A 134593-nucleotide genomic window follows, 5' to 3' on the forward strand; every position below is an offset into this window, starting at 1 on the left:
AAATCGTTACGCTTCTCCTAAGCTACACCTTGCCGTCTAAAACAGTGCCTGAAATGCTCTATCAAAAATACACAGCGACTCTCACCAGGAGGACTTCACAGCACCACATCCTGAACTGATTACTTAGAAGCATTCCCACATGTCCAGCAAGCCTGGACTGCACATTGCTTAAAGGCTCTGTCTCTGTTGTCTGCTGAATCATTCTCCATGACGCCTGCGAGAGGATACACCGGTCGTCTCACTGAACAACGCATTCTGGCTGGTTCCTCTTACGATGATTTAAGACAAAGTGCTGCTGTACTGGTTTCTGCAATCTACCACGCAATTGAGATTGTCAAGACAGTATAAGATACTGAAAAGATAGCATAGATTTTGGTCAAACACCAGTTTCTGAGAGACACGGTTTTACAGTACTGTACTTTCTGTATTTCCAAAGATGTCTGCTTGTAATATTAGAAAATCTGAAGTGTGATGATGTTAGTCACGACTGTTTCTTTAGGCATTTGGCAAAATACACTTATGTATAACAGCTATTTTTGACATTATCAAATGTTTACATATATACAATCTGTATACTGAGATTATAAACATGTAAGGTAAAAAAAAAAGATATAATCCTTGTTTGTTTGACATTTGTGTCAAATAGTTGCCTTTCAAAGTCTGAAATCCTGTCACAAAAAAAATCCTATATTTCTTACTCCTGCATGCTAATTTCTACTACAGTATGTTGTTTATCCCTTACATGTGGAAAGTAAAGAACACAAGGTTCATGCATACAGCGTACAAGTTTACATCAGCTGGGATCTCCAGGAGGCGCGCTCCCAATTCCACTCTGGTCTGACTCGGGACTGCAATAAACCAGAAGAAAACCTCTCTTAGGCGGGACTGGCAAACGGACTGCAGCTGGGATTCTAGGTAAGTGTATCTGTCATCAGGTGGAATAGCCTTGTCGCGTCCGGGCTCATTATCCCCTGCTATGATTCTGGTTGTTCATCCAATCCACAAAATACTAGTCAACGAAAAAGAAAGGGGAAAAAAAAAAAAAAAAAAAAAAAAAAAAAAAAAGACTGCTTTTTTCCCTTCCAGATGAGAGGAGGTTCTCACTGTGATCACGGGCATCTCTGTTGATCTTTCAAATCGTCTGAAGAGCAGATGAATGTGCAATGACTCAGTGACGCTGAGTTTCTATAAAATTCGAAGTAAACAGTTCTGATGTCACCCCAGGAAAGCAGCGCGGCTAAATGGACGTCTCCCATAGCTGGAGGGGAAAAAGGAACACAAACACACACTGAACACCAAGATAAAACAGGCTGTTACCCAAACAGCGTGAGGTGCTCGTTTGGGGAGCTCCATCTACATCACTTGGGTCACCAAGACTACGCTCTTGGTCTGCCCCCAGCCTCTGGTGGGTATTGTTCAGACCACAAAGTCAGCAGTCTCACGCGTTCCAGCGTGACTTGCAGCTGACACAATAACTGTCCACGGCGGGGAGTGCAGAGAGCTCGAAAGAAAAATGTCGGTGTAGCATCAGCTTTGTATTAGACAGCTGTTACCTTACGCTAACTAATACTGGTGTAATTTCACACACTCGTCTGCCTAACTCTGCTCAGGGCAGCATGAACTTCTGCCGTGGGTTTGAGCTGGTTCCCAAGGCAGCTCCAGGGATGAGAAACATCAGCACAGCCCTTCCCCCGAGCTGCTCTGCTCCACATGCGCCTGGGAGATGCTCTGCTGCCCCTCACACAACTTCCTGCCCCGAGCAGGGCATGGGGGTAGCAGCAGGTAGGTCTGTCCCCCCAGCAGTGCTCCACTCCTTTTTTCATTGGAAAAAAAGGACAGAGAGCAGAGACGGCAAGCTCATCTAAATCAGGAACATGAATTAACGCCATCACAAGTAAAACTCCTGAAGTAAATTTCTGAGTTTTTTTGCTTATTCAAATATCTGCTACGTCTGAATTGACACAAAGGAAGCTATGGCTTGTGTCGCCTTTCTCTCCCTGCGCAGCAGCATCACCATCCCCAGCACACTGCAGCGGTTCCTGCCCACCCTGGGGGGCCAGGGTGGGCTCAGGGCAGGCAACAGCAAAGTCCCTCCAGATCTGCAAAGGCTTGATACAAGCCCTCCATATCCCCCTTAACTGCAACCTAGTCACCTTTCCGTAAAGCTGGAAAGCAGCCATCCACCAGCCTGCATGAAAGCGGCTGGCTGTGTCAGCCCCACGGAAGGGGTAAGGGAGGAGATCCAGACGTGCCGCCTGCTCCAAGGCTGCCCCAGGCATGCTGCCAGCTTGAAATAAGACAACTAATGAAATCTGGGCTTCAGCACAGGTTTAAGAGCCATCCGAATGGGTATCTGTAAACATCGCCACCGAGGCTGCCCTCATCGCTGCCAGAGCCTCGGGTGCGAAGGAAATGCCAGTGCTGCTCTCACTGCTAGTCAGAGACGCTGATCTGCCACGCTTTCCTTCTGAAAAACTACCGGTCACTCAAGTCACTGACGAAACGCACAGAGAAGAGGGACACGTACCCTGGCACTTTGCCTGTTGGCTTTTTTCTCCTCGTCAGGAAGCGGTGGCATCGGGTAAGGGTATTTTCTGCTGGAAGCAATAGATCCAGTGGAGGAAGATGGTGACTTTGCAGGAGACAGTGTCCTGAGATGTTGAAACACACAAAATAAATGGGATGTCTTTGGGTCCTAGCACTGCAACAGCAACTGCCATTACTCTGAAGCTTGGTTCGGAACCAAGTATATAGCTTATTATTAGCTCAATATCGGGGGGATAAAGTTGTTCGATCAGTAGTCTAATAATTTCATGGTACGAATAAAGATATTTATAGCTTTCAGGAACACTGGAAGAAAAAAAAATAAAGTTTCCTACTTCTTATTAGAATTGTATTGCGTAACAAAATCAATTTCTTAAGCTGTTTTATATGGTACTGTAATTAATCATTATAAAATTAACAAACCAAATCTGCAATTAAATAAATACAGAACTAAAAGACAGACACGGCATTATGAAGCCTAAATAGAAATAGTGATTGAGTAAATACAAGCTGAACAGTGTCTTCTACCAGTGATTAAATGGCAATTATCAGTGTCTTTATGTACATCTCACACATCTCCTATATTGCTACAAACATAGCGAATAAATCTCGTATTTTATAACACATTAATTTACACAAATGCATGCACTTGGAGGCCAAACTGTTAGTTGTGAAGTAACAAAGGCATATACAAGGTGCTAATAACAAATTATTAGACATGCAAGCATCATACAGTGCATATTGTTCCAGCCAAAGAAAGAGTCTGATGAGAATATACAAAAATGGACTGATTATTCAATGGCAATCAGCATTTCTGTACAAGGTGAGTAGAGTAAGCAGGAGCAAGTAAATGTTTGTATCACATGAAAGGCATTCTTTTCATGTCAATAAGGCAGCAAGCAGCACATTATTGACTGAAATTTTATACCCAAGAAAAACTCTTATGCTTCTGTTTTGAGATTCTGCACTTTTCCCACTTGAGAGGTTCCTATCAGGCTCTGAATTTGGGCAGAATCAAAGGGAAAAAAGTCTCAAAGTAGAAAAATCGAGCTACCCTGGCTGCCTTGTTCTGTTCTGCAGACTGAGGGCATTTTTCAAAGGAGGCCTCCCACTAGTGCAGGCACATCACCCAGGCCCTCCCTGAGCACCGCTGCCTACCATCTCCTGAACTTAACCTGTCCCTGAAGATGGATGGTTTCCCTCGGTTTCTACAGGCCCCTCAAACACAGCAGGGGGGCTGGGCGTTGTGCAGCTGTAGACCCCACTGATGAGCACCATCACTCATACTGAGGAGCCACAGGAACCACCCCTGGCAGACAGCCCCGCATCCCTGCTTCCGGGATTTGCAGGATCGGGTCCTTTCCTCTAGAGAGAACTACAGATAAGGCAGGGACTCTTTTGTGTCTGTAATTGTTCTATATCTCTATTATCTTTAAATAATTATTCTTTTATTTTGGACTACTGCATCATTTTGTTGTGTCTGAAGCTCCCTACAACAGCACACTCTCTTGTCTCCCATACAAACAATGATTGATGGTAGCCACGAGCAACAAGGCGTCAATGGAAATTACATGGTGACAGCTCCCCAGTCTGGCTCATGACGGTCTAATGCCTCATGCTGTAGCCTCTAAGTTCAACAGCATGTAAAAGATTTAGGTTGGTGCAATTATCCAAACACCGAAGAGTACATCTTCAGCACATGCACTTTGATCACCCATTAGGATGAACTGGACATGCACGAACGTTTTCAGAAAGAAAATTTTAAACAGCTACTGCATTATAAAGCAAAGCGTTCATGTGTCCACCATCACAGATCTGGGCACCAAACTGCACGTGCAACAGGCAACAAAACAGTTGTTTTGTGGTTTTTTTAAAATGCAGGGAAAGGTTCTCAACAGTGCCCTGCTGTACAAGTCCTCTCATCTGTGCCCACACTTGGACTGATAAAGATCACTAACAAACTATTAGAGGATTTAGAATCAAAAAAATTCATGAATTTTGCCCCACAGCTGCAGGAGGATTTAAAACCTTCCTGTGTAAATTTATAAAGATGCACCTGGAGATCAGAAGCAAGGAACTGGGGAGGTGTTAGATCTGACTTGGCAAGCCCTATCAGAAAGCTGTTTATATAGGTACCACAGCCAGGAGGTGGCACACAGAATGAAGGCATCTCCCACCCCTTGCACCACAACCAGGCACAACATCGCCGCCTGCACACCACAGGCTCTTCCCATGGGTTATTTCAGGCACCACAAGACGTCATGGTGAGAGGGAAAGCCGTGGCCAATATACCTGTGCATCAGGCTGAGCAGATGATCCTGGAAGGAGCAATAACCCCGCCAAGGATGGGGCATTTTGAATGTTTTCCTTGCCCAGTAGGTCCTCTGACCAGGATCCCTAGCTGAGCCCATAGCCACGTAGCTTTGCACCATAACTCAAACACAGCGCTGCCTTTTCAAAAGCTTTTGAAGCCCAGACCTCCAGTGTAGCTGCCTACATTTCTTACTTCTCAGCCCCACTTTGTGTTGCCAGCTCACCTATGGTTTGTGCACCTAACCGATGTGCACATCGCTGCTCACCCGCACGTGCAAAGCTACGGCCAAATACATGGAGAATGCAGTTGCACACTTAAAAGAAATGACCTCGCCCTCCCCTCACAGGCTCTCGCCCCTTATTTCTGCTACACAGGTTATGTGCTGGTTTTTGTCATCTTCAGTGCCATCTACTGAGACTGTAAAAACATATCACTGCTCACAGATCTTAGGATGTGTCTTGTGTGATTAAGCGTAGTTGGTTGAGGTGGTTTCGATCGCTTTTCAGGTCCTGCCCTGCAATTGTGTATGTGCTGTGTATCCCAGATTTACAGGTACTTTAAATGAGAAAGAGCCACGACCTTTCTCATTTACAGGATGGAAGAAAGACAGCATTCAGGGACACTTGCGGGTAATGCTGGGGTTAAAGGTAGGCAAAACGTTGCAGTTTGGTCAAGGGTGGGATCCATTTAGCTTTCACTGGGGTTTCAGTTCTCCTGCTATGACATCCATTAGCTTTCATGCCAAATTTCATTTCCAGATGAAACTTACAGAAAACAGCTAGGAAAGCAGACTGGGTTGCAGACTGCATTCTACCCTATACACGCCTTGACAGTTTCAGAGGTTTTACCACCAACCCCAAAGCCATGCACCTCAAGGCACTGCAAGAATATCCATTTCTGATCAGAAGGCAAGATGTAGTGGCAACTTCATGTCCATCTTTCTGTCCCGGAAGCTGAAACTGAGAGTGTGGGGAGACCATGCTGGGATTCACAACAAAACGCGGTGGCAGCAGGAGGACACCTGCACGCGCTCTCCTGCAGCCAGGCGCCTGCCTGCTCTCCCTTCTTGGAACCCAAAAGGGGAGACTGTTGGCCCACAGGAGAAATGTGTCAACCTGGTCACACAACTTGTCTTGCGACTTCAAGTGTCATTTTAGCTGAACGCAAGGCAGGTGGCCCTGACAGATCTGAAATGTTCATCAGCTGTGCTTGATTCTGTTTTGCAGAATGAAATAATTTAATGGCATTCACTTAACATTCAACCTGGTGAAAGCACTTCAAGCCCAAATGTAGATACTATCAGCCTAACCTCACCTTTGCTGCTGTAGGTTCAGCTCTTTGTAGGACATCGTTAGCTTAAATTATCCTACATTAGGAAGCTGGGATCTTCTAAAAACACTGACGTGGCTAAACATTTTAAATGCAGTTCCTTTTAAAACCCACAGATGTGCACAAGCTTCCTCAGAAAGTGCAGCAGCAGAGGGGAGGCTCGGCTCGTGGGGGGCTGCAGAAACGGCAAAGGCTGTGACAAGAGCCATCCAATTTAAGCACTGCACAGCAATGCCCCAGAAGCAGGCACTCACACGCTTTAATGAACTCTTTTCCCTAACTCTGGAAATGAAATCCTGACCTTACTGACATCAACAGGCATTTTTTTCATTGGCTGCCATCAAGGGCAATATTTTGCTTTGGTTGTAATGCAGAAAACTTTTTTCTTTTTTTTTTTAAGCACAGTGTAAAGCTGCCTCAGCGAGAGAAGGGAGCTAATGGCTGGTCACGGCTCAGGCCTCAGCTGGATGCTCACAGAGAAAGGCAATGGACCTCAGAGCAGCAGAGCCAATTCTGGCTAATGACCAGCTGAGGAGGAGCCGAGAAGAAATTGAGGAAGAAAGCAAGAACACCAAAGCACAGAAAAAACAGGAGGGAAATGGATAGCCTGTTGTCTCCTGCCCTCCATGCTCCTTACCAATGCCTTTCTGATATGGAATGGCCATTTTCCCCCTGGGTATGTATCCTCACTCTCCATATAGAAAACTGTTTTCTTTGTAAACTATTTTTATAATACTTAAACAACTCCCATAGAATCTAAATTACTGTAAATATTTGCATTAAATCAAATGTAGGCAGCTCAGTGCTTCAAAAGGTGCCTTATAGTCTTTTTTGTCTATAATTATCTACAGAAATGCCACATATTGGGATCTGACAGTTTATTTCCTGATACCATCATGGCTCCTGAGTCTTTCAAGACTCAGTGAGGATTTCGAGTAATCCTTAACCATATTTTCTAAGGTCAGTCTGTACAGTAGCCACTGTAATTGTCAGTAACAAAAATAAGTAGTAGCATCATGCTGGTAAAACAGCGCGCCTTGCGGCAAAGCTGCAACCGGGCAAAGGTTTCCTGCCTGGGTTTATTGCTGGGGTTACACAGCTATGGCTTGGCATGTAAAACTAAAATTTAGCCTAGACTTTGAGCAGTAAAATGAGATTTTTCTTTACCGATCTTATTTTCTTACAGAAGGGTATCCCACAGCTGGGAGCCTTCTGGCACCAGAGACAGCAGCTACTACGATTATCATTAATAAAAAGTAATTACATAGAAATACCCATTAGACTTTGTAGACTAAGAAAAAAGTTAATAACTAGGACACGAGGTGTCAGAGAGACACATTTTGATTTATACAGGGTTTTTTTAAGCTGATGGAGAAGGTCTTCGTGATTACTAATATCTCTATTTTCTGAAAAGCTGCAGTGTTCCTACGAATTGTTGGAAGTGCTTTTGCCTTTTTTCCCCGATTCTACTTCAACTCTACCTGCAACAGCACCAGCCATCAACACATTATTCCTAAAACTATAGGGAGACAAGCAAAACAGCAGTGTTACTTTCAGGGCGTCTTTAAAAGAAAAGAGAAATCAAAAATGATTAGCAACAAGAATACTACCCAGCTAATTAGCTGGTGTAAATGCCTTATCCAGGGTTACGATTCCTAAAATGTAGTATCAGCCAGACAGCCTGACTTCAGCCTGACCTTCTGGCTTACCAAACAAGATTTGTTTTGTTTGTACATCACTTCACAGGCTCAATTCTTAGGAACAATGTTTTACAGTCTGTGACAGATTGACCAAAATTGCATCTGAATTTTAGGGAGAAACTGTTCAGTTAAACCTCTCATAAGCCCATGGCAACTCATCCCAGGAGAAGATTTGATCCTTTGCCTTCCATAATGTGCCTGCAGAATACTTCCCCATGGTTACCTCAATTAATTAGGACATACAGGTTTCAAAATTTATTCTAATTTCTTTCTCATTTCTAAAGCTACTGCTGCAGGCAGTCATTAGTAAACTTCTATGGTGTAAAATTTTTAATTTATGTTTCATCCCTGCTGATATACAGCCCTCAAAACTCACACGGGTCAGCTTAATCCTCATCTACATGCAAAAAATGCTTAGTTTATCTCAAATACAATTAGAAATGTGACTCATTCAGTGCAACAGCTGACAACCCTCAGGAGCAGGGTACGCTCCCATTAATTTAATCTAGCTACTAAATCAAGATATACCTATATTAAAAGATGAAAACCAAATTAAGAGTATTCACACAGGAATTTAAACCTGTTTAACTAAATCATTTAAAGTAACATACTTTAAACTAGTGCTATCTTCATATTCCATCAACATCTGTCTTTATTGTGACCACAGGGCTTCTGATACAAACACCCTGAAAGACAGCTATGGCTTTAGATTATGGTGAGTGACTGATGGCCTTGCGTGAACAACAAAGGTCCAGAGGGTATTTTTAGGAAAAGGTTTGCTAATAAAAAACACACCTAATTTCTAGTGTGAGTTAGCTTAATTTCACCTTCCAGTGACTTTTGGTCAGTCTGCTAATCTAAAGGACTCCCCACGAAGGTTTTGCTCCATATGCAGCTATGTGGATTTTATGATCAGAGAAGCATTTAGCTGCTCCATTAAACTGAACAGCTTCAGGCCCTGCAGTCCCTTCTAAGGCTTCTCAGAGCTTAAATCTTCCCAGTTCGTGAACACACTTGTTGAACTGTGGACACCAAAACTGGGCCCTGTATTCCAATGCTAAAAACAGCAATGGCAAAACTAGTGGATTCACAATATACCCTGCCTGAATGTCCAAGCACCAACACCGAGACCTGGCTGCTACTGGCTGGCAAAATCACAACATCCTCCAATAAGCCTTGGATTCTTGTGTCAGGGATTTTTACTCCTTGATCAGGACTGGCAGTCTCAAATTCACCTCATTTGCCCTATCTGTCTAGTGGAAGCCTTTCTGCAACTTACTCTGTGATTTAAGAGTTCTTGAAAGCAAACAGAATTTTTTGCTCTTTTATGACTTTGGGACATTTTTAGTTCTAAAAATGAATAAATTCCCACACTGCTATTTAATACCTGCCAGGGCTCCTATTGGAAGAGAATTGTTTCATTAGCATCTTGTGATACAACTCCACCACGTTTTTTTCCCCAAATACACACTGGACATATTACGTGAATGTTTCTGCCCTTTTGCACTATTATTACGTCTACTATTGTAGCAAAATTATTGTTAAGATTCTATTTACTCTTTCTTACCCTCCTTCACTGTTTTGGCTAAAGATTTTTGCTTTGTATTCTTTTTGTTTCTACAATTCTTGTTTCATCTTTATTTTTGATATGTCAACTTACAGCTTCATCAGTTACTTTCACGTTCTATATTATTTGCAATAAATTGTCTTCCATTCTTTTCTATGCTAGATGGTTTTTTCAGCTGATGCGAACTTCTGTCTCAGGATTTTTGCCTTTTGGGAATCTATTAAAATGTTCTCAGTCTCCTGATTCACGTACAACAGGGAGGCCAGCCTCATGCGTGCTTCTTCTCTTTAACTTGGAATGTATCAAAAATATACACTTTACCCTCTCAAAAACAAGCGCTATTTTTGGTTGAACCCTACACTCACTTGTAACAGATTCATTAGTGGTTTGGTAGAGCACAGAGTATATTCTCATACATTTAATTTTCCAATTACAATATATTAAGGTAACATACCACTACTTTTTATTCTTTTTGCATTTAAATTTTAGTATGCACTATATAAGACAGTGGGTAGAGTCAATGTGTTATGAAACCACTTGCTTCAGTAAATTACATTCTATTTAAGTTAATACTACTTTATTAGTGATAAATATGTCTCATGCCCATAAAACACTACTTGGCATAAAATGATGAGAAAGCTACTACAAGCTATAGATGATGGTGGGAACGCATGCACTACACACACCCTTTTCAATGGCTTCATTAAAACATTCAGAAAAAGAATTGTAAATTGCACATGAAGCCAAAAACAGACATCAAAATGCAGCAAAAGAAGAGGGGCCCTTTGCACCTACAGTAACTTGTATTGATTTATACAAGGTAGGAGTCCCAAGATATTTGTATATGCTGGAACAGCTCTTAAAAATGATAGAGAATTAATTTACAAAATACCTAAAGTATGGTCCTTCAGTGTTTTTATTCACATCTTCTACCCACTTAGCTACATTATATTCTCTTTTGAACCATGGGTTTAAATACCTGCAGAAAGCAATGGAAGGAACAGAGAAAGCAGAAGAACAAGAATAGAAAATCTGAGAACACACAGCACAAGCTTAGCAAGGATGTCTTCATCCCCAAAATGCAAGTGAATATGGTAAATAAATCAGTATGAATGTTGGGTGAGGACTAGGCAATGTGTACAACTGCATGAGAAAATCTGACCTACAACAAGACTCATATGTTTGAATAATCTGGAAACTCTGTGGGATACATCATTCATTTAATGTCTTAAAGGTAAAATTCACTCCTATGCAGAGGGCCAGCTTTAAGCTCATGGTTTAAACTCCTCTCATGATCTCTGAATAAGGATGAAGGGGCATTTTGGCTCCAATCCCGCAGTTTGCTTGTTGAAGACACACGTTTGCACCCATCTAGAATAAATTGCAAGATGACAGCTTAATGAGCACAGAAACTTGGGCTTGGCCCTTTCTACAGGAATGAATTTTGGCCTCAGTGTGTTAAAAGGCTTGAATTGTTTGCCACTACAGGGGCAATTTTTACACTTATGTACAAATAACCCTGTGATTTTTCAATGATCATTTAATTTGGTAGGACCACAAAAAGCTTTAATGGAGGTGGGCTGCAGAGTTATCTCACATTTTACAGAAGCAATCTTGATACCAAACCCACATTTTTTTAGGAAAAAAGTCTGAGCTGCATACTCATATTAGTTACATGGAAATGGTGAAATAATATGGTGTTTAATTATCTGACAGTAATATTACCAGGGAAGAAGCAATATTTTTTTTTGTAACTGGTTTCTCTTAGCCCCCAATAACAAGATTAGCGAATTCCTCCCCCTGTGTCATGTTAAGAAAAAAGGACAGTGTAGAAACAGGAGTCTGCCTGGTCCAATTTAAAGTCTGTTCTTGTTGTATAAGAATAGCAACAGTTTAACGATTATTTGTGGTCACCACCTTTATATAATAGAGACTAGCACACTCTGAAATAGGAAACAAATTGTAACAAAGGAAAAAGGGGAAGGAAATTCCTCTTTAAGTTATTTTTGATACTTCTGGGCCAGTTCTCGCCACCCTTGTTTATGAGAGTGACTGCAATGACCTCACTCATGGGAACAGGCCTCGCAAGGGGTTGCTCAGATGAGTAAAGTTTAGGCCAGATCATGTCGTTCAACCCCCACCACATTTGAAACCACGTTGAGAACAAAAGCAGCAGCACTTTTTCGATTTCTTTTGCTCCTTTTTTGCTCTGGAACTTCTCCTCCCCGCCCTGCGCAAGCACAGCCACAGCTCTCAGAAAGTACTCGCCCTCAGCCACAAGTGCTTCTAAGTAGCTTCCTCAGCTCGCTTACTTATCAGGAATCAGGAGTGCTTTATGCTTTCCAGCTTGGGCTCTTAGAGAAAGAAAACATCAAAAGTGGTAGCGCAGCAACAGATGAACTGCAAGTGAAGCGACAGGCTGATGCCAGCATCACCAGGAACTAAAAACTTCTGCTTTCGCTTTAATTGTAGGTGCGACTACACATTTTCTTGTACTTGCCGCAGTACTTTTGACTTGCTTTTTTTCATTTGAAAGGGTCTTTTGGTAACCATGAAACACTCCCAATTGGGCTTCCTGTATTAGAAAACAAAGTGTAATGTGGTATCAAAGCATGCAGTTGTTGCACAACCACGTTGCAGGGTTTCCTGGGTCTGGTTGTATCACAGACCGCCATCCACCACCTCAATTCATCTGTTACAGAAAGGTTAAACTCCAGTTACTGCAGACCACTACGTGATACCATTGGAAAGCTCCCAGATTGATCTCCTGGCCACAGGTTTATTAGTGATGGCCAGAATCTGCGTTTTCGTTGAGTGAGAAATTCCGCTTTAAAACACAGGTGTCCTTACACGTAAGCCTATAACTAGACCAACTGCTCAATTTGGCTTGTAGCGCGACATGCAACAAGGCAAGAGACCTGGGCTCAAGAGTACTCATACTCCTCAGGCTGGCGAGGAGGAAGGTTAGCTAGCGCTGCATCAGCAGGAGCACCTCCAAGCAGTCACGGTGTTTTGCCACAGTGAAACTATTGTATACTGAGGGAAGGGACTTTTCACAGGATAGAACGGCAGCCCAGAATGCAGGGGCAGGTGAGACTGACCTGTGATCCCGACTCCCTGTTTGGGGGTGATCAGAACCCCCTGGGCTTATGCCTTGGGCCGGGATTTGGTGGGCGAGAGAAAGCCCAGGCTCAGATGCATGGGTTACCCTGCTGCAAAAAGACAATATATAATAGAAAGTCTAAGCCAAAGATGTTCGTATCAGTTATAACAATGAGGAAGACAAACGCTTATAGGAAAAGCAGTGCAAATTAACAAAGGTCAGAAACACTATTTGGCAAAACACATGTTCACTGGGACCTGTTTTAACACAAGCTCCCAACTAAACTGCCAGCTTATTCAGAAAACTCTCGTTATCATTCCTGGATAACTCTAACTGGGTTCAATAGAAAACTTGTTTTATCAGGCCATTTCGTCAACCCTGATTGTGAAAAAGCTGCAGAAACATTTGGCCTGTTGGCGCTCCTTCTGTGTGAACTGAACCTTCTGCCTTTAGTAAAGCACAAGAATTTTGTTTTAAAACATCTAGAAACAATTAAAAACGTCCCAAATGAGCTTTATCAGTCTCCACAGAGCTACACCTTTAGCTGAAGCCTTGTTCGTGTATCTGTTAGGTACAAGGGGTTGCACAAAGGTGTGAGCCTAAGTACATTTTTCAGGAACCGCCCAATATGCTTGCAACCCTCCTGCCAGCGCTGCTCGTGAGGGCTGCAGAACTCAAACCTTACTCAGCGCTTAAGAAATTTTGCTTAAATGATTAATGGCACAAGTCTATCTGGTGCTTGACTGTATACAAAAAAAACCCTTGTGCATAATATGTGCAGTTACTGCAGACTTGTGCGCATGTCAAATACTTCTGTAGTGCGTACCTGCTTAAACAAAAATTGAATTCTGCACAAGGTGTAACACAAATGAACCCAGTTTTCCAGTAGTTAACTACACTCTCTGCTACTATCAGGAGACCAAGTGTTACACCTTTTCTTCTATCTCAACAAGTATGCTTCATTGGACTCCCAGGGGAAACACAGGTGGACTTTCCAAATGCCACCATTTCCAAACAGATTTCAATAGTCTTCTAGTTTTCCCAGAGAAGGTAAGAAGGTAAATTTGCCTGGGGAGGCCTCCATGTATTCTGAGATATCATCAAAGCAGCTGGCATTGCTTTTTGTTTTACTAAATGAGTAAATGCTAGCCATGGTTAGATCATTCTCAGTCAATTTTCTCTGCTCGCAAAGGAAGTTCTCTCTCTAACCAAAGCCACTGTGCACACTCAGCAATTCTCTCCGTTCCCCGCTGAACTGGCACAGCACGCAGGTCATTCAGTGGGAGCTCTCTCTCCAAGCAGTGACAGGCTTGCCAAGCAGACTTGGACAAGCCATGAGGTCCTGTGCAACCCAGGACAGATCCCTTCAAAGAGCATTTTCCTGCCCGGCAGGTCTCTCCAGGAACGCACTCGCTGTGCTTCATCCCTAACAGGCTGCTGCACAGCCTTTGGGAAGTACAGGCCTCCTCCGTCTAGCACCAGGGCTGCTGCGGGGTTGAGAGACCGTAACAATCAGCAAGAAGGACAGCAGAGAATGAGGTGGAAATTCAGGAGCACCTTTTAAAAGAGAAAAAAAATTACAGAGAAAAAGATTTCCAACTCACACTCTCTCTGTCTACCTACTTATTTAGTGCTCCGATGTTCTCAGAGCAAATGTGTAATATACCAGCTGAGCAGCACAGAGGAAAAAATATACCCACTGGGGTTTTTTTTTTTTGCTTTTACTGAAAACAATACTCTTTCCATGCAGTTATGTTGACTCTAGGCTAAAAAGAGCTGATCTGGTTTCACTCTTTATGGACCAATTCAGCCCCGGTGTCCACCTCTGCTGAATGCCAAAATAATAGTATCATCAATTTAAACTTTTTTTCTTGTTTTAACAGATTTTGTTTAAGAAATACAATTGGAAAATGAAGGAAAGCACAGGACAATTTCTAAAGAAGAATGTGCAATCTTATTTATATTCTTGGCAGTTTGGTCAGACTAATTTTGCTTTTATAAAACTGTCTCATGCAAAGAGAAGAGAAAACAAGCAAAATAATGTTCCAGGAAGAGTTTATCAGTACAAAGACCAAGAGCACAGGGGCACTTGACAGATAAACTCCTCCAAGGGATCTGGGGCTAAAATTTCTGGTTCCGTGTCGCCATTTTGACCATGCAATGTTATAATTGCGATGTGTATCAAACTATTGTTTGTGTAACTTGTAACAGAGGGTCTTCTCTATGAACCCTTCTGAGCCTACTCACCTCAAGACAGTGCACTGCAGATGGAAGAAAAGTTTCAGAACAAACTCAAAATCCCCAAACCGAAGAAAGCAGGGCCCAGAGAGGAGTTAGCATTATTATTAGTTTCCAGCAGGGTCGGTATCAAGCCCATTTGCCCATACAGATGCAAAGTTAGTACTAATGATACAGGGAAAGGGCACTGTCATCGCTACTATGGTCAAAGAAGGGGTCATTCCTGTGTGGCGTAAGTGCTGTAAGAACAGGCCAGTGCTTGACAAGCCCAGAGATTATGTTTCGAGGCATTCACCATTCATTCAAGATAGGAGCCTGACCCAGCAGGCCTAAGTACCTAAGAAAGGCTGTTTCCCTATGAGGAGCACTGCACACATGGGCTCTTCAGTAAATGTGACCGACAAATCAATATAGAAAGCAACTCTAAGCCATACTGAAAAGCTCTGGGGATCAGTTGCTTGGTAAGGACTCTCATTACCCATTTATTGCAGGGCTTACTCAAGACTGGCTCTTTCAGGCTTACAACAATAAGCTTCAGGGTACTCTCAAAGCAGACAGATACCTCTCCTAAAACCTCCAGGCAGGTACACAGAGATACAAATCTCTAACTCTGCAATGGCCCAACCCAAGGTGAAGACAAGGGTAGGAAACAGGTTATCAGAAATTCAGTATTGAACCAGGATACACTCAGCAATGGCAGTTTACTGTAGACAAAAGCCTGCAGTGATGGTGCAGGCTGCCACCATCACTGGGAATTGCTATGGGAACCACTGTGAGGAAGCCTACATAAAAAAGAAAATTGATAGTTAATTTTTAAAGAACACATAAAAAGAGGTTGAAATACATTAGCCAAACCATTTACCAGATTATCAGCCAGCAATCAGAATGGGCCACAGAGCAAAAATGCAGCTCTCTACTTTTCAGTACTCTTAATCTCCATCTACAAAACACAAATATGAAAACTGTACTTTTTGGCTTTGCTTTTTTAAGTTCAGACTTACTCAGTTGAATTAGACCGTGGCCTAAATCTTTTGCCTCTGACTTTCTTTCTGTTTCCTCCTATATTACCTGAAAGAAATCAAAGGATAAAGACAGATAGTAAAACAACCTGAAATTCACCTGTGTCCCATGCCAAACTGTATATTCTTTTTGCATCTCCAGCAAGAGTATTTACCTCATTAGCTTTAACCATTTAACAGTCACAGGCCAGTCCCTCTTGATTTACCTCAGACAAGGTAAACTTGACACTTAGGTGATCTTTCTCTACTTTTTGCTGCAACTGTGCAGAGCAAAAAACTCTTAATTTTCAGATTTCATCTGAGAAAATCACTACACTTCAAGAAAAACACTAAACACTGCCTGATAAAATCACAGAACCTGGCAAGAGTGAATGAATAGACTTCTTCCCCTTTTTCATGTTAACTCACACTAGAGGAATGGGAGAGATTAGATGTCATTTCTATGTGCCAAAGCATTGTGCAAAAAAGGTACCTGTGTAGAGTGCTTCTAAATCCCAATTCCAGGCTGATAATAATTAGGACTATTTAGGGAGTCATGCTGCTGTCCTAAGATCAACCAAACTTTCAGCAGAGTAGCAATGGCCCAGAGGCTGGTTTCGACTGCAGCCAGCACAAAGGTTTACACTTACCTTGCCAAGAATTACTCCTAGGCCTCCCATTTTCACAAATGTCTGAAATATGTTTTGTGTCTGGGATCCTTTCACTCCAGGAATGAGACAATCCATTTGACCTGGAATAGGAGGGCTCAGATGGGGTTATTGTTAAGGGTATTGTCTCACATCAATGTTAGCTCAGCAGTTCAGAGAGCCACATGCCCAAGGCCAGTGACATAACACAGCCTAAGGTCTGTCTGCACTAGTGGAGCACCCAGGTTTTGTGGTTAAACCCTGCAGTTACACTTTGCCAAGTGTCCCTGCAGTGGTTTGGTGTGGCCACGTTCAAGAGCCAGGCTTTATTTAGCACTGCTTTCTCCTGCGTTTAGTGTGCAAACCACAAACACCAGCACTCACCAGATTTCCAGCTCTGCCCCAGTCCTTTAGGTGGAAGACGTTCTTCCAACTGTGCTCATCTCAAGGTCTTTTTTCCTCACGTCCCACCTGCAGGCTGCCCACTCCCTCCTCACGCTGTTGCAGGAAAGCTGGGACTGCTTCCCTCTGCCCACTGGGACGAATCTCAGGGGCCCAGGAGTCTGCGATGAACATCATCCCTCTCATAGCTAGTAGTTCCAAGTGGAGGGGTAACTCTCTCTTATTTTTGCTAATTTTGAATTTTTATTTTATTTTGTCATCTAGTCACTACAGTATATAATTTTAATGCCAAACTCAAAGCCAAAACCAGTCTTTTTATCTAGGTGCTTGATGCAAACTTAAGTTTTTCTTTCTTCTTGTATTGCCTCTAAGAGCCAGGGATGTGCGTGGCAAGGTCCAACACATGGGGTTTTGCAACAGGCTCCCTCCTGTTGAACTACAGATGCTGCTCAGCTGTTTGCCATGAGATCTACAAATCTTACCAAAGGAGAAAACATTAGGAAGTTGAAAACTGGTGAGAATAGATGGCTTATTTATTACAAAGAAGTTTTGCTTAAAGGATCTATTGCTGTAGTTTTTAAGTCTGAATACTCTTGCATTTTTCAGTCTCTGCCTTCCTTGGAGGACAGGCATCTCACAGATACTCTTCAGTTTTCAGAAGACCACGCTAATCACAGCCACGCTGAATTAAGTCCAGGGTTTCATTAATTCAAACTTAGTTACAGCACGAAAGGTCTGAGAACCAACGGATCCATTAACAGATTTTTAAATAATTTTCTCCTCCTAATGGTCTATTTTCAGGTTGAAGAGTGTCTTCCTATATACTGGGTTTGGCGTTTGGTGTTTCATAATAGCAAGAGTTATCATAAAATTATCTCTTAATCCTTGAACATCCTAATTCTAACACTTCATAGTGCTTTCCTGCATGGAGAAGCCCAGCCAGCTAATGGCCTGGACGCTCTAATGTCTCCCAAGAGATGTCATCCATATCTGCACACAAAGCAAACCAAAACCAGCCTGAAAGGTAGGAAGTAACACTCTGGGCATTGAAATGGAGGGTTTGTCAGACTTACGTTTCCAGACGTTACAGTGGCAAAACATACCTCAACTGGTGGTGGGGAGCAACAAAACTCTCTAGTACAGACAGACCTTAGAAGCCAGTAGCTCATTGGAACAAATAATAAACATAGATACATGAAAGAAATGAAGTATGAAAAGAAACATAGATACTGAATGAAAGAAGAAACACATTAAATGATATTAATATAAAAACAAACTTTTTTTCTTAACTGGTATTTGAACCTGCTTACACAAGCTATGAAAATTTGCTTCCCCAAGACTTTTTAAAAAATTTTATCCAGATAAGATTCTCCAACAAAACCAGTGCATCATTAAAGGTTAACGCTTGCTCCCTGAAAAACATAATCTACCCATTCACAAATTTAAAAAGCTAAATTTAAAAATTAGAAATCAATTAATTATACACTACTACAGTTTTCTTAATAACATATTCACTAGAATAGACTGAATGAAGTTGCATATAGGATCAAGCTGCTATACCCAAATAGCAAACCTCACTGCAAATGTATCCCTTCCATAAATTTCTCTCTACTTTCAGTGAAATAACAACAAAGAAAATGGCTTCATCAACTGCACAGTTACAGACTGCTCAGCGAGACAAGAACTGAGAATTATGAAGCAGTTCAGGATTGTCCATCCCTCCTACGATATAGTGCTTCTCATAAATTGTTTTGAAGTGCTAGCTGGAGATCTGCATAATTAAAGGATCTCTAACTGCAGAGGGATGGTGAGCATTATGACCTATTCACCTTAGCAATTACAAATGACTCTCAATGCTTTTCAATGAATTTTCCATTTTAAAATGTTGTTGGGTTTTTAAAGTAACTGGAACAATAACAGAATTAGCGAAATCAGATCGAGGGCAAAATCTAATGCCCTCCTTGGTTACTCATAACAGGAAGCACAAAACTACAGAAACTCTTTGTAGAATTATTTTCTAAGATAACACTTAGTGTACTAGTCTAGCAAGTGGAATAAAACGCAAGCACCACCGTCTTTAATGTGAGACAGCAAGAATATTATCCAGAACTCCAGGTCCACTCAGTGAATTAATGACACTGACAAATAAAGATATAAAACCAACATTTATATTGAACAGTTTATAACTATTATTGAAGCAAACAGGGTTCCTTTTCTTTGATTACATGACCATGACTAAAAAAATTGTGGTTATTTATTTAAATTTTTTTTTGAGCCAGCAATTATTATTAAAGTCTACTTGAAAACAATTCTCAAGCAGGGAGATGATGAAAATTTGATTAACCAAAAATTGGTTTGCAATGGCCTAATTGTAATAATTAGCAGCTCAGGACACATGAGAAAAATCAGTAATCAAAGCACAAAGGATGCTATTTCAAACATTCCACAAAGAAAGAAGAAAGAATCAAACCTGCTGCAAAACAATGAAATGTTCTGACTAATGGAATAATGGGTGATGGAACAGGCAGAAATCTGAAAATGCGACAGAAAAGCAGACCTCTTCTTAGAACTAGATGCAGAGTTTGTGCTGACTCCAGGAGGCATGTCGCTATAAAAAGAGTCGGCCTCTCCAGGCTTTTTTACATAATCTCCCTGGGGTATTTGTCTAAAGTATAATAAACATCGTAGGGTCAGAAAATGTGACAGGCACCAGCACGCACACAAACATGCACAAACATTAGTTTAAAAGCAAGAGGCAAAGACAGCAATTCTTGAGGAATCCTGTTAACCACACACAATAAACCTATTAATAAATAATTCAACCATCTCAGTGAAAACTCCCACATGCTTCTGATATGTGCAGAAAAGTGGATTATGTGGTTTTGGTAAGGGAAAACAAGGAACATTTCACTGATAAACTCTGATCACAATTTCCAAAGTGAATAGTTTGTGGTTCTTGAGACATTGGATAACCAAGTTCAGACATTTCAAATGGCTCATGACACTGGTTGCAAAAACCATCCTCAGGTGCAGTGTAAGTACTGCGGCCTGAGCTGAAAGCATACTTGCATCAAAAGGAGTTCAGGAAAAGTGAATTCTTTTTTCCTTCTGAGGTAGATGCTTTACATTTAATGTTTGTGACCATTATTGAATTCAAGAATAGCAACCTGTTCAGTTGCTTAAACCTCAGGAGGAGAAAAACCTCCAGTTTATTATTAACTGTTTTCTTGTGCAGGGGAACTAATGCCAGTGTCAGAGGTTCTCAGCTACTCCCGATTACCACCATACATATCTGACAACAGCTTATCCTTTTCCAGTACCAGAAGCTCGGTTACGGTGCATAAAACTACCTTTGCATTAGAAAGTTCCTAATCAAATTATGGAACTTTTTTGCTGATGGCGAGTTTGTTGCCAGCAGAAAAACTGCCATGCAAACATTCCAGTTACAGTTCCATCAAGTTGAAAAATCCTCCCTAATACAAGTAGCTACTTTGAAAGTTGGCTATATCATAATACCAAGCAACTTAACTATCTGTTCAGCCTTACACTTTCCAAGGCCCTTTTGCTTCATTCTGCCCCTATTAAGATGCGCATTTATCAGAAGGTTGATTCACATTCAGATTGTGTCCAACTACAGACCCGAACTGGGCTCTCTTCATTCCATATCTGAATTTTTAATGCTTCTAAAGTATTTAAAATATATAATTATATGGCACATAAATCATTAGTGTAACAGAGTACTTCCACAGTATTTCTTCCAACACCTCTCGAGTCTCGGTTCTTGTCCCATTCCTCAGCTGGTACATAGGTGTGTTCACAGTTGACTCAGTGTTGGCAGCTCTGCTCCCCAAGGTTCCTCCAGCAAACTGCTCTCTTGCTATTCCGTCAGAAATAACTTCTGCCATGTAGCTGTGCCTTTTAAGCCACACTATCCCAGCTGACAGAATCCTTGCTAAGTGGGTCCTTTCTATTACTTTCAGTTTACTCATTTCAGTTGCTTAGTACTACCAAATATCATTCCTTATGTAGTGCTCAAAAATACCTCAATGGCTCGTTTTTATCTTTTTTTAAGGAGCGATCATAAACTATTTAAGAAAAAAAAAAGGATACTCTGGACACTCTGATGGATGTCTGTTTTTTCCATTAATGGAGTACTCCTTGTACACATCCAAAAATACTCTATTTAGAAGTCAGCCTACAGAACTTCATTTTCTGCATGAAGGAGATTTAGCTACTAAATATCTCCACCATCTTTAAAATGATGGAGCCCTCCATCACCTTCAAAAGCCTTAGCTTATAGTGGTTTCCACTCTGCCCATGGCCACTGACTGCAGACTCACAGCTCTCTGTCCATATACTAATTTTTGGAGATGAGGGAATTTTAAAAAGTCAGATTCTCTAATATTCCAATGCAAACATGCATGTGGCTTTCTCTTTCCATATTTTGAGGTTTTGGCTACTCTGTCCTCAGACAGCACTGAAACATCCACAGTAGGGTAACTTGATGGCCACATTAGTCTGCACTTATAGATACACATTGCGTTTCACTAAGCAGCACCAAACCCTGAAATTCTGGCTTCCTTGTGCTGGGTGACTTTTCCTACCCACCAACCTCTCCGTAAGGCTTGACTTCAATTATTTTGCCTTTTGCCTGTTACTGTTCCTGCCTTGTAGTACACGACCAGCACTTAGCAGTGCTTTTCTGTTTTTGGCAAGTATTTTGAGCCAGGCAGAGAAAGCGCTACAGATGTTGGGGAAATGGAGAACAAGCACAACGAGTATCGGCAACAAACGAAGCAGCAGCTTGACCAGGAGGCGGTGATACAGGCAGAAAACAGGGGAATTTTGAGAAACCCTCGTATCTGCGGGAGACTGGTAGAGGAAGGAGCCAAGCCCTTTCCAGAAGACCCATCTGCCAGGCAGATGACTGATCAAAAGGAGGTGGTCTTCTAGGAGCCAAACCCAACTCACTAGGAACTTTTTGAGTTTTGGCCACAAGCTTGAACTGGTGAAAGCTCAGCCCTGTGCTGAAGACTTTAGCTTCAAATCAGTCGAGCAGGGTGGCGAGAAAGAATGGGCTCTTCATTCACACAACAATTTCACTGCATTGTATTTTTAACTGCAAAGAAGTTCCAGGAATGAATTTGTCTCAAAAGGCTTCTGAACATCATGTTAGTATTAATTATTCAGTTCTCAGCCTCCTAAGAACACTTTCATCACTAATAGCAAATTTTCAGTCTCTCTTATTGGAAATATTCTCCTGTTTTCCTAAATAAAATAGGCTATCTCAGAAGGAAACATTTTTGCTAGAGTCCAGTGAAATCAGGATTTCAAGCAATGCATTTATAGAATAAATACCAATTTCATATATTCAAGCAAAGATTCTTTAAAATATGATAATTCATCACTCTATTTTCTTTATAGTATGTAAACGAGCAAGAGAGAAGAAAAGCTATTTTCAGAGGTTTCTAAGATACATTCCACTACTTTTATCACATACCTCTGTCTTCTGTAGTTTCTTTCCATACAAAGCGAAGAGAAAGAAAGAAAGAAGAATGAGTTATCAGTATGCAGGTATACATGGCACCAGTAAGAGAAAAAAAAAACATAAGGAGAAAAGCAATGTATGCAGAATTAAATTTTTTCTCAAGATATTTCTACAGAAAACACTTCTGAAATAAACATACTAAATCAGAATAAACAAGGAAAATATATTCATGTTGATGGCTAAAGTCAGTGTGGAGCTGGAGGTGCAGTTCATGATGAGTTTAAGCATATTCATTGTGAAGCTGCTAGTGAAAGGTGCACTCTTGCCCTCCATCTCCAAAAACTAATACCGCTGGCTAGATGTCATCCCAAAATGAGCCCTTAACTTTTGAAGAGGTACTCAAAATAGAAGTCCAGATTTTCAGACACTGACAGAAGCTGAGGGCAATACACCAAGATAGCATAACCTACTGCTTTACTATCCTAATCTTCATGCATTTTCCAAATGCTTCTTTCCTTACTTATTTCTGAGCTGCCTTCAGCCTACCTCAGTGTAACAAACCAGCAGGGGATGTGCCAGTTCGTTATGCCAAATTGCTGGGGCCGTGTCCCAGCTACACCACTGCCTGCAGCTGAACCTGCCCTGCCCTCCATGCACACCAAGGACCTGTGGAGGAAGGACTTCAAGAGCCAGTCTCACCCAAACACAGGTGACAATGCAAATACCTTGAATCTTTTTTTAATACATGTAAAAAACCTAAATCCCTCCGGTTTTAGAAGAAATTCACGAAAGGAGAAAAACTGAAAAAGATCAGTCAGGCTAAAATGATCCACTTTGCCTCTCAGTGAGCAGAACACTGACAGCTCTGCACTAGGAGAGAACTTGCATCTTATTTGCAAATCACAGATCTCTCTCTCCTGAAAAATGTGCCTGAATTAATTTCAGGTTAAGCTGACTGAATATAAACATCTGTTTAAGGAAGCCTATGGTTAAATGCTTTACCGATGGAAGGCTAATCTTGCTAAATTCAATTTGTCATTAGGAAAGATTTATAACTGAATCAGACTGTATTCTTGTATTTCCTTTGTTAGATACAGTAAAATCATAATCTGATCATCTACAAAAAAGAAAAGAAACAGCTAAATAAGAAATAAATTTCAAACCTGGATCAAGCTCTCCAAAACCACATACACATGTACCAATTGCTTGAAAAATGCTAATACTATAAAAATATCATTGTATAAATAAATATTAATCTAATTTGGATTTTTTAGATAATGTTTGAACTATTCTTTTCATAACATAATCAGCTATCAGATGAAATAAACATGTTTTTAAACTGTATTAAGAAGAACACAATTTACTTACTTGTAACCCCAACCAGTTATTCCTAAAACGAGAGCCAACACTAAAATGGTGCCAGCAATAGCCCCTATTATTATATTTGTGCTAACAACACCTGGAAACACAAGAAAGGGGAAAAATATACAGGGTTTTAGGAGAAAAATATACAAAAACAGTAAATGCACTGCCTTTCAAAAACCTTCTTGGACAACTTGCACTAGACTGATTAATTGTAACCAGTGATATAATCTTGAAGTATAGCATGGACATAAAAAGATCATTTGTAAATCAAGCTTTGACCTCTGTGTCCACTTCCCTTAACTGAACACTTGATACATGGGAAAGCTGGGCCTGGTTTGCCAATATAACGTTATCAATATTAAAGTACTGCAGCTTACATCCTTATAACCTGTCTGGCAAATACATGCTTGCACTGGAATAAAAATGACTTACTTTGGTTTTGCTCAAATCCCTTCCATAGCTGAATATACTAACCAAAAGAGACATTCTGGAAGATGGTAAAACTGTCCTCCCACAAGGATTTATCACATAAAACATTTACACCCTAATTTTTCCATAGTATATCTTTCTCTTGTATGCAAGCATAATCACGGAATCACGGAATTTTTCAGAGTTGGAAGGGACCTCTAGAGATCATGTAGTCCAACTCCCCTGCTAAAGAAGGATTGCCTAGAGCACATTACTCAGGACTGCATCCAGGTGGGTCTTGAAAGTCAAATATGAATAAAAACCTTCACTCAAAAAATGTAAAAGCCTAAAATTTGTGTGCGAGCATTCTGCATACCGGCCATGTAATAAAAAATTGACTCTACAAATAAAAACCAAACATGTAAGCAACATTACCTTTCCATCAAGATAGGAAAAGCCCCAGTAACTCTTAGCTTGTCCTAATCTATCAATACACTTAATAAGGCCACTCAGATGATTGGGACAAGCAAGGTACAACGGGACACACTGGTACCAGTCCCAAGAGGTGTACTGAGTGCTCGTGAGCGGCACCACTCGCTCAGCCCCAGGTCTGAGACCTCATTCACAGAGTCCTTCTGCTGTGGGAGGAAGGGAAGGGAATGAGGCTCCTAACGGTGCATCGCGTTGTATGCTAACTGAAAGAGCAGGAGATCTAGTTTTGCTTGGTGAACCTTCCTCAAATCCAAGCTTTTCCAGTTACTACTAAATATTATAACAACATACCTTTATTGATGGCATCTTTATCAAAAAATATATCATCTTTGATGCGAGAACTGCAGTCATCTCCTCCCCAGAATCGGTCACAGACACACTTTATTTCATTGCTACAAACCTGCGGCCAAAAGTGTAGCTCAGAATAAAGTAATGAAATTAATCTATTCCCATAATTAATACCTACAGTATAGGTACAGTCATATAGCACTTATTTTGACTGCCTGCAAAATTTTGTAAAACATTTTTAATAAACATTAATTTTAAATTGATATATTAGGTATAAATGTATTAAATCTATTACTAGACTTTATATATAAATACATGTGATATGTATTAGGTACAGTAATATATTTTAACATAACATATATTTAATAGAGCCATTTATAATTGCTTTGGGAGACTCTGAACCTCAATTATTTTATTTTTCCAAAATATTAGGAAGCAGTTAATTTCAGATTTAAAAAGAAAAGGAGTTTTAACACAGTGTAAAAGACGTTGAGAGAGAACAACTCCTTTGATCTCAGCTCAGCTGCAGGGGCCCGGACACTGTTTCAAACTCAGTGAGGGACAAGGGGACTCGCCAGGGCCACAGCAAAGCCATAGGCTGTGCACCAAGCAGAGAAGCTGCCACTAGCCAAGAGCCAGCTCACTGCCCTCTCCTCTAGAGCAAAGTAACTCTCAGCCAACAAAATCCAATGACCTTAAGAATCTTCTTGGCTGTTGACACAATAAAGAGGGAATTAAAAAGAGCATCTGGAAGAACGGAGACCCAAGTTTCTCAGTTCATAAAACTTTTATATTCTCCAGTGCGTTGCCTGAGGAAATACCAATCAAGTTAGCAGAAGTGATAGCAAAAGAATTGAATGATAAAATTTTTGTAAAAGTAATACATACTTACTATGACTCATTGTTTAAGATGCCTGGACTGATATGCATTTTGTTTACTTATGTGCCTCTCCCCCCTTTCCTTTTCAAAAGCTTCTCCAGTATAAAGACTTCTAGAGTCACGCTGGTGGCTTCCTGAAAGGTCTAGCTAGTACACTACACAACGCCAGGTACTCAGCAACAACAGAAAAAATGATTAAGAAGTACGAGAACATACACCATGTCCTGAACAAATTTGGGTGTCTGTGGTGCCTGGGCAGGTGCTGAAGTTGAAGGCCTCGGTGGGGAGGCAGCGATGCTCGAGGCACACCATGTTCGGCCCACATGGTGTCCCATTCTCCACATAGCCCAGGTCTGTCTCCTCATCGAGCTTCACGTGGCCGCCACTGCAAGACAACCAAGAGGATGCCAGAGACTCGTGCCCTGATTAGATGGGACTGCTTGAGAAACTGTGCTCTGGGCTATGCCCTTCATTTCTGTCTGCATTATACAATGTCCAGAACCAGGAAAGAGCAAGTATTGGCTTATTAATCTCACTGGCCCTAATGTGAAACAAACCAAAACACAGTATATCTACATCAAACAAATGTTAATGGTGAAAACAAAGACCTGTGTGAGAGCCGGTGTTAGATAAAACACTTAGTTTACTTGTGTAGGACTTTATTTCGTCACTGTGTGAAGCTATGAGAACACACCAGGTCTATAATTGGGATTCAGCTAACATATGGCAACGTATTAAGCTGCCAGTTAGCTTTGGCAGTGCAGGCATATGTCTAAGTATTTTGAGTACATTAAGTACTTTACAAACATTAAAGAATGTAAAATCAAGAGGCCAGAGAAGAGCATTATGACTCTACAGGGAAAATTAACTACTATGCAGAGGGAACTGTAAAACAGCTGCGCTCCCCTCCCCCCAGTCAATTTCCTGAAGCTTAACAAAAATTGAGCGGGAATAAAGGTTATGTGTTAATAGGAAAAAAAATATTTAATGGAAACAGTTGTTCTCCACTTAGGAATGAGAAAGCTGCTTTTCTATGCAAGATGGATATTGACTGTCTCTGTTCTGTTTTCAGGATTTCCAATTACCTGCAATTGTAGACTTTTCCAAACTGCAAGATTGACGATGTGATCTCACCATCAAGTTCTCCAAGCCTGGGCACACTGGATATATTGGAGCACAGAAGGTATCCACAAAGCACATCCCTGCATTGACAGAATAAATGATACTCACCAAAAAAAATTAAATGAAAATGGACGATCAAAAAAACGTAGGTTTCCTCACTTGCTTTATAACATGTTTGTTATTCCTTGCTTTTCTCCTACTGACAGTAACTCCCATAAATAATGTCTTGTTTCCCAAGAAAATTATTCTTCTTGGGGCTTAGACTGGGAAAAGTCTCTTTTTTATGATGTATTATCAAAAATACCCTGAGTAATAGCAATCAGGGAGCTGTCAAGAACAAACCACATCAAACTGATTTAATATCTTATTAAGATACAGTAACTGGCCCATAGAGGAGAAGCAGCAGATACTGGCTTTAAACAAACTCTCATATGACACATACGTAAGGGAACTAGAGACACCAAGTTTAATTCAACTGTTGAAGAGAGTTTACAACTCGTGTGCAGAGACTTGTGTGCTGTCAGAATAGAAGCATCTGGTCTCTCTCATATTACTCATGAATTTGTAATGGAACAAAGGTAAGGTTATCAAATCTGCACAGAAAGGTAGGAAAGGACATTAGTTCACCTGTAGGCAGGATTAGAATTTTAACGGCATTGACAGAATGGAGAACTCATCTGAAAAAACAGTTTTATAAAGACTAGCAAAATGTTCATAAATAGGCAGAAATAATCAAATGCTTAAATAAAGAATATGAAACAATGGTTTAGGCAGCAACTTGAAGGAAAAGATGTGAAAAGTTACAATACGATGAAAACTGAACACAATTTAGCAACGTAATAGCACAGACAGCGTAAAAGGTGAACACCCCACTAAGACGTGAAACCACAGGCCACTCTTCTCTGCATTGCTAAGCCTCACCAAGAGTACTAGGACCACTTTTGGTCCAAGTGCACCCAAAGCTCAGATGGTGCTCTGTTCTCAGAGATCATCACCTCTCAACACTCTGCTCCCTCCAGAATTTCCTTCACTAAGGTCTGCCAAAGAAGGTCAGGAAACATCTGATCCATACAGAGGCTTTTTGAGCCTCTTCATAACAGCTAAAGAACTAGATCGGGGATAAAAAAAACCTCATACTAGTTGTTTTCTAAATGGATCAACTTACTGTTTATTGCACTGTATCCAAGAGTCTTTGTCTCTTCCACAGTTTCCTTTCTCAGTCCCTTCAATGTTCAGCTTCTCATAGCAGTACCTGTCAGCAGCTGTCACTTCTGAAAACAGAAACAATCTCTTCTAAGATGATGAAGGCTTTGAAAAGCCAGGTCCTGGGAAATGGGGATGTATAATCAAAGCAAGCAGAGCTTCCCAATCTGTGAACTGCAGTACCACGGTCTGCAGATGGCCTGTGAAACTATGCACAGTGTTCTCAATGAAAAGTTTTATGTTGGCACCACAGGACTGTTCTAAAATTTTGTTCAGATTGACCAGGGTTTATTGATCCAAAATGTCCAAAAGCCACTGAAATAAAGCAATAAATGTAAGTATAGGTTCCCTAGGTGGTTATTAATGAGAACTTAAACCTAAGACTTCAGAATAATCACCAGTAAGTTAACCAACACTAGGGAAAGAGCTGGAAAAGAGGATGTAAACACAAAAGGAGGGGGGGAAGAGAGGGAGGGACATATTGTTTTTAATTGTTCTGAGTATGTCTCTTCCATAATTTTTCTTAGCTAAGATAATCTTTCAAGCCACATGAACAACGACAAACTTAGAAAAAATCACATTCACTCACTTTCACCCCAGATATATTTACACTGCCGGTCCCTGGTTTTACATCTTCCTCCAAAACAAATACCCTAGAAAGAAAGAAAAGATACAGAAAAAGTTTCAAATAACTTATTTTCCAAACTATGTATTGGTTTAATATACAGATTTGTCACATGCTTTCTACTGAGGCAACTAATATGTGATTCTACTTTCTCTTCATTTAAATGCTTAGCTCCAAAATATGACTAGCACCCAAAACTCAGGAATGTCAGCAGTATTGTCCCAGGTGACTTCCAAAGATCTTAAACCGAAATCTATAAAAAGCAACCTATAAAAGCAGTAAGAAAGCAAAACAAACTGACATGCCAATTACCTGCTTGTTATCACATGAATATCCATCCATTTTATGAATATTGGGAGAACACTATAGAAAGAGAAAATAATTAATAGATCATAGATCAGACAAGCATGGAAGCAAAGGATACAACAAATGTCATATGGAAAATTATTTCAGTATCATACTGTTTTTTTCAGTATCAGCAGGTTTAATACAGTTTTTATGCACCTCACTATACAAAATGGTAACGTTCATAGTGATTGAGAGACTAAAGGTGGGTTTTTTTCATCTCCTGGATAGAAGATATAAAAATCACCTGACTGGAGTTTCCTGTGCAGTTCTCTGCAATATCACAATCATTCACTGCTTCTCGGCACAAAACTCCTTTAGGTTCAAACTGGAAAAAAAGGACAGAAAATTAGTGTCTTGGTTTCTCCATACCTTGCATTAAATGCCTTTTTTTTTTTCTTCACAGTTTTAACTAAAATAAAAAATGGGAAATTTTCACGTGCTGACTGAAGTAAGAAGATTTTTCTTTCCCCACTGTGGACATGGCACCTGTCAAGCCACTGGCCATTTACTGGTGCAAGTGGTACCACTCTCTGAGACACCTCCTCCTGAGTGCCTCGAGTGTGGGGCCCAGCAGGATAAGTGCTCTCCTGGGACATAGGACCTCTGGCGTTCATCAAACCAATACTGCAGTGGCTCGCAGCATTATCTTGACCAGGTCATTGTGCCTTTTTGTGACTATTTTACTTTTCTTTATAAAACAGGGAAAGTGATCCTGATTTACTTGCTAGGGATGACGAACACTGCAAAGCTCTCAGTATAAATACTATAGTTATTACAATGCTACATTGTAGAACAGGAACTATTAATAAATGTACTGAATTCCATACAGTTTGACGCAATTTTCTAAGTGACCAGATATTTAACAATGAAAAACGTATCAGTGACCTAACTAGGCATTTGGTTAAAGACTTCTGTGCTAATTTTCAAGACCTGTAAAAGGAGGAAGACAGCCCGTAAGTGGCAATTGTTAGTGCAGATCCCTTATTTTCCCTGAAAGTTTTCTTAAGTCTGTGACACCCAGTTCATTTTGCAGCTTTGTGACTTTTCTGGAACTGTATGCACATACAGGGTTTTTTGGGGACAACTGCTAATTCCACAGCTGGTGTGAACAGGCACACGTCAGTGGAAAAGCTAGACTCTGGTACTTTCTCAGCTTTTAGCTTATCTTTTTCCTACCAGGCTCTGGAAATGCAGACAGACAGGAATGTTGTCAGAAACACTACAGGATGCTGGGATGTACAGTCACCACGTTTTGGTTGCAATTCTTCCTTCATTCCTGCTTTCAGGCAGGGTATTACAGGGGAAGGTAACCCCAAGTTTGGGAACTGTCTTTTGAGTTGTCCTGATTAACACCTCCTAGGGACATGTGTTTTGCAAAATTCTGCCTTTCTCTTCATCATCTCACCCTCACCACTCTGTATGTAGACGAACCCTTATCTCATTTGCAAAAAATAATGTAGGTATACAGATGCTTATTTTTTTTCTGATAAGTCTTTAATATGGTGCCTATGTGACTTGGATATTTGAACAAAATTCACCCACACTGGCAATCTGCTTATTTTTTTATATTACATTAAAAAAAGCAATGTGCTTAGGGGAAATGTGATCTGTTCTAGTATAGTCTGTGCTTTTTCTTTTTTTAACTTTAGGATGAGCACTAAGTCAAGAACGTGGTCCACAGTTATTACTGATGTTCCTCCTAAGGAAATGAAACCCTCAAATGCCTGCAGACAAAGATAAAAATGTCACACATAGTACACCACAGTTTTAATAACATTAATAATAATTATCATTATTACTAAATGAGTATAAACAACTATTTGAAGTTATATTTAGCTGGGCTCCCTTACACCCAAGATCTGGCTAAACTCCTTTTACTATTTCCTGATATATCAGGAAGAATACCCTATAGTTTATGTAAGTCTTGATTCCCTTTACTCAACGGGATTTCCGTCAGTCCAAACGTAAGGAGACACAGGCAGACCTAACTGAAACTGAAGACAGGTGTCTTTTAGATGAACGCTTCTGAGCAATTCTGCTAGCTGCATTGTTGTTTGTTGTTTTTTAACTATATCCCTCTCTCAGGCCCTCTGTGGTACGATTTTCCCATTCAGTCTCATTGGGCAAATCCAGAGCAACATGTAAGGCACTGGGAGTGGCACATGGGTAAGGATGTGCGTGCTTAAACAAGGACATCTAATGAAACCTCGTGTAACTTCAACCGGTTTCAAACTTGTCTGAAACTGGAAGGCTTTAATTCACCTCTGCATTTGATCACAGTCCCTGTTTCAAGAAGCCAAGCTTAAAAGACAGAGAACAGCCCCAGACAAACCAGTTTTCAGCCAATTTTAAAAGATAAGCTCTCAGAAAAATAATCAGAAGGTCTGCAAGGAAAGACATGTGCTGCAGTGCCTGGATGCATTCCCTCCAGGATGCTGCAGTGAAGGTCACTGCCCTTACCCGGCACTTGCGACAGCAAAGCCCGTTGCTGCACTGGGAGCCTGCCGTCAGGGTGCAAGTGTTGCAGCATTCTCCTCCTTCGCTGGCACACTCCTGAGGAACACACACACTTATAACAGAATACATGGGAAAAGCAGATGAGCCCCAAGCTCTCTTACAACTTCTCAGCTTAGCACGCTACCTGAACAGATTTTTAACCAGGCTTTTAGGCACCTCGAGGCAGAAAAAGGCACACACTGTGGAGCATGAAGTTGCTGTTGCCTATGCAACACAGGAAATTATTTTTTTAACTTCACAGTGTCTATCATTACATACTGACATTTTAATACTGACCAGAGTGATGTTCCCATCTAGGAAAATACTTTAACATCTTTTAAGGCCCAATTCTGCACAGGTAGCTATGACTATTATTCTTGTAATAAAAAATGTGTGATGATAAAATAAAAATTCTGGCCCACATTGTGTTAAACATGATGGAAAGGGTAAGAAATGATGAATCCTTTGCCATAGGACCTTAACACTACTGTCTTCCTCCACTTAATGTTAACAGCAGTAATAGGCAGCACCATCTCCTGGAGAATCTAGTTGCTAATTTAAAGTACATTGCACTTACTGCTATCGTCCCACAGTCACACTCTTCTCCATCTTCCACAAAGCCATTGCCGCACTCTGGAGGATCCAGAAGCTGCAGGGCAAAGTAAGAAATCAGCGGGCATGTCTCTCCTAAGGGAATCATTGTCATATTTACTCTGTACAATATGTTTTTTTAGCTATCACTCCAAAGGCATTAACCAAAAACCAGTACCTACAACTCAGGGAGAAGCAGACTAGAAACAACACAAACAGAAAGTGTAGAGAACTAACAATGCTGTGAACTAGTTCAGCAATATTGATGAGTCACATAGCGTCTTTGGTGAATGACTGCCATTTTTACAGCAAATTCAGTCTGAGCAAAAGCCACAATCAACGCAAAAGGTGTGACAACAACAACAACAAAATCATTATTGTCACAGAGTTTGCAATTGCTGTTGCTCTAGAATTCAAGTGATGAGAGCTGTGTACCAGGCTGAAGCCCGAACGATACCTTCAGATGGAACAGCCATAAGAAAAATTGTCCTTTGGGAACACGTGGCTCAGAAATGCAGAGAGAGACTGGGTTTCTTTGTCACGTTTTTGTTGTAGTCAGATGCTTTTTCCTTCACTTTTTCTGTACCATAGTTGGAACTTTCAGAAGTTTTCCATAAGCATGTGTCACAGGCAGATGAGAAAGTATCAGCCAGTAAGGTTTCCTCCCTTTCCCTTCAGCCCCCACCCCCCAAACTGTAACTTAAAATGTCTAAATCTGTACATTTGCAGTAGCACTTTCCCAGAGGCAAGATTCATTCACCATTTTTTACATAGGACCCATACTATGCTGTCTTTTAATGGACATTTTACACTTTGTTCTTTGCAGTTTCATTGTTAGCGATTTCCTAAAATTTCTAAAGGTAATTCTTCAAAAAGAAAAAAAAAAGTTATTTTCCTTTGGGCATAAAAAAACATAATAGCAGCTTTTATTACATAAATGAGAAGGCATAGATGTGTGTCACCAAGACTAAAATTCTGCAGGCTGTCCTGAGCTCTCCAATTAAACTATGATCGTTCCAGAAACCACACTCTGCTTATGAGCCATCTGCACAAGTACATCGCTTGCAGTGTAGATGCATTTCAGTCTGGCTGTTGCCATTCTGTCAGTAGCCCACAGGATGGAGCATCACCCTGCGTACTTCACTGTGCCACAAACCAGCCTGAGGCTTGTGGCACAGGCTGAGGTGTTATTATTAGATCCCTCTATTGAAATGGAAATTTGACTGCAGCATGAAATGCATATGTAGAATTTAACATTAAATGTAACTAAGTAATTATCTTTTAGGATTATTAAAGAGTTGTTAAAACTGCTTGTTTCCTACATATTTTTTCCAGACATCTTAACTTCTTCAGTATCTCTAGGCATGCGCTGCACAATACAAACAAGTAAATGGCAGTAACAGACGGTCCTGCCTTAAAACACTGGGGCAATTTGCTGTAGTACATAGGGACAGCTAAATATGAAATGGAAGAAAACAACCCGAAAAGCAAACTGGATAACTTTTCCCCAAAGGTCATACAATTCATCCGTTCATTTGAAAAGAACATACACTCAATCCGCTCCAGCTGTCACTGATGCAGTTTTTTGGATCGCAGCTGATCTTACAGCGGAGCACTGTTGAACACTGCACCTTGTCACATCAGTTTTCCTTTATCTCATATTTCTCGAAAAGCAAAAGTAAGTTTGTGTTTCACCACCCTTGCTAGGAAACATGTGTCTTTGACAGCCTTGTGAATCAGACAGACATCCATTGACAATAACTTTAAACCAACCCACAAACACCACCATATAAAAGAGTCCAAATCACTCTGGCTTCCACATCTAACTTCACATTTCCACATGCCATTAGAAAAAAATGTAAATGCTTCCAATCTAAATGGAGATGAGAGTAATTGTTTTTTGCCAAGTGACAGATGCATTAATGAACATAATCGCTAAAACAAGCCCAAGTAAGACACATTACACTATGGAAACAAGTCACTCAGCAAAGAAATAAAAAACACCAATTTTTCTCTCCACCTTTACTGAGATGGGAAAAAGTTTCTAAATTTCTAGAATGCAGTTGCATTTTAAAGACTGAGAAATCTTACATCTTCTTAACAAATTACAGTGCTTTCTCTCCACTTTTAATAATACATTCTTCCATGAAAAGGAGACCTCGAGAGACAAGCAGAGTTAGCTCATCCAGATTTGATGCCTTCTCTTCCCCTCTCTACCATTTATTGAAATTCTGTGGTTGTTGGAACATGCCATTTTTCTCAGCCGCTCCAGGAGGAACATGCATCACTTCCACAATTGACTTTCTCTTTTACATCTGTGGTCACCTCAGTTACCAAGTCTTTTTTCCATGTTGGACTGTCTTTCCTTTGCTTGTTGAAAGGCAGACATTAAATAGAGGAGAACACTAATTATATTTAGAAAAGAGTCAAGATCATTATCCTGATTCCTTTACATTTTAACATATGCTTCAGTACATGGAGCAGGAAGATACTGAAACCCTGCTGCAAATCCTCCATTGTAGAAGTGCTTGCATCTTGGCTGGAGTTTCTTTAGCTTTGTTTTGTATTTATCTCCCTTAAATATCTCAGTTAATCATTTCATACTCTTTGCATTCTTCACATGAATATACCTGTTTAGCAGGCCAAAACTGAGACAAGACAAGCAAAGAAAAGGCGAATACTATCTCAAGAGATATTCCCCAGTTCTCCTGATTTCCAGGACTCATGCAGCAAGACCCCTGATATCGTACTTTAGAGGCAAATTTGGAGGTGATGGGTCAGTCGCTTAAGTGGGTCTGGATGCTTTTGTAGCTCTCCTGTCCCCAGACCTTTAGGGAGTTAACAGACGCTCCTAAACGAGGCAAGGTACAGTAGCACTGAGGACCAGGGTCCAGCAGGGATTTGCCAGCCTTCCCCATCTGTGTGACTACCCAGCACAAGGCAGGGCTGCGCAGAGCCACACGCGCTGGCCTGGAAGGACCTAACACAGCGCTAAGGTGATCCGAGCACTTCTCACAAGACACATTTCTCTCCCAGGATGTGTGGTTCAGGGGATGACAGACCCTGGTGATGGTGACAGAGACCATGTGGGCAGCTCCTGGGGAATGAGGCCTGTGACAGGCGCCCAGCAGCCATGTGTTCTACTAGTGTCTGTCCCCCACTCCTCGAGGCTTTCTCTCCTGCTCTGCCTCTTCCAGCTTTAGAAAAACTAGTCCCAGTTTTCAAACTCTGTTCTGAAAGCCACTGTAAAAACTTTGCCTTCTCCAAACAGGGAGAATATCAGAACCACTTGTAGTCTGCAAAGCCACTGGGCTGCACAGCAGTGCATCCCCTGCAGAGGCTCTAGGAGCTGTGTCTTGGAACAGACATGAAATAAAAGCAATCTTACTTCAGCTTCCTGTCTTTTGTACCAAAAAGACATCAGTTCAATGCAAATTAGAATTCAAGCTGTGCAAAAGTTTACCTCTTGAAACCTCAGCAAATAAATTCAGCAACATATTGTATTTACAACATTCAGAACAAACTGCGTGAGGGATGGTTCTAGATCAAAGCCTGTGGGAACTCTGTTGGACATGAAACTACTTATTAAAAATTTATTTAAATATCATTTCCAAACTACTATGAACTAAAATCAGCTACTTTCACTCATATTTCCGCAGAAAATTTATAACCTAGAGGAAACCAGAAATACCGAAATTACAGGTGGTTTTTCTTCTCCAACATTATCATTGTCATTCTTCTTGGTTTCACCTAAATTAGAAATAGAATACAAATAATACTCAGTAATAAGTTAATGCTTACTTTGGTTGGTTTATTGAAAAGGCAAGCTCCACCTCCATTGTTTAAAAATTCATGATATTCTTCAATATCACATTTGGAGAACTTGCTTGGAAGATAATACCTGCACAGAAAAAAGGTAGCAGGATTACTTTCTATAGTGCTTTTTACACTATAAAAATGATTTCTTTTTTCAAAATAGGAGGAGAACTATAATGTTATACTTTAGAAAAAGTACAAAAACACACTGTTCAGAATAAAAGTGACAATCTGCTTGTAACTCTATCTAATTTGTAAATCATTTTAGTAAATGAGAAAGAACTTTCAACAGTGACACGGAACTCACGGAAAAGGAGAGGTCTAAAACATTTCCCTAAGTTATTTCATGCCAAATACCACAAATCTTATTACACATTGTGTAGTTCTCATAAACATGGCCTGTTCCACTAACTGGCCTCATCTCAGAAATACATTTATTTCTTCCCGTACATGCCGCAGGAGACAAAGATTGCTCATAGTGCATTTCCCTCTTAGATGAAATTGCTCTCCGGTCAACAAAATTTTAATAGAATAGAGTTATGACATTTTAAAACATGCTTCTAACAAACATCAGCTGACATTTCAGTTTCCCTCTCTCATGTGCCTTACTGAATAAATTTCATTCGAGCACAGAGTGCCAACCTAGGGCACAGTGCACCACCTAAAACCAATATGATGCAGAGAATCTTTGCATGGAATCTTTCCATGGGGAAAGAATTTTTCCCAAAGTACCTTAAGTGATATTTATATTTAGGTCCTCAGTCATGAAAGTACTTATGCTTCAAGCAGATTTTGGAGTCTCCAGGGCTCTCCTGTATCAGCTCGTCAGTGGATAAAAAAATACTACTGGAAGTGCTATACAAAATAATTCTACATTGCCAGAAGTGATGGCCTGCAAACCATACTTGGTATTTTACATCTCTAGTGTTTATGATTTAGGTCTAAAGACTACACAGAATGTAGGATTCACCATCCTTCATCAATAAGCTATGTAAATACAAGCTTTTTTTGTGTACCTAACTGTTTGAAAGGTTTGGATTTCAGATAAAGAAATCTATTAGATAAGAAATCACTTTTACAAAAATCAAGAATGTTTCTCAGATTGGCTCTTTAACATACGAAAAATCAGAAAAATCCTACCTGGTACGTTTTTAGATAGACAAGGTAAAAAAGGCACACATTGACACTTCCAAAGAGCTTCCAATAAAATATGGGGTTTTTTTGTTCAAGATTGTTATGAACGCAAAGCTACTGTGTAATTTTGCAGGTCAGTTTGAAACCAATTTAAAAAGCACGGTCTTTTTCTAAGACTAGACTATAGTTTAATTCATATATATCACAGAAGTCAGGCCTGTAATATGAAGAATTAAGGTCTGAATACACACTTTAGAAAGCATCAAACTTCATGTAGCAGCAAAAATTTGCTGATTCACTTGTCTTTCGATAAAATCTCACCAGTGACATTACATGTGGGCATAAGCATACTCAGCCTCCAATGGGAGCACTTTTTCTGACATTGTCACACAAACTGGAAGGATAAAAAATGATATAGATGAAAGGTTTAACAGAAACACTGAAAATGAGACATACTTAAGCAATTCGATAACAGTATTCCAAGAATTAGGATGTGTCACTGTTTGTTCCAACAACTCAACAGCAAACTCGCAGGAGAAAAGAAGCTGAGCATGCTTCTGCTTTTTTGCAATGACCTGGCTTGGCTGTTGAGCCTTGTGCTTTGAGAGTTGAACGAACAGTCACCAAAAATCCTCACAGATCGTCTCATTAACTCACTCACTCTCATATTTATTTGAAAGTGTCTTTGCTACATATGTTGGATAGCTAATACCTTACTTTCTGAAAAATGATTCACATTCTGCTGAACTACAGAAGGCAAACATTTTCACGCCTTTCATTTATGTCATTGTATGAAGGACATGACTTTCCTCTAGTTGAAATGCCTTACCCTGTGTCTCCCATTATGCATCCGGACCACGTGTCCTCACACTTACATTCACCTGACAATAACACGAAAAAAAAAATTACATCTTGAGTCTTGTGAGTCCAAAATAATACATTTCTTATCACAAGAACCACACTGTAGTCAATTCCATTTCATATTTAAATACAAGTTGAAAAGAATAATTTGCTGGTTTATTTCACCCCTTAGTTTAAGCGTATCAGTGCACGCTGACAAGCTTCCTTTCAAAAACTGTACACGATTCTATGCAATCCTGAGCTCTGAAAATACGTCCTGCTTTTCTTTCCTTCTCTTAAAGTGACGTTAGGGGAAACTACAGTGTCAGCCTCCAGCACTTGCCAATCATGAGTCAGCTCTCCTGCCTTCTCCAGTGTCACGATATTTGATTTCCAAATTTTCAGAGTAAAAAAAAAAAAGAAGAACCATTTTAACCCTTCTTCTAATGTTTTAGTTCACTTTACTACCATGCTAATGTGACTGGGGAAATCTTCACTTGAAAAAAAACAAACCCAAACAATAATTCACACAAAAATGCATAATAAACACGTAGAAAACACAAGCCAGCACAGCAGGATCTAGCAGCTTCTTGCTCCGCTCTCCCTGCCCTCCCTTGCCTGCCTCCCTTCCCCAGGCAGCTCCCTGGCAGGCAGAGGGCAGCCCTCCCTCCTGCCCTGCCAGCCTGTCTGGGATTGCTTTGCTCTGGTCCCAGCCCTTTGCTCTCAGAACTGTCACTTTTGTCTATTTCTATACGTATGCTTTCCATGTATACTTTTACCTTTCTCTTTCTGCAATTTGTCTTACTGTAATACATGAATATCAGTTTATTAGTTCTGTTTTAAAAGTACAATTAAAAAGAAGATGAGTCTCTGCCAAACAGTTGCATTCTCCTCCCTCCCCACCAAAACTGTGCCCGGCCCCTCTGCTCAGCCATAAGAAAGGGAACCACCGCTATAACCATTTTCACTTTTACCCGGCCCCTGTATCAGGTTAATAATATGCATCTGGAAAATGAATACTGAATATGTTGGTAGCATGGAGTATCCATCCTACGTTTCTGAATATTTTTCAAAATAAAATTAAGTAAACTCCAAAAACCTTTACATGCAGATGTATCTCTGCATTTTATATTGTCTTTACAGGGCCTGAAAACAAAATTCACCTAAGCAAAGTTCTATTACTCAAAATGGTAACATTTTTTAAATGTAAACCACATAAGTATGCATGATCCAATAACTAAGCACCCCAACATCTAAACTGTTTTAAAACTATAATATTTTAATCATCCACTGTTCTCCATGTGCTGGGACTTCCTATAACATGGAAGCAGGGAGGGTGACATGCTTGTCGCAGGACCGGGATCTGAATTAAGGCATCGGAGGTAAATAGGGGTTACCAAGAAGTCGAATACCAAGGTTACAGCATATAAATGGTAGCAGTAGGGTGGCATGTACAGGAGATTTGGGTAATCTATAAGAAGAACAGGAGATTTGGGTAAACTACAAGAGGAATTTAATCAAGGTAAACAGGGGAAAAGCTATGTTGTCAAAACCATCCTACATAACAGGACTGAGGTGGCTTTTCATCATCCCCAGGTCTAATAGTGTTTCTACCTTTGTGCTGTAAAATGGCAGCTATTCAGTCTGTGGGTGTGACATCGATCTCCCTGAAATGCATGGTTGTGGCAGACACCTTTATGATTTATTTTTAATGAAAAGGTGACACCAGTGCTGCCAGCAATTATGGGCAAAGGGATATCACAGCATTTAAATAGAGGAAAATTAATAATATGTCAGTCTCTCCTTGTGTTATTACAAGTAAAATATTCCAACATTGTTAGAAACATGGGGAAAAAACACATATCAGAGAGACACTGATAAGATCCTCCACCTTTTAACGTTTTCTCTTGAGACAGAGTGCAAAAGCAAACAACCTTACCACTTAGAAGTTTTCTTCTGTCTGAGAAAATGCCAATGTTTTGGGCCAAAGTTTGTGCCAGAGTAACTGCCATTAAGTCTGGCTTTCCAAACTGAAAGACACAAGCAAGGCAGGAAGAGTAATTAGTGATGTACGGGTATCTCAGATACAAGTGAAGCTTTTCTCATTTTAAGGCAATAAAAAGCAAAATCAGATACACAGTGTTAGAGTTCTTACTTCAGAGCAGCTAGATAATGGACAAGTGAGGAAAACTAAACATTGGCTTATGGACAAGTTAAGTAAGAGAAAGTCTGTTTCTTTCTTGCCATTGTGGCTGCAAGTATGAATGACAGGATATTGCAGAATCTGCTGAAAAGTGTATCTGAATCCATATCTGACTTTATTCACTCACCACTCTTCATTGAGACATCCCTTCTAAAGAGCTGCACTAAAACTCTTCATCAGCAAAGAAGCAGCAAGATATTTCGAGGAACACGTCTGCACTGATAAATTCTGCGCAGACAAATTTCCACCACTTTTTGCTCATGCCAGTATCCCCACCTACCTCATTCACACCTCCGCCTTTAAGCAAGGAGCAGATTCCACCAGTGTGGGCTACACCACTCCGACTGCTCTGAAATCGACTCCCCCTTTGACAAAAAGGAAAAGAAGAGAAAGTTTACCCTGCTCAGCCCGTGAGTTTTGCACCTATCCATCCCAGTGTTTACCCTTATGACTTCCAAATGAGAAACTGGCATTTGCTGGTTGCCACCACTATGCTGCAAACTATGCAAAAAAAAAAAAAAATATGGGGAAAACCAGATAACCACTCACAAACCTCACATGACAAATTATCTCCAGAGAAGTTACACCATCTTCTCTCCTCCTTCTCAGACTATCTAATATAAGAAAGCATGAGGGAACTACTTTGCCAAACCACCTGAATCTCACCAGCCTTATGTTCATTGACTTCTGCTGGCACGTGGTACAGGCAGAGCACAGGAGAGGCCACTGTGTTGCCAAGGCATGGGGGACTACTCAAAACACATGTGTCTAGTTGGGCAATGCTGATGTGGCAAAACTCTAAGGGAGATGCGTTAGTGGCTCCCTGATGCAGAGGTAGGTGAAAACTCCCAGAACTGCAGCCCTTCTTATCCAGGGGACAGCTGCACTGTGAGACTAAATGTAATCATCTCTTTGGTGCTGACCACATCAGCATGAACGACTGCCAGTTACTGGAGACAAAATATACTCTGCTCCACTTCAGAGTACTGATCCACCCAATCTGCAGCAAATTGTTTTTTGTTCAAAGGAAAACAGAAACACATTAAGAAACTAGACAATGCACTAACTGCGTTGAAAGTGGAAGTTCATTTATAACCAGTGTACCATCACACCAGCCAGCCTCACCTCCCAACTTAGTCACATCTCACTCACAGACACAATTTCAGAAACTGGTATTTCGGAACAGTCTATGAATGCAATTCCTGAAACATCAGTGGTGGTGTTATGGACAGCACTGGAATTAGCACTACAGGGGTATACCCAGAGTGCCAGTCACAGGGCACATAGGGCTCTCTTTGCCCAAGCCAATCCACAAACATTCAAAAGAACAAGACTTCCCCCAAAGACCTTACAATATCACCAGAGAAGATATATAAAGGATGTGAGAAAACCTGATTCTCATTTTACAGACGAAGAGCTAAGACACAAATAAAATCTGCAAGCACCACTTGCAGATCTTACTAGCTGTCTTCATGGGAGAAGTCAATGACAGTAATAAAGCACGTGCAAAAATTCCGAGAAGCTGGATCGTGGCACCCTACCAGAGTCATGTGAAAGTGAGGTGTTTAGGTTAAGTTTATTCATACAGGCTCCTACAACAGTCAGCAGAGAGGGATAAGGACTCCAGAGCAATTCATCTGGCCTGTCTCATGTGGATCAAAAATTTCAACCATGAACCTTCTCCTCTACTTTTGTAGATGTATTTTGTTATATCAGTCTTATTTCCAAAACAATCAAGAGATCTAGAGAAAATAACATTCCTCCCAGCTTATTCTTCTTATAGCACATGTCTCTCCAGAGAACGAACTGTGTCCAGGATCTGCAACACTTCAGTAACCCTGCAGCATGCAGATCATTCAACAAAGTAAAGCAAGCCATAGTGCTTTTTAAGCAGGAAACCTCATTGGTTTCAAAACCAATGTTCTGCTTTTAAATAATACAACGGGGCTGTCCGTGCTCTACTGACAAAGAAGCTAACCTCCGAGGTGGAACCATGCATCACCTTCCAGGCAGCTGCGCTTGCAGAGTAGGTAATTGCACAGAATAACCAAGACTTAAAGCGCATGCAGCTCGGGCTTAGTACATTAAAACTAAAATGAGAGTCAAAATTCTAGTTGCACTGGCAGGCAGTTTGTGCATTAACTTTTCCCCACCTCCCCATCAGAAACATCATTTTCTGAATTATCGTGGATTACACACACAACAGAAAGGAGATGCATCAGCCACTTGTGACAAGCAACCCCCAAGAAAAGAATAAAACCCAGTAATAAAAACATCACACGAGGTTACGTACGAAAAAAGGTGAACTGCGTCACTTTTCTCTCTGATAAAATCCCTCCTATATTTCATAAACTCACGTAGGGTCACCAAGGGGTTTTCAGATATGGTGAACTTGTTATCAGTAGCCCAGGTTTCCATGGCAACCAATACTATCCTGGTGTTAAGTTGTTCTTTATATATCTAGTACATTAACAGAATGAACAAATATATTATGTCAAATAGAATAAAGGTGAGTTTTACCCCTTTTTTGTAATAGCTTAAATTTTTACATAACTAAATATTTAGCTTGTTCTACCAAACTTTATGTTCTCCCAGGTGATTTTATCTCCCTTAAAACCAAGAAACAAACATGAAAACAAAGTAAAATCTAAATTTTAGACCTAATTCTTCAATCAGCGCTCTCAGTCTGCAGAAAGATCCCTTGCAGGTCCTACACAGGCGGAGGTGCATAGAGTGGAAATGGGATTTTTGAAAAATTACTACAGAACCATTCAAAATAGTTCAAAGATTTAGAATTAATGGGTCTATTATAACATCCAGGTCACCCCAGTAACACATGAGGGCTCTTATACCAAACAGTGATCTATAAACCAGTTTTAACTGGGACACACCACTACAGCAGTACTTAACCCCATGCTGGCTGAATCACAAAAAAAGGGTGATCCTTTCAATTCCGGGGGCTAACACTCCACACCAAGTACTTTCAAGAGTGGGAACCACATTTTTCTTTTTCTAGGAATACTTTTCTGGGGTGAGGTGCAAGAACCAGCAGCCCCACCAATTTAGCGCCACAAATACAATCCGCATAACCCACTTGTATGTCCCTATTCTAACTCATTTATTTACTCTAACGCGCTGCTTCTGGAGAAATTTTAGTGCATTCGAATTTCAGACTGTCTTTTGCGTTTCTGGTTGTCAACATAGGGATCCTGTATTAAAGACTGTCATACCTAAGGTGCTCTTTAAAACTCAGGCTCAAGTGATTGATCCATCAGGATACCTAAATGTTTGAAGCCACAAAATACCTCTAATGCTTTATGTTAGACAAAGGCTTTATAGGTGGCTGACTGTGGTTCTAGATGAAAATCTGTGATCTTCACATATGTTATTATTAGGTATACCATGAACTGACAACTCCCGCATCTATCGGTAGGAGAATCATATGACTCATCTCGCACGTAAAAGAACATTTAGTTGACTGATACTTACTAAATCTGCCATGTTCACAACCGATTTAGCATAGCTGTTTGTATGGCCTACTGACAAGCGGTGCTTTTTGCACTGCAAAACAAACACAGACAAGTTACATATACAGACTCCATTTCCAAAAACGCATGAAGTAAAAAGCAACTACATCAACAATAAAACCCCTGTGCAAGGTTCAGTCTCCTGTGCTGAATGTAATGCTAATAAGCAATAGTAGAAAGTTGTTCAGAAACACACATTACTGATATACTTTACAACTTTGCATACTATACAGCTGTTGTATTAATTCCTGTTTGGAAAGTGCTCTAAGATCTTTACTGAAAAATGCTATAGAAACAGGAACACACTGTTATTATCTTTATTATTGGTGATTTTTAAGTTAATTCCAAATGCCAATACAGAAATTAGCAACATTATTTCCATAGTTGAGACTTCTTCAGAGGTATTACCCCAAGAATGCCTGCATCAGTGTTTTAATCTATCAATCAGACTTCCTTTTTTTTTTTTCATTTCTCTCTTTTAAGGTGTCTTCTGGATGTACAATTTCACATACCATAATACCACAGTAAATGGTTCAAAACACTTCAGCAATCAGACTGCAATGGCACCTTTACTGACTTCTATAATACACTGCTATAAAGGTAACACTGGACAGCTGGCCAGGTACTCCTATCTGCAGAAAGAAACACTTACAAATGAGAACTATAGGTATGAAAGTCACAATTATCTTAGAAGAACTCAGGACAAAAGGACTGAGATTTTCAGATATGTTTAATCATCTTATGCCCCATGACGCTTGATTTTGGAATGAAAGTTGTCCATATTCTCTGGAAGTTCGGATCTTTTAGTCGCAAGAATTATCTAGCAGCTAGGCGGTGGGAAAGGCATGCTTTCAAGCAGGAATGGGGGAAAACCACCAAAAATGAGGATGTCGCACTTACTAAAAAAACAGGACAGGACTGTGAAGCTAAAAATGGTAGAAAGGATGAAATGAAAAAGCTACAAAATAAATGGAAAATGAAGCACAGGAACAAAGGGAAATAAGTGTATTATTCAAGTCTCTATTGGCAGCTAAAACCTCAAATTTTAGGCCTCCAGCTTCTCTAAGCATCCTACAGAAATGTTTTCATTATACTAATTTATAAGCCTATTTCAACGTTTGGATTTTAAAAGCTTTATTCCCTGAATGGAAGCAAGAGTTGGATGAGCAGCCGAGGGGGCAGACAGGAAGGCACCGCACCCCTCGCCGCGGTGAGTGGCCCAGGGGGATGGGTGGGATGCAGCTGGCTCTGCAGACCAGAGGAAGAAGCGTGAGGTTCGTTGCTCCCTCTGGGAGCACCTGAGGAGGCTGAACGGTGAAATGGCTCTGATTCTGCAGGGTGTCAGCTCCACGCTGAATACATCGGGAGTGCCACATCTACTTGCACGCACAGGGAGTTATCCAAATACACACGCGTACTAGCCCAGGCCGTGGGATGGGAAGGAGCCCAGAGCATACGACGCTTCCTTCTCCTAGGAGAAAATTATTTGGCTTCTTCGACCACAGACGTTCACTGGCATTTGCTTCAGTGGACTGACTCTCACAGTAGCTATAATTAAGCAAAATTAGGAAACGTTGTCCTTGGGGGGAATCAGTCCAGACAGATAAAGTCCTGGGGGAAAGCTGTGGCTTCACGTCTTCAAGATCAAACACAACGGCACAGCTTTAGGGAATTCTGTGTCTAGTATTGTCCATTTTAATGCAAGAATTTATTGCTATGCTCACCAAACTGAGCTGATGGAGGAGTACAGTGTCAAAGGACAGTGGCACATTCCTTTTACACTCTGATGCCTATATCTGCCAGTTTGGGTATTGCTTGAGAGAAGCTGCACATCACAGAAAAAGCAGATAAAATGTATAGACAAATTTTGATTTTAGAGCCATAAAGGACCATAAAATCAACTACTGTCACCAGTCGGAGGGGCATCACCACTCTCTGAACTTTACCCAGTTACTTCAAGATCAAATCCTATTGTTTGTGTTTGACACCACCACATCTTCCCGAAATACACTGTCTGGATTTGAAGACCACAAGCGATGGAGAATTCACCATTTCCTTTGATATTCCTTTCATTAATTATTAATAATCTTCACTGACATAAATCTGTGCCTTTTCCCACTTGAATGAGCCTGAGTTTTCTTTAATACACTAAACTTTATTATGTCTCTTTCCACTACATTAAAGAGCCTATTTATGTTCTCCCAGAGAAAGTATACGTGCTTAACAAAATAATTTTCTCTATATTGATCTGGACCTATCACAATCTCCCATTGTCAACAGCAGCTGCACAATTGCAATAACTGCATTATTGATTGCTGAGTGGCTATAACTGAGACAAATGCTCAAGAAAGCCAGAAAGAAAATCATCAGCTTAAGTCGCAATGACATTAGTTACTTTATGACACAAAGCTTTAATTTATCACCCTCCTTTCTCGTAACTCAGGCCTCGTTGCATTCTTGGTGAAATTACCTTGCCAAAATTCAGAAGCAACTTCATCAATGGTTAATGAGACCATAATCTCTTCTCTTAAGGGCATACTGAATTTATTCTGGCCATATGTTATTCTTTATTGTTATCCTTTGTGGACCAATTAAGACAATTTGATGTTGGTGATAATCATAAGATGTTGAAGTGTGTCAGTCTTACCATTAGATGATCATTTACAATCATTAACTCAATGTATTTTGTTTCCTCTTCAATTTTACGTGGAATCTGACGAACCTACAGAGAGAGTACAACCGTAAGAGAGTCTAACAGAATACAGACAGAGTGTAACTGATAACTATAAACAGCTTCAGAAACCAAACTTCTCACACATAGATTTTTTTCTATCGTCTTAATTCTGGTCTCAGATATTGAAGAAAGTTCAGATGCTTATTTGCATCTTTTAAAAAAAATTATTTCACCTCCGCCAGGACATTTATATCACCTTAAACAATGAAATCGAGTCTCAACCCATCTAATCCCAAGTTTAGTTTTTTTTACAGAGAATCCTCAGTGGGGCCTATATCTCTAAAAATGGGTTGTGTCACCTATAAACTTTTGTTTTCAAAGAGACTGTGTGCTTGATTCACACAATGACAGCAGTACTCACCTCCATGTTATGCTTACTTTGCATTTAGAAACATTTACGACTGTGCTTCTTCATGGTGTCCTTGTTTTCCTGGGTTTTCCAGGAGAGTTATTATATCATTATGTTTTAAAAATACAGAGTAATGGCTAGTTTATTGAAAGGAAGCAAACCACCTGATATAAAGTAAGACCCTCAAGAATGACTTCTGGAGTTTCTCCAATGTCTTTCTCACTTCTCTTTTGCCTCTGAGAGGCTTTCATTAGTCAGGGATGTTAAAGCCATCTTCCCCTCCCACGGCTCTCAGGATTTCCTTTTTGCCTGCACTGTTCAGCCCCCGTGGCCAGGCTCTGTTTTGACCTGTACCATCATTTGAGCTCCATTCCTATAATGCAAACAAGTGCTGCCATCTTTCCAGGGTACAGACAAAACACTTGCACTTAAGTTGTCTCCCCCACCTTAATAAACAGGGAATGAACTCTCAGTTTAGAATATCTATTTTAAATCAAAGTCAAGTGACATAGAGCAGCTACTTGTCACCATTGCAACATAAAAATACTTATAGATGTTTCATTAATTGGGAGTTGATGAGAAAACTCTATACTCAAAATGAGAGAAAATATTTTAGCTACTTTTTTGATTGCAATTTAGTAGTGTTTGTTTAACAATTTCATAACTCGCCAGCTAAGCAATGTCTGAGAGAACCCAACAATGTTTTGTCAGCCTTAGATACCTCTTCTTGTAACAGCTCTATTGATACAGAGACCTCATGCCAAACCAGCAGCAGCAGCAGGACTCCATCTGGACAAATTCATTCAGCAGACACAAAATAAACTTGATGGCATATTACTTATAAGCATATTGGCACATACCTGCCTTTTACTTCTTTTGTGTCTTGGCTTTACAACAAACTTCTGTGACGTAGTATTCATTTGCCAGAACTCTAAGCAGAAAACACAGGCAAATAAATTGAATGTATACAAGAACGTAGCCCAAGAATTAGCGACCCCGATGCCGCATGACAGTAGCATGGCATTCTTCCGCACAGCAGATGCGGTAACAACTCCCTTTTTCAAGTTTCCAGTTAGAAAGGAGGCAATGTTACAGATGCTTCCCAGTAACACGGTTCTTATTAAAAACCCTACTAGTGATAATCTGGATCTGCTGAAACAGATGATCTGTGGGTGTCACGCTTCAGAAAGCGCAGCAGATGTTCTACGCCAAAACTTCACCAACACTGGGCATATAATATTATTAGCACAGTGCTTCCATGGAGAGAATCACATTTTCGGGAATTCAGCAGACATTCACAGAGCTGTTGCAATAGCTACCTAAATTAATAAGAAGAGCACGGAAGGCAGAATTAATGCTTTAAGACGATTATATTTACAAAGTAAAATATGTCAGAGTTGGGAGTAACCTTTTAAGATTTTGGCAATGCTCACTATCAATACAATATTCCTCCCTGCTAACCCCACTGTGTCTTTAATTTCTTCAATCTCTAACCATAAGCACCAAGTAGTTTATTCTTTTGCCAAGTCCCTTTCATCAAATCTGTTACTAGCCACTCACGGAAAGGGACGCATGTTTATAATGTTTATAAGCAGAAGATAATACTTGCTCTCACCCTTTTAAGGTCCAAGAAGTATTTTTCCATCTTTTATCTTAGATTACTAGTTCCTGCCTCACTCCTCTCTAGACAACAGAAATCTCTTTATCTTGTATAAACATGTTTACTATTCACATAACCCCAAGATCATCTTTTTTTGAGACACATAAATTAAATGTTTGCAGTTGCTTATTTTGTAATGTCTTTTTTCTTTGTCCTCTCTTTTGTATTTTCTCCAGCTTTGGACATCCTTTCAGTCTCCAGAGACTGAAAACTTCTTTCAGTATTCCAGAGTGATTTTATCAGTCCTGCAGACTAGTTGTTAGTATACGATAGAGACTGTGTAAATTAAGGGACTTCCAGTTCACATACTTTTGTACACAAGTTTTGGTTGTTACAAAATCCTAAACAGTCTACTTTCGGCAGTGAGATAGGAAAGTTTCTCACAGTTCCACCTCCCACCTGCTGTACATTAACTGTGCAATTTCTTAATAAGGATTAAAACCAATGCTGATAGGAATTTCACAGGGCTGCCATATCAGCAGAACCTTAAAACAAGAAGCTGAATTGCCCATCTGACAAAACATTACAAGGCATAAGTGCTAATTTTAACCAGGAGCAGCTTGTTACTGATAAAAACAAACCAGGAAAGCAAAGTATGGCTAACTGGTATTGTCTCAGCTAAATCTTGGGGATTATGCTGTCATTTTGGTATGTGAAGTTTGCAGATATCTTTTTACAGAAGGGCCTGGACAATCATAGGCCTTTTGCTTAAAAATGTTTTCATGGTTACCCCAGTGCACTTGAGGATTTTCTTTACAAAAAGAACCTAAAATAAATTAAATCACGTCCAAGGGTCACTATATATTGCTGAAAGACCTGCAGTCTCTAGAGTTCGCAATGCTGATAAACTGAATCTTGAAAATTTTTTTACAGATTTGTTTTTGATTATGCTTTACATATGTTTACTGATTTATAGTCTGTGTTCTAGTGCCACACGACTGGCTCTCAACCTATGATTTTATATTTTCTATTATGCTTAATGAGACTGGTAAAAATACAACTTTTCAATCAGAAAAATAATAATTTACAATATGTATATAGAGTCTCAGATAACTTTACCAGCAAATGCAATCATTTTACCTAGCACCGGAAGTCAGTCATCTCTAGAGGGGAATGATGCAGCCAATAATGTTAACACATTAACACACACTAACACATGAATTCACGCAGGGTGCATTTCCAGCCAAGAACCCTCAGGCAAAAGAACATGACCATTAAAATCACAGGAAACCTAGACAGCTGAGAAAGCCTAGTGGAAATTTTGACCGGAACATATTACCTTGAAAAAGCATAATGAGGATTCATAGAATCATTTAGGTCAGAAAAGACCCTTAGGATCATTGAGTTCAACCATAAACCTAACACTGCCAAGTCCCGCTAAACCATGTCCCTAAGCACCACACCTACATGTCTTTCAAGTGACCTCAAAAGAAAATGACATCTGTTATGCATTATTTGAAAAACAACACCTTCAATAACATAGTGTTGTCTAAGGCCATGCCAGGGCACTGTATGTCTCAATACAGGTTGTGAGAAAAAATACAGTCAACTAAATTATCAAGTCAAATGCTCTAAGCATGCAAAGTCATCCATTCAAGCTTTCCTAATTTAAATTCTTCATTACCTCCTCAGACCATTGCAAAGTACAGTACGATTAACTCTTTTCTGCAATAGCTTTCTTTTTTCCTTTTTTCTTTCAATACCCAAGGAGCAAAAGAATGTAAAAAGTACATTGCTATGGAACTGTAGTAAATATAGTGTGCCCTTTTACTATCACTGATATCGAGTAATCCTTATTACTTGATTTTTTTCCTTTCTAACATCAATATTGAAGCTGATGATACATCCAGCCCATTCCTAACACAGTTCTGAGTGGAAATCTTAGCTTACACATAGACTCTTTTAAAGATAAGAAAATCTTGACATCAAGGAAGATCTCCTTAGGCTGGGCAAATTGATAAATTATGAGCGTAATGAGGAATGTAAGAAATACTGATGACATAACCTAGCACAGTGCTTGCTATTAATAATAATGATTCTGCTGTAGTACGTAAAAAAAAAAAAAAGCAATCACAACAATACTACCAGCAATTAATTGCAAGTATTGTTTAAAGAAAAAAAAAAAAGAAGAAAAAGAAAAGTCAGGACATCAGCCAGCACTCTCCAGACTGGCAGGGAAGAGGCAGTGCCAAGCAAAGACACTGGTGGGGCAGCATGTGGGAGGAGCGAAGGAGAAGGTGGGACAGGGTGTGCAGCAGGTTGGGGGATGAACAACAGAGCTTCTGTGGGCACAGGGAAAAGGGTGGGGAAGCAGAAGGTGGCACGGACTGCTCTCATCCTCTGGAGCTGTGGCTATGCATGGAGGATGACTTAAAGACAGAGATAAACTGAATAATCACAAAGAAAAATGGTGGGATTCCTAGTAAGGATATAATACATTGCATCTACTGAAACTTTCACTACAAACCTCAGAAACACCTTTCCAAGAAGTTTTACAAAAACAAGTATGGGCATGTGGGAGAGCAGATCCCGAGTTAAAGTTTACCTCTCCATATATGGGATCCTAAACATAAAGTGATAGAAGATTAGCACCTTGTACCTCTTATCCGCATTACAAATATTTGTATAATTAAGATCACTATCACTCTACAATTAAATCTCCTTTTCAACCTTTTCTACAATCTCGTGATTCTAATTCAGTCTAATGGCAACATCTTCCACTGTCACATGCCAGGCTTCCTACAGCACAGCCAGCAAATATTTACTTGTTATCTACAGTGAAATCAAAACTCTACAGGCATTATCTGGATTTTTGTGAAAAACAAGCAAACAATCAAAAAACAAACCTGAAGCCCTATTTTGACAGGTTTTTTGAAAATCAAGAAGCTTTGGTGGAGGTTATACTGGTGGATTATACGCGCAATGAATTCCTTTTCATAATTTTAAAGGCAGAAAATAATTTTATTCCAAAATATTGTAAACATAAAATTTCACTATTAGGAAATCTTGTAAGACACCTGTCAGATATCTACTAAATACCAGCTTTAGCAGTCTCCTGCTTTAAGAACCTGACACAGAAGATTTATTTTAAACTCAGCAGTGGTTGCATTATTTCTGACCTTTCAAATGACATATCCTCAAGAAAGTGTGATAAAAGATGCACTTTATTATTTGGCCTTATGTTCAAGAAATTGTTCTCATTACACTACCATCTCCACGAGTACAAGGAATAACCATGGATCATGTCTGAGGTGCATGTACATAGGGAGCTTCATGATACAGATGTCAACGTCTTGCACTGCATGAGCCTTTTGTGCTGCCCTTGCATCCCAACGCCTCCTCCACCTTGTCTGGGCAATCATCAGCAGAGGACGTGAGGCACTAAGCTGGGATTCTGTTTTGTTTAGACTCAGAAATATTCCTTCCTCAGAACTGAAATCAAGGTGACCCAATTGTAGCAATTTCCCTTGTTTGTTATCATTAGCTCTCTGAATGATTTTACCTCGCTTAACAGCTAGCAAACCTCCACACACTGTGCTCCAGCGAAGGACCCATTCATGTGCAGTACCCAGCACCTAAGATCCCAGATCCAACCTTACCGTAGAACAAATAGTTTGTAACAAGATGACTGGACAATTCTAACTTTCCTGAAGAAATTAGTCTAAAGGTGGTTTCTACCAAAATGACAGTGTCTATGAAGGACAGTTTTGTTTACCTAGGACATATTTTGTAGTGTAGGAAAATGCATCTGTAAAACTGGCAAATCCTTGACAGAATGGGGATATGCCATAAATACTGCACTTTTAGCTTCAATTAACAAGCCAGCTTCTCAGATGAAAACTCATTTTTTTAAAAACCTCTTTTCCGTCCACACACAATATAAACTGTTTGTGGGGATTCATCGCTACAAGCACCTGAAAGCAGTTCTGCCTCCAAATTCGTTTGTACTGAAATGGATGACCCGCACTATAGCCAGTACTGTGAAAGATGCTGAACAGACTGGAGATGGAGAGAGTCACTAAACAGCAAAGATATTTGGCAAGTTCTTATCTCCCAGGCTTATGCTCACACCATGGTACTCACCCTGTACCTCAAAATAGGAAAAATACATGAAAAGTTATCAACCACTGGCAATGTGGGTTTATTTTCATTATCTTTAGGCTACCTCAGTCCTTTCCTTTCTTCAACTACTAGGCTGTAAGGCACTCCATAAACTGTATGACTTGTTAAGAGAAGCATACATCACAACATGAAGGTCTAGAAGATGATTGATTCATTGGATTCAGGGTTTTTTCAGCACTTCAGGTTCTTTTTCAGTGCTTTCAGTGTTTCAGATTCTTTTTTTTCAGTGCTTTTTTATTTAATTGGGGAAAAAGAAGAGATATACAAATAAACAATATACTGTCAGAAGATTATCTATCAAGTACGATTAATAAATTTGGCCTTACACTAAAAAATGTCAGTAAGTCATGAATATTAAAAAAATCATACCAGTTGGCAGGTCATCCGAAGGAAATTCAAACAACTTGGATTTGTAAACAGAGTGGAAATGGAAGTCATCCTGAAATAGTAAATAATTGCACGTATTAAACCTGGACAAACCAATCTGTCTCATGAGCATTAAATAGACAGTTCCAAAGGTCCTTGTTACCCAAGACCTAGACTAGTGAACATGCAAGTTGGAAGGCACCATTAATCTACACTCTTCCCAACTGTGATGTGATTGTTAATGCCACAGTTAATCATCTTCTATTTGAAATATCTGAGTACATCAACAGGAGTGTCTGAGCACGCTTAGAGCTAGGCTTAAGAGAGCTGCCCAGGGAACATCAATGAGAGTTACAGGAGCTGCTGAACTGGAGTCAAGGCCAAACCAGGAGGAAAGGGATGTAACAAATCCGGAGCAGGAAGTGCCAGAGAAGGGGATGGAGCACTCACAGGCTTCTCCTGCTGGTTCCAAGGGACTCAGTCACCCTCCGGTGCTGCACTGCTCTACATCCAAGTGTTGCAGAGTACACACATATACACATAGTGTTGCCTAAATTTTGGAGGTCTACTTTTGTCTGTGATGATGGGGATTCACATATGAGGTAAATGAGTTGGGAATGAGGGGATGACGCTTTAGTCCCAGAGCCTTATGCCTACGCTGTGACCGTGAATGTCGGTATTCAACAAACAACACAGCAGACTACTGTAAGTTCTACTTACATCTGAAGTGTAGTTTTCATCTGGCTCAATAAGGTAAGTATGATTTCCATCATAGAACATCCCACTGTCGAGAGCAGGAAACGTAAATAGTGATTTAATAAACAGATACTAATGAAACATGGAAGTAAGTTTAAGAAGTCCATATATTTTAAAAATTTAAATATTTCAAAAAGGAAGCAGCTAAAAATTGTTTTCAGGAACTAAATGTAATTCTGAGTCAATCTTTTGTTTCTTCGCTTCAGAAAGAAAGATACTCTCTCCGTGGTGACTAAACTCTTCTTTCTTCCCCAAAGCTTCTCTACAACAAATAAACACCACAAAAATTGTCTAATTCAGACAACTGAAAATCCAATCCAGGGCCCCTACACCCATGCAAAAGAGATCTACCTGCAATAGATAAATAAGGGACCTGTCTTCAGAACATCTGTATTTGGAACACGTGCACAGCTTTCCCACAAATAAAAATACTATTGAATTGAATTGATCCTTAGGTTTTAATGGTTTTGATTAACTCTTTCCTCAGTAATTTCATATAGTACCAAGTACAAAGGGCATAATGGGATCTTTTGGGTGTAGAGGGCTGTTTTGGGCATTTCAGCAATAATAATGATGGCAGATGGTCTTTTCTTTTTCAATTGATTTTTTAAATTGAAATGCAATCAGACAGGCTTCCAATGGGTTGTGGTGAAAAGAGATACAGAGGACCAAGCCTTCTGCCATACCCATGGTTCTGGCTAAGTACTCATGCTCTCTTTCTTAATGGCATAAAATCTTCTCAACTACAGAAATTTGAAGGTCATCCATGACAAGGACACTGTTATGTATCTCAGAAAATCTGTCACTTTGCTTGCCCATACACAATCACCAATTTTCCATGTTAAATTCCAACACACAGTTCAAGTCTAAATGAAGAACAAACTAAACTCTTAAGGCTCTTTAATGGATGAAGCTGGTCTGTGACAGTAACACCAGATGCTTTTGCATTACCACTCGAATGTTTTCTGTTAAAAGTTACCTTAAGTTTACTTAGGGAAAGAGTGTATCGAGGTTTAATCTTTAACACAATGCAGGACACACAAGTGTGATTGAATTGCACCTTAAAAGAAAGTGTTGATATAGACATTACCCTGTTAGAGCATAAAACCAAAGGGTATTTCTTATATCACTACCATTCTGATCTTCAACCAAATCAGCATTTTTTTTTAAATAATTTTGCCTTTATTGCAGTGGCATACACGCATGGTTGGGACTAGGCTGTATCAGCATGTCCCTTTCAAAGGGCTTTAAGCTTGGCCATAAATATGAACTGTAAATCCAAAGTTGGAACATAGTACACAACAGCAGCATGAAAGCAAGATTATTTATTTATTTAGATTACTCTTCAGCAAACTTTTAGGCATCAAAAGCACCCCACTGGAATTATAAACAACAAACCAAATACTTTTATTTTTTCTTATGCAGCTTTTTTTTTTTCATCAGCAAACTTGATTTTGGTTCTGCACAGGACCAGATGCAGACCAGATGCAAAATACTGTCATTCTTTTCCTTGCTATTAAGAAATTTAAGCATATATTAAGTTTGTAAACCGTTACAGCTATTGATGAGCATACTTCTCTTAAGATCAGTCACTTACGGGGTTAACCACGTAGCATTCACAGAAGTAGCTTGGGTTACTGACTCTGTAAGGTACAGCAAGTGTGATCCTGAGCATTATCTACAGTTTAAAGCTGTTTCACCTTTCAAATTACCTGTGCCTATTCTTTAGAAATAAATACTGTCTACACAGCTTAAGATAAATATTCTAGCACCTGCTGAAGCTTCTTTACCTGGGAATAAGATGAGATTTGGCAACATCCTGCAGCAAAACTTCCTTAAGTAAAATCGCAATTTTACTTAAGTACAGTCTACAAGATGAAGCTCTATCAGTAAATGGATTCTCATGCAACTGTTGCACCCAGAAGCACTGACCTCTGATCAAGTCACTCAACAGTGACAAGAATAAAAGTCACGGCTGACCTACAGATCTGACTTGCCCACTCGAAGCATTCATGAAGTCAACTGACTTCAAGAGTCCAGTGCTCTGTGAACAAATCACACGCTCACAGATGTGTTAGAGAGAAAGCAGTAGCAAAACATGTGCCATTTCAAAAACCTGAATTTTGATTATGTATATTTCTTAAAAAAACAAATTTATAGTTGTGAAGTCTAATTTGCAGTAATAACAGCCGTTTTTATTTTCACCACCAGTGGGCAGCAAAATCATAGACCAACCTGGTGTCTGTGCAACTCGCCTGGAAACACGGCACTGTAGATCGTGCCTGACTATAGCTTTTTTATATTCCAGCAACCAATGTGTTTTGCATTCAAAGTTTTTTTGTGTTAACTCATAGGAAACTGTGGTTACTGCATATCCCACGGAAAACAAAAAAAATAATAAATCCAAACAAAATGGCTCACTTGGAGTTCAGGTTGCAGAGATACATTTTTCATTAGCAAAGTCATTAAGAAGAGAAGAAATCCCTAATTTTAAGTACTCTGTCAGCCAGTCATCCAATTAATTTAACTAATAAAAGGAAGACCACAACATAGACATTACAAACAGAAGAACTCGTAATTTATGATTAAAAAAACCACAACATTTTCTCACATGTATGAAAAATTCTGCTGTTACTGGACAAGATCTAGAGGTACTAATAAGTAAGAGAGGAGATTAGCACGAACTTTGGGAATATGAAGCTTATTATTGTATTAAAGGCATCTGTTCTGTCTTATGCACTGCCTAAAACTCATGAGAGCAAAGCTCCTGCCCTGCAAACCTTATTAGAAGATAACTCTCCCCAACTTCCTTCAATCCAGCGAGACACTCTGAGCTGTGGTTGGAGCTAAGGAGCTCTGATTGCCGGTGTGAGTTTCTAGTAATTACTAGCATTTAAAATCGACTGTGGAGGAACTAGTTGTAGTGATGGAAATGCAGTGTCAGTGAATGTGAGTTTAATACAGCTCAGGAAAACATTACTTTCTCGTACTGGATGCTGGAATTACCCACCTGCTGTAGTCAGCTTCATATTGCATCTTGTGTGAAGGATAACTCTGCTGAAACTTTATTGTATGAGAAAAAGGAAAAAAAAAAAAAAAAGACACCTCTCAAGGGAGACTTATACAGGGAAAAAAAAAATGCGTCTTTCATCACATAACTGTGTTAGAACAGGCCAATTTGAGTACCAGGAAATTTAAGAAAGCAGAGCAGCAGGAGGGTCAGTCTAAGAACAAACCCACAAAAGGATGGCAGGAAAGGATCTATGCAGGCTTTCCTTCCTTTCTGCTTTTTCTCCTAGGAGTTGGCAGGGGCCAAGACCTAATGGATCACTGCTAATGGAAGCCATGCAGTGGCTCAGGATGCATTAGGATGCTACTATTTTAGGCTCACTGTCCATACTGAAACTGGGCTCAGGTTTCTTGAGCTGCTCAACCTTGATCATAAAAGAGATAAACACAGCTGTAAATCAGACAAGTGCAAGGATGACAAGTCTTCCGCATGCATTCTCCCCCTTCCTAACAAAGAATATACAAATCTAAAAGAAAGACACTACTTAAATATGTATACTTATACGGCTGAAACCAAAACTACAGAATAGTTAGAGACAGACAATAAGCCGAAGTTTTCCATCAGCTACACCTTGCTTCCTCAGGAAAAGGCAAAGCTCAGGTAATCTCCACACAGGCTCACTTGCTGCCGTGACTTTTCAAGCTGATCTCAGTATCAAAAGAGCTGAGACCCCATAATTCCCAGATTCAACAGACACTAAAGTTACTTGGTTGCTCTGCAAACCTGACTAGCATCTATCTTTCAATAGTGCCAAAAAATTGACAGGTCCAAAAACCGTACAATCAGCACACAGCTCCATGTAACCTTCACATGACAGGCGCTTTAATTATATTATCACCAAAATTATGTACTTTTTAAAAAAAATATTATGGCACAATTTTATATCCTTTCTTCCAGATTTTCCAAGATTTTACTGTATCAAAGGTATTATCTCATGCACATAGCTTAAGTCCAGCAATTCTGTGAAGAAAACGGATAGGCCAAGAGAAATTCTTAACTGACACTTTCCTTTGTAAAGAGAGTAGAAAAGAAAGATAAAATACATCATCGTAGCAACAACAGAGGAACACAATTTCCAAATGGTTCATGTCAATACTGGCAGTAGTTTTTATTCTTGCAGAATAGGATGTTTTCAGCTACTTTTACTCTTCTATCTCTATAATATATTATCTTAAAACAATACCTGGACACTGGCATATGTCATGTCCTCAGTTTGAAAAGAAAAAAGAAGAAAAAAAAGGCTTTTTGCAAGGTTCAAATTAAACCCATTTTTCCTAAAGATTGTTGAGTACTTAATATTGGTAACAAACTAGTAGGAAAATAAATAGCACTTATTTTACTATTAACAGCTTTATTTTGCTTAAAAGACTAATAAGCAAAGGCCAGTAAAAACAAAACAGCAGACTTACTGTAATCCATGGCATGTTGACAAGGCAACAAATGATACAGGATTTCCTCGAATTTCTCCCTGATAATAGCAATGTTCTCCTCCCTGAAATTAGAAATTGAAACTGTAAATCCACAGGACATCCCACAATATCACACTCCATCCTGTCAAACACTGTTTTTTCATAAAAACATTGCCAACCCACTGACATGGCACCAAGAATTGACTATCACTCACAAGGGTGTTCATCCCATCTCCTTTTAGCCATGGTTTGGAATCTAGACAAACATCATTTCAACTCTCTACACCAAACAGAGATATTTTCAGTGTGAAAACCTTGGCATCCTGAGACAGATTTCGGAGACAAATGACTCCAGAAGTGCTCACCTTTCTTCATTGACTAGGAAAAATGTTGGAAATAGGGGGCTTAGATTCAACACCTGGTCTGCACACGGCTACCTTGAACAAGATGAACTCTGTTCTGAGAGTAAGGCAATTTCCTACTTCTAAGGAGAAAGGTGTGTTTATCAAATAATAGTAATACTTGATTTAAAATAAGAACAAATCAGAAATGCTCACTAGTGCTCCAAAACTAATGAAAACTTTTAAGTATAGCCAATCAGTAATGGAATATATTGAAAATTAATATTTGCCTCTTCTCTTCTGCAAATAAAATATACACTTTTCAAATCAAATCCAGCAGACCTTACTCAAAAAATCCCACCCTTAGTTTCACAGAAGTCACACCGATAGCAAAGTAAGGCCTACTGCACATGCACTGAATGTATTCAGTACTGCACCATGTCAATATTTGTATGCAAAATTAGAAAAACAATTCAAACATCCTTTAAATCCTCACTGCCACTCTAACCTGCAGAAGAACTTACCTATTAGTGGCAAATCCAGCTAGGTCATATTACTGCACTACTGTTGGTTAAAGGACTATGAAGATTTCCAGTGCTTTTTTTTTTTAAAAAAAAAAAAAAAAAAAGCAAGACTTTACTATTTCTATCCCCTACCAGCAAATGTATGAATAATCTACCTAGCCTTATTTACCCATCCATGTGAATATTTATGTCTATTTATGTCCATTATGTCCAGAGAGAAAGGCATTACAATTACGGCTTTTTCAGAAGCTGGCAGTCACGTGCATGAGGCAACAGCACAGTCATTTTAGACATCTGACACTAAACACTCTTGGATTTTCTTTTCAAATATGGAAAAAAAAAATCAAGATCAGGTAAAGGAAAGAAAACACATAGAATATGTTGGTAGTTTTGTGTTTTGATCAGGAAATCCTGTTCTGTTTTCTACAAGGCATGCAAACTATTTTTGAAAGCAACTACGAAGTGTGGGTGCCTCTGTTCTGAGGTGCTCTCCTTAAGAGAATATAGAAGCCTGTTTGTCAGAGCGTGGCTGCTCGCAGGGAAAGAGACCTGATCTCAACCTGGTCACTGGACATCGTTATCTCTTCCTCAAAATCTTCTCTGGAGCATTCATGCGTGCCATGCGGCTGTTGGACCCCAAAGCCCTCAGTGCAGCGCATCGGGGGCAGCTGGCAGCTGTTGTGACCAGCCACAGCAGCGCTACAGAGAAACACAACACCTGATCCGACAGACTATGAGTCTAACACTATTTGGCAGGTTTGTTGCTTCACTCTTGTGAGGAGAATCCCTGTGCCATATCTTCTGCTAAAAGCTTTACCCTTTCCCCTCCCCCTCCATTTCTTTCAATCTCGTTACTTCCTCTCTTCTACATACCACTTCTTCCTTTCACTTGCTGCAGTGACACCTCCACTGCCTATCCACCTCGGCGTCTTTTTCTCAGTGTACGTGGTACAGATACAGAACACCATCAGCAAACTGACCTGCAGCTACTACCCACCATGGGCACCTCTCTACTAAGATGTCTACAGGAAAATGCTACTGGTGCCACGCAGGTAATGTTCGATAGGCTGTGCTGATGTTTATCTGGCTCATGTCCATGGGAAGCTCCGGGACTGACCTTCCATACCAGGCTACCATGGGGTGTCTGGCAGAAGACATACGACCCATCAGGCTTGGACCAGCATTTCTCAGGACCATCAAATGTTTGTGACTCAGATGGAATACAAGTGAAAAGGAGATGGTTTGAGTTTCTGCTTTACACTCACATGCATTTTAGCCACCAACAACTTAAGTGGGACCTTGGCTCGTTTTCTCTATTTTATTCTCCTTTTTTACACCTACTTACTCCTTATATCGTAGTTACTTTAAGCTCTCTCGATTTGAGTTTTTCTTTCTTTCAGTCTGTAGGATATCCCCCATTACAGGGTCACAGTACTGCTTATGGCTTTCAGGTCTTTCCGGAATATATGAATAAAAAGTAAACAAAGAGAGACTCCAGTAAGCTAATAACAAAACTAACAATCAAAGTATATAGATAAACTAAAACCTTATGAGTAATAAAATACTCTCTAAACAGAGCTCTTGCAGTAGTATTCCTGTAAAAGATATAACTGGAGTAAGCATATGAATATGGGAATAATACTGAAAAGACTAACAGTAGGGAGTTGTACACAGTTCCAACTGTGGAAGGAATTTGGAGTAATTAAACAAATTAGTTTGTTCTCAGAAAATGTAGTTAATATGTACCAGAAGTAGAATCTCAGGCTCCATTAGTTTGCAAAACCATGTCTTTGTAACGAGGAGGAACATTTTTTCATACTAAGAATCCAAGTCTGTGGCTCAAAAGTGTGTTTTGATCTTCTTAATGAGAATCAAATAAATGCCCCATGATAGTACCTCCAAATTAATTTATTCCATAATAAATCCATGAACAAATTTTTACGCATACAGATCTAGAAAAGAAAAATATAAGAAAAAGAGCTCTAAATTCTTGCCTAAGAACAACACAACTCAGACACACAAATTCTATTCTATTTAATCAAATCAGTTCAACTCATTGATCTACAGAAGTTCACAGTTATTCTGGTGGAGACAGAAATATAACTCTATCTTCTCAGTCTTGGGGAATGATTCTTACCACTACAAGACCTTTATTTCTATATGCTAACACCTGGGGGATATTTTTTTTTTTTAAACACATGGACTTACGTTCTTATCAACATAATGCAACTCACCTCAAACCAGTTCAAAAAATTTAAGAAGTTTAAATGAAAACAGCTTTTTTCAAGTACTTGATGCACTAGTGGTGCGTTGGGTTTTTCTGAACTCTTTGGTATAATAAATCCTGCTGTCAGGATACTCCTAAATGAAGTGCTAAGAATTGTTATAATCTCAGCAAGGAAATAAGAGGTGATGCAGTGAAACCAGATGTCACTAGCACTGGTTGGCTCTGGGAAGAGTGATTGCTCAGCACTCCTTAACAGTGTCTCAAGCAAATAAAACGTGACACTAACGTGTGGCACGTGGTGGGGAGAGTGCAAACTGCATATTGTACTTCTGGGAGACTCATTTTCAACAGTTCACAAAACCTATGAACAGAGAAGCACTTAAAGCTTCAAAGTCTGGGACTCGTTCTGTACAGTCAGGACAACTGAAGGGGCTCTACAGGTCAATGCTTTCTTTGGAGCATATGTAATTTTTGTCAAGTTTACTGTCGTTGCCTCCCTGTAGTGCTCAGACTGAAATCTTTTTGGTTTTGACATGTACTAAAGCTCCTTTATAGCAGGTGCTGTAATAAAATACACTGTACTACAGGAAGAATCGCAGTATACGTGAGATCTAAGACCACCAAAAGACTACACGTAATCATCTATCTACTTTTACTCTCCTCTTGGAAACACTCACTGAAGGACTGGGATTGTCTTCCTTCTCTATTGGTATCCGTAGCAGTGAAACAGGAGCCGAAAAAAATCTTTTTTTTTCCTAAAAATATTCTGGGCCTCTATGAAAATTAGGACTTCCCCCCAAGAGCTGAAATTAGCACCATTACCAACAACAATTCAATCCAGAGCATCAAGGGTGTTTTGTGAAAAGCTACTGGCTTCCTGTAGCTATTAGAGCTCCTCTCTGCTCTCTCAAAAGCAGGCAATAATTGCCCATCTCAGCAAATCAAACCTCCACACTGGCCTTTGTCAGCTACTGGGGAATGGTTTAGTGTTAAGATGAAGAGGAAATAAAACTGCTCTTCAAACATATGCCAGCCATCAGCGTGAGTAGCAAATTTACCCCTTTCTGCTCTAAAACTGAACCTAGCCGATGTAGAGTCTGGGAGAAAATTAAGCTAAATATCATCTACCACAAGACAAGGTGACAATGCCTGTGACACACACGTCCAACACATACACGCGCACACTCACGCTATATACAAAGGCAGTCTAATGGTACAGCAGAGAGGAGTTCAACATTTTTGCCTCCACAAGGCAGAGAGCCACTGTTCCTGCTGTGGTTTGGACGACGCAAAGCAAATTTTCTGCCAATGCCCATGGCACGCGGTTGTCCCTTTCCTCAGTTCAGTAAGTTCTCCTTCCTTCATGAAACCTCTCAGTCTTACCGGTGACTTCCAAGAGCAATACAGAATATGCGGTTGTTTAATAAGAAGTCTATTGATTTAGGGAGCTAAAAATGTAATAACATCCTTGCCTCCCTCCCCCTCATATCTCTCCCCCCCCCCCCGCCGAAAACAATCAGAATGACCCCAGGATCAATTAAAACAAATTAATCATTTTGATAGTGGTCAGTTTATGACTTAGTCTTCACCTTCATGCTTAACTTGGACAATTATAGCAAAATCCTGAATTAGGGGTATCTTGCCCTGTGAACTGCTACAGCTCCTTGCCAACCAGCATGCAATCCTTTTTGCCCATCTCAGCCCAAGTTTCCCTGCAGCCTGTCCGGGTAGGCAGTGCAGCAAAGATACTAAAATATGAGAAGGCAGAAATGTTAGCAATGCAAGTAAAATCTGTCCCCATTTGTACCCTTTAAGATAGTTTGTCCTTGCCCAGAGAGGCACCAGCTGCTGAGTAAACACAAAGAGACAAAACCCACATTAACCGATATTCACAATGAAGGGGGGAAATAAGTAAAGCAAAACAACAGCCACGACAGTCAGTGATGGCGGCAGCTCACTCTTCTCTGCAGTCTCAGTGAAGAAAGCATCTGCTGACCATACACTGACAGTGTTGTTATTCACCTCAGAGACACTATGACCTTCCCAGGGGAGGAAAATTAAGGATGCACATTCATCTGCTTTCAAATAACACCCGACATCAGATCTTCAAGTAAGCAATTTTCTGCAATTAGGAGGTGCTGGCCATTAAAACTCATGCTATACTCAGACACTGACCCTAAAATTAATAACTTCCTTCTTCCAGCAGCTACATATTCCTATTTTAATACTCATTAATCCAAAGGAAAGGAGATTGCTAGTCTAGTTCTGATCCTAGTAACACAGCTCCCTCTTTCCTTGCAGCAGAAAGCTCCCAAATGGCGAGCTAACAACCACGCCACCGGTCTGTGAAGTGCCGGATAAGGATCAACTTTTTAAAGACCTACCCATTGTGGGGTCACTAGTCTTAAAACTGCTTCCGTAGTAATCACTTAGATCTATCTGCAAATTATTGATGCTTGCACAAGTTTTGACCCTGTGATAACTAAGACTGTAGGAGAAAAAGCAACAGGAGAAGAAAATGCACCCACCCACTGACTTCTACGGCAGAAAACTACTTGTTATGGATGCGTTTCTATTTGTAAATAGAAAAGCCAAAATGTCACTTTGACCTGTGAAACTGCATCAGGAGAAAATCTCTTCTAACTGACATGTGCTTCAGCAAAGGCGGGGGAACCTGGCTGGCTGGGCTGTGCTGTGCTGTTCTGCACAGCTCAGCCCTTACACAGCTCAGGAACAAGTCCAGGGAGCCTGGCATCACCTCTTTGCAGAACAGGTCTCTGGACTTAGCTACGGTGTACTATAGACTCCTGAAAGCCAACTGTTTTGAAAATGTGAACAGTGCCCTCCCTTTGTAGGAGGACAGCTATCACATGTACAACTCAGAGCTGATATGCTGTAGTGACATTAGGTTGTAACGCTATTTCAGATTCTGAAATCAGAAATACAGATTCCAAAATTAGGATAAAGCATCACTGCTTCTAAGGGTTCTCCACAAAATGCCCATGTTTAAAGACTGTTGGCAGTACACTCAAAAAAACATAGATACACGTGTACATGACAGGATCCTGCACACAGGCGACTCGCTCCAACTGCCTTTGGTGACTCATGGTGGGCGCTTTCAGCAGATGGCGTGTGCTATCAGCCCAGCTTCCCAGTCCGGAGGCCAAATGAGGCTTGTGTTTACTGCCCAGTAGCTATGACAGAAGATTCTCCATGAATGTAGCTGCAGGGTGTGGACCGAGAGCTCATGCCAGCGCAATGCCATCTGGTCTGGGAGCTGCCTTGGCATCTGCTTGTGAAACAGCCTCTTGACTTGCCTTGCCTTACCTTAGTGTTAGAGAAAATTATTTTAATTATCAGCTGCCAGATAAAGATGAGGCAGAGGAGAATAGGGTTGGTTACCTCTTCCTGCCTATTCTGTTGTCCTTAAGTCAGCTCTCATAGCAATGCCTAGTGTCTCTGAGTCACGGCATACAAGTCATTTTAATGAGAGCCATTTTGCCCAGTTCCTGCATGCCTGTACGCAGGGAAAAGGAAGCCAACATTCTAAGGAATTATACAAAAATTCTTTATAATCTACCCATACTAATCTGTCACATCAGTTCATCAGCATACCCCCAGTCTGAGGCCAAGTTATAAGCACACGATGTACAAGATTACTATAAACACAACACAGAAGACGTAGGGCACGCACTCTATGTGGATACCAATCAGTCAGAAGAAATTAAAGTTCTGAGTAAATTGGAGAAAAATACTGATTAGATTTCCTTATTGGCTCATTATTTCTGAATGACAGAAACTTCTCTTTAAGTGAGAATTCACAGAGCTTGAGCCTGTGTATAGAAACATTATCCTGCTGTATACAATACAGTGACAGTTCGGTATCCATAGGGAACAACAGATGTGTCTAGGCAAAGCTATTTACAGAAGTCAAGATCAAGTAAGTAAAGATGTCAAGCTAAAGTACACTGAAGTCTTGCATAGAAGCGCTCTTTTGGAAGTACAGCTGCTTCAGTTTGCTTAGCTTAATTCCCCCTCAAAGGGATTAAGTTAAACCCAAAAAAGATACTTTTATTTTTTAATAAAAGCATCTACAAAGGGATTTAATGTTCTTTAATGTTATAGCAGTAGTTAATTTCTCTTAGCTATGCTCAGTCTTTGCACAGTCTCAATTTACAGAAAGCTTGGTTGATGCCACTCGCTGCCTATGTATGCTGTATGTTGAAGCTCACGAAAAATAAATCATGAGGTGCACAAAGTCTGGCAGGACTTTTCTGCAAATTCAGGCACTTGGACCACTGCCTTTCCTCTGGGGCATGTGAAAACTGCAGCAGAGTACGCAAGATGATGCTTGCTGATGGTGACAAAATCACGTGACTTCTGACTTCATCAGGACCAGGACTTCATCACCAGGGCCGGCCCACATCCGCAATGGGATGTGGATGTACATTTTAAGCTCTTGATGGCTTCTACTTTCTGACAATTTTTTTCCTCTCCAGGACAGGATTTATTTTTTTATGCCACAAAGAAAAGGAAGACAAGATAATTAAATCTGCAAGATCCTACCTGAGTCACAATCTGAGATTCATTCTAGTGTAGTATATTCAAAAACATGTCCTGGGAAGGACTCCTAATACTGAGAGCTGCCACTTTTAATTTCCTCCTTCTCAGTAGCAGGATGTAAGCTAGTAATAACAGGGAGATAAACACACAAATGTACATTACAAGTGCCAGCCAGCCTGCAGGACGGTTAGGTCAGGCAAATGTATTAAACACAATGGCTGGTTATCTTGCCCTGGTACCCCACAGAGGATGCTACGTTTTACTGAATCCCAAAGGAATCGCCTTCATAATTCAAACAATGCTAAAACAGAAAAGTGAGATATTTCTCAATGCCTATTGAGTCAGTGCGGCAGCATGACACTGCTGGAAAAAAAGATGTCCAGAGTAACTGGAAACACACAGAAATTTAAAAATTTTGTCAACTCTTCATCAGGACACATATAGTAACATTAATGCCAGACAAAATCTATGGGAAGTAATTTGACCAGTATACTCTGGGAGCACAGTTCCCTTTGCGATGGCAGCATCCTGTAAGGTATGAACCACACAGTCATTCCTGCTCCACTGCTACACTCTGATCTTCTCCTTCTTGTGGAACTTTCGATTTATGAACTCCCATCATACAGCAAAAACGCCTATCATTAGTCCCTATGTGAAAGAAGTTGCCATTTGTTCTATCCAATTTCATCCCGTTTTTACTTAGTCCATTGGTTAAAGATAGCCAGTTCTCCATCTGATCCTTCTGTGTACAGTAATGCTTCCCAGTTTTGTACTGCTAGCAAATTTAATTAATATACACTTTTTTCTTTACCTAAGTCATTAATGAAAATATTTGATGAGAGCAGTCTGAAGATCAACTTTGCAGGAATCCCCTGCTTAAGTGTGTCAGACTCACAGACTCCCTGTCAGCTAGTTTATTGCTATCACTAACAAGTAGATTATGGCCTAGATTTATTAATAATTTGCCACGAGGAAAGTAGGGCCCTGTTGAGGGAGCAGGACAGAGAAGCTCTGATGACACCATGGGAACCCTTATTCAAAATCTTCTCTCAAACAAGCAAGAGTGATTTTTCTGGTATTAACAGCTTCTCTAGTCTCCGGACACAGTTGAAAAAGCCCTGCCAGAAATAGACATATATAATTCCTGCATTATTTATGATTTGTGCCTTTTCAGTTTCTTTTCTCCCCCAGGGGCTCATCACCAGGTTGTGCAAGCTCCGGCTACATGCACGCACAGCTCCCCGCCAGCCCCAGGCTCCAGCCTCCCAGGGCAGAGCCTCCCTCCGCTCCCTCCCATCCCCTCCCACCAGCCGAACTGGCACTTCAGTTTTCAGGAAGAAAATTTAATCCCTCACAGGAAAGCCTGTTTAGCATACGCGCTTTTCTGGCAAGTTGAAACGCCTTCCTCTTTGGTTACAAAACGGTGAGTTATCAAAAGCTGAAGAAAAATTAAGAGATTCTTCTACAGAGCTCAGACAGTGGATGCCCTTAAAACTGGAAGATGCTGGTGGAAGCACCTTGCTATAAGATTGGAAACACACCAGTCAATGATAAAAATGACCTGCTCACTGGTTCAGTGTTTATTCTGCCTGCACCGCAAACTATTGTAGCCTTATAATCAATTCATACCTGTGGCTGACAGAGCGAAATGTTGGAACGCTACTTAGGATAAGGCCTCATCAAACACAGGCATTGAGATGTGACAGACACAGACATTGCCCTCAGTCAAGGGACTGTACCTTAACAACTCCTCAAGCAGACCAGACTTGAAGGAGGGAGTTTAACAGAAAATGCAATTCCCATCATGTCAAGGGTCCCCAGCCCTCTCTGGCCTTTCAAGATTTTAATATTTTTCTCCCTTCTATATCATTTTCCTAAAAAAGGGGCATTTAAAGAGCCCCTCAAATACACATCATGGCGTACGCGAGCTGAGACTAATCACAGCAAGGCAATGAAGAACAATAATTTTCCTCTCTTGTGCACAGGTATTAAAATAGCTGTAAGCTACAGCAACAGGCATTTTGTGCATGCTACTAGCCAAACACCACACATAACAAAAGGAAATAATGACTATTTTTGCAAACTCAGGGCTCTGCTTTGGTGTGCAGCATTAAAACGCATTTGCCCCACAACCCTCATTCCCCAAACTGCAGTGACGGCACTTCTGCTAGAGCCTCTGCAGAGCATGAGCCCACACTGGGCCACCCCAGCTCGAGAGGATGGCCACGGGCGGTTTGAAGGAAGGCACCAGGCAGCAGCTGAGCACCATGTGGGCCAGCAATATGGCTCAGCACAGCTTGGGACACAAAGCCACAAGGCAATCTTAAGCCACAAGGCAAGTTCGGCCAAAGCTTCTCCGTCAACACTACAATGGAGAAAAACAGTACCTGGCATTTAATATTACTCCATTTATGTTGTTCGACGCTGTCATGATTATGAACATGCTGTGAAGCAGAAGCAAAAAGCAATGTTCTTTTATACTGTGAGCACTCTTGCTGTAACTTTGTGCCCATACTGTTTTTACACCACCACACTTAATTTTAGGACTGCCTGTGAAATATAGTTCCTTCTAGTTATATTTAAAGATGCCATTAAAAATTCATGGCATTTATCTACCACAACTCTACCCGTGCAAGTTGTCTGACTGGGATCTGAATTGTTTTCATTGCTTATTTTTTTTCAGAAAGCAGTTTTCTAAGAACTCATAGAATTGTCCTATGTTTTGGGGAAATACAGGCAGAAACATTTATTTCTACACTCTCCAAAGAGGAAAACGGAAACATTTGATATGAGAAAATGTCACTGAATAGATATCAGTTGTTCCTTCTGAGGGAGAAAAATCCAGCAATGTGAATTACTCAGCACTATAGCTGTTTTTTGCCTTTCATCTCACTGACAGCATCAGTGACAGAATGATAACCCAAAAAAAAAGAGAGAGATAAAAGAACACAGAGATATACTGCAGCAACATTAAGTATACACAAGTTGAGTATTTATGTGCTGTGAGCACAGGATGAGCTGGACTGACACAATCAGGAAAAGGCAATGCATGAAGGGTTTTTCTCTTTCTTATTAATTGATTATTCTCTTTGCTACCAGAGGGAATTTAGGCCAATACTGCTGCTTTCCTAGCAGTTAGAGACATGATCTAAAGTAAGGGGTGGGGAAACACTGAAATAATTCAAAGATCTGCCTCCTTTTGTTTTTCTTAAGCACTGCACATTGCTGCTGGTTTAATAAGTATGTTTTAGGTGCTGCCTAACTGTGCCAAATCAACAAGGACATCTCACAGAGGAGCCTCTCTTCTGCAGTTGCTAAATGCTGGCACCCTGCAAAAACATGGATAACATGTCACACCTTCACAACGGTCCAATGTATTAATGAATTATGCAGCAATCAAATGTAATTCAACTTTCTCGTATAATAAAAAGGTGTGTTAAACTGAGGACTCTCCTCCGAATAAAAATCCCTTTGCTCCTTCAAAGTGGCATTTTTAATGATCTGAATGCTTCTCCCTTTCTCTGCCCCCCCCCTCTGAAACTTTCTAAATAATGGCAGAAGATCCATATGTATTTTACAGCACAGGAAGTTTTACCGGGGGGGACCGGAGAGGGGGAGGAGTGGCAAAAGTAGTTATCAATTCCACATCGCGTATGAGCCAAAGCAGGCATCTGCTTCCCGGACACATTCATGCCTGTAACATTCCCAAACTGCTGAGTGTACGTACAGCTGCCTTCCCCCAGAAATTCAAAAGTTCCCGTCTTCTCCCATATTACTGATGGCACAACAGCAGCCCTGACAACTTGCGTGTTTGTGCAATATTCCTGTACTGAGAAACGCAAGGGGGAATTACGTCTGTAATTTAAAATACACCTCTCCTTATGCCGCTGAGAGGGCCAAGAACAGAGGAGGCCCTCTCGCTGTATCAACAGGCTTGCTCAAAAAGCCTGCAGCTGGCAGTGGATGGCAGATGGACATTTTCTTTCCGTCACCGTCTCTCCCACCAAAGCAGCAAGAGAGATATTGCCAGGCTGCCTCTGCTCCTGCCTACAGCCAAAGACAAATCGCACAGAGGTGGGTGAAGAGCAGCACGTTGAAGCAACTGATAGAAACCTGGCTCCCTTCTGAAATACCTCTTCTGCTTCTGCTGAAGAACATGCTGCATAGCAGGGTGCATATTTTGTCATTTATTTATAAGTTGCACCCTTCTACTAGCTATTTTTAAATAAGTATATCTAAGCAATCTAACACAACGCTAAAATCTAGTATAATAATTATGTTTTGCCTGGTGCCTATTGTAAGCAGCAGTTTAAAGGTGGTTTTACCGGTTATGGTAAACAGTTTCCACAGAAATTGAAGGTACTAAATCACCATCATGAAAAATTCTTGTATTTGCAGTAAGATTTTCAAAACATTTGACGTAAAACCAGAATTCAGTTTCTCAAATCCAAATCAGATACTGCTGGGCTTTTCAGAAATTGTTCGACGGATGAACAGGGCTCTTGAGGGCACCTACAGGATCTCTGAAAAATATGGGCTGGTCAGAGGGAACCAGATTTATTTATAAGCAGGTATTGGGTACTGCAATTAGCCTCACTCAGTATCTGGCATCAAAACGTACTCAGCAGTCTGCACTCTCCCAAAAATCTTCTGATATCTGAACTTTCCTGAAAATGTGCCCATGACTGTGGCCAATGGGCTCTTCTGGACATTTTGTCACAGCAGCTGCTTCCCTCTCCTCCAATCCCAGACACTCAGATGCAGCAAAACAAGCAAAAAATATATATCTCCCTTCCTGGCACACTTCCGTGGGACTGCTGCCTGCCAAAATCCCGAAGCAGTGGGTGAGGAGGGGACAGAAGAGCCCCCACCAAGCAACCCGGCCACCCCTGCCCACAGCGTGGAGAAAGAAACACACCACCCGAGCAGCAAGGTCCCTCCTTTGCAGTGGAACCTCACAACCCTTTCACTCCCAATTCAGTTCATCTCGAGCAGCAAGGTCAACACCAGTTCTCTGCTTAAAGCAGATTTGAGAGTACTACGTGAGACAGTGATAGCCATCCCTGAAGGTACGCGACAACCCTGCATGGCAGCTAACTGAAGGGGAAATAATCTCTGGGACCCTGGAGACTGGGAGATGTTTTGCCCAGAAAACATTTTATCACCCTTCCTCTGAAAGGCCCGATCCTCTCGTCTCTTCCTCATGCAATTAAAGAGTACTTACATGAGAAGAGCCGCTGATTTCAAATATTTCCTTGCTTGATTAAGGCTTACTCATCAGAAACAGATTTGTACCCATTCAGTGATGGGACTCAGATAGATTAACTTAGCTAACTTGCATATATACCTTGACACAGACAAATGGATTGTTATGTTCTTTTTAATATCAGCTATTATCTTTATTTCTGCTTTGACTCATATTCTGAATCTGAGTCAAGACTTCTTGACTGCAGAGCACAGCTGACTGAGAAATTAGTCTTTACAATTTAATGGAACACGTATGTGTTTGCCTCAGTCTGATAATGTATGCAAACTATTATCAGAGAGTAAAAAGAAAGCTGATTTCAAGTTTGCAAATGCTAGAAAGGTATAAACCAAAGGAAACGTGTATCTTCAGCTACTCAGTAGCTAAAGAATTCAGCTACTCAGTGTCTAAAGGATTGCTTTGTCCACTTCCATATTGCAGAGGTTAACGCATTTGTTTCAGGGTATTTAGGGGATCTCAGGCTTAGTAAAAGACTTTTGGTGATTTTTTAAATAAAATGTAAACTTTGAACAAAATTTGACCTGATCGGTATATTTAAAGAGTTTCAATTATGCACGGCATATATTACATTCATGCACGTTTTATGTAACCTACAGCAATTTTATACTTGACGTCTAAAAAATATTGTCCTAACAAACAGAAGGTCCTCAAGAAAATTCTCATACATTGCATGCAAATAACAAACCACTCCTGCAAGGCCATAGGACATTTCACAGAAGACAACTGCAACAAACAGGATCTTGTAGCCATCATGCCAACAAACATCCAGAGAAGAAACCCACAATTTGAGACAGTGACTAGATATTTGGAAATATTATACAATAAATCTCGCTATTCTCAAACTTACAAAGAAGTTCATTAGAAACAACAAACTTGGGGTTCAGTACAATGAGGAAATGCTAGCTACCAAACCATTTCTTCAACAGGCATCAAAAGTAAAAAAAACTACCACGTATACATTTTTCATGGATACTATATTGATATAAACATTAATATATTAAATTTACCAATAAAGTTTATTTGTCATATTTAAAAAGATGAAAAATTAGAAGACACGAAACATGCTTGCCTGAGAAGAGTAAAACAAATCACTTGAAAAATCAGATAACTCTCAAGAAATTGGTGAGTTTGCATTAATTTCAAAAGCAAAGGAAATTAAAAAAGCAAAGCATAAAAAGGAATTTCTTACTTTAACTTCCACTGTCTTCCCACCTTGCTCGATATGCCTCTCAAGATATTCAGAAGACAGCAGGTCACTGCAAGAGAAGAAAAAAAGAACCATAAGCCTTGCACACGTTTTCTGGCACTCCCTCTCAGCAAGGACTGATTAAACATTTACATTTGAAAAGGGCAAAACCTGCAGGATACTTTTCCTAAAATGTTCGTAAAAATCACTGAAACAGCCACCTCCAATGGAGTTACACGTTGCATGGAATACATTGATTTTTAATACCAGAAGGCAGGACAAGGAAAACTGAGGGGGTTTTTCTTCATAGGAGGCTCAAAACCAGCCACTGATAATGACTTTAATTCAAGAGACTGTTCTATTTGCTGCTAAAAGCAAACAGTAAGGAAGTTAGGTGAACCTTAAAAGAAAAAGAAAAAAGCTGGAGGAGAAACCAGTTGGAGTGACTCCTGCAGCAGGCTGTATCTGAGGGAAGATGGCAGCTGCCTCTGGCAGACTCCAAAGGTCACAAGAGCACTATAATGAAATGACCTTATAATACCATTAAGGTGAGCTCAGGATCAATGCAAATGGGTAGATGTCCTGGTTTGAGTGACACAGGACTAATTTCTCTTTCAGTAATTTTACTTTTCAGTAAGAACTCCTCTAAAGCATGGGAAAAATGCACTTTTAGAAGACTCTGGTGTCTCAATTCGTGAAAATATTTACTTTATAGCCAGCTGCGGTATGTGGGTTTCAAGGTCTCAGTGTTTTTGAGTTAGCCAGGTGCAGGGGTGAGGAGGAGCGAGACCCAGGCACTTGACCAAAGCTGGCCAACAGGGTTATTTCATAACATGAATCTCACATTCAATATAAATTACAAAGTTTGTTGAGGAGTTCTCTCTCTTGATGGCTGCGATCCTGAGAACTTCTTGCCCAGGTGCCGGAGCCCTGAGCCCTTCCCTTCATCCCAAAGCCGCAACACTCGCAGTGTCCGACATTTTCTGTCCACTGCTGGGAGTGCACAGCTTCCTGCTGATAGAACTGCCTGAGTAAAATCCTCTTGTATTTTATATTGGTATTGGGATCAATATTGGTTCTTTAGTATTATTAATGTTAACTATTTAGTCTCATTCTATTAAATCTGTTTACATTCCAACCCTTGGGTTTCCCTGTTTTTCACGATTCCCCTTCCTGGGTGGGGAGGGGTAACTGGGCGATAGAATAATTGCCTGAACAACAAATTGTTGTGGGTTCCTCAAACCATAATAGTAGGCTGCACCACAGTGTAGGCCGATGGCCAGTTCCACCCGGCGTAGGCACTATGGCAGGCCGCGGGCGCCATGCTGCCCTCAGGGCCCAGGGCCGGCCTCCATTGGGCCCATCCCTCGTGCTCGCTCCACCTCAAGCCAGCCCAGCAGCCTGAGCAACGTCAGAGAAAAGTGCTCTGAGCAACGGCAAACTCAGCCTCAAAAGTACACAAAGCTTTGGAACAAACACTGAAGAGAAAAAACAATCAGACCTGAGGCAAAAGCATGTAAGTCAAATGCATGCTGTATTTATCAAGACTCTTCACGGCATACTTCTCCCTCACAAGTTATTTTCTAGGCAAGCAAATCATCTACATCAGAAATTTCATTAAACATTTTCAACGTTTGCAAGAACTTTATTGAGATTAAATCCGCATAAAGATTTGATATCGTCCTGCCTAAGAGGTGATTAAACTGGAAAAGATGAAAAATAATTAAAGAAAACATGACAACAGGCACGCTGACTGACAGGACAGGAGGCAACGAGCACAGACCTTTGCATCAGAAGAGACAAAATTGAATGTTTCTCCTTCAAACAGCAGAACACCCAGGCTAGAGGCTAACTGACCTGCTGTGGGAGGGCAAGGACAGCAGAGCGGCACCCAGGGCAGCAGCCGGTCGGCTTTCCAGAGCTTCTCCCTGGCTAAACAGGCAGCAGCGACAGGGACTTTTTTGCTCATGAAGGCAGTGGTGACTGCCCAGAGCGAGCCCCAAGCAGGACAGGGTTGGTAGTACGGGTCCTTCCACAGCAGCCTGCGAGTAACCCATTATTGAGGAGCACCTAAAAGAGATGCTGTTGCTGTTGATGATACTGATTACAATCCTCTTAGAAGTGACTATTAAATATTTAGGATACTCATCCACCTGGGGGAAGCTCAAAGGCTTCTATAAGGTCTGTATGCCTTTTCCAGATTTAGAAATTTAGATAGACGCTCTCTTAAAATGTATTTAGCTTAGCTTGTTGAAGTTCAACGTATAGTTTCTCAGCATTCACTACACTTTCTATCCAGTAAAAGTCTACGCTTACGCAGGTTTACTAAATCCACCTCTGTTGCTTAGAGCTCTCGGCTATTTCTGGGGTACTCAGTTAAACTAAGATTGTCCTCCTTATCTGACGGCCACAAAGGGTTTTGTGCCAAGGAAGATACAAGAGATTACAAAATGTAAAATACTACAATAAGTACACAATACACAAGACAAAGATCAAACAGAATGATTTAAATTGGAGGGAGTTTACGGTTGTATTTGGAGGGATGACAAGGAGAAGCACAGGGTCTTCTCATGGGGGTCTGACAAAATTATTGCTTTTTAAAACATACTGCTGTTAATGCTTTCATGTTCTGGAAGATTACATGTTATGTTCTCAAAGATCTGGAAATTGTGTCTGGCATGAGAAAACAAAGAGATTGATCATTCTCTGCCTTGCACAACACAAGAACTAGGAGGTAACAGAAGAGGCCAGTAACCTCAAAACCAATAAAAAGAGACCTTTTCTGGCATGGATGCTGGTTACAACACAGAACCTCTTGCCCCAGGAAAACATGGATGCTGAAGGTCCATGCTGGTTCAAGCTGGGAATGAACAAGTTAATGGACATAACTGAGAGCTGCCAAATGCACAGAAATTGTACCTGGCTCAGAAAGTCTTGGAGTCCTGGAAAAGGAGCCTATGGAAACCTCATACACACTTGTTCCACTCTTCTGTTCCTCCTTCAACATTTGCCTTGGGCCACTGGAACAGGACAGTCGGCAAAGTGCCCCTCTGACCTGACCTGGGCTGCTTTGCCTGCACTCTGGCAGGGCACTCTTTCTCCTCGGGGTTATGTAGAGTCCCTCAGCATCCAACTCCAGGATTGCTGGTGATCAGTCAGCTGCTCTTCTCCCACCCGCTAACCCTTTGACAAACGTACCCAGGTTGTTCCAAGTTGTGTTTACTCTCAAGGTAGGCCAAGAGAGCAATTCCTACACAGGTCCATCCATTTCCTCCTGGTCAGTCCCTGCTTTCAGGACAAAAGGGCTGGAAATGGATGGAGAGCCGCTGGCATTTTTAAAAGCCTACCCTAACAGGATATGTCCGGGAATATTTTATCTGTAGAAAAACCCACAAATGATGCCATGTTATACTTTATTATTATTATGACTCACTGAACAGAAAATATCATAAAAAACACAACACTCTTACAGATCCAATAATGCAATCAGTGCTATTACAAACTAAGCAGCAACCTAATAATTATACACAGTCTTAGAAACTTACGCCAAAAGATATGATTCTCTCATGAAATAACCTCAGAGGTGGAGTAATGTTTTGTCTCAGTAACAGTGAGGCACATAACTGTGTAACTTCAATAAAAAACATTACTTTAAAACAAAAAAGGTACAGTGAATCACTTGTGATAAATGATTAAAATTATTTAAGCAACATAAGAGACCGAGCATTCAGCATTAAAATAATATACATTTTAACATAAATTGTGCAACCCTTTCCTATGGTAGAGGTGAAATAAAAATAACTTTGCTTGCCTGCCAGTCTGTCCTAAAAGCCATCTTTGCCAATTTAACTAGTAGTTTTTGTATTAATTATAAAGAAAATCTGAATGTGAAAAAGCAACAGATTGTGGGGGAAAAAAAAAAAAAAATCTTAGAAATACTAGGGATGTAGAAAATTACAGTGAAAAAGTATGTACACTATCAAAGACAATATTGCAGAACAGGATTTTCAGAAGCATTCACTAAGGCATTGATACAAATTCTTTGAAAAGGTGTGGCAAAGACCTGCAAATGTTAAGACCTAAAAATAAAACCTTTCACATGAGAGCAGCACATGTGATCTGTGGCTTTTACAAGGAAAAAACAGTTCTGCTAATAATAGCAATTCTGTTTGCAGTGGTCTGTTATTTTTAAAACCTACACAAATCAAGTACTGTAGATTTGTTTACAGCAGCATCATTTTTTGGAGCATTATCTAAAGTCACAACCATATGAGTCCATCCCATACAAACCCAATAGCATAAGGGCCAGAACAAAACATGAGCAAGCTCCTCTCTGCTCTTCCAGCTCTCTCAAATAGTCCCAATAGTACACAGGAGGAGCGGGCTGAGGGAATGTTCTTACAAAAGAGGGCCCCAACTAAGGAAAGTAACCTTATCCAAGATCATGCATGTAAATGTGCCTAAATTCCACCTTGAATTAACTGTAGCATTTGCATACAAGGATTACTAAACCGAAGGCAGGATTGGGAACCCAGGAAAAGAGATGAGCTTTGGAAATAGACGGTTCCCCAGCAGAAAGGGGCTGCTTCAGGAAGCAAAAAGAGGGACAAAAAATGAGGTGGCAAGAGGAAAAAAAGGACAGAACAAGCCAAGTCTTTAAATAAACAGAAAGAGAAAACAGGAGATTAAAAAGCACTTTGATTTGAAAGAAGAAGAAAAAGGCCATAAAAGACCTTGGAAAAGGGAACAGGTTTGTATTTGAATGTGGAATGATAACAAACTTGGAATTATCCCTGGAAATGAAACAGAAACTTTAATTTTCAAGAGAGGAAAATGCCCACCACCAGCTTTTAAACAAAAATTAATTCTCCAGATTTAAGAGACTGGAAAGATGGAATGCCTAAAAGTTATGGAAGAAAAAGAGCAGAAACTATAGGGACCTCTTTAGAGGCCATAGGAAGAACCACAAACTTAAGAAAGGTAGAAATTACAGTAATAAAATGCATTTTTGTTGGCATATCAGTGTTACATATGAGAGAAATTACTCTGCTTCATGATATCCAGTATTGTTGCTATGTCTCCTTGGACACTGTGAGAATTCTTTATCATTTCTTCTGTCTCCACAACTCTGCATCACGTACACCTGAAATTTCAGATTAAATATGGTGCCAGACAAAGACATCAAAGGAGAGATCTGAGCTGAGATGCATTACTGAAAAGGAAGACAGAGTTTTAGCTGAAATCGGCACAAAGGCCTGGATGGGTTGAATGCCAGAAGGAGATTGTCAACAGACATAATGGAGACATTCAAGACAAAACAATAGGTTTAGGGAAATGATGGAGACGCTGATAGGACAAAGATTCCATATCAATTGCACAATTAATGCTAACCCACGTTGCAGGGGAACACTGTGAGAAGGAAGCCTCCTGCAACATCACACTTGAGAGGGCTGTGGTCACAGGCATGGGCACTGTTTGGGTACCAAGCATGTGAAGATAAAGAAACTTCCCATCAAGTAAAAGATTTTTTCCCCCAGTGGTGTACATCCTCTACCAAATAAGGTCTAAATTATAACTCAAGTATATAAGGGGAAGTTATCTCCCTCAGAAGAAGGGAAAAAGGAGAGAATCTGATTCATACAGGAGATTATTGTAAAAGATGGGAAACTACCTGCATGTTGCTTTGAGAAAAGTGCTGAAAGACTGCTTTTATTAACAGGACTAATAGCTATGGAAGGAGTGAGTAGGGGAGGGAGTTTTTTATAACAGCCCATATTGTACACCAGGGAAGAGAAGGCAGGTTGTTTATTATCATGAAACAAGGACCAATAAAGTGGAAAACTAGATGAGAGGGAACAGGAGGGATGTTTCTATCTGCCAGTTAGTAAGAGTTCAAGGGACAACTAGCATTACCTCGCATTACACTATGGTCCTAAAACATTTTCAGTATCAGCCATGAGCTAACTAAAGAATACAGCAAGATAAACTCAAAAAAAGCCACTTAACTGGCAGATTTTTGTATCTGACTAGCTAGGACATTTTAATTCTCCTTTATCCTCATGCCTACCCAAACACCTTCTCTCTGCTCATACGTGATCTTTCCTTGCACTTCAAGGGGGATTAGCTATCTCCATGCTCCATGAATCTATCTGCTTTAATAGCCACAGCTCTAAAACTTTCATCCCCTCCTTCCCCTCAAAAGAATTGCTGAATTTCCTTTTATGTGGATAGTTAATTTAATGACTGTATCTGTTAAGTTAGCCGAATGGTCTAATCAATCAGAATTAGGTAGCTTCTCTTAGATACGGCAGCAGTTTCCACAGTGCCTACTTAGAGGAAAGAAAAAACAACTGAGTAAAACAGAGCTGGTTCTTGCCTGCTTCTCCCTTTTTTAAAATATTCTTACTGTGCTTTTCTGTTCTTGCTGCTTCTAATATGAAGGGAAGAAAGGAGAAAGTAATTTCTTACTATTTCTACTCCTACTGACTATGACTTTCTCCAAAAAGAAATCAGGAATTTACGAAGGGGTTGAGCCCTCAAGGGATTATACACAAATGCTGAGTCGTACCTAATCTCAGTCCTTTCCTGGAGCTTAATTTCACATTTGACTAACAGACAATGATACACAACTTGAATCTCTGATGAAGTTTCTTCCACATACTAACATTTGCTCAATTTTTTCCTCTCCAGGACTCCTCTCTTAGATCCCTAATGCCATCTGACTTGAAAATGCACTTATAGTCCCTTTATCCCTTAATAGCTAATTTGCCTTCTGGACACAACAGTAACTGCCCTGCACCCTGACGCAGACACCAAACTGCAGAGCAACTCAGCAGCCCTGCACAGGGCCTCCACCTCCAGCACCAGGGATGAAAATCTTACAGCTCTGGCTTACAAACAACATGTGTTTGATTTACTGGATTGGCTTCATTTCTTGATGGGAAAAGGTTTAAGCAGGTTGAAGACATTCTTGCTTAGTTTCACTAGCTTTCTATTACACACATGGTTGCTATTACTAGCATAAAATAAGGAGAGAGGACACCACAAAAGCTGCAAGGAAAACCTGTAAAGCACCAGTTGTAGTTTCAACACTCAGGCTGGTGTGGCCATATCCTGACCCTGGACATGCCTTGTGCACGTGAACTGCACCTGAAGTACATCCAGCTCTCACTGCAGGCATTTTCTGGTGCCACCGTCCACCTGCTATTACTGTGCCACGGACTTTTTGGCCCATCCTTTTCAACCTTTGCAATTCAGCCTGATCTCCTCTATCTAAATGACCATATGAGCAATTTTATGAGAAATTACTGTAAATATGTCACATAATGATGAACGGACACTGTTTGTATTTGCCAGGGGAAAACCTAAGAGTTTATATTTAAGTTCCGCAACCAGGAAGAGAGACATTTACAAACTAATCATCACCACACACTCTTTTTACTACATTTGAATGAAATCTGAATATAGCTCCCTACCCCAACAAAGTAAGACTGAGACAAACCGAAAGCAGCTCTGAAATCACAATTTCAGATTCTAATTTTTATTGCAACTTAAATATAATCAAATTATTGTTGATATTTCTTGCATCAATATTACCATTTCTTAATACAAATACTGAACTCAGTAAATAACATCTGATGTGATATGTAATGAAAATGGTTTGGGTTTTTTTTTTCCAAATAAAGCATTTTAAAACATTTTGTGGCGCAAGCACTGCAAAGGGCACAAATTCAATATGGCACTTAATTCACCCTGCGGATGATGGAGGGAAAGCGATTACAGTATTGTCTTTCAGACAACAGGGAGATTTAATCTACTGCCCTAACAAGGAAGCTGCACCCCTACACACAGAGATTCTTTCCAGTATCCAAGGGGAGACACTGCTACTCAAGATGCCGTAATGATGAACTAGAGACTTTAACAAGCATGAAGAGTAGATGGCAGCTGTTTGCAAGACTCTTGTCAGGCAGAAAGTTGAAGTAGGATTTTTCTAGCTCTAAACTTCTGTTTTCACAGAGTTGAAGTCAGTCTGGGCAAGGTTCACTTACTCTGCTCCTTACCTAGTTTTCCTTCCAGTACTGATGGCAATACAAGTGTCAATAAAACCTCACTCTGCTTTTGTTGTTGAATAATTTACACCAGTATATCTTCAGGCAATTACTTTTTTTCCCCCCTACAGAAATTTCAGGAGGAGTCCTATTAAAATGAGCAGATATTTTTAGACCATGTTCATACCACTACTACAAAGCAGTTTCCTCAATGCCATTCTGCTTGTATGCTCGTTAAAGTCAGGATAAATATAGTTAATTTTACTATTTGAGAAGATGGTAAATTAATAATGAAAGGAAGAGGCAAGCACATGAGAGGCACAGGCTACACATTTTCCTGCACAACTCTACTTGTGTGGTCTAATCCTAGTTTTTAATATGACTCTTCATACAGTCAAGCTGTTTTATACTATATGGAAAAATCACTTCCCAAGTAAACTCACTTGTGATTTCAAGCACTTTTCAACCCAACTCTTTGTTCATATTTGTGTGCTGTCCACAAACACTATATTAAAGAGAAAAACTGCAAAATTAAATGCTTAAGTTTTATAAAATGTCAGCCATCTCAACGTGGCCCTGACATGACTTCACACTATTAAATACAAGCACATACATTTTGCACAGGACATCTGTATCATTTAGTGAATAGACGTTACTAAATATTTTTATTTGGCAGCTTCCTTCAAGATCTGACCTCAAATTTTAGTTACTGTATACATCATTTTGCCCTGGAGCAAATACACAAATTATTCCTGTACTCATGGGCATTTCTGTGATGCGCTCTCAAAGTATTTGCAGAACACAAATACTGAGTCCTCTACATACTGCCCCTCGGGAGAGTAGGTGCTAGCATTTTCCTCAATACTAGAAAGCTGTAAAGCATCTGTTCGTTTTGGGTGCCCAGTTTGAAATTTCATGGAGACATATATTGTAGAAATACAATACCTTTTTCATCATAACACATTTCAGATGTGTCTTGCCCTGTGTTACAGTTGGGATGAGTTCTGAAGAGCTCCAAGAGCTCCTGAGTTGTCCTAAGTGTCCTGCTCACGGGGCACCTGAAGAACAATGAACAGTCACTAGGAGCAAATGGTGAAGGCACTACTTTGGGGGATGCTTGTCCAGAGCTACACAGGAAATCCTTGTCAAAGGGACCTGACATCACCACTTGCTTTGCACATACGTGCTTCCCAACCCAGTAAAAGGCAGACTGGGACTGTTCAGCAAACTGCCTCATTGACAGCACAGCCCTGCTTCACTCCCAGACTGCCTTACTTTGGCAACAAATAGCATCTGATTACACAAATAAAATTTAAAAAGCTTAAGCTGCATAAAATAGGAATACAAAGGAGGCAAACTACGCTCTGCCCCAGCTCCTGCCTGTTTCATTCATCTTCCAAACTCCCCATCACTGTACCCACCTCCTCTGTCCTGAGGACCCCTTTCTCCCTGGTCACATTCCTACTCCTCCTCTGTTCCCCAGCCCATCGTCTTTTCTTTCCAACCAGCATTTTTTCCATGCCACTGCTTCCGACTTCTGCGCGATGCCAAGAAAGACCAGCAAAGGTGTCAGTATCTCTTCAAGGTTACGTTTACAGTTTGGCACTAACACTGAACAGGTTCACCCTAAAATGTGCACCCTTAACGACAGCAAAGCTTTCCCCCCCGCTGTGCTGTCTTTCTTTTACAGGCACTTAGGACAATCACCCTCTTATGCTCATGGTTAATTGCTGTTAGAACTTGCATTTTATCCTGAAATTTGAAATGTTGCTCATGACCCAGAAATTTTTTAGGTAGTAATCACCAAAAAGAATAATTTCTTCTAAACAGTGTGCATTTGTATATAATTAAAGAATATTAGCATATATGGATTGAAAAACTACAGAGAAGTTTGTTTTTATTGTTAATCTAATAAATGCATCAACTGTTCAAGCACCTGAGATGTTACAGAAATGAGATCAGAAAAAATGGTTACCACTACTTTATTTTTGTTCACAAAACATGTGAACTTTAGAAAACGGTATACCTGAAAATTGCTTTAATTCAAAAGAGAGTAAACCTTAAATCTAGGAGCTAATTCATTTCTAGAAACTATTCTGATGGAGGCAATCTGCTAGAATTTCAAGAAGATAGAAATGGTCTTGAAACTACGAAGACATTGAAAAAAGCCTGTTAATGGTAGAGGGGCCAAGGAAAAATGAGTCATGATGTGAAAAATATCTATAATAGCAGGTAAATTAAAGAGCAAGAAACTGAAATTACAGGTACCTGCTGCAGCACTGTAATCTCTCTCTTTCGATAAAGAAGGTCCATTTTAATAGCACAGAGCATCGTGAGGATCGGAAGTCAAAGGTCTCGCACTGCATTTGTGGGCAAGCCAGGGTTTTAGTTTGAAACTATGCAAACAAATCCAAATGCACAGTTAAGGGAGACAAGGAAAGGGGTCTCTTGAAGAAGCAGTCTGCATTACTGGGAAAATATCACAGAATATCCACATATGACAAATGACACAAAGCTTTGTGAAATAAAATTCATGGCTCATCTCACAAATGAATGAATAGTGGGAAGACAAGAGTCCCTTAATGACCGAATCCTCAGGAGCCAGATTCTGAGACAACACTAATCACCTAAACCACAGTCCAAGGAATTATCACGGCTCCCCAAACTTACAATCATCAATCTTCTTTTAGCACATACAACTGCAAGAGAACAGCTAGCTTGAGAGAGACAAAAAAAAAAAAACAAAATGCATTTCCTAATGTTTTTCCAAGCCAGACTTGTCTGGCTTGCCAGACAGCTCTGGCATTGCTGATGACCCAGCAGGTTACTTTGCCTCCCTGTGTGTTACCTACCAGTAAATCGTCCTCTCTAAACTCAAAAGGCTCTTCAATTTGGAGAAGCGAGGATGGAGTGAGGGTGGGGGAATATGACAGAGGTTTACAATATCATGTGGGCCATAGACAGAATTAACGCAAAGCTGTTATTCACTTAATTCCACATTAGTAAAATAAGGAAGTACTCAAAGAAATTAGAAGACCAATTTAAAAAAGATCAAAGCAAGCACTATGTCACACGGCAAGTTGTGAATCTCTGAAACATGTTGTCACAGGAGGCTGTACGGGCAGACAGTATCAGAAGGTATCCCAGAAAGGGTTTAAAGTCATGGATAACAGGTTCACAAGCAGACACTAAAAGGTATACGCAGGGATGTGCCTTGTGGTGTCTTTAATCAACAGCCATGGATGTTGGGGGCGGTGAGTGGAATGGACCTCGGCCCAGCCCATGTGCTCTTTCACAGCATCTCCCATTGCCAATGCCAGGAAAGATGGACCATTGGTAAGATGCAGTTTTATTTCTTTTTGTGTTTAATAGCTGTCACGGCTCCTTAGGGTAAAATGAATACAGTAATTTGATATTTTAAAATGACCTTTCTATCCAAAGTCATTTCTTGAAACTCTGAGAGAAAACATATTTGTGCTAAAAAGATGCAAACTATTTTCCACATATCAGCACAGGATTGCTTTTAAATACATGGTTCATATCCACATCACGTAACCTACAATAGCTGTATGGAGCACAGTGGTCAGCAGCACCCTGCTAGCTGCATCCATGGCAGAGACTGCTCAACAGCTGTAACTGGAGATCCATTTCTGAAAATACGGCTTTGACAGTTTTCCCATCTGCTGCTCCAAGGATAAGACTATGATTCAACTCATACTGACAATCCTACAGCAAAACACCTGCAGGGTTCAGATATTTCCCCCTTTTCTTATCATAGGTATCACATCCCTCCTACCCTAACACTGCCTTCACTCCTCTATATACAAAACTCCCCATCTTCACACTCCTCTCAAAGACAAACTAACTCTGCAATAAGTTACACTGGTAGGTAACGTAACTACGACTGGGTTTTAAGTAGTAAAAAAGGGAAGAGGATTAAATCCCTGGCATTACTAACAGCATTTATACATCCACCTAACTCGGTGCACTGATTGGTAAAAAAAGTTATAAACAAAATCCTGAACTTTATATCTGGTTCACTCATATAGCATTGGTAGAAGTCTCATTCGACTGATGCTCTGCTGCTACCATCCATTTCTTATATACATATATATAAAGGATACATATATCCTGTATATATATACACACACACACACACAGATCCTCTATATGCCATCTATCCCTGTAAATTTATACAGGATATATTTTGCATCCCTGGGAGGCATCTGTCAGCAATACACTACACATTATACATCTAATTTGCCTACTTGTCTTCTCTTGCTCCTTCACCACACCTTTCTCTATCCCTTTATTCTCATCTTTCACACCCATCGTCTCTTAAATCAGGACCAATTCACTGCCTTGTTTACAGAATTGTTTGTTTGGAGAATTCTAGCTCAAAATTCTTATGATTAGAAAATAGCAGACTACATGCTCTCTCTCGCTCAACTCAAAACACAAACCAAATTGCTTTATCCTGCATGCCTACTAATGCGTTTAATGTGCTAACAGACATTTTCAGAAATCGACATTTGAGCCATGCTCAAAAATTAACCACCTGCAACTTCTCATGCTGCCACCTAAGCAATGGTTTAAAATTCAGAAGATAAATATCTCACGACGGAAAAAGTGGCAGACCCAAGTATTCCCATAGGTTCTTAAATCTGAATCACCACCTCCTTACATCTCCAGAATGCTTGCCACAATGATTTCTCTGAAGTGGGCTTGGGGTGCCAGCAAAGACTCAGAAGTTTCTTTTTGTCATAATGCAAATCCTTATGACTATTTTGTCTTTTCCTGTAACCTTTCATCTTTCAGTCACGATATGACTGCAAAATTATATACCCATTTATAAAATGAGAACAGATTTCTAAGTATCTTATTTATTATTATCTATTAATCTTATCTATTTTTATCCTGAAGTATTCTCTTCAAGATGAAAAGGGATCTCAATACTTGAGTGTGTCAATTCCAGTTATCACTTTCACAGGACAAACCTCTTCATTCAGAGGTTACTCACACGTTTCAGGGTTTTTTCACAGGATTGTCATATTTTGCATAGGTCAGGCTGAGCACCTGCCATCTCAGCTCTGCAGGCCTCACAGAATGGTATTCTTTGCAATTTGGCAACTATCTGACATTGAACAGTTACGTTTTGAATGTGGTGCAGCAAAGCACTACAGTGACGGCGCAAAGTGCATCTTGCAGGAGGGGTTAAAAGCTGCAAGTATGAAAACAACTCTCGATGCAGAAATGGGCAGGAGCATATTCTGCTGTCCTGGTAAATGCTTTGTTTTCCTCCAAAGGGCTCCAAGTCAATGTCTGTCTGAACAGCCGTATATAACTGAGATGAAAAGGTAAGTCTGTTTAGAGTTAATTTTCACAAAGCAACTGCATAGCCAGATGCTTATTCATAAAAAAAAAAAAAAAAAAGCCTAAAGGTGCAGAACAGCTGCAGACCCTTTTAAATGCTATATAGCAATGTGGTAGAAAGCCTTGAAAGAACAAAAGAACTGCCCTAAAGAGCACACAGTATAATATGTTCCCTCTCAGAGACTTTGGCTCAGTTACTCTGAACGGGTCCTGGTCACGAGGCCTCTGATAGCCAAAGGTGCCACTGTTGCTAGGCAAAGGACAGGGAATAGAAAGCTCAGCATCGCTTCTGAGCGCCACCGTCCCTCTTGCACTCCCGTGCTTTTGCCCACCCAAGGGTCTACTCATGCACCCAGAACTGAGATGCGAAACACAGCCAGCTGATGGGGTCTGCAGCTGGGAGCACAGCCAGCATCTGTAAAGTCACACCATCAGCCATGGACACAGTCACACACAGGTGGCTCCAGCTGTGATCTGCATCTAAGCGCGGAGCTGCCTCTGGTGAAAATTTTTGTTCAATGAATGATGAATTTGACCAAGCATTTATACAAGAAACCTACTCTCAAATCTCCTGTCATCTTTGCTTGGCATCTCAGTGATGTGCTGACGCTGTTTTAATAAGAGAACTGCTCCAGCTCCTCAATTGTCCTTATCCTGAGCTAACCTGGTGTCCTAGAGGAACCTCTACAGCTGAGCAAAGATATAGAAGGACATTTTAGAGAGACAAAGAAATCACCCCCCCTCCTTCACTCTGCTGAGCCATGGGGCTCAGTACACCCAACTGGGAGGATGGTCCCTATGGGATGCTCCTCTGCACAATCAGTGGAGAGAGCAAGCAGTTTGCTCACAAAGGCAGGACATGGCTCTCCTGCCAGTCTCCTGCCCTCACCACTCCACAGGAGCCCTTGGTCTCCCTGCTGCCCACAGAAAACCTGGGAGATCAGCCTCCTAATTTAGGTGACACTGTTCAATGTGCCTGAAAATCAGGCGGGGGAACACCCCCCGTGAATGAAAACCAGCGCCTCAGTAGAGCGTTCAAGAGTTTCTCACGCACAACAGTGTTCACCAGTCCTTAAGGAACATCACGTGTGGTTTTGCAAACATTAATTTAGATAAAAGGCACCACTGTTTACACCTACAACTCACACTGACAAGTACACGTTCAAGACTGTATTCTCCTCTTCAGTACAAAAATGTATAAGGATATCCTTATTATCCCCCATACTACATATTTCTAGAATCTTGCTCAATACTTTAAATCATTTATGTTTCTAAAAATAATCCTTCTAACATGTCATGCGTTACTTATAATAAAAACTGGATTTAAGACTCCAGTTCTACAGTGCAATGCATTTGACGAGCAATCATCAGGGACGCTAAGGTGGCTTGTAGAACAAGAAAAAGCCTTCCAAAAGCTCCAGACAATATCATAAAATTTAATGCTGAGCTAAACTATAAATTAAAGCTAACCAACCTTCAAGGATGCTAATGGGTTTTAAGTTAGAAGACTTACAGGGTATTATATATATATATATATGTTATTTTTTTTTTAATACCTATCTCTCTCTAATCCAGACTTCCCCCCCCCCCCCCCCCCCCAAAAATAGAGACAGACATATTTACAATGATACTACCAATTAATCAATCCAGTAATGTTTTTTTCACTGGAATAGTTTCCGTACAACTGCTAAACACAGCTGGTATGACTGAAATCTGCAGCATTCTATCTTAATATTTGGAGACAAGTATTAAACTGAAAGTTAGAAAAATAAATGTAGCTGTTTCTTAAACCACAAAGACATAGACATTGATGCATATTTCCTTACAAGCTAATTGATTCTGCATATAGCTATCAGTGTTTGGAGAGAGGTGATGCGATCTCAAACATGGACTGCCATAATCAGAAATACATATACCCTTACAGAAAGGATAGTTCAAAAGTAAAGTGCCTTAACAGGAATAAACGCATTTTCCATTTACATTTGTTTTGCTTACAGACCAGTGCTGTGCAGAGGTGGAACTGACTATGCTCCATAGCAGTTAGAGTGTAAGAACAGATACCAAGATGTCTGAGACGCCCAGAAAATGCCCAGAAAACATATTTTTAATTAGTGCTGGTCAGGAATATCCAACAAATGGCTTTTCACCAAAAAAAAAAATGTCCTCCAACTTTTCCAAAGTGAAACTTTAATCAGAGGTGTAACGGTTTAAACAAAATCTTTTTTTCAAAACATGTCTCCATATAGCCAAAGACCTGCACAACCCTGTATACTCACTCTGATTTCCTTGATTCAAGTCAAGAGTACAACTGGAGTATCTATAATAAGAAGTGTACCCTAATCATGGCTCTTCAGACTATTTTTGGGTTGGCATCGATTCCATCATTTCCACTCTGTGCCATACAAGGGATTCATTGGAGCAAAGGAAGCAGACAAGACTAACTGAAAATTGTCAGTATATCTGAGAAACAACAGGCTTCGCTTTAAGTCTCCTGGACCTATTATCAGTTCTCTTCACTCTTTGTTCACAAATTGACATTTTCTCTCAAGAACCTACACATGAGATATTTTGAGCTGCTGAGCATTCATTATATCTGTTAACAAAGCAGTGGGTATTAATACGCAGCACTTTTGAAAATCAGTCCATTTCTATCTAAACAACAGACTATGGATCGAGCATCCGAGATTGGTATTTCTGACCAAAAATATATAAGTGTTAAAACATTTAAAACAAGAGAATAAAAATGTGGGAGGGAACCCCAGAGATGCACTCAAGTTTCCTGGAAACTTACTTTGTGGGAAAACATGGTCAAACCCAATGGCAGATGGGTGATGCACTGCGGAACAGGTGAACTCCAGTTCTTCCAACATCTGTGTGTTGGAACATACCTGGAACAACAACCTCACACAGAGTTCAGGCTTTGCACAACTTAGTGTTTTGGGTTACAACAGCAGAGCAAAGACCAGCAGAGCAAAAACCTGGTACCACTTCTGCATTACAAGTGCCTGGCATCATTAAAACCTACCAACCTTACATTTTCTTATGAAATATTTTAAAGGGAAACAAAATTTAGCAGAGTAGAACCGTTTTCTAAATACAACTGGTGTTCTCTTCATTGAGGTGCACAATCTCTGGGGCATAGACAAATTCCTCATGGAGAATTCCAGCATTTGCAAAGCTCATTTCATTTTGGTACAACACACCCTACAACTTTTCATTGTGGAAGCCATGAAAAATAACAGGGAAGCTATCCAAATATATATGGGTTTATATTTTGTATTGAAATATTTCATCTTAAAATCTCCTCAAACAGAACTCAATTTAATTTTAGAAACCCTAGCAAACTCCTGAAATGCAACAATACATTGTCTACAAAGTCTTAATCCATATATATACACATATATATACACAAATAGCATAAAATTAACATTTATTTAAACAAATTAAAAATAGAGCGTGTTCTCCCTTAGCTAGAGCATCCTTTCATACGCTATTTCACTTTTTAACAGCTTGCAACCTAAAATGCTCTTTAGAGTTAAATAATGCATTTGCAGAATTAATATACAATATCAGCAGGAAGCACACATTAAGGACTAGGTGAAGAGAGGAAATGTTTTCAACTTTGAATGAGGTAACCAAAAAGCAGGAGCTGAAGAAGTGCTATTCGAGATATTGTGAGCAGCTAAAGAAATTTTCTTTATACACAGGATGATGATATTGTTCTGAGACATAAAGTCCTTACTTCAGTCCTCACAACTGGAGCATGCACAAAGTGAAAGTGCCCAATTCCCACTTAAATGAGAGGGAGTCAAGGGTGCTCAGCCCCTGGAAGAACTAAGCCCTCTGAGATGAGACACCACTCATACCAGCTTAATTGCAGATTACAAGAATGGGTCTGTAAAGCTTAGATGTGTACGCACGCCTGAATCCATGTATGTGCTTTAGCTTCATTCACAGAAAATGAAATGGAAGGTGACACATTCAGAAAATGTAGACTTAGATTTGCTACTCGAAAGCACTGGTGTGCAGTAGAGCACAGGAATTGCTCCTTCAGCGACAAGGCAGAACCCCAGTCTCCACCCAACAGAAATGATGGTGAAAGAGCAAAGTATTATCACGCCATCACCTCAGAAAGATGACAAAAGGGGTAGATCTGCAAAAATCTAAAACTGCAAAAGACAGGAGCAAACCCATTAGGTGTCCCAGAGGTCACCCCATTCCTCCCACCACCACCCTGACCCAGGTACACCCTGAAGCCAAAGGAAGCCTCCCAGGCTGTCTGATCATCATTCTTCCTCCCGCCCTGTCTAAACACAGTCCAAGTATTTAAAGGCTTTTGCCCACAGTATGTTTATATAGTTCCGTCCAGTATCATAATTCTGTACCCATGAAATCCTTTCATTTTATTTCCAAGTGCATTTTAAAAAATAGAAAGTACCACACACTGAAAGCTCAGAAAACTCTACTTCGTTACCATCTTTGTCATGCCATAAATGAACCATAAATAGCACACATGCTTTACAGTTTTATCAGGACAGTTTCCGTTCACTAGTGGTAATTCAACATACAAATACCAGACCCCTCAGTCTAATGAGAATAGTGCATTAACATTTTTTTCCAAATGAATTTTCTCCCTCAAGCAATTCCTTTTTTTAATCTTCAAAGACACTTAAATAAGAGAAACACAACAAAATAGAATCTTATTCATCTTTCTGGAATGAGCAACTTGTTCTAAAGCATTGGAAAACAATTCAAAATAAGCAATTATTCTTTGCTACTTGGCCACTTGAGCCCCTGCAATTTACTCAGGATACAAATACGTATTTTAGCAGTACTATTGATAAGGGTTTATAAAAGGACATGGAAAAAATCATGAGTTACTATCCCAGACTTGCAAAATATCATTCCCAAAAGCACAATAACACTCTTGTCTCAAATTCAAGTTTTTCAGAGCTGTGCAGCAAAGAACCCTACGCTACGACTGAAGAAAAGTCGGTGACTGGGTAACAGCAACACCCTGGATAGTGAATGAAACACAGAATGCAGTATTTCGTCCAAGGGAGAAAAAAGAAAGCTGGCAGAAAAAGAATACAACTAAAGGAATAATAAGCACAAATGTAAACTGGTTTGTTAAATCAGAATTTGAGAAAATGTTTAAAATGTTATAAATTATGTTGGTTTATTTAAGCCAAGACTTCAAAAGCTTTTGCTTTTTTTTTAAAGAATATTTTTGTTTTCCTTTCCTCCCGCTGTTGCTGTTTCTCATCCATCAAGAAAAAAAAGAAACCATCGCCAAAAAAAATCCCCAACTTCTTTATTGTTGTTGCTTTTGTCAGAAAAACTGATAAGTTAGGTAAGATTTTGGCAAAAATACATATTATTTTTCTAATAGAAAACCATCTTATCTTTACAGCAATTATTTACTTTAGTTTTGATGAGAACACAGGTTATCACTGGCAAGCCTACTTTAGAACTTCACAACAGAGTTCACACAACTCCAAATACTAATTAGACAGAATTTCAATGGCAATTGTTGAGACTTTTAAACATTTGTCTGTTTGATGCAAGAAGATTTCTACCACGACCTGACCAGAGCTGGCCAGGACTCTGAGGTGGATTCGTACCTCTGAGATCTTCAAGGACCAGAAGGCCTTCCCATTTAAAAAATAAATACATCAACAGTAGGTTTTATTTTAATCTGAATTAGAATAACTAACTTCTTTAACCATGTGTCATAAGCAAAAAAGGAATGGCTATGCAATACAGTCTATGTATATACAGAAAGGGTGGGTAAAAGAAATCCTCCCAGCTCACAGAATCACGACAGGGCAGCACCACTGAAGAAGGCAGAAGCAGTGGGTGTGAGGTGCCACATTATTAAGTCCCTCCTAGCAGAATAAGTAGGGCTGGGACACAGGCTCAGGCATATCATCATCCAGAGGGTTGTCTGCTCAGATATGCAGTTTTGTTTCATATACCATGCCCTGAGAGAGAAGCTTCCTGAAAATGGACACTGCTGCCATGAGGCTGCAAGGCCTCCGAGCCTGGGAAGTGAGGAAAGTGAAGAAAGCCTTCCCAAAGACCCCCGGGATAGTTTTCTTTCTTAGGGAACGTCCTCACAGACAAAGACCTCTGCAAGCATGAAGGCAATACACACTCTTCGAGCTTTCATGCACAGCCCTGCACTCTGGGACTACAGACTGAGGGCAAAGATTTCTCCTCGAGGTGAACTTGGGATTTTGGTCTAAAGCATCCTTCCAGGTCTGAAAATGAATAAAATATTACAAATAACATATGACCTGGAGAGGAAGTTCACCTAAACAACTTTCAGTGCTCCACTTGAAGCCAGGCAACCTGGAAAAGCCAAAGTGGAGTGTCACTTCTTTATCCGGGCCGTAGGACAGAAGAGCACAAGACTGTTGTGTTATCGCTTCACCTGTAGCGACAAGCTTGAAGATGGACAAAAGGACAGTGCAACTCTCTGAAAGACTCCAAGATGAGAAGAAAAGGGGCAGGGGAGGGGGAGGAAAAGCAGAGGTTCTGGGAACAGCTGCAGACCATATGGGCATCCTAAAATATGGTTCTCCGCCAAAGCTGGATGGGAGGCGCAGTGGGAAGCACACACCACCTTTTATGTCCTCAGGCCTACAATGCGAGGAAAGACATGACAAGTGCACCCTGTGAGACTGTAAAAGGCAAAACCCATCTGCGCTGTTTGAAGTGCCCATGCACACGTAATAGTATATAAGAATATAACTACTCAAAGGAGATGCACACGTGCCATATTATACAAACAGAGTAGTACGTGTTTTGCACGTACAGTTTGCCCCTTGACAACAACTACAAGCAATATCCTGAAAAACTACCTGTATCTCTTTATGTTTAATTTTTCTAAATTAAACAGATATCACAGATTTTCACCACTGTCAATCAACAACCCAAAAACCCAGTTAAAAATTCAATGCAGTGACACAAAACGGGATTACAAATATTCTTAAAAGCATTTTCTGTGTTGGCATCTGATTGATAATTATTTTTATCTCTTATATCAATTACTGGACTACGACTAACATACTAGTACACCTTTTGTTTCTTTAATATTAAGACAATAATGTCTCAGGAACAGACATTCATTAGTAACTCTTCTCTTCCGAAAACAATCAATAGTAAGATCTTCTATATTACAGATTCTTGGAAATTTAAAGAAAGAGAGAGAAGAGAGTTCTTACAATGAAACAGTTCCAATTAGGTAGCCATTTCACCCAAAATATCTCACAAAGTATTAAAATAATGTGTCTGAAAACCAGCACAGAACTGTAATTTTTCAGACAACCAGAGTGCAAATTATTTCCAAATGTACTTGCAAAAAAAAAAAAAAAAAGGTACTATCTTTCCACCCACATGAATATTTATTACTGTCTACATGATGGTATAAAAGCATTTGACACAAGTGAAAGGGAATAAAATTACATGATTGATACTGGATCCCTAAATACTCTGTGCTTCTCCCTCTTTTCCCCTTAAGATCATTAGAGTTCATTTTTTAAGAAATAAAGGCAAACAGAGATTACTGAAAACAGACGTTCTGCCTTTCCTTCAGTTAGAGGTCTCATTAGCACAACTCGATCTGGATGACATGAAAAACGCAGCAGACCCAAATCCCCCAGTACGTTCTTGATTTTGCAGTCCTGCTCCGTCTCTAAATTCACCGCCGGGCAGAGCGCAGCGGAGTGGCTGCAGTCCCTCCCTCCACCTCAGGCCCAGCAACACTTTGAGGTTAACGCGTAAGAAGAACCGAGATCAGTTCTGCGGTTTCACACGCGAAGCGCAGGCTTCTGCGGCTTCCACTGTCCTCACGACCGCAGAGGTTACAAATCTGCAAGCTGCCTGGATAATTAATCTGCCCAGCGGCTCAGTCCCTGCAACCTCTTTTTTTTCTCAGAGCAATCGGGGCCAGATAAATTGGTCTGGCGGTGACAATGTTCCCAGCCAGCACTTTCCCTTGATCCTTCTCCGTGGATACACGCCAGCTACAGAGACAAAGCGTGGCCACTGGAAACAGGCTGCAAAAACCATATGGATGTGACCACCCCTGCTAACCATCTTTCCTGGGGCAGCCTTTTAGTGCTTCAGGTCTTAGAGGTTCACATGCATCCACCCCAAACCAGGACGAGCTGCAGTGGCTTGGCTGCCTGTGCACGCGATAGCCACAGAGCACACGGCCATAGATCTGACGCTACTTGGAAAAACAAGATTAGCTGCAGTCGCACAGCCCAGCTGAGCCATTCATGCATGTATTTCCAGAGGAGAAGGGTTTTCCTGACACTCCTCCTGACACGCAAAGGTACGAAGGTACTAGCTATGTGAAAACATACGGTCTGCAAAGTGATGTACCTCTCCCAGCATAGTCTTTATTCAGTTGTTTTGTTTGGGAAGGTACTTCATAAATGAAAAAATCTCAGTTCAATGGCAGGAGATTTGCTCTAAAAAAGGGATTCCGCAAAAGACGTCTGGAAACTGAATAGACAAATGTGCTCTGTTCCTCTCAGAGACCCTCCTGGAAGCAGTCTGGGTAGGATTTTCTGGGTTTTTTTAAGCTCATTCGTGTTTTCCAGTACTATAAGTCTCTATTGTTAACTTATGCATTATTTAAAAGATACCGAGTTTAAAAATAGCTCTAACCCGCCAAGGGAAAAAGGGAAAAGCAGTGAGCTGAAAGCCACAGCGCTTCCCTCACAGATTGTTTCAGCATGCAAGACATCACAGCCTTCTCCCATTTTCATTTCAATTTAGTAGCTGTCTTTGACATGTGCCCACCCATTTTCACCATCAAAGTATGTGAGGATGGCTCATTTCTGAGGGTGCATATTAGAAGTCTCTGTACCCCACTCAGACAGCAAATTACTACAACTATAGATCCTAGGATATATACAGTTAAAGCCCTTGGGTTTGGAATTTCTGCGTTCAGCCCCCATGATCTGAGTTTACTTATTAGGTGAGCGCTTTACACTCTTCAGTATGTTAAAGCCCACAACACCCCTTCAAGTTAGAGATTGTCTATTACCCTGCTTGACAGACAGAAGCCGAGTTACAGGGGGATGAATTTGCCCGAGACTGTAAGTGAAGCCTGTGTAAAGCTGGGGAAAGCCCAGCCCCAGGGGTGTTTCTGGCTACTTTGCTCTTCTTCAACTGCAGACAACCACTAGACATACAGGGCACGTTGGCTACCAAAGCAAATCAAATATGTAGGAAGCTCTCACACACACTACATGTACAGTACACAACTACTTGGGGCAAGCATCAAGCCCTCCTCAGGTACCTGAGACAAAAAAAAGATGTATGGGACCAGAATATGAACATCCTGGGGCATCAGGAAGGAAGTATCTGAGGCCAATCTAAAATCAACAATGATCCTGACTCTTTATTTGATCTGTAAACTGAAGTCCAGAAGAAGACAGGCCTGGAAATACTTAACAATCTTCTGTTTATAAAAGTAGTGCCGCTGAGCTCAACAACAAGGAAAAGAGCAATCCTCATGTAAAAACTATGTATACATCAGAACCAGAAGACTCTTTCACACTGCAAAAGAAACCAACTCCAGCACACATACGTTAATTTTAGTCCAAAACATTTCCCTGGACTTTAGCTATATACTGGTTTTAGACACTATATTAAATGGCATTTGTGAATGTTTACTCCCAAGGAAGAAAGGAGGAGGGGAAAAAAAGGAAAAGGGGGTGGAGTGGGGAGGTGTCACCCTGCTAAAAATATAGCAGGGTGTCCACATACCTCAGAATTCAACATGGGATAGGTAGTCCTTCTCTCAGGTATAGAGTAAGAGTAATAGTAATAATAATAATAACCTGTATGGGCAATTCCCTATATGGTAAAGGTATAACAAAACAAAGCAATCACTGTATAATTAAACTCATGGATCAGTAACAAGAGTGTTCAAACAGTTTGAAAACATATAAAAATAACCCTAAATGGTCCCAAGACTGCTGAGGAAGAAACCCCCACCATCAACATCAAGCTCATGACAAAGACCCTGAGACAAGAGGCTGATGAGGATTAAACCGCTGGGGCTGCTGCTACGATAATGGCTTGATGTCTATGCACTGAGGAGAGTCCTTACACCAGTTTGCAAGGATGGATGTCCCCCTGAAGTGATAGGTGATTTCTTATATAAGTCACCCCCTTGTTACAGAAGCATCCCTTTGGTGTAGAAGAACCCCCCAAATCGTGGGAGGCAGCAGAAGTCAGCACAAGAGCACGCTGCGAAAACACCATGGGGCTCCTAAACTTAACAGTGGCTAAGGACACAAGAGAACAGAAAAAACAATGTTTGTGTATAAATATACCTATATGGTCACCTTGAAATCTCCACGTTTTGAATACAGAAATATAATCTGCAGTATTTTAGCAGAAGGGTACAGGACTAATATCCGTACAGAGTGCAATAACCCTGTAGTGCAGCAGACACCACATGGTACCTGCAAATTGATTTTGGGTTGCTGAAGGCAGGTACTGCTGCTAACGATCTCTGCAGTGGAGACACACAAAAAAACCCAACACAGCATTAAAAGCTGCATCGGTCTAAGAGCTAAGAAACAATATTATTCTTGTTTAGAGAAGATAGAGACAACAGTCCTATAAAGCACACCAAGACAACGCTGTAAATACATGAACAAAAATACTCCAACACAATAATTAAAAACAAATTCATGAATCGTATTGGTAATTGGTGGAAGAGAAAGGATTTTACATGGCAAGAAAAAGCAGAGGAGAAAGTCACTGGGAGAGAAGAGACGTGGCTGGAGGGGTAGCTCTGTGAGTTTATGGCAGGAAAAGGAGTAACACTAAAAATAAAAGGAAAAGAGGCAAATTTACAAATTATAAGAACCACATTAAAACTTTCAGGAAAGGTTTACAGCAAGACAAAAAAACCCTTGGGTTACTCAGATCCCTGTCTCTCCAGCATGGAGACAGGTCATTGTTTCCAATTGCAAATCCTGTTTGAAATTAATGTGCCATAAAGAAGTTGAAGGACACAAATGTCCTGGGCCTGATGTGCTGGACAAAAACTATCATATAGGAGAAGAGACAATGCAGCACACAAGCTAAGAAGACAGTCAGGCAAAGTCCCTAGGGAAGGAGGAGGAGGAGTATTGTTGAAAAAAAAAAAAAATCACTTGTGAGACTGCTAGAGCAATGTCATGCTGCTCTTGATGGCAAGCCAAGTAATTGCGGCACTCACACTAGAAGAGTTCAAAGGGGCACACCTTCCTGCATCAGGTATTCTCCCTAAAGTTGAAAAGCGTCTAATCCCAGAGACCCATCACAATCGACATCATGGAGCTAAAGAAGAATTTATCACAAAGACACTGCACCTGAAAAACACTGAAACAGAAGGCTTCGCCAACTACGCTGTTCAAAGCAGGAAACAGTCTGGGTTAACAGCAAACAGGCTCAGAGTGATACCAGGAGAGCATCAAGGATGTATACTCTCTCTTTTCTCTCAAAAAAAAAAAAAAAAAAAAAGAAAAGAAAAAGATTGGATAATGAAAAATTCAAATTCAATCAATGGAAGCAATATAGGGATAGGAAAGATGCAATGGAAGAAGCAACAGTAGCGACAGGTAAATGCTTGCACCAACTTACAGAAAAGACAGAAAAAGCAAGGAACCATTTTCTAAGCTTTCTGAGATCTAGCAGCACCAGCGTGAGAAGACATATCAACACAGCAGCATCAGCTGCCTCCTCTGTAGCACAGGTGCACTGATGCTGAAAGAGATCAAAAGCTGTGTGATATTTTGGCAACCAAACCTTAAAGGACAAGAGAAGAGTCAGCTGAAAATTGTAAGATCCTTTTCATTCAGGACTGAGCACTGGCTGAAAAACGAAGATGACATCTTTCAAAAGTGGTTAAAACTCTCCTGTTTTCTTACTGGATGTTCAGCTTGACACTTTGGGGGTGCCAGCAGTATTTTAATGCTGAGATCTTACATCTAAATTTCGTGTTTAAAATCTTTTTAGTCTTTAAAAAACTTCTAAAACTGGAATTTTTTTAAAAACTTCTCAAAACTTGTAAAAAAAACTTTTAAAAAACATTGTGTAGTTAAAAAAACAATCTAATAACCCTGAAGACATTAAATTTGTACTAAGGGAGAAAACTACTGTCCAAAGAGGACTGGAGAGGACCACTCGATATTGCCTTAAAGAGAGAGGGCTTCTACGGATCCTTATCAGAAAAATAAACTCTATTTGAAAACATTTGTTAACAGACTAATTGTCCTGAGAGAATCCTTAATATGTCACTGATGATTACACCAAGGGTCAACTAAAGTACAAACTGTGGCATTCAACGCACGCCTCTAAAACCAACCCTGGTATTATATTAGAATAATCTCATTACCCACTCATTATACAAATTGGGAATATGACCGTTTATTTGCAAATTACTGAAGAGGATCACAGTTTGAATAACAACAATTATTTCAACACCTATCTGAAGTACCTGTAAAGAAAAGCAAAGAAGGGAAAAAACAGCAATTCATAAACAGGAGTCTACCTGTTCACACCCTCTAATTTAATGCAATTTTTCTTGGTCACTATACCAGCAAATCCTTGTTGTTCTTCAGACTGATGCTGACACCAGCCTTATCCCTGAAGAGCTGCCACAGATTACTGAAGCATTTCTCGATTTCAGTTTAGCATCTACTCAGTATCAACTCTTACACACTAAGGGATGCCTAAGGAAATGAGGCAGCCAGGAGGCCTCTTTTAAAAATCCCCACTTAGGCTGATTTGCAGAAGAAACCTCAAATCAGGTTTCTCACATCCCAGGATGATGCTCTAAACACTGGGCTTCTGGAAAGCTTTTGATTTGCTATGCATACTAAACAACCATCATGTTTGAAAGGCAAATTCTGCAGCCAACTACTCTGGGCCCCCAGCTGGGGTGGCAAATTTGGTCCAAGCCCTGCATCAGGTACTGGGAATTCTCCTTCTCAGTAAACTGCGAAACTTGCAGAAACACAGAAACATTTCTTACTCCAGCTCCAGTTTACGGACAGCAGCGTTCCCAGTTTACCAGCAAGCGGGCAGTCCTGCTTTACCCATTTACAACAGCATAAAATTATCATCAGTATCTGTTGGGAAATACCTAATGCAGATTCAGCCTTTTAACTTCTCCAGGTGGTTTCTCTGTATATTGATTATTCCCTTCTCTGGCCTACTCTTTGACTGGCAATTTAAATTCCTTTGTCTCATGGCTCCTTTGTAGTGAATTGGAAGATTTTTGGTTGCCATATGGTCAAAGAGGAGGGGAAAGGATTCTTGATTTTCTGGTATGCTCCTCTGCTTGCTCAGCTCCTGACAGCTGAGAGGTGCCTCCCCCATCTTGGTACTCTGCCTCTTCCCTTAAGTAACAACGATAATCCTCAGCAGAGGTTGTTAGCTACATTCAAAACCCCAGGGAAAACGCGACTACGTAGTTACAATACATTAACAACAGAGAAAAATGGAGCTTAAAAATTATACTGAACACTTATACTACCCCAGTAAGCATATCTATAGCTGCTTAAGATCATTCTGCTCTGGACAGGGTGTTAATTGTCCGCGTACACTTTACAAAACCCTAAATGCTTTGGATAGGTGGTAGCCGACCTCAGGGTCTGGGAGCTCAAAGGTGCTCAAAAATTGGCCTCTTATTCCCATATAGTATTCAGCTCCTTCTTTTTGGCTTTCCAAGGACAACTGAAAGAGACTTGTTAACAATGCTGGTAACTGAAAACAGGGAGATACGCATATTTCTGGAATATAAGATGCAGCAAAAGGGATTTTAGATCCAAGGCAAAGTTCTTTTTTTAGGATGTTTGCCTGCAGCTCCTGCGGAAGTCAACCAGAACTACTAATGTTCATCCAAGGGCAGAATTTGACATATAGCATTTATTTTATGCTATACACAAGTCTAAATAGGGAAAATACGAAATGCATAACTGAAAACTAGCTATTAGGTTTGGATAAAGCAGAACTGAAAGGCAGCAGTTGTCCAAGTGCAGGAGCATAATTTAGTTTGCCATAGCCCATGTGCAATTCCGTTAGCACCTTCTTTTTCTGCTGGGGTGACACAGCTGACACAAGACAAGAGTATTAATACATCTTTCAGCTGTCTGAATTCACAAGCAGACTTCTGCCTCGAAATACTGAAGGACTAGTGGGCCAACAGTATGGAGAACAACTCAACGCTTGCTCATTCCTCAGAGTCACGCGCTGTCAATTAGGTAGCACCATGGTGGTCTTCCTTCTCCCAATGAGAGGAGGAAGAAACACGTTTTATCAGCAACACGAGGTGAAGGAATTACATCCACAGTGATTTACAGTGACCTGCAGATGATTCTGAAAACCCTTTAAGGCTGCTTTCAATATAACAGAAACAACGAAAACGTCCACATTTTTTCCTCATTGAAAATCAGCTTGAACACTTTTCTTATTCCTGCTGGCTCAGTAAAGTGTCAGCATGTTGCTGCTTTAATTTCTCCATGACAGAAAGAGATGCAGAGAGAATTAAAAAAAAAAAAAAAAAAAAATCTCAGTCATACTGTCCTAAACCTGTTAAAACCAAATCCTTTCTTATGACAGGCTTTGCAAGGACCAAGCAGTAATTGCCTTGTTTTTCTCATGTTCATTTCATGAGAAATGTGAGTTGCTCTCGGGAATTATCTGTATGATTATCAAGGTGCAGGAACTGAAACCAAAATAAAAGCAGAGTATTTGCTTCCAAAAAAAGCAACTACTCTTTAGAATTATCTGCAAAGGAAATAAAAGTAGTAAAGAACTCACTCCTCCAAAGTGCCAAAGTGCCTCTTGTTCAGTCGGCTCATTTTGGGGTGGAGGGTGGGACGGAAATGGAAAGCAGGAAATTTGAAAGAATCCTGGTAGGAGGTAGGTAGGTGTTCAAGCACACGAGAGGCCAAGTCCAGAATTTGCATTACGTACATTGCTCTATTGTCTGCACGCCCAGACAATGTCTAGACAATTCTATTGTAAATAACAGTCTTTTTGTGCTGCCATTAGGAACGGAAGGCAGAAATACCCCTCTGGGTATATACGTGTGTGTGTATATATATATGTGTGTGTGTATGCGTGAGTGTACACACATAGGTTTATTTAAAAAAAAAAAAAGGCACAGAGGAAATTACTAAAGTTAGCAATACAATTCCTTCTGCTATTTGTGAATTTTGTGAAGAACCATCAGACAACACTTGTTTCTTTGGATTGTCTGACAGCCTCTACATATTCCAACTGAACTATACAATTAGCTAACAGTAGAACTGTACTGGTCTGATCCATTGGCTTTACAGCATGGACCAAGATGAAGGCTATCACAATGATTCAAAGATAAATAAGTATCAATAGACTACCTAAATTTTGCTTTTTTTTTTTTTTTTTTTTTTTTGCTTTGATTGAAGATCATTTTCTGTACAAAGACCAAAAAAGTCAATAGAAGCAGCAAGTGCTTGGTATCCCTCAAATTCAACTTGCACTGCAGCTTAAGGTGACATTCAGTGACACTTTCTTCCTTGTTTGTACACATGAAAACCTTGTTTTAGTAAATGTTTATGAGATTTTAAGGAAGGAGGAAAAGAAAATAAAACTTTTCAAACAGTTAATGACAAGTTCTTGTGACTGTTTTTCAATGATGAGTCCCTCCAGGAATAAGAGCCCGAGTAAGTTTACAAAGACAAAAAGTTACATTAAAAAAGTTAACAGGTCAATTGGGAAAAAATGCAACAGTGCCTCAGTGAAATCTGGTTTTAAAGCATGTGACCTATCTATCACACAGCATTCAGTCCTGCACAGGCACAGGGATATTTACACACTGGGTTATCTGAAACTTTATCACTAAGATTCTTCTATGCTATATGCTAGTATGTACCTGTAAGGAAACAAGGACTTCTTGAAACAAGTTCTGAAAACACAAATTAAATTTTAAAGTTTAAATCCCAGAAAAATTAAGCAATTCCAAAGACTAAATAAAGTTACACTTCTTCACTTTCTTCCCCACCGTTCCCACCATTGTTACAGGCAATATCTCAGTTCTCAATGTACGTGATACCAAAGTCACTGGGTGTCAACAGAAAGGAGGTCTCCAGGACACTAGTTTCGTGCTGCTGTGCCCTTCGCAACTCCATGATGTCTAATGCACCCCTGTCTAGCCCAACTGCACGTCTGCTTTTGCAGGGAGGAGGGGTTGGGCAGTGGGGACAACCCTACCTGCTTCCACAGGAGAAAGGCATGAATATGGCTCATACTCTCCTTTTCTTCTGAGTACTCTCTTCTCACCCCAGCAAAGACCCAAAGCAAAGTATTTGTAGATCACCGGGGAAGTGAAAAAAATTGTTGAAGCAGTTCTTCAACACACCTCATGTACAGAAGAAGAGGAATATGTCTCAGCACCGATCTGTATTCAGTCTACAGGAGAATACTTCAGCCTCTCAGGAAGATGGGATCAGTGGGAAGATAGCAGTAAGTGCCTGAGCGCTGAGATAATGCAGCCCCAAACCCAAAAGATACACTTTTAGTAAAGCAAGTTTATTATCTCACCATATTTTTGTTGGCATCGATACTGCAGAAGATTACAATGATACCACCTCTCCCTACCTCAGCATCATCTGTCTCTTTTCAGACATCTACCACCAACCCTCTTCTGTACTCTGTCCTTCAAATCTGATAGCAGTACCTTTATCTGTCAAGCTTTTGGGGGCGAACCACACAGGGCCTTCACGTGAAACATTCAACCATTTGTTAGAAACATAAAGAAAGGCTCATCTTCTGCCCTTCAGGTAAACCCACAGGTCACATTCCAGTTTTTATGCTGGTGAAATAACCCTCTGTGAATGCGTGGGATAAATGAAGCAGGAATTATTAGTGAGAAGCGGCAACTGACCATGTGAAATCCAACACTCAGCATCTGAAGGTCTCCATTCAAACGTGGTTAAGACCTTACTAGGCTAACTTAAATCAGACTTTGATGGGAAGGGCAGAAATAGCACCAGCCAGCAAACCCGTATGCTTGGCCCTAATAAAGTGCTTCATTCGTGCTGTCCAGGCGGAGCAGGACTGAAACGAAGGTGAACTCAAATGACCTTCACAGCTCAAAACCCGTAAAAATACACCAAGAACCTGATTATCAAGGGAACGGCAGAAATTCACTAGTATCAGCTCCTAGTCTTTCACATTCCCACAGCTGCAAAATTATTCCAGTCATACCACCAAATATGGAAAACACACACATTCAAGAAGTGATGAATTGCACCTTTTGAATTCCCCCTGTCTATCGAGGGAGACAGGCAAAGGGAAGAGCAAAGCATGAGTACAGCGTAGCCACCTAATTCAAGTGGCAAACGCATATTTGCAGGCCATCGGAACGTTATTATATTTGTTCCTATTGTACGATTTCTAGCGCACCAGAAATCCATTAGCAGTGATGTCCTGGCAAACCACCAAAGAGAAATACATCCTCTTACACAAAAAAAGAAATTAAGATCAAAGAATTATTATGGATAAGTACAGGCTAAAGATCAGCAAGCTCACCCAGAAAATACATTGTAGGGTAAGATTTAACAATTCTTGCAAAAAGAGAAAGACAAAAGAAACCCTCTAACTTTGTACCAAAGTGAAGGCTGTGCATATATAAATTAAAAGCTCCAGCCATCGTTTTTCATTAACGCTGGAAATGTATTTATATTAATCTCTTTAGCTAGACTTGGCAGCTTCGTTACAGTATCCTATTCAGCTTGATCTTGCTGTTTCTCTGCAGCTTTGCATTTTGTGATTTCCCCTTACTGATGAGCAGCTTACCAGAGTGAAGTACAATAAACCAAATTTATTCCTTGGCTAATTTCTAGGAAGTTTCCTCTATAATCAAATCGGCCACTTGGCGTGGGCAGAAGTGCATTGATAATCTGACACCTTTGGAGGGATTGCTGTCTCTAAAGTCATTGGGAGAATTCCTTTGCTTCCTATAATTCAGTAAAAACAGAGGTGATGCTAGAACACATGGCAGCATAACAAAAAGCTTTTTATCCCTTCACTGATATTTAGAAATAGTGTCCCTTTAGGAAGCAGAGATACATCTGAATTTCCTTACTTCTTTGCTCTGCAAACATGTGTAACTCCGTTATAGAAACATTACGTCAAGCTCATTTTTTTCCTCCTTTTCTCTCAGCGTAACTTTATTGACTGCTATGAAGATTTGACAGACCAAACGGAAAGTGTGATTCATTATAAGAGCAATAATAAGCAGAGAGACAATTATAATGTTACTGTTGCCGCCGAGGCTGTCTCTGTGAAAGGAAGGCTGAATGGGTGCCACGCTGAGCACCACATTTACGGTGAGAAAAGGCACAGTTTTATTACTCTAACTGAACTGCTTTGTAAAAGGAAAATGTTTAAGATGTGCTTTTTTGGCTGGCTGGCTTAGGCAGAACCAGAAGATACCAAAAATTCACAATCTTCAAAAAGACCGGTGATATTTTTTTTTCCTTTTAAAATGATGTATTAAGTAACCTCTACAATGATTTAGAGTCTCAGAACTGTCACAACGGTGTATCTGATAACATGCAACCAGGGGCTTAAAATCTGTCATGCCCTTTGGACGTGAACGCTTTTGTTTTGTTTTTCTGAAGCAAATCTCACATCTTTGATATTTAGGCCAACCTTCAATACATCATCAGGAAGGGATTTACTTGAGGGGCTGAGCACATCCTGTACGTTTGTAACTCTTCCTGTACATTTATACCCTCCCCAAAAGATTCTTCAGCAAGGACAAGGAGATCTGATCTGAGGTAAACAAGGGTGCATGAAAATAAATGTGGCTATTAAAAAGCTGGATTTTAAGTGGTTTTATTTCTTTGAGGAAAGGAGGGAAGAAAGATCAAGAGGAAAAAAAATTTTTTTTTTCAATTGACCTTTTACATCTCCAAAAAGGGCAGAAGCCCAATTTAGAAGAAATACCTCTTTGTAGGTCATCTTTAATAAAAGTACAAGATGATTCTTCTCCTTCGTTTCGCTGTGTATCACACCGAATGACAGCATTTTATTTCCTTTGGGATGGTGGAAATAAAGTAAATGGAACAGAATGAGGACACATGATAAATACTCTCAAACATCATTTTGTCATTTATTTTTTTAAAGAAATAGAACTATTATCATAAAACCAGTCCTTCAGTCAATTGACAAAGGGATCTTTTCTGGTCTACATGAATTTATTTGTATTTTGTAGTAATGCAAGCATTACTATATATTACTAATGTACTATATATTACTATTACCATACCTGGTTAAAAAACAGGAAAAGAAACAGAAAAGGGATTAAAAAAAGAGAGCTCTTTTCAATAACGTACCATAAAACACAGCTCAGTTTTTCTGTTAGGATTATCTGATGGTACAGTTCATTAAACAACTTCTTAATATATGCAGGCAATTAAATTGTTCCATATTTCCATAAAACACAGATTTTAATGCCCTGTTTGATGAACAGTATAAATAAGGTATCTTTCATTGCTTGATTCATCTACTACTATTTCTTAATGGAACTCGGACAATAAAGGAAAAAAACTAAATAGGAAGCAATTAGGTATTTGAAGAATTTAGGGACAAACTGAGTTCTGTTCAAATCGGAAGATTATTTAAAAGAAAAATCTGATTATCGTATAATTGAAAAAAACAGGGAATTAGATGGGGCATTACAGAAGCATCACAGTAACGCTGAATCACGGACTGTGAAGTCCAAAAGCCTGGAAAGTATCAAAAGAGTCCAGCTGCTTGAATTGGGAGAGGATCAGGTTAGAGTCAACAGACCAAGAGTTTCTTTGGGTTATTTGCAACGCGTGAAAGGCTCACCAGTAGGACACTTGCCTATCAAAAAATCTTTTAACATGTCTGTCTACAGTACAGCAGCATCCTCTGTGGGGGACACCCCTGACAAAAGGCATCGAGCCTGACTCAGCCCAGGGTGCCACGGGATGCTGCGGTACCAGCGGGACAGGACACAAACCCCAAAGAGCGGGTGGCATGTTCAGCTGCCTTGGCCACAGCACCCCCGACAAAAGGGAAAGAGACTGCAGGCAGGGTCGGTAGTTTCCTACCAGATTCACACTTGCTAATTGGTGCTCCAGGATTTGGAAACCTGATTTTTGTGCTTGTTTTGGAAGAGGAAAGAAGTTTCCCCATAGGGACCATCACTAGGCTGGGTGCGCTTCTCATGCTAATCCAGCCGGGAAGAGAATTGGAGCAACGTGTGCGAAGCTTTTCGAAGAAAAGTGCAGAATTTGGGTTGTTTGTGTTTTTCTTCAAGGAAACGAACTTTTTGCTCTAAAATGACACAACTGTCTGTAAGTGAGGTTTTACCCACTAGCAGGTCCCAACCAAATGAAAACAATTACATTAAAGACTACACACAATACAGAAAGTCTGTTGAAAAAAGCCTGTTTCCAGCCACTGAGTGAGGAAAAGTGAGCACACTCGTTTTGAATCTTACTAGAAAAACAAATTAAAAAATGCTACATAAATCTCACACAAGCACAGAAACAAATGTCTGTAGCCTTCATAGGTAGCACCTTACCTCTGTAACAGATACTGCAAAGAAAACAAATGAGTCCACTGCTTCGATACAACAGAATTTGTGTGTGCACGTCCAGCACTGTTATTTGCTGGGTAAGATGCTCCATATGTTAAGAACATATTGTGTTAATACTGACTGTTCATTCAGTCTCTGGACTAAAACCACATTTCTTAAGTAGAACCACTATCCTGAGTAGAAGAACACTGAATAACCTATTCCTCATGTAAAGATCTTTCAGAATTATATATATGCTGGTGGTTATTTAGCCATCCATTAGGTCCTCCAATTCCCCCCAGAAAGCCTAATAATTTCTACTGTTTTCATTCTCCACATTTTCATTCCTAGCTCCATGCATCACTTGACTCCTTGTCTAGAAAAGGAGATTCCAATTCATTTCACTGCTTAGCTGAGGAAAGTATTTGAGCCCCAAGCTAAAGGCCCATGGCATTTCCTCTGTTTCTGTAAGTACTATTTTTAAAGCACACATATAGAAAGCCACGATGCCAAAGGAGTTCTCAAAGAGAAAGTAAAAAACCGGGCAGAGCGGCTGGACAACAGAGAGGAGCATATGAAGGGAACTGTATCAGCAGGAAGGCTGCTGACTCATGGAGGAGATGCCCTATAAACGACAGCATAGAAAATACCTGCTATTCACGTTGCAGTTCATGCATTTTCCTGTTTACTACTCTTCACGTGTCTTACTCTGACCAGGATTTACATGTAACTATTCATAGGACAGTTGTAGTGTTATCACCACCGTGGTCTGAGAATCTAAGGGACAGAAAGGCAAGATAATCGCTTCTATTAGACCAACTTGTATGGCTGTTGCGTGCTTTTGTAAACACAAATTCTATTCTAGCTGCCAAACCATAACCAAATATAGAAATAGTTGGAAAGGTCAATGGTTTGTTCTGTATTATTTACAGAAGTGGCAGCAATGTATATACAATCCAAACAGTCAAGTAAAAACTCTGGTGCCCGAACTAATGTCAGCCTATGAGGATACAATTCCATTTCAACAATAAATCCAGAAATTACACTTTGACTATAGTCATTTTGTAAATGTTAAACCAAAATACAGTTATTTTTCTTTTTAAATCTTTTATAATGGCTAAAGGTCATTTGATTGTTAAAGTTACTACCACTTGGAAATACTCGGCACTTAGAAGATAAATTCATAGGCACTGAAACATGTTAGGCAATTTGATTCTTTCCCTAGTTTAAGCCATTTTACTTTAAAGAAGATGCTAAATATAGCACATGATTGACATGTACATATGAGGTATCTCTCTATATGTGTGTGTAAGATATATAGCTCCTAAGTGATCTGGTAATCTAAGGAATATCATCAAGAAAGAAAAACATTCTAGAATTATAATATCTCTCCAGAATACTTAATCATTTTCTCCCTACACAGGCACTCACAAATACACAGTAATACATTTTCCATAATTATTTTTGTGTCAAAAAAATTCAGACCATGGAAAGGCAATTTACTCAGTGCTGATAACTCCATATGTTTTAATTACTCTACTAGAAAACAACAAATATTGCTTCCAATGAATGCAATTACCTAAAAGCAGTCAAATATTCTTTAACACATCCATTGAGAGGAAAACAAAGAACGGAGATTTTCAGAAGCTTTTTTAATGGTCTAGGAAAGTATCTTATGAGGGGATGCACAGATTTTGTATACAGATATAAATGCTTTCAAATGCTATTTTTCTTAGAAGTTACAAACCATTGAGCTTTAAAGTGGCATTTCAGAAACATCAGGGGAATTCTCTTGCAGGTGATTAGAACTACCTTACAGTGACACACTTGGAAATAATAGATGAATGAAACAAACTACACTTTTTTGTTCTCATTTTAACCAGGATGCCAAGTAAGCACTTGCAAGCATTTCACAGACACCACTTAAACTTTCTATAACCCCATACAACTGAAGTCAGTAGCAAACTTTTGTTGATTTCAACAACCTTTACCAGTAACTGGTACCAAATCAACAAAAAAATCTACAGAAAATAATAGAGAATAATAGTAACAGAAATTTGTTAACCTAAAACTAAATTATAATATTAAAAAATAAAATGTAATGGAGTTATCAAAAGCGATTTACCCTTTTCAAAAGAAGTCTTAAACATAATGAAACATTACGCGAAACAAATTAAAGGAAGGCAATAAACTTACTGATAATCAACATAGGTTTATAGATAATTTTTCTTCCCAAAGTAACTTGATATTTTTCTTGTACTGGATTACAAATCCAGTAATTGTAATAATAGTAATAGTGATGATATAAGAAGATCACAGAACACAGTTCATATTTACTAAAAGGTCAATTCTAAGTTTGGAAGAAGGAAGTTTTTAAAAAACAAAAGGGAAAAAGAAAGAAGAAGAAAAAAATCTTGCGAAAATCTTGGTAACTACGTAAAGAGTTCCCAACGGAAATGGGAAAGTTGTGCTAGCGTTATAGGTGACACTGCCAAAATGCAGTACTGAGTCTGTAATTCAGCAAAGATACGGATAGACTGGGGAGGTCAGCAAAAAGGCACTGAAATTATTGAAGGACTTAAAAGATGCCTTTTTATCAAAGATACAGAAACTCAACCTATTTCATATAACAAAAAGAAGGCTGATACGCTGTACACACCAAGGTGGGAGGAAAACTCAATGCTACAGCGCTTTTTCAGTCTAAAACTAATGTTCAAACTTTTATCATTGAGGGTAATTAACTATTCAAACAATTTATATTTTGACAAACTCTTCATTCTCAACACAAAACTGAAAAAAGAAAAAAAAAAACCAACCCTAAAAGGCAGGAACCCTTAGTGATGATGCTACACAGGTCTAACTGCATAATCCCAGACATTCTCCCTATCCTCAGGATATGTTTAGTGATACACTAGTAAAACCTGAATTCTTGTCTTACCTTTGTCTTTTAGCCTAAACAGAATTAGTCTGCAGAAATCAGACCAAAAAACCAAACCCATAAGTCATGCAAAAAAAAACAGTTTGTACAAAATACGTGTTAGCAAAGCATGCTAACACAAATGGAGGTGCTGAATAATTGCCTCCCACAAAACAAAATCAACCTCTGAAATTAAGCAACAATATCAGGGAGAAAGTGTTTCATAAGTCTGGTTTGCATTTATGACCATACTAATTTTTCCACCACCGACCAGGAGGGTGAAAGAATGACTTTGCAATATGAGGTTGTGCAAGAACAATCGTGTTGGGTCAGCTGGGCTTCTGATCATGATACACACGATGAACATCACTTAACAAGTAATTCAAAAATAGTGCAGAACATGATTCAGTACATCATTCAGAAGACCTGAACCCAGTTTATATCGTGCTACCTGTGAATTGGTACGAAATATTACAATTAAATTTTCAGAGCTCTCTCATACGGTGCAAAAAAAAAAAAAAAAAAAGGCATTATTTTAAGTAAGAATCAATTACAAAAATGTGACTGTACCCAAGTGCACAGGGCATGAATAAGAAAAGTGAACAAAGCTTGAATTCCCTCGATCCCAATAAATTCCAGCTGCTAGTGAGCACAATTGGGACTGTGTGCAGCCAAGGCATTCATTAAAATAACTAGTAAGGGATTGAGTTGGACTTCAGAGAGACCCAAAACAGCTTAAAGGAAGAGCTGCTCCTCCTCAGGTTTGATCTGACCGTCGCTTACCACATGCAGTTACCCAGTTACTGGGAGTCATTACAAGATTAACGAAGGTCATAAAACATGGAATGCTTTTAGAGCAGGAATGGCAGACAGGTCCTCTCACACCCAGCAGCACAACCCAGCAGGTCACGTCATGCCACGTGGAGCCCCTCAACTACACGCCTGTCCTACAGGTGACCAGGAGGAAAGCGAGACTCATGGGGGCAAAAGAGGTACCAGAAATTATAATAGTCAGAAATGGTGTAACTGCATTTTAAAAACCACGTCAGGAAGCTAATCCTTTTGAATTCCACACAGCCAAATGTTTACAATTTAAAACAAATTTAGGAATATGTTTTTCATTTACAGCTTACATGACACATTGATATTAGTGTTGGAGACCATTTGCCAAGAGAAATTACAGGCAAGGTTTCAGCAGTTTGTCTTATGAAAAAGCTGGCACTTGTCTGTCAAGCTGCTTTTTATTTTGCTTCTGTTTTCAGGATTTTTTGATGAAGTTTACAGTCTGATTCTGTAAGGTTTGCAAAACTCTAGTTCAGAGGAATTCTTAATAAACATTCCCCACAAGACATGAGGAATGTCTGTACCCTTCTCAGCAGAAGCTGCACAAACCATTCAGTGGCAAGGCAACATAATTAATTCCTGGATTGCCAGGAACCTTCCAGTATCACTAACCAGAAACAATTTAAATTAAGACTGAAATATACAAAATACCTGTCAATGTTTTCTGAAGAAGCTTCTTTGGTTTTGCCTACCTTTTTGATAAACTAAGAAAAAAGGGCATTTATTTTGCATGGAGAGAATAGAGTGATTGCAAAGCATATAAAATATGCCTCATTTGAAATCTTTCAGCCTTCTGAATGTCGTTGATCATCATGACCATCGATTTACACACAGTGTAACACACACAGTGTTCCTCTGCCCATGGTCAGGCACTCGACGGGAACAGATGTGTGATCTTCCTAACAGGACAGGGTTTCTGAGCACATCTTGTCCAGCCTACTACTTCATAGATTATTTTCCGCTAACACATGGACCAGAGGAATTAAATTTGTGTTGCAAGAAGAGAAAACAGGTGGCGATTATGCTCCATCCTAGTGACTGAGCATCACCAGGAAGGTCAGAGCAGTCCTGAAGTGCTGAATATAAACTTGAAATCCTCATTTATGCTCATGACCCTTCATAGCGCTTCCCCATCACCATGAACCTGAGGATCTCAGGCTATCAATGTGTCCACTCTCACAAAAAAAGCCACAACTGAAGAAGGCTCTTCTTGTTACAACATGAGGAGCCAGGGCGCGTGCAGGTGGCCAGATGCTCCAGGGAGCTTTATGAAGGTCAAGAGGCTCCTCAGCAGGGCACCCGGTGTCCGCACTGCACCTCAGAAGTGACCACAATTCAGACTCAGGCTCAAGAAATGCTCTCAGCTCATCTCTGTGATAGGAGACACCAGACCCCCCATATGAAAGATGATGCTGCAAGCTAGTAAGGGTCTCAATCATCTTTCTTGTGGCTACCACAAAGTGAACCTGGGATGGTCACCGCAGGCCAGGGGCCTGTCCACACTCCAGACAAACATAGATACTGCAGTTTTTCAGTAAACCACCTTGCAGCATGCTCTTTCGCAATCCAACCCCATGATCACAGCTTGCTTTGGGCCATTATGCCGTTAAGTCTCTGCTGCCTCACATGCAGATGAACATGCCCTGGCCCAAGTCCCCTCAGACAGATCCACGTGGTCTGCAGGACCAAAAGGGCCTCAAAGAGGCTTTCAGAAACACGTCCCGTTTCCTGCTGAGCTCCGGTGTTTAATCGCATAATTACAACCCAAAATGGTCACGTGGCTACATTTAAGAAGAAATATTCTGCCTGAAAAAACAAATACCCATTTCCTGAGCCACAGATGCCATCACAGCATTAAAAACTTCACAGGGAAGGAATTAAAAAAATAAACAAGCAAGCGCACTTAATTGCTATGCAGCTCCTGGCCCAGGTCTGGGTTGGTGGCCAGAGCTGGACTCGTGCTGGAGGAGGGAAGGCTGCGAGCAGCACCCGCCTGCCCGGCCCAGCCGTCAGGCCCCAGGTTCGCTAATGCTGAAGGCGACGTTAACGAGGACAGCCACAGAAAACAGCTCCATTAGATGCCGGTCTGAACCCAGGCGTCCAAGGCAATGGATTCATAAACACGCCGATGCAACTAATGCATCCCTAACCTTTGCCTAAGGGATTGAACCTTTTGAAAACACAGCTGATTCAATCTGAAAGCTCCTTTGTAAATACTCCAGCCAGTTGAACAGGCAAAAAAAAGTTAAAAAAGAAATAGTGTATCTTAAAAAAAAGCTCATTGTAGAGACACTATGGCAGCTCAGGGGAAAAAAGGAAGAGAAAGAATGGCAATATGGAGAAAATACCACTAACGAAAAAAAGGAAACTACATTGTAATTATATCAGCTTTTTATTTTATTATTTTTTTCATTATCATTCAAGGTCATATTTCAGTGTATCTCACATCTGCATTTAATGTGAACATCACACACATGTGAACATCCACATTTGGATCTCACTAGTTGAGATCCAAAACAAGCAAGAAGAAAGCATGCAGATTTCAATGTTAAATTAAACTGCCACATTGACATGCCACCTAGAAAATTATTTTTCCTTCCTCTCACTTGCATCCAGGACTGGCAGAACATCCCACCCTGGGCCTCAGTTTTCCTCATGTCTGGAACGCCAGTGTAAGCTCTGCTTTTTGATTTCCCTGCCCACGTCCTGTATCTCCCCCGCTTGTTTCATGGCAGAGATCAGCCTTTGGTGACAGGCCACTGTTGTGAGAGGTGGCAGAGGAAGGGACTAGGAAAGGAAAGTTGCTTCAGCTAACACCCAGATTCAACAGTAGCATCTCTAGTGGCATCTCCTTTGATGAAGAGCTAAAACAGAGGGTATCAGGCAATGGGAGGAAAGACACATGCAGGAGACCATAAACATTTCATGGCCTCAACTGCCAGTGTACAAAAAGTTGTCAAGAAAAAGGCTGCAAGAAAATCAAGTTGTGTGGTACCTATGACAATGGCAGAGGGGACAATTATTCCTGATGGAAAAAGAAGAAAGAAGAAACGTGGGACTCTTCAGAGAACTGAGTAAGAACAGGGATGGAAAATACAGAAACACAACAGAATGTGAAATACAAAAGGATACATGCCAGGGAGTTGTGTAACAAAGCACGGGCAAATGCAGCGGAGGAAACTGAGAAACTGACTGCCAGATAAAAAATCGATTTGAAGAAGATAGAGAAAATACTGCCCACAAGGAAAGGAGCAAACAAAGAAAATCTATTTGCAGATAGACATTAGGGAACAGGGCTATATTTTAGTTTCTGATGTTTTTAAAGCACTCTGCCTGCTACTGTAATTTTAATTTTGAAAATTTTTTTCTCCTCCATAAATTGGGGATCCATACGGAAGAATTAACACTTTTTCTGTGACTGTCCACCATGGAGTTTGTAACTAGCGATGATGCTCAGATGTACTCAGAGATACGAGTCATACACACCAACCTCTACACAACAGGGAGATTGCAAGAAAGGAGGCTGACAAAGGCAGGGAGCATCTCTCCTTTCTGACAACCTACGTATTTTAAATTATTTTTTCCCCTCTCTATCCCCCATACTTCCCTGAACATTCTCAAATGTACATCATGCATAAAAGCTAATTTTACCATAGAGGCCTGCTTCAGCGTGCTTTCAATATTAGCAGAGGTTCAGTTATAAATAGTAAGCTGATATTTTTTCCAGAGGAAAACTAAAATCTTGAACCTTACTCTTTTCAAGCATTCAACTACTTTTCAATTATAAGGCTACTACGGGCCAAATTTGCAAACCACTCCTCAAAAAAATCAGTACTTTTCTCTCGGGACCCTCAGAAAATACATACAGACTATAATATGGAGAGTAAAAACTGCAAGAGAAGAAAAATATATACCGCCCTCTTAATAGAACGCATTTGTTCACAGGAATAATAATTAAGAATATATTTTAAATGTTGCTCCGGTATACTTGGCCCTTTTCTTATTTGATGATCTGCAAATGCTATTTCAGAAGCAGTTTAAATGTTGATTTAAATATTGTGATAGAAGCCAAACATCTTACAATTTCCTTGCAGCCTTCTTGTTTCCATTTTGCACAATTTGTGATAGGACTTTTTTCACACTATAAAAAGCAGAGCTCTTAGGAAAAGTTCATATTTAAGTTAGATTCTGACACTCTTAAGAACAATAAGGACACATTTTGACAGTGTTACTCATACAAATACTGGTTTAATATCATTAAAGACAACAGAAGAATGACATAAAAACAGGATCCAGCCCAAATCGAATTTTAAATATATGTTTGTGTTTATGTTCATGTGTACACGTGCATAAACAAAAAATCCGCCTACAGAGAACCGCTGCAGTTCATAAACTCACATCCTTAACTTGTCTTTTCATATACCACTAGTAGAGGTGTTTACTTTTATTAAGATGACCTGAAATTCATACTGCAAAGTAAATCCTGATCTTTCAGAAACTAACTGTGACCACACCGTTAATCTGTCACCCAAAATAAAACCAGGTTTCTGCAGCCTAGTCTCAGTAAGTTATAAATATGTATACAAAACTGCTATTTCCAACAAACACTTCAATGTTGTAGACTTGGTGCTTTTCAGCAGGAAATTCTTCCTCTAGAGTTCTTTTTAAATGCATTTGTTATAAAATCATACTTCTAAACCAGCCCCTTTCCCTCACTTTCCAGCAGCCCAGTGTCTCTGCCGGCTGTAACCAGCAAGGATTCACATGTGGCTTTTAACTCATGTCAGTGCACAGAAAGAAATTGCTACTGCTTAAAACGTGTTTACAAGTGAAAAAAACTGACATTTGAGTGGCTCCCATTGCAACCTGAATGGTTCATCTTTATAGCAGAAGAACTTGTAGCAATTGAGCACAAACCCTTACACCAAACCACACAACACTGTGTTCAATTATTAGGAGATGAATTACTTAACGAAGTATTTCTATTTACTATACTATTTATTCTCTTTTAATTTCACAGCAGACGAGCAAAGCAACTCCTATTTTAAAACAGCTGTGCCAAACGGCTACTTCAAAAACTCATTACTGAGAGCCACACACCAGATTTCACTTTAAGTTTACTATTGTACAATCTTTCCTTGTAGACTGACGTTCACAGTGTGCTACTGCCTTATGACGCTTCTCTTTTCCAAAAAGACGATAAACACATCTGGAGAAACTTCATTCCCAACTATCCATCTCATTCATTTTTTGAGGATTAGCTGTAGTGCAATTGCTGTGTCTCCAGTACTTTACACTTGGGTAATAAAATGCTAACAGCTACCAGTTTTCAGCAACTCCATCTTTTAATATCCAGGGAAGCTCTGCGTGAATATAGTAATTTGCCTTTATAGTAAACTGAAAGATGGCAAATGAAATTATAACACTAAAACGTTAGTTACACTGCAATAGCTACTAAGTAGTAACAATGGGAATATCAAAGCCTACAATGGTACTTGAGAAAATAACAAAAGAACTTAAAATATACTACCACAGATGAACTCAACACCTAGAAATAGCATTTGTGCTATAATACAACCTCTAAAACCTCCACTGAAAAATGACATTTCACTGGCATCAGGTCTTGAACAAACATAGCGTAAGATATAGTCATTACTTACTGGTTTAGTGTCACATCTAGGATGAAAGATGATCCAAAAGCATCAACCTGGAAGCTGGCTCGAGCAATGTGGGTAGACTGCAATATTGAAAGGACTGGAATTAGTATTCAGCCACAACAAAACATATCATACAGGTTTGTGAATGCAGAAAGTGAATATATTTACTAAGTAACAATATGCCATTAACCAAATAAAATTGCATTGAAACGCACAAAGCAGTCTGTGATAACGAATAAAAGATCCGTTTCCTGAATCTACGAGGCCTACTCAAGAATTCCCAACAACACAACCTGTGACGGGGAGGCTCTGCCTTAGTAACCCCCATCTCAACCCATCCGCGCCATAGGAAACGGCTCTTCTCTTTGAACTTCCATGCTGGGCAAAACCCCGAGCAAAGGGAAGTGGAAGGCTTCCGCTGGCTAATGTGTTGCCCGTTCCTTAACCTGCCTCTGGAGACAGACGGGTGGAGAAGAGCTGAGACATTACTGGCTTGGTCAGACCAGGATGCACCCACAAATCTCACCAGCTTTACCTGAAAGTAGCCGTCCATTCAGACAGACTCTCATTTCAGCCCATATAGCGAGGTGACAGCAATGGGCTACAATCTCATTAGCTGCATTTTCTGTAAAGCTCTGACTCCCCACCCTGTCACCCATCTCCTCCAAAAAGGCTCCCAAAACTCCAGCCCCCTGAGCAGGCACTAAAACCAAAGGAAAATGGGTGCTAGAGAAACATTGCTTTCTTTCTCTCTTTCTTTCTCCCTTTGACATATATTTTCCCTGAATTAATTGCTTTCATTCAATCCTATAGAGAACAAACATGGGAATACTCTGTAACTCACGATCTGCCAGAAATAGAACGTTTATTTTAGTAGTTAGTGGAAGAAAACACTCAGCTCTCCAATGGAAATGCAACAGTTGTTTCTAGACCAGAAAACTCCCAAGAAACGGAACAGCCATGTTATTTAGCTAATTAATAAGAAAAGCTACTTTCAGACATTTTGGAGTAGTTTCAACTTTGTTCTTATTTTCTTTCCATTGAAATCTGCACATTAAGATTTGAAGCATGTAGACTGAGGAATCTAAGAACAAACACTGAAGAACCACTTACAACTCTAAACTACACTTCTCTAAATAAATACAATACAGGATAGTACAACTGTAACAAACGATTTATTGAAAACTCTGGGAAACACAGGACAGGATGGGATAATGTGAATCATCAAATTCACTCTCTCTAAAACTACTGGCAGGCTTTCAATAGGCATTAAATCCAGAAGAGCTGAGAATACCAGTTTCCCTGGAAAAGAACAGCAACAAAGAAACGGGAAGTTGAGGGAATCATGACTTTTTTGTTTATCACATTTTTGAGTTGCCCTACAATGGAAGTGGTTTTATTTCTATATATAAGCATGAGTATTAATAAACAAAAAAAAAAAAAACAACCATGAATACATATTTACAAGCAGCTGATTCCTTTTAAAAAAAAAAAGTCAAGACAGCTTCTCTTATTAGAGGATGCTCAGGCTGAGTGCCCTCTATAAAAATGCCTCGCTGTGCCACGGCAGTGAATGTGCACGCAAAACTGCATGACGAGAAATTACAGATATTTAAATTACTGTTTAGAAGGATGCAGTATTAACTGTAAAGCTTCTTAGAAGCCCCCTCAATAGATTCAATTCGCAGAATTAGATATCCTTTCAGCAACCCCCATTATATCTAACCTGCTTTTGTAACACAGGCCACAGATCTTCCCTACGTGGTTTGTGTAATTTCTGGATGATTAAAAAGCATCTCTTTTGCACAAATGTACAATTTTTGACCACTCACTGAATGTAACATATAGTTTACCTTATCTGGGTAAATAATTTCAGTGATGAATTACCATCAATACTAAAAAAATCCTACTTTCTATCCAAAAAAGCATCAGGAAAAAGAAAAAAAAATAAAGCAGTAATTTCTTCACACCACCCATTTCACCCATTTTGATCCCTTTTGGACATTAAGGGATTCAGGCTTGCCCCAAATGACCCGTGACACAGGCGGCTGGTACCTGCAAGGCAGTGATGGACACCCAACAGCATGTACAGACACCCACACGTAGGACCACCATTTACCTGTTTCTGGCCTGCAGCAGCCACCGCATCCACAAACACAGCAAAAACAACCATCAACAAATTATCATGTTAGCATTTGCACGTCTTTTCCAATTTTCAGGCAGCAGAGTTTGCTTTGAATGATTTAAAAATTCGGTTTTCTCTTCCTAGATGTGAATTTTCGGGCTGCTGCTCATAAAAAGGATGTGACAGGCCAAGAACTGAGTGAGGTACAAGGGCCCAACGTTCGTTTTGTCATTCCCTTGTTCCACTGCAGCACGTTTGCTAACCTTAACTAACCTTCATTTATTTACCTATCCGTGCCGCAACCACCACTTTCTGATCAAAGGAGTAATGGCAGCCCAGTTGTTCGCTTTTCATCATTACATCATTAAACACAAGGAACATTCTACAGCACTTTATTATTTCTGTTTGTTAACAACACAGCTACATATGCCATCAATTAGCTCTGTGTACAAAGTATAACCAAGTCTTCCATATGACCGTACACTGGTACCAAAAGAGAATTCTTCAGTAAGGAAGAATATAAAAAACTTAACTTCAATTTTTAAATGTACATATACTGAATGTAGGCTTTGCCATTAAAATGTATTCACCTCATTCATTGTAAGAGCAAAAGTGACTAGGGTTTTTTGGTTTGGATTTGTTTTTAACTGCTAGGTATATCGCATCATATTGATTTGGTCTGGGAAGTTTCCTCCCTTGAACGTGCCTCTAAGATAAACAATTACAAGGCTAATGTATTTCTGAGGTGACCCTGGACCACAGTTATTCCCTGACAGAAGCTGTTAATGTGGATTTAAGGGACAAAATGCCTATTAATAAATTAAGATAAAAAACATTACACAGATGTAACCACCCCAAGTGGTGCAAACCCAGGAAGCTCACCATTAAGCTGAAGCTCAAGTACAATCAAGCGCATTTCAAATGTATCTCAAACCTACTGAGATACCAAGACGCCTGTTTTGGATAGCCAGCCTAACTTATCCCTTTCCAGAAATCACAGCCCTTCCTCCAACACCGATACCATCCCTAGAGGTATTTAAAAGACAGGTAGACATAGTGTTGAGAGATATAGCTTAGTGACGGTTTTTGTCAGACTTGGGTTGATGGTTGGACTAGATGATCTGAAAGGTCCCTTCCAACCTGGGCAACTCTATGATTCTATGATACCTGACTGTAAAACACGGCAATGCTGCATACTGTGGACTGCTGCCAAAAACAAACAGTTCTGCCCCATCTTGGCCACGTGTTCCCACCTACTCTCCCGTGTCAGCTCATGTGACTACCCAGAAAAACAGATCAGGAACAGAAAATTAATCATTCCTTGGAGTGGATCCATTTTCTGCTGGACAAATAAGCTGATCCAAATAAACTATATAATCACACGATGAGTAGATGCGCTGGAAAGAAGCTACAGGGGACATTCAAGAGAGAATGAAGACAGATTCCCCCTTTCAATGACAGCTAACAGATCTCAAGCAGTGTAACGAAAAACTGCACTTTAAGAGTGCCAGACGGTACATTTTTTTAGGATAACAATTCTTCTGAATATCTGGTTAAAGACCACAAAATAAAGAAACAGATTTTTAAAAGTCTTGGCTCTACATTATTTTTAAGCACACCCACCTGCCTGCTCAGTGAATAGGTAAAATGGCCAGCTGGAAGGGAAGCTTAGATTCATAGGCATATGTCAATAAAAGAACCCAGAGAAAGGAAATAAGCACTTTTACGCCATCTATACCGCCTCATTCAAGCAGAAGTAACAAGAAAGACACCTGCAAAGGCTCCTCTAAACCACTGAAGCAAGACAATCACTTGTGTCATCCAGTTCTCAAACGAAGGAACTTTCTCAGAAAATTCGAGGCTTTTTCAACAACCACAGGCGTGACACATCAGCAACTGAGTCATAAAAGGGGAGTTCTTGGAGACCAGGAGAGATGCGCTCAATGCAGAACATAAACAAGAGCCAGGAAAGGCCTAACAACTTAATGGAAGAGCACAGTGCCGCGCCTCCAACACAATCAAAAAGTTCTGAAATTTTAATGTCAATGCAACTGAAGAAGGAAAATATCGATTACAACTCTGAAATTAGCTGCAATACTTTCAGATGCATTTTCTAGTGGCACATAAAGTGTATTTACCTTGTAAGCCCCTACAGAAAATACTAAGCATCCCATGCATCTAATGCAACTACGGGAGAGCTAGCTTTTGTCAAAGATTGCAAAGTTTAAGAATCTCAGTGAATGCCTGAGAGGAATCAAAAGTAAATGGAGTGGAAAGGGTTATTTCAAATCACTAAGCAGAAAGATATTTCATCTAAAACAAATATAAAAAGCTTGAATGCTATAAAAACAAAAGCAGTACGCAAACCTTCCTGCCAAACCAAGAGGGATGAGATTCCAGTTACTTTAAATCACCTGCCCCGTGCCTCAGGGATCGCTGCAGTAACAGAGGAGATGGGCAATCGGTACCAAGGATGACTATTTATTATTACAAAGAAACACAACAAAATAATGATGATTTCTGATCCAGTCCCCTCAGTACCCCTGCTGGGGACCAGCCTTCTCCAGAAACTGGCCCTGAAGAATGTGCACCTGCAAAGGGAATATGCACCTACATAAACTACAACCAGCGTGTATCATCGCAGACCAACAGTGAGCCTCACCACACTGTTCCGTAGGTAACCTTAAATATGTCTGGAAGATTTTCATTTCAAATAGGTCAAATATTTCAATCACTAGTGAAACATTTACAGGCTCTGCACTTCCTTTAATAGAAGAATTCCGAAAGGAAATATTTTAGAAATCTTCCTCGCATCGTGTATAATTGGTTGGGTGCTAGAAGGAGCATAGTAACACGATGACTAATATTTTTCCTCATTAAAGTAAGGAAAAAGAGAATAAAAAAATATATTGTGATATAACGTGCAATTCCCCCGTAATACACGTTTCTTACTTCTGCAGTATCCTTCATAAAGCACTTAGACACTTTTTAGTAAGTTTTGCTGGAAAATGTAACAATAATTTCTACCAAAAGAGAAGAATGTCTTTTTTTTTTTTTTAATTTATGAGAAAATCCTATTTATATGCTTGCCCTTTGATGTAAAGAATTTTATATTTACTACTATTTATAGCATTGTGGTTTCTAATTAAAAGATTCTGATCAAATTTGCAGACTTGAAAGAAAAGCATCAAGAGAATCAAGAGAGAAAATAATACAGAATGTTATAGCAAGAGAGAACTTAAAAGCTATGCTTCAGAGCTTGTAAGAACAATGAGGTTTTATAGCAGACATTCTGGGAGTCGGTCGCATTTACAAAATAATAGATCCCTTAGATATTAATTTAATTTTCCCTCCCTCTCTATTTAATAGGGGAACAGAAACCTCAGCTTGTTAACAATCCTTTACGTGTGTATGAAATGACTGTTTCTTAAGTTCAGTAAGGATACAAGTAAGTCTATGGGAAATCAAAATAAATACATTAATAAAATTAAATGAAAAATATACTAAACATTTTATATAGATTTACCTAAAAAGAATTTTAACTGTGGCTTTGAAAATAATTGTTAGACTTAAATTTATGCTACAGTAGAGGAATACAGTGCTAATTAGCACAGGTACACATTACAAAGGGACAATTTTCAGCCTCAGTTGTGGTGTAATAAATCCAGAGTTATGCGGTGTATTGTCGCTGCATGTAGAATAAAAAATTTGTTCAAAAACTTACTTTTCTACTTGTACTGGGAAGAAAAAAAAAATAAAAACTTTGCTCGGAGACAAAATTCAGAAATAATCCTAGATCTAATGATAAAAACAAATATCTCCAAGCCAAAGAATCTTTTTTTGAAAATACACAATAAAATATGAATGCTACATGATTTCCTCAGGCCCTCTCTATTGCCATTTGCAAATATCTAATTTTAATCAAAAGTTCAGCATCACTGAGCTGGATTCACATATCACAGCATATTAAAGAACTGCAAAATCTCTTTTTTACTTTCCCTAGCATTCTCAAAATATTAATAGGCACTCATTTACTATATTAATCATCATTTTTTGTCACTCTTTGTGCAAGCTCTCTCTTTTTATCCATTGCGTAAATCTAAGTACCTATGGGGTTGTTTTGTTGGGTTTGTTATGTTTTTTTGGTTTTTTGGGGTTTTTTGAGGGGGCGAAGTTATTTAATGAAAAAAATGCAGAATAGAATCATGATGAAATGATTTAATGGTTTAATGGAAAGGCTATTACAGCTGCCTCTTTGGGGTACATTTAGTAAATAAGTAAGTCATTTATTCTGAGGAAAAGCTAGAAATAAGAGATTTTAAGAGCTCCGTGTTCATTTTTGAATCCTGGATCACATCTCTGTTCTCCACACCAAACGAGGGTGGGGCCGAGGGAGAGTTACACGCCATCAGCTGGAGCACAGTGCCATGGCCCTGCTTGCTTTGGTGGGGTTTTGCCAGCTCTCAGCAAACAAAGATCTTGACAAAGTCATAAACATGACCTAAAATAGCTTTTCTCTGCATAAACATCATAGTATCAATGAAATCAGAGTCAGAATCAGGGACTGCCTGTACCTCTAAAATGCCAGTAATTACTCTTCTCAATAGTGAAAAAATAATTAGTAAAAAACAAAAAAACCCACACCAAAAACCAACACAAACTCTTTCACTATTTATTTGTGGGTTTGAAAACAGAGGCTTTTGAATTTACTCAATATGGATGAGGGGAACAGCACCAGGAAGAAGCAGTCCTGAGCACAAACCGATGCGACATATTGCGCAGGGGTCAGTACTGCAGATCCAACGCCTGGGTAGCAGCAGGGAACCTCCTGAGGTCCTGCAGAGGTGTGTGACGCCAAGCTCCGATGGACTCGGCTGTACCTGCTCACGCGCCTGGCCCTAGACCTCCACTGGGCACCACAAAACCATGAGTATCTTTGAACAGTTGCACAAACTAAGAAAAAATAACTCTTATTTTCCCCTGAAAACTTCTCTTGCTCTCCTTCCTCGCCTCCACTTCATCTTTCTCAAATATTCACCCAAGGTCAAATGAGGGAGCGATGAAGACAGAAAAACTATCAGGCTGTCACTGCTAGCAAATTTAGCGTGAACTACCGTTTGATCTCACAGATCTAAAAGGACAAATTTCAGTAACTGAATGGGCAAGATGCTGCTTCCCAAGAGGCGATCTAACACTTGTTTCCAGCACCAGAAAAACCCTGTGGTACCAAATCTTACACTCGCTGTGCTTTTATGTATAGAGGATGACGTTAATTTGACTTTAAGAATATTTTAGTTGTAACTTCTGATTTCCTACGAGACTAATTACTGTAACCTCTGTTGTTGTGAAAGTCTTCATATGCCAGTGAAAGAAAGAACTGCAAGAAGTTTTGGGAAGCCACACTCCTTTTTCGGGTTGTTTTTTTTTCTTTTTCCTTTTTCTGAAAGGGAAGCAGCAAAGATTTGTGTATAAAAGGTCACATTTAACTAATGTGCAAAAGGTCTTAAATATATCACTATGGGGGCAAAACCAGAAAAACTGGTGACTGCTCAACCTCATGCTTTTAAAATGCATTTGACGAGGTTCTTCATCAAAGACTAATGGCTAGGAAAAGTATGATAAAATAGGTTACTATAAGGGTGATTAATAAAGTACTCCATTACAAATAGGAAACAAAGTTAAGTCATGAATGAAAACTTGTGAAGTTCAGAATGTTTTCCTGCCATAACTCATGCGAAAACTTTAATGACCACTGAAGGTCACACTTCTAAAACCAAGACAGGGAGCAGAGCAGAGACCCACCCTGTGACACAGGGCCACTGCAGTTTCCATTGCCCCTCACAGCCACTGTAGGTTTCAGAGGACAAAACGAAGAGCAACGCCAGATACAACAGCGGTAGAGCAATGTGCTCCATCCATCTCACTAGATACTACAGGACTTCACTGTGCAACTGGGCGGTGAACCTACTTCCTTGTGAAGAAGCACAAGGTCAGACTCAAACAAGGAAAATCCCTCTTCAATGATAAACCCCTTCTCCTGGGGACACCTGGCGGTTTTGAGTGGGCAGAAGCCAAACGAGCTGCACAGCTGCAGCGTGAGGCCAACAACGCATCTGCGGAGGGAGGAGGACACACAACAAGGGCTGCAACGCGCGCGCCGTAGGGAGCACTTGAGGATGGACCCATCTGGGTCACTGCGTCATTCAGCTGCAGAAAGGACTATTGTCTCAAGGACACCATTTAGGCAAGAAGGAAAGCTCAACGGATCTAACAATCAAGAGAAGCAAAGGCATTTCCCTTGCCAAAGCAGATGGTGCCTTGAGGTCATTTTTAGCTGTATGTTTTTCAAGCTCGAGAGGAATCAATAACATTTAGAGAAAGGCCCCCTTTTCAGCATCTCTTGTAGGCTTCAGACACAAAGGAACAGAGTTCCACTACCACAGGAATCTGCAAAACCCCTCCATTAACACCACCTTTACATTACATATAAAGCATTCAAGTGTAATAAAAAGGAGCGCACAGTAATTTTGCTCCTTTATACAACAAGTATCAATGAGCAAAACATTTTTCAGCAACACGATGTCAACTGGCCTTACGTTTAGTTTGTATACAGAAGAAAGCTTACCAAAAGATTAGCTCTTCCCACTGGAAGTAACAAGCACTCTTTGACACCTAGAGCCTACCAACATGGCTAACTTTTCCCATAAATGGTTCTCAGGCAACAGCAAAAAGTTTACTAACATTTTGTCAGCACCGCAGGCTAAGAAGAGCTTGACGAAACTTGCGGACTCTTAGGCATGCCAATACATTGCTCAATCAACTCCACAGATAATACTTCATAAATATGACTCACCCTCTACATTCAAGTATCAAAGTCCTGTTTAAAGCTGAGAAGTGCGCGAAAAGCACAGTTCAAAACTCCTTTTCCTCTTGATACAGCCTAGGAGATCAAAATGAATCAACATTTTCACTGTATATTTCTTCTGAAACAGCTGATGTATTTTGTTCATTCCCACAGAATTTCAGGGGGCTGAAATACTCTAAGGAGACATCTCTGGAACAGACCGTGTTCCTACATACTGCTATTCTTCTGGGCAATTTTTGAGCTGAAGTCAGGGCTGTAGCCTCCATGCTGAAATACATCACGCTTTCAGAATCAAGGTACCATTAAAAGGCATCTACCCACACAAACTTTTTCTAAACCATGTATAAATACTACATTCTGGAATATGCTTTTTCTAAAGGATGGTCACTTGCTACAGTCTTCTGATAACATTAATTTCATTTAAAAAAAAAAAAAGAGAGAGAGAAAAATATTGTAGAGTGAATTTGGTGTAGGTAGAGCAATCAGAGCTGGCCAAATTACTAGAGGAATCACCAAATGTCACATTCTGATGGCAAACGCCCAGCAGCAATGCCATGCTTCTTGACTTTCTTTAACTGAATCCAATTTTCAAGTTGGACTCCTACTGACTGAACAGTTAAATAGCCCTACATCATTTGCCACTTTCTTTGATTTCTACATAATCATATCTTTAATTTTAGGTGACACTGGCTTTCCACTGGAACTTACCCGACCAGCCAACCCCCATCGTGGAAGTGCACACCACAGCCTGGCAGAACCCATCCTTGTCCACGTGCTCAGCACTCCCATGCAGCTCTTCAGCCACCTTCGCTGCTCAACCCTCACACAAGTTTCTGGGGAAAAAACAGGAGCCTTCCCTCACACAGTCATCCCACTAAAGTATCAAAAAGCTTGCACAGACATAGTCTTCTGTGCACAAAGCTCTCCTCTGCACTGAGCATGCCTCCATCTGAGGAGAGGGAGGTGGTTCCACACTTGGCTGTGGCTCAGCACAGCTGCCGCTGCACGGTTCATCCCTGCAGCAATGATTTCTCCTCCTCAGATAAATGCCAATATTGCAATAGCTTCAGAAGAATACTATCAAGGAGCATCTGTGGCTATGAAGAGCAAAACTTTATCTGACAGGCCTCTGTTATCCTTTATGCGCTCCAAAAGACATCTCCACAGAACAGCATAGCCACAGACTACCCAGGAGGCCACTGACAAGCCAAAGGGAAGAAGATGAGGAGAAGGGCTCAGAAGGCTTTCTTGCCTGAAAGTTTTCCACTCACAGTCATAGCAAATTTGACGTAGTTTAAAATAAAGAAGTCAGAACTAGAGAGAAGAGAGCCAGGATGTGAGTCACAGTGATTTTTGGAGACGTTAAATATAGCAGTTATGGTTAACATGCCAGAAGACAACAATTACACTTCTTCTAGAAAATACATTACTGAAAAAAAAGATTATTTAGGGACTAAAAAAATGAACCACATCAGTAGGTGAATGAGGAAGAGATATGGTGTAAGAAGACACCACAATTCCTTGTCCAAGAGGGGTGGGGCTTGATCTTCCGATAGTACTGGACTTCACTCTCCACGTCCGCAGCTGTCCAGACTCAAGAGCATAGACACAGGCCTGGGCTGGCAACCAGACCATCTGATAACAACCCAGTGAGCCTCCTCCCCTGAAGCAGAAGGGCAGTCTACCAGGGAGGAGAAGCAGCTTTGGCTCAAACCCATAGGAGCTGAAGACAACGATCTCCATCCTTTCAGAGGGGAGAAACCTAGAGGGAGGCGGCCACAGTAAGTAGAAGGATCACAAACCTCAGCAGAGCTGATTCAAGAGGGAAAAGCACTGAGACAGCACTAGCCAGAAGGACCCACAATTTAGAGAGCAGAACCGTATCAGGCTTTTGAAGGTTTTACACAGTTCAATTGGCCTTTAAGCAGTGTTTGACAGGATAACTGCAATAACGTTTTAACAAGCAGAGCCCTAAGAAAAGTTGTTAGTCTTGAGTCACTTAAAGACTGGTACAATTATTGAGAAGACTACAAAGGGGACCTGAACTACCAGAAGAATTCTACAATACCAGATCTACCATGACAGTGCTGCATGTAGATCCACAATGGTCTTGTGGCAAACATTCTACAGTGAACATTAACTTCCTATGTAGTTCCTCCATAATTTGGATAAACCTCAGCAAAATTTATCACGACACTATTTTGAATGCAACACACTTCTGCATCACCAATGCTTTATAGCAGACCATTAGCCACAACAAGGGTCCCAAACCAGGTATCCTCAGTGAAAGAGTAGCAGCAAGAATATTCAGTTTGATCCTGCACTCAGGTGCACCAACACAGATCAGGAGGGAACGTAGATATTGATTACCAGAGTATCTACTAGGGAAGAAAGGACTTCCCTATCAGACTCAGATCTTAAACATGCAGCTATTACATTGATCGTGGCAAAGAGCGAGTGTTCAGAAAAATACTTTCTATAAGGATTGTTACATCTGAGCCTTTAAGATCCTCCATGACCGCATATAAGCCTGTTTTATGAGATTAAGCCATAGCTTTTTTAATATCTCTCTTTTCAGCTTTGCTATGGCAGAGGCAAGAGAAGATATCACAAAACAAAGACTTCCCATACAGCCCTTTTACCCAGACTAGGATTTTCAAAGGTTCCCGTGTCTTCTAATCACCCCTCGAAATCTGAGTCCTGATGTGATATTTCTGCAATATGAACTCTGAAGTAGCAGCCACCGGAGGCTTTTTTGCTGGATGATTTTTTGGACATATTAATTTACTGTCATAACAAATATAAAGTAGAGAAAGACTTTCCCTGAAATGAGCTTGCAAAGAAGGATGTATTAGAAATTTGAAATATTCTCTGCCTATAAAATACAAATACACAGTACAAATATATATATTTTATAAAAAAGTGTATCTCATAGTCCCTCCTACATCAGAAATCAAAGAGCACCCTTGCAGCATGCAGCAATCTATAGCAAAGTTTGGCTTTCAGCACTTCTTTTCTTCTTTAGGAAGGTAGGACCTGCATCAGAGTACTGATATTTTAACTGTCATTCACATATTCATAAAATATTTCTAGGTTGGTGAAGTATCTTACCCTCACACGAATATTGCAGAACTGTGTACGCTGAACAGACAGTAAAGTATCACACACATTTTGCCTAACGCCTTATAAACCTTAAGGAAAGAGGTAAAAGAGGCAACAAGGCAGGAAGAAAACCAAATTTGGCAGTAAACCAAATGCATATTTTTATTCACTACAAGCTTAGTCCCAGTTTTGCCTCCTTCCCCTTTGGTTTTGTGATAGGTCGATCAAAAATTGTGCCTAAGTTTCTCCAAGAAACCAAAGTCATTTGATTAGGTGGGCAGAAAAGAATTTTTAAAACTGTGTGATTTCTCATGACACTTCCCTTTCCAACAGTCATCATCCATCAGTCCCAAACTCTAGAGTTTGGTTTGGTTTTTTTTTTTTATAAACCACTCAACAGTCAGAACTCATTTTTTAACCAAAAAAAAAATTACTAATTGTTTGAGCTACCCAACGCGGGAACTTGTAATACCAAGAGAAGCTGACAGCATCAGAACAGAAAGCGAGAATGTTTTAAACAAAGTCAGCAGTTTCAGAAGCACCTGCAAAGAACAGGGATATCCTGTTTGAAGACTAGAGCGAGAGGCCAAGAAGTCAGAGAACCCAATAGCAAAGGCTAGGCAACACCTGAACAACCAATGAAGATTTCAACTCCAAGCGCAAGCAGAGCTATGCGAGCTCAGCATGACAGAGCAGAGCTTCTCTGCAATTGATTATCAGCAATAAGAAGTTATTTAAGAAAACTGTAAGCCATGCTTCCAAATCGATGTATGCAATTGTATCGTTTGGTCACAAACAATTCAGAAATGCAGGCTACGGAAGACAAATAAATACTTTGCTAAAAACTACTGAGTCACTCTGGACTACAAACATGTACTTCTATCACCAGACACAGTTCGGACCTGGAGCCCCTTCACGCCAGGCTCCCTACAACCAGGTCACTCCTTTTACTCACTCGGAAGGAATCTGGCATACCTTCACGCCAACAGGCTACAAGCAAGTGAAAAACAGGTTGAGAAACAGAAGATGCTATGGTATGAACATTTTCACAACCAGCAGAGATGAGTGAGTCTATGTCCATAGCAGGTCATTGAGTCAGGACCTTGTTCCCACTGAAAATCATAGCAAATCTCCCATACCAACACCTAGATATATCAAAAATGAATAATGCAATGAAGGCCACAAAAGGAACAATGCTGTGTCTGAGATTGTGCGTGCAGACCTATTCGCAGGACCACAAAGTGCTGGCCCCAAGGAGAATTGAGACTCTTCTCTGCTGGTGTTGAGTAGCAGTCTCCAGCTCACAGCACGACCACTAGTAAGTGCTACTTAAGGCTGAGGAAAGGCACCTGTTGGGTGAAGGACGTAGAGGTCTGGTACTCTAATCTCCAGCTGGAAAATGAGTCTCATCTTTGCAAGCAGAACATCCGATCCACTGAAAATGATTAAGTGATCCTCCAATGAATGGAGGATCCTCCATAAAATGATCCTCCAAATCAAGCGCTGATGTAGAGTACAAACTCACGTTTGCAGAGCCATAGTTTGCTCTCCTTCGTAGGTGGAAGAACACATACAGGAAGCCGGGAGGAACATTTACATATTCCCACACTTCAACGAAGAACATGCCTGCATAGTACTGACTGAAGGAAAGTATTAAGTAACTTGTGATTTCCCATGTGCTTCTTGTCAATGTCTTTGTTGGGCCCCTCACTACGAGAATGACATTGAGGTGCTGGAGCAAGCCGAGAGAAGGGCAGTGAAGCTGGTGAGGGGTCTGGAGAACAAGCGTTACCAGAAGCAGCTGAGGGAACTGGGGATGTTTAGGCTGGAGAAAAGGAGGCTGAGGGGAGACCTTACCACTCTCTACAACTACCTGAAGGAGGTTGTAGCAAGGTGGGGGTCAGTCTCCTCTCCCAACTCACAAGTTGGGACAAGAGAAAACGGCCTCAAGTTGCACCAGGGGAGGTTTAGACTGGATATTAGGAAAAAATTCTTCACTGGAAGAGTTATCAAACACTGGAACAGGCTGCCCAGGGAAGTTGTGAAGGCATTTAAATCCCCAGAGGTATTTAAAAGATGTGTAGATGTGGCGCTTAGGGAGATGGTTTAGTGGTGGTTTTGTCAGAGTTAGGTTGATGGTTGGACTCGATGATCTTAACGGTCCCTTCCAGCCTAGACGATTCCATGATTCCTGCAATACCAAAATATGGCTCAAGGCATAGAGTTAAAAGGTTCCTTATAAACATCCACTTTCTTTTAAATGTTTCTTTCTTTTAAACACAAAAATCTTAAGCTTAGCCTTCACTGAACACCCCTGCCATAGAGGAAGTTCATCTTCTAATCGGCTTATTTATGCAACAGTACATGAAGTGTCCATTGCTAAGATCCTGGATTGCGTTAATGATAATATTAATATTAGCATATTCTCAGATATATCTTATCTTGATTACTCTATAGATTAAGTGCTGTGCAGCTACTAATAGTCCCCCTTTGGGGAACAGAGAAATTGAAATACAGGAACGTCACGGATACTGGTAGTGACTCTATTCTGCAGTGGACTTAAAAGCAGAAACCCAAAGTCACGTGAATTCTCCAACGTCCACTATATACTGTAATGACTTGAATATGTAATAGCCTAGAACACTTGCCTTGTGCTGTGTGCTCTGAAGCCCTGCAATCTTGGGCAGCTACAACTGTGAGAACTGTGAGAAATACAACTGTGATTTTGTTTCTTAAGCAATTACGTTCTGCGTTTCTAGGATGAGTAAATCAACTATTTCATTTACTATTTAATAGGAAAGCCTGTATGTAGAGAAGTCACTCAACAGTAACAGCAATGACAGTGGCCCAAAAAAAAACCCAAAACAAACAAAACAAAGGAGGTTGCTAGAGAAAAACCTCAACAAATGCTGAAAAAAACCACAGATTTTTAGAAAGCTGCCAACCATCACTTCTCAGTCACTTCTGCCTTCAATTCCCTTCTTTCACCTCCTTTTCTCATATTACACTCCTCTGGCTCAACTCCACTATAAGCCTGTTCTGAAACTCCTGATCTGCAAAGGCCACGCTTTGCATCTGCTTTCCCCTGAACCATCATCTGCATTTCCCTTTGTGCAATTCCAAACGCAGGCCTGCGTCCCTCTTGTACGACTTCTGCCCTTTCTGCAGCCAAAGCTTTCATCCAGGAATTAAAGGAACCCAATCCAATTTAACGCGACTTCCTTCTCTCCAGCTTATCTCTCTTTCTTCCCTTTTATCTTTATCCAATTCAAAACACAATTACATTGTTTGACATTAATTCAACAGCTACAGCTTCACTGCCTAGTCAGGACTGCACCATCCCATTCAGGTATCTGCTTTTCTAGACACAGCTGCTTGTCCTTCAGCCATTGGGGATTCTTCTTCAATGCTTCAGCCTCCTGGAAGAAGCACCCTCCCTAAACTAATCCACAACGCCATTAGCCTTGGTTTGAAATCTCTATTCAAGACCAGTTTTTCTAACTCCGACACATAGCTGCGCAAAGACTACTAGCAATGGATAGAATAGGGCATGGAGACAGTCAGAGTACGTTTAATCATAAAACAAACCAATACATCTGAAAATTTTATTGATGCCTCTGTTCCCCTACCCTTTATATGCCATTGATCTTGGGCTGTTAACTCTTCAGGGCAGGCATGGGTGTCTCTCCATGTGCGAGCAGAATCCAGCACTTCGTATCTTCATACTTTACGTGACTTTTACCAGCCACGAAAAGCAGCCATGAAAGTTAACTCAGTCCGTGGCTTTGACAAACATTCCGGCAGAGATGCAGGAGGAGGGTTGTTACGGGATGCTAGACTTTAAGGGTCGGGATATTAAATTACTCAACTGCCACAGTTAACATTACTACCGCAAAAACACCCTCCTAAATGCAGCTTCTGCAAAACTTCCATTAAGCAAAGGCAGTCACGCTGCTGGTCCAGTACTGCCCAGCTGACTCAGATCTCCGGGCGAGGGATGCAGTGCCCTGCAATTAGGATGTAACCATGCCCTGTGCGTGAAGCACAGACAATCGGTACAGCTCCGTTCCATCTCGCTTCGGAATTTTCTTCCTCCAAATCACTGCCAGCTACTGCATCCTTCAGCAGGGTCCGAACCATCAGAAACCATGGGAGAGGCTGTGGATGTTTTAAGCAGCAGAGGGAAACTGCTTGATCAGGAGGAACGTTTTGGTTGCACACAGAGCTTTAAATATTTAAGCTCAGTTTAATGTGGAGACTGTTGTGAAATAAATGCATTTAACCCTTTTTCACCCACTAGCATCACTTCTTTTCTGGTAGAAGTAACACTAATACTGACTAACAACTTAACTAAATGAGGATGACTTGAAAATTTTTTATGTGCTTAAGACTTGGTGAATAAAAGTTTGAGATGTTCAGAAAAACGAAACCCATTAACTAACAGTTTGTTCTTTATGACCAGTATTTGAATCCTAATACTAGGTCGAAATGCAACCATTACTGCTTTTTAAGCAGACATATCACTAAGTATTTGAACTTGTGAGAGCGTCCAAGCGTCTTGAAAGAATCACAAAATGCCGAGAGGATTTCTTTTCTTTTTTTAAGCAAAGCACCCATTTTTTAGAATCCTATTTCACTGGACTATAAATACGGCCTTCACATCTGAAAAATCTTTCCGTAGAATAAGTTATATTCAGAGGCAAATAAATATGCTGTGAAGAGATTGTTTATTATTTAACTACACAAAAAGAACGCAAGCTGTCAGTGCTTATACTTTACGGACTATAAAAACGAAATCTGAGACAATTCTTTCAGCTATTTTGTTTCTTAAATGGAAGAATTTTGTTTCAATTGGAAAAGGAGGCAGCCGAGGCCTGCAACTCATCTTGGATGTCAGCAGTTACCTCAAATGCAAATTTCTTATATATTTTGTCTGTAACAGCATAGACTCAACATTTTTCCCTGTAGACGTAAGAGCCATATACCACCTCAAACATGATGCTTAGTGATCAAGACTAAAATCACTTTAATATAAATTGGGGTAGCTATTTGTTAAAAGCCATAGGGATCGGTCTTCACATAACAGAAATCTGACAACACAGCCCGGCTGGGGTAGTAATATGTAAGTTAAACTGCGACGTTCAGTTCACGTGCTACATTTCAAGCCATTCCCATCCCATTTCCAATTTCTATTTTTAAAAGCCCACCCGAGGCCGCAGCAGACAAACCCACCCTGCCCACGCTCCAGCCAGAAACCGAAATTGAGCCGCGAGCGTTTCAACTCCGGCTGTCGCAAAGGCACCGCAACCGGGGCGCCGCGGCCACCCGGCCCCCACCCCCCGCCAGCCGCCGGCTCTGCCCGCCCGGAGCCCCCGCGGGCGGCCGGGGGTGGGGGGGGACCATCTTAACCCCTGCGACAGCGGGACCGCCACCCCCGATGACGGTCCTGCGGGAAAAACCGCTTTAAAACAAGCGTTATCCTTCACACCCGGGGGAGGGCTGCGGGCGAGACACCGCACCGCTGCCTCTCGGGGCGGGGGTCCTCGCCCCCCGCGGCCACCAGCCCACGGCGGCAGGTACCGGGACTCCCCCCGCCTCGCCTACCTGTGTCCGCGCCGCGCCGCTCCGCACCCGCGTACTCAGCGCCGGCCGCCGCGCCCCGCCGCCGCCGGAGACCAGCCGCAGGGGCCTGATGCTCTGTCGCTCGGCGAAGCGGTCGTCGCCCCGCCGCCCCGCCGCCGCTGTCGCGGGCCCGGCGCCTCCTGGGCAGGGGGAGAGGCACCCGTCAACCCGGCTGCGCCCTCGCCCCCGGCGCCGAGGATGGAGCGGCGGCTCCGTTTCCGCGGGGCTCCCCAGCGGCCCTCGGCGCAGCATCTCCACCACCCCCCTCCCTTCCCTTCTTCTTCTTCCTCCTCCTCCTCCTCCCCACCGCCGCGACTCACCTGGGGCAGCGGGCAGGGCGCAGAGCACCAGCGAGAGGAGGCAGGCGGCCGCCCGCATGGCGCTGCCCGCCGCCCCGCTCGCCGCCGTGTGCCGCCCCGGCTTCCGCCGCCGGCTCCGCGCCTGTACGCGGGGAGGAGGGGGGGGAGGCTGCGGGGCCGCCGAGCTCCGCCCCGCCGCCGCCGCGCCGAGCCCCCCTGCGAGGGAAGGAGATGGCGAGAGCCGGCGAGGCTCCCCGCAGAGCCCGCTCGGAAGAGGGAAGTGCTGGGAAATGTAGTCGTTCGCCCGGGGCGTGAGGGAGCGCGGAGGTGAAGCCCCGCAGAGCGGGGAAGCTCCGCAGAGCGTCCGCGGCCGCCGCCGCCCCCGCCCGCCCCGTGGGGCAGCCCCGGTACCGCACCGCCCCGGGGCCGAGAGAGCCCCCGCTGCAAAACTTGCTGCCAGCCCCTCCTGCCGGGGAAAGGCGGGGGCTCGCTGCCTCTCCGGGGGCAGCCGGAGCGTTCTCTCTCCTTCCTTCCCTCCCCACCTGCCCGTAGGGCCCCCCCCCAGCCACGCTCCGGCCGCCTTGTGCCGCCGGCCCCTCTCTCCTCCCCGCCCTGTGCAGGGTTTTCCGAGCAAACCTCCATTTCCCTCGCTATGACCTTTTCCCTTCCTTTCTTAAATTCCCGCTCCTGCCCCGCTTTCTCCGCTGAGAGGGAGTTGGGAAAGGATTACAACGCAGCGTCGTTCATCTCGAGCGACAACACGCTCTGCCGGACGGGGCAAGGCCGGAGCAAGAGGCAGAAGCGTCAAGGAGTCCCCGCGATGTCCGTTCCCCAAAACTCGCAGATTATCCTCCCTCAGGGAGGGATGGCTGCGTCTG

General features: G+C 40.6%; 1 protein-coding gene across 1 annotated transcript; it reads right to left on the reverse strand.

Annotated features, from left to right (window-relative positions):
- Positions 1 to 1118: 1118 nt before the first annotated feature.
- Positions 1119 to 115785, reverse strand: ADAM22 (ADAM metallopeptidase domain 22). Its single transcript, XM_054192410.1, has 26 exons — positions 115706 to 115785; positions 72245 to 72311; positions 58135 to 58217; positions 47612 to 47682; positions 46316 to 46390; positions 43631 to 43702; positions 42435 to 42601; positions 40422 to 40506; positions 39878 to 39968; positions 37928 to 37979; positions 35950 to 36049; positions 32135 to 32206; positions 31522 to 31614; positions 29306 to 29386; positions 29026 to 29076; positions 28678 to 28741; positions 28051 to 28156; positions 26849 to 26965; positions 25980 to 26148; positions 24887 to 24995; positions 23699 to 23789; positions 22343 to 22360; positions 16444 to 16544; positions 15797 to 15863; positions 2528 to 2651; positions 1119 to 1258 (listed from the first exon to the last, which is right to left on the reverse strand). Coding segments are annotated over exons 1-26 (2148 nt in total). The 5' UTR covers positions 115707 to 115785; the 3' UTR covers positions 1119 to 1237.
- Positions 115786 to 134593: the final 18808 nt, after the last annotated feature.

Source organism: Rissa tridactyla, chromosome 2, assembly GCF_028500815.1.
Source record: "Rissa tridactyla isolate bRisTri1 chromosome 2, bRisTri1.patW.cur.20221130, whole genome shotgun sequence".
Classification (NCBI taxonomy): Eukaryota; Metazoa; Chordata; class Aves; order Charadriiformes; family Laridae; genus Rissa; species Rissa tridactyla.

Bases quoted from the DNA above. Each gene is read 5' to 3' on its own strand.
- ADAM22 (XM_054192410.1), bottom strand. The intron at 29,077-29,305 runs GTGATTTTTATA...CTCTTTCTATAG, and splicing joins GCACAGGAAACTCCAGTCAG to TGTTCTCCCAATATTCATAA. The intron at 26,966-28,050 runs GTAAGTTGATCC...CTGTCAATGCAG, and splicing joins TGGATACAGTGCAATAAACA to GGATGTGCTTTGTGGATACC.